Genomic DNA, 144,179 nt, shown 5'->3' with positions numbered 1-144,179 from the left:
TAACGATTGTTTATATTTTTAATCGAATAAAAATTAGAGTAACTCAAAAGTCCCACAAGATCCTGCTTTGAAAATACTTGTGTGAGTCAAAGAATCATTTCTCTTTGAATTCCACTTTATAGCAAGTGCCCGTCATTGTCCGTCGTGTTTAAAATACACTTTGAAATTTATTGTGATTTAATTCAACTTAATTCGATTCTAATCAATAATATCGGAAAGCAGTTTTGATCATGCCATATGGACATGATCAAATAGGGCATGATCATCTATCTGCCAATAGGGCAGATGTCTGAAGAAGTACAAGAGTCATGCAACAAATTTATAAAAAAATATCGCCAGGATTTCTCTCGAAAAACAAGACGAGCTAAAAACATGGAAGATGTTTTTTGCAGGCTGTTGGTTTCTTCAGATCCGGTAATATCGAGTGTTCGCGAACTGCCAAGCAACCGATGAGATCTCTTGATCGAGAAGCAAAAGCACTGCTTAAATGCCTACAGCAAGTAGTAGGGTAACCTCTGAAGAAGATATGAATATCAGATGATGAATATTAATTGTAATCATATTAGATTATATTAGTTTTAAGATATTATTTTATAAAGCGATTTATATGAATTCACTATTTAGTTAACAATTAAGGTCATAATTAATATATTTTTACCCTTTTAATTTATCCTCCCCTTATTTTTTCGCCCCAAAATTCTACTGTTCGGTTAACAGTGTAAAGCTATTTTTACGATATTTCCCAAAACTAATTTCCTTAGTTTAATCTTTGATTTATGCATTCCTTCATTTTATCATTCAACTGCATAAATAATATTAAATTTTTCAATTCGTGCTCTTCCATCTTTCAGTTTTCGCGGTCTTTCCATCTTCCTCTTTTTTCAATATAACCTTACTGAAATCAATTCTGCTCTTAGAAATCGAATCTTATCTCCGTACTGATCAGTAGTTTGATAAACACAGACTTCCAGAAAAGAATTTCCTCGTTTATTATTATTAAATTTGTTATAAACATATGGTAGTACCACTATGTACTTGTGAAGCCTAAGGAAATTAAAAATGTTTAAAGACGGCTAAATTTCCTTCTTAAAAAATTTGATGGAACTTATTTAAATGGAAAGCGTTACTAATTAGGAAATGCATTTGGAAAAATGTTAAGATTTAAAAATATTTTTTAAATTAAATTAAAAAAAAATTTTTTTTCTATTTATGGTAAAGCAGAATTAAATAATTAAAGGATTAAGTGGAAACTTCAATTGGAAATGAATAAGAGATCAAAAATATGTAATTAGTCGTATTTATCTAGCAGGAAAGATGAAAATAAATAAACTCTACAGAAATCGAAACAGATCGACACTCACATTCATTTCATGAAACTATAAAAAGAAACTAATTCACAGTTGCAAAAATTTTAATCAGAATTTGCTAAGTAATACAGAGTGTTGAAAAATTTATGATAATTAAAGAAAACAAAAAAAAAACACATCGTTTGTTTGCTGTTAGACGGAAGCGAAAAAATTCATGAGTATAGTTAATAAGAATGAAAAATATTATAATCATTAATTAAAGTAAAATTTAAGTCGTAGATGTTTCTTAATTGTATAGTCACAATGAATGTAGCTTAACTAATGAGAAAGTGATTTTTCTCTTTTACATTTCAAGGGAAGCTATTTTAAAACTAATGGAGAACACGTAACAGGAAATACATTCTAATGAATTTGGAAATTGAATGAAAATAGTAAAATAAACCAAAACATAAATCAAAAGAAATTTATAGAAGTTATAAATTTATAAATTATAATTTATAGGTTTATAAATTCACTGTACATAAACCTATCAACGTCCCTTCACAGACGGTTCTACTCGGCGAATAGCAGCTATATATAATAAATTGTCATATCGTGCACGATATTATGAAGAATATGAAGATAAATTTTTTGGTTAATTTCCTCCACGTTTTCTCGGGTTTAGATAGGGGGAAATTTGACAGAATTCTTAAAACCGTATGCCTTTTCTTACAATACTTCTATTAAAAGATCCGAGCAGACTTTTGTAAATGTACAATTAACAAATCTACTCATACCCCATGCAACTTAATTTTGGAAGTAAAAATTATTTTAACAAAGCACAAACGTCATTGCGGAGATTAATTTAATTGTTTCTTAAATATATAGGTAGTAAATTCACATTCTCAGTTGTCTGATTTAATATATCGAAAACAGTTATGCTAAATAAAAACAATACACATTAAATTAATTATAAGGTTATTGTACTAAGCTAATAATTTTTTATTAAATGAATTAAAATAGTACAAGATATTATAGTTATTATTGAATTATACACAACTGACTAGTAGAGGCCTTCAGTCAATATTTATTTACCTTGAACAAAATTTTTAAACTATTAAATTCAATAAAATTCATTGATTTTTAGTACATAGGCCCTTCCTCAATTTAAATTTAATTTTAAATTCGTGAGAACTAGAATCTTCACGAATTAACAACCACTAAACACGATCGTATGAAATATTAATGTGCGTGGCTTATAAATTTCAGTTTACATCATTAATTCAACGTCTATTTAAAATCTTTGTAATAATAGAATCTTGATGTTAATAAATGTTCATTGCTTCGGTTTTTGAATCTAATTATTAAATTAACCAATTCTTAGGACTTTGAACGTATTTTTAAAAAATAAACTAAAGAGACTAAAGTTTTCTTACTAGTTTTTCTTACACTACCCTTTTCTTCTTCTTCGACAAGCTGTCCTACCTCTTCTCCAATATTTACAATTTTTGATTTAAAAATCTAAGAGATCTTGAAAACTTGTCTAAACAAGTTTTAAAGATCTGCTGTAGATATGCTAAAGATCTACTTAATTGAAAACTGGACTTCGTCCAGTTTTCAATTAAGTATTACAAAATTCATAATAAAAACCTTTTTCGTCTTCTTAGCATATTAAACATCCCTTTTTTCTTATAATCACTGTGCATTTTTCTACCCATTTTTAACTACATTCGTTTATTTACCCTTCAGTCCTTCGTTTTTATCAGTTTGTTTAATTTCTTATTACTCTATTTATTATTTCTGTCGATATTTACTGAACTCGCTATGATAACTGACTGGCAATCGCATCATACCTACTTCAATGTAGAATAAACATTTTATAAAATTAACTAAACTTTTGTGCGAAAGTTAACATATGAATACACAGCAATAAAGTAATGATATCTGAGTAGTTTACCTTGTGTTTTTGTGAAGCCATAATACATATATTACTGTATTTTCTCAATAAAGCGTGGCTTTTTAATTATACAGTAAGCGTTACGGCTCGGTAGTCGCTTGTGAAGGTATCACAGCGTCTATTCGACGGATAGATAAATAATTTAAATACCTATCAACAAATAAATAAAAACAAATACGTAAATAAACGAACGGTCAGACTCTCTCACGTAGTGCCGTTTAACGTACCTGTAGAGCATAAAACTTAGTAGGCTTAAGCTGTTACAGTGCTTATATAATTCAAGCTGTAAATCATTACACCGTATCAATTAATTACTATCTGAACAGTAATGATAAACAAATAAAAAATCTGGCAATGTGATTACAAAACGTTCCTGGCTTAACCCCATCACTAGTTAACTCCGGAATGAGATGTGGCACGAATTACTGTTTCATACAATGGCCAATTTTCATAAAATGAAAATATATACGTGAACATTGCTCCGTTACATAACCAAATTTCATGAAGAGGTATCATTTTAGAGATATCAAGGAAATATGACGCCAAAATACAGAATTAAAGCTATACTTTCCTCATTACGTAAACGTGAGAAATTAAAAAAATAACACGCTCGGTACCCATTTATTCGTTATAATATTTTTTATAATTTCAGTTTCGAAATTATAATGGGCGGAAAAGTAAAATCACCATCAAATCTACAAAAATCATCAGTCTTCATCTCAAAACAGTTTTAAAACATTACTTATTTATCTAAAAGAAACTTATGGAACTATCGTGCTGAAATTTCCTGTACAAAATTTAAAAAAATCACTGTGTCATTGTGCAGTTAGAAAAATGTAATTCTTAAACAAATTTAAAAAAATGCAGGTCGAAATAAGAACCTTCTTTTGGTTTTTTTGGTATTGCTTTACAATACTGAATTATGTTATAATGTAGCGCATAAACCTAACGTATTTGTGTGTTCTATAATAAACGTTGTATTCTTATTAACATACTACAGAGGTTTTGAGAGAATATCTAAAATTAAAAATTCACCAAAATTGAAAAAAAAGACTCGATTATTTCGATCTAGTATTACTTTTTCATGTTAATACTTGGAAACTCTTGTTTAATTACAAGAACGGCTGAATCAATTCTAACGACATTTTCTGTAAGAATTTATCTTTACTTTTATTGAAATATGAGCTATTTCACGACTTAAATAGTGCACGAGACTTAAAAGTATTAATGCAATTTTATTAAGTGTATAAAGTGCACTAAAGGAAAAAAGTAGGCTAAATAGTTAACTTTTAACCACTGTAAGTAAACTAATAGTCTAATGAATTCTAAATTCACTCTAAGAGAAACCTAAATATTTAAAAAACTAATAAGTAATAATTATATTTTAACTATTAAGAACACATTATCATTTTTAATGTGTTATACACGTTTTTATCAATAAATCGTTATTATGGGTGTAAAATTCTGTTTTAAAAAAAAAAAACTATAAAAATCTGAACATCTATAAAATTAAACATCTCTTTCCAAATAATTTAATGTACCTTACCCGATGGTATTTATAAAATATTTCTTATTCTATCTGATAAAATTCATTTTATCATGCTAAAATAATCTTAAATTCAAAATGTATTCATCAAATTTTGAAAGAAGTACTCATTATATTGTTTTTCAGGTACAATAATCTAATTTTTATTTTAATAGAATGTTTCAACTACAATTGGTTAAATCATATACAAACTCGTAGTATGGCAAAGTGCACTGTCCCCGAAGGCCGTTTTAAAAAAATACGACCTCCGTGACTAACAATTCGTGTTGCGTTTACCTCATTTAAAATTACATGATATCAATTTCTAACATAGTCCACATTTACAGTCAAATATATTGTTTCTAATGACACGAATTCTATTTTTTTTTTTGTTTTAAATAAAAAAAAACAAAACATATAGATAAATGTCAAAAATAATCTTGAATCATTAAATAAGAAAACTAATATTTAGCCAAATATTAATAGATAATATCATAAATGCAACAAATGAATAGATCTGTAAATAAGAATTATAAAAAAACTTTTCTATAACGTAGCAAAAAAAAAATTATTTATGCACTTTAATAAGTAAAAGAATATCCTTAGTACTGTCTAATTTTCCATTAAAATGAACTGAATTTTATGAAATAGGTGTTTATGGAAAAATTAACTGAAAATTTAATAACGTATCCCATTTCGTCTTAATTTTATTAATGTATGAAAGAGGTTAAGTAATGTTTCACAAAATTATTTCTCGGATTACGTGAATAAATCTGTTCAGTAGTGAAATAACATTATTAAGTACTGCCAGATCGATTATAACCTACACTACAATTAATTATGAAAAGTTTGTATCTTCAGGAAACTACTTCACAAATTTTCATAAAGCTATGGTTGAAAATATTCTATATTGTCATGGATAAATTATAAAATGTATAGCATTAGAATGGCTTAAACAGGGAATGGAGTTGAAAAGAAGAATTTTCTTTTTCAGCATTTATTTTATCTTTTGTTGAGTAGTTATGTAAATATTTATATAGTTTCTGAAAATATTATACTTTCAATCCTCTGAATAATCAATTAAGTAATTATCTGTATTGGATATTAATTATTAGGAAAATACTCACGAATAATTTACTTCCATAAGTGAAATAACCGATTTTGAAAATTGCTAATACTTTTTCTAAACTGTCCAAAATCTTCTTGGTATTAAAACAATGTAATCAGCACAAATAAATAATTAGTTACAGCTACATAAATTAGTAAGATTATATAGGTAATTAGACAATAGATATACAATATATATAGGTATATAGATATATATACCATATTATATATGGCATATAATTGCCATACTACGAGTTTGTATATGATTTAACCAATTGTAGTTGAAACATTCTATTAAAATAAAAATTAGATTATTGTACCTGAAAAACAATATAATGAGTACTTCTTTCAAAATTTGATGAATACATTTTGAATTTAAGATTATTTTATATATAAAATAATATATAAAATATATATATATAAAATAATATATATAAAATATATATATAAAATAATATATAAAATATACATATAAAATAATATATAAATATATATATATATATATATATATATATATATATATATATATATATATATATATATATATATATATAATTGTATGCCGTTAAACTATAACGGAAAAAAATATATAATTTCGATTTTTTAATATTAAATGTTTTTACATGTACTGAGGTATTTAATTCACACATACAAAAATGTTTTTAAATATTTGCAGTAGTTTTTAATTCTAAAAATTTGTTTATTACAAAGAACTGTAGGTTTACATTATGTACGTAACAATAGATCCAATAAAATATACTTTCTAAGGCTTATTTTAAAAAATTGTTTCATTTTTTGACTGATTTAATCTTTTTTTTTATCATTAAACAAAATATCTGATAAAACGTATAAACCGCTTCTCGGTTTGGTTGTTTGCAGCGGTGGCGGGAGGCATGACCTAATTTCGCAGTCACTAGTCGGAGTGCGGGGAGCGCTCATCCCTCTTCCCGGTTGTGGACCTGGGTTGAGAGTAGGCTGCTGCGAGCTTGCTCTGCCGAAGTCTTGCCGTCCAGTGTTAGTCGGTCACTTCGGCCTTTGGCAGGGATTGGCTCCTTGGGAAAGGTACTGGAGTCCTTACTGCTACGTGCGCGTCCTGAGATGTCGGTATTGTGGGTCAGTCAATACTGATTCCTCGGCCCGAGTTAAATCTGTGGGAGGCGGCTGAATGGGGGAATCCGGGCGCTATCAATGATCCGGGGCATGCCCAACCGTCTCTCCGCCCATACTTTGAGACATATTACTGACGAATATAGGTTTATGGAAACTTCTACTTCTACAACTTCCGTGGCAGAGGGACCACGTAAAAACCCTCGTCTTGGAGAACTTCTTTTTTCGGACGCAAAGAGGAGAGAAAATGTAGAGTTTAGCGATAAAGAAGAGTGCCGAGTTTTGGAAAAGAAGGATCGAACCAAGTTTCGACCGAAGAATGGTGGACCGATTCCTAAATATCTTGTAATCAAGAGGAGGGAAGGTGATTTTTCGAAGATTAGCCTTTTTGTAATAGCTCGAGGCATCATGGAAACAGATAGAGGAGCTATCAAGGAAACAAGAAAGACTGCGACAAGATAATTTGTTGAGACCGTCAACGACCTACAGTCGTTACGGATACTCAAAGCAAACAAGATGGGACTCATCGACATTGAAGTTGTTCGACATAGTACTTTAAATAATTCCCAGGATACTGTAGTGTGCAGAGACCTGCTAAACTGCACAGAAGAAGAAATCGTTGAAGAACTTCATTTACAAGGAGTCGTTGTATGTCGTAGATTGAACACACGACGCAATGCAGAAGTTGAACCCTCCGCGTCGCATGTCCTGATGTTCAACCGACCCAAGTGTCCGGAGAAGATGAAAGCTGGTTTTCATTGATTGGATTATATTAGATGTTCGACCTTTCATCCTGACTTTTGCGGTGCCAGAAAATCCGTTGCGGTTCTATTTTGGGTGCCAGAAGTTTAGACACACAGCAGCGCGATAGTACAGGGAAACGAATTTGTGCTCTGTGTATACGATGAGCTGTTGCACCCTAATGACCCGTGCAGGGATCTACTTGTGTGCGTCAATTGTCAAGGACACCACTCAGCAAGATTGTGTAACTGTCCAGTGTATAAACAAGAAGTAACAAATTAAAGTAAAAATAATAAAATCTTTATTGTCTTATTCTTAAATTATTTTATTTATTATTTTTCTTATTCTTAATTTTCTTAAAGTAAAATGGAAACAAATTAAAATATAAATTGAGATCCACATTCAGGGATCTGAGAAGACAGAAGTAAAGGTGTTAGGTGAAACAGATTTCGAAAAACCAATAATGGAGCCTCCGAAAGCACGGAAGCCTTTAAACGAAGGCGAACACTTTGGCTGCCCCCATACGCTCTAGCGGGAAGTGGACCGAGTCTTGAGTCTGATGCACTGCTGACCGCACATCGGAGCTACTTTCATCTGATGCCGGCAGCAGGAGGTCCTCTGTGATTTATTATGGAGAATCAGAAGAATCCATCTTCAAGGTCTCAAACACCCTGGAGTTCGACATCGAGGCCTTCAGGAAGATGGAAAAAAGAAAGAAGAAAGGATGGCCTAAGAGCAAACGTAGGTGATAAAATTTAAGAAGAAATTAATTTCATTTATTTATGAATTTATTTTGATCGGTTTTGACAACGTTCTTTAGAAATGATTAAATTATTGTGTTTTTAACTCACTTTGAAGTGTTTTTTAGTGCGTTACTTTTAAGTGGCAAGGGCTCTTTACACCCTTGTCATCTTTTGTTTATTTGGGTTTTAATATCCTTCGACAAGTCTATTTTTGGATGATTAGTTATTTTATCAGGGAGGGAAAGTAATTTTAGCAGCTAATAACCGCAGTATTCGATGCCCCTAAAATACGAGTATTAACAACAGTAATGTTACTCTATACTGGTTGTTCGGAAGGAAAGTAAAATACTCGTTTAAAAACTTTTTGAAGTGTTTTTTCCTAAAATGTTTCGTTTTTAATCTGTCAAAAATGTCTAATATACACTTTTAAAGGCTGTTCAGATAATAATATCAATATCGTCATTTTTTTTTTTTTTGGTAGTCGTTACTTCATGGATCTTATAAAAGTGTTACTTCTACAACACAAGAACATCGATGTAATATTTGCTCACAAGTTGATCATTGAATCAAGCAACATGTATATACACTGTGAAATGTAACGAGTAATCTCTTTAATATTGGAATATTGCAATGTATTGTAATAGAATACTATTTTTAAAAAAAAGAAAGAAAACTATCTTTATCTTTAAAAAAATCATTACTTTTTCATACTGAAGATAAATAAATTCCTTATTTCAACAATATCTTTACAAAGTATGAATATCAATAGAGTTATGTTAAAAGAAACGTACAATTCATAAATGCAACAATAATAATATAATAATTATTATTATTATTCATATACCAGGTAGCATTGTATGCAGTTGGGAAAGAGTTCCCACAGTACACGGTACGTACAATCTGCAGTACCTGAAAGGGAAGTAAGTATCTGAGAATTAAGCGAGACCTAATGGAGAAATATTTTAGACGGGATGACCGAATAACAATAATAAATAAATATCACAATCAGTTGCGCAATCTTTAAAAATATATACGCCACCTATAATCAACTACAAATGTATATATACATTAAATACCAAGTCCCTGTTGTTAGTAGATTGTTTTTATTCCTTTCATTATTTTAATATTATTTCTATACGAATTTGTAAATTTATAAACGGTATATTTCTACGTATCTAACTGAAAGAAAAAACGAATATTTTACCAAATAAATTCATGATTACTTCTTAGAATTAATAATAATAATAATAAAAACTATTAAATCCCTCAGTAAACTTAGTTTTGTAATTTTTCAATAAGTATGAGATACTTTCATTGGCATATTATTCTGACGAAAAGTAACAAAAATTACTTTTTCAACTGTGGATCATCAACAAACAACATTAAAAATTATAAATATTGCAGACAGTAAAAACAAAACCTACAATAAACAAAATTTAACATTTATGGTCTTCAAAAAAGTTCTCGATAATACTCGATATCATATTCTTTTTACGCCATTGAAAAATTGTAATATCGTTGTAATGTACACTTAAATCCTAATAAAATCTATAAAACTTCAACTTCAAAATCAGAACTTATGTACTGGGTGAAAAATCTGCATTATAAAGTGGGTCAGATAAGAGATTTTATTTCACCCGAACGATTTAACGTAGTTCTTTTAGATATCTTCAAAAACCATAATGGAGTAATAAAGTCCTTATGATCCTGGGAAAAGGTTTTTAACAACTTAAAATTTGTTGTTAAGTGATTTTTATTATCAGAAAAGTGCGACAGAAATGCAAAAAATGATGACAGATTTGGCCGAATAAGGATTCAAAGGAGATTTCAAAATAATACACACCGATGAAAAATTATCCAAAAAGAAAATGTAATTAACTTTAAAAGTTTGTAAATGAATATAATTGTTAGACACAACAAATAGTTTTTCAATAATTTTGGACAGTTAGAAATGAGCGAAAGGATAAAAGTACACGGAAAGGTTAGTCAGCATTAGATACTTATTTTTAAGGGGATTTATACTGCAATTGAAATATATGAATATCTGTCAATCAACTTAGTATTGCAACCTTAATTTTTAGGTGAAAGCAGCTAAAATATTACGCTATGTTAGAGATCCATGGAGATAATTACACTGGGGACAAAGAGAATGGAAAGGGTAATAAAAAGTGAATTAAAAAGGAGAACCAAAATAAAAATGTGACAACCGAAACAAACAAATTTAAATGAAGTTGGTTGAGCACGTGTATCAGTAAGGAGCTAGTTGAAGATGTTATTGATATAGTTAACATGCAGTGGATAAAAAAACAGATGGACAAAATCGATAAAAGAATAGACTCCGCATGATGGAAAAAGAAATAGAGATCTCCAGAAGACAAAATCGAGAGATGAAATAAAGAGATTTTCTGGATAGATCTGGAAAAGTTTGGCAGGAGAGAGACAGAAATGAACAATTTTGAAAGAGACCTTTGACCAAGAAAGGGGACATAACAGGCTATAATAATAATAATAGAGTTCCATACATGAGTGCTGCATAACTGTTTTTAATAACTTTCGTACATATTTACTAAAAATGATGAAGTGTTTGTGATTTCCCACTTACTAAACTCTTTATCCTTTTCATAAAATTGAAAAATGTATAAATCACTAAAATCAGAATAATTTCCGCTTAGCTAAACATAAAAAAAATCTTTTTACTACTTACTTTACAAGAGTAATATAAAATATTATTATTATAAGAATTATGATACTAAATACGCGTGTCACATTTAAAATTTTGATGGTCACTTTATACTAAAAAAAGGGCACAAAATAATAGCTTTATACGGTACTTGGTTTCAGTGTGAACGGAAGTTCATGCATTTTCAATTAAATAGTAAGATAAGCAGTTTGCTCATACGGAATAACAATATAGTTATAATTTCATACTTAGTAGTTGGTCAATTCAAACCGCCTGATGCGTGTGTAAGAGTCTGGAGTATGGAGATCACGCCAGACTACGCAGTCACGCACGAGTGCTTATAACACCCTCTAGCACACACGATTTTACTGCTTTTGATCACCTTTCATCAGTCAGCCGTCATTTGATTTTTTCAATACATTATATATTATCGTACTAAAACATTACACACACACACACACACATACACACACACACACACACACACACACACACACACACGCATACGCGCGGTTATACACACGGTATGTGTAACTTGAATGTATGAGTATATACATGTCGTACACAGAAACACCAAGAGAAAAAATTATTAATATAATTTAACTATTATTTCTGATTGATGAAATGATTTCTGCTGGATCAGTCTCTGTGTTCACTCCAATTTAAATTAACTAAATTAGATCTCCGTGCATTTTTAATACTTACCAATCATTTTACAACGCTCTAAAAAATATTACGCAATAAACATTAGATAACCAGTAATAAGACCATTAAGCGTATTCTAATGTAGCTAAAGTATTATGACTGAAAATTAATTCAAATATGTTTCTAAAAATTTCAATTCACATATAAGATATATTCTATTTTATATATGAGGTAATAAGTGGGTGTATATGTGTGTAGTAGGTATGACTGTATGTATGTACATGCGCGCAAGTGCGCTTGCTGTATTAATTTACGCGTGTACGTGGAGTTGATTAATATTATTTCACAACATCAAGTGTGTTGAGTAGCAGTCTGTAATTCAGAAAATTTTATAATTTTGTTTTTAATAGATATTAATTTCATTCCTTACTGAGATATCAGATTTAGGTTTACACATACTGTTTGCAGGTGCACAACAATTGTAAGACGTGTTTATGTAGTAACTCCATGCGAGTAGAGTATGGATATATTTACTTTCTTTAATTGTGTTATATTACTTTTACAAGAGCGAAAAAAGAGTACAAAAATCATGTGACAATGATAAAAGAACAGAAGATGATGAAATCCAAGCTATGATTTTGAAAGGGGACGAAATTGTCATCTGTCCTTGCTGATATTCAAATTTGTTAGAAGAACCGGTACAAAAAATGAAGGACAAGTTCGGGAGATTAGTAACCATCTAAGGGGAGAAAGTAAACAAATTACGAGTTGTTGAAGACATTCTTTTAGCAAAAAACCAAAAATGGATTAATAGAAATACTGTGGCATAGATTTACTGCTGCGGATGAAATTCAGTTTGAAAATAATTAAAATTAAATTAAATATAATGAAACGTAACATAAAGGATAATTAGACTAAGCAAATATTAAGACAGTGAAATAAAATAAAACAAAAGTAATAGACTTTGCCATAATGTTATTACAGGAATTTTTCAGAAGTTTATAAAACTACTAATGAACTACGATTTACAGGAAAAAAAACAGACCGGAGGAAGCGGAGAGTTTTTATGCAAAAGAAAAAGAACTGCTAAGATAAAATGTAGATCTAAGAATTAGAAAAATATTTGTGTAAAGTGTACCGTTCTGTGATATTAAAATACGAACGTTAGGAAAAAACAGAACGGGTAGAAATAGAGGATTTTGAAATGTAATGTTACTGTACGTTGAAAATTAGGTGGGTAGATGAAGTACGAAATTAAGAGAGGCTTTAAAGCGAGTAGGAGACAACTGATATTTGTGGCGGAATCTTGTAAACAGACGAACTAAGTCGGTTTGACTATATAGCATTTTAAGATATCAAACTTATTAAGTCAAGGGTTTAGTTATTTTGTAACAGAGGATAAAATCTCCAGAGGGAAACAAAGATTGGAATGTGTAAAACATACAATGGAAGTTTAGGATGTAGTAAATATGTTAAGATTAGAATATAGCACACAACAAAAATAAACTAATAAAATAGCAGAATACCGATCAAGGTAGATGACTACAAAAAAATATATATACGTGTGAAAATTAAATTTAATATTCTTTATTTACAAAATAATATAGAAATAATGTTATTTGTAAAATAATTTCTTGTACAAGTACCAAGTCATATGTAAAAAAAAATTGCACAGTTTTGCGCAAGAAGACTTTTAATTATATTGTTTTGTTTCCTTTTGAAAAAGTACCAACTCATTCTAATGAAAAAAAAATTAACTACAAAGAAAACGATTAAGAAATAAGTAAGAAACAAATATATGTAAACAATAAAGAAGCAAATTAAAATAAAATAAAACTATATGCAAATATAAATAACAAATAAAATAATTTTTATAAAATTAATTATAACAGATTAATTATTTAATAAAATAATAAATTATTATTTTTTTAATAGTTTTATTTATAGTCGTATCAACAATCAAAGTCATTAGCGACTTATCAGTGTAATATAACTGTACCGATGAATTTGTAGTCTTGAACAAACTTAGGTCGATTATTCCTGTGACATGGTTAACTGAAATCAAGCCACCAAAGAACACCGATATACACAATCTAGTATTTAAATCCGAATAAAATTAACTACCTTAATTAGGATTTGAACCTGAGAACTCTCGACTTCAAAATCAGCTGATTTACGACGAAGAGTTTACCTCTACACCGACTCAGTGGGTAAATAGTTTTAATATTAAGAAAATAAGTAATAAGTTAATAATTTCGACACCCTCACTATTCGCAGTTAGAAACGTAATGGATTTTCTGACTACAACACACTACATACGTTCGATTTACCAGTAGACGCTAAATACAAGCACCATATTTCAACTCGCTCCCCACTGTGACTCACTGCATAAACGCGTATGAAAAATACACCACTACACATTCAACATAACAGTTAGATAAAAAAAACATATACTCTCAAACACATCATGGCCCTCAAAGTAGGAACGCTACCTGAATACGCCGAACAATATTTCTTACAATAGATACCGCAGATAAAGAAACATAACGTTAAACTTGCAGCATCATAACGAACCACGCTTCTAACTTGCCCCCTCAAATATTTTCGACCTTAAATTAAGCGTAACTCAAAAACGACTCAACCAATCTTCATAAAAATTTCACATACGCAACTTCAGATACATTTCTAGAACATATTTAAATTTCAAAGAAATTGTTCTAGTAGTTTTAGAGGTTTTCAATCCGCATAAGTTTATACGTAGGCCTACAAATAAATATATAAGGAAAACACAATTTCAGTGAATGGAATTTTCGTACTCATACCTCAAAATGCAAAGAAAATTCATTTTCACCCCCCGATTCCCGTAAAGAGAGCGAAAGTAATATCGTATTTTTCTCGGAAAATTCAGTAAAAATTATTAATAACTAAATATCTATATAGATATCAGGCAATGAAGACGCCTTCTCTGTTTTGATTATGAGGGAAGGCATGATAAGCAAAGAAAAGATGTACTACTTTAGCCCTTTTAGATAAGCAAAAATGATTTCTATATGTTTATCATCGATTATATGAAAAATTTGCCTATATACCACGATTATATTATATATTTCTCAAATTTTACAATTCTTTTCTATTTATTCTGTATTAAAATATATCTTAAAAGAAAACTGATACCGATATATTAATCGATAACTTAAAATAGAATTAGGTAAAGTAATTTATTTTGATGCAAGCTACAAAAGGTAACATATTAGGCCTTCTTACTCATATACTAGTACATTATTAAATCTATAATGTAATAATGTTTACTTAATTTATATTAATATACAATCAACCTTATATTAATTATAATACTAATAATGATAGTGGCGGCGGCGATGATAATGATAATAATAATAATAATTTTAATGATTACCATAACCGCCGTCAATCAGTCAGATCGCAATTAAATTACATCATATTTAATACAAATTTTATTTTATAATTTTATTTATTTAGATCGAAGGAAGCAAAATTAACTCAACTTTTAATAATATTATTTGTCTCTTTTTATCAGTCTACCGCATGGATTCATCAGTGAAATGAATTTTTTTTTATAGTTTGAAACAATACAAAACTGTACCTTGTCTTCCAAAATATAAAAAAATAAAATTCACTTTTTTGCTGACAGAGATGACATGAACGTATTTTTTTTTAAATTTTAATTATAGATAATTTGAACAAATCATATGTATGATTTTTTTTTAAAGTAATAAAAATATCATACTTCTTTTTGACGAGATATATGACACAATATGCTTACTAAACATATTATCAATATATGTTTTCATCGTAAACAGCACGTTTATTTTTTTCAAATTAATTTAAGAAAAAATGCTAATTCTATGATTTACTAGCAGACCCGGCAATGCTTTGCTATTGCTAGATATGAGTATATATATATATTTATATATATATACTTTATTTATTAAATGAAAGTTTGATAAAACATTAAAAACTGAACACTACGGAACTTCACAAAATTTAACCTTTCACTTTCTCCCTTTTCCCCTTTTTCCATTTTCTCATTTTCCCTTTATCCCGAAAGTAAATCAGTTCAGTTGTTTTTTAATCTATAGCGGACACACATACGATGCGAATATTGCCTTTTACATATGTAGAAGAAGAAAGTCTGTTTGTATGTTTCGCAAACATCTGATACCGGCGTTACATCTTGATACCGGCGCTACCTAGCGGGTCCATTTTTCGCAAAAATATATATTTTTTTCACTTAACTAATATATATTCTGAATATAAGCCAGATCGGATCATAAATACAATTTTTCAAAATGTCTCGACCCCAGTGCCACTTTATGTATCCAAATTAATTCAGAAACCTTCGCGTACATGCGCACAACTCTTCAAATTTTCATCGTAATTCGATGAATGGTACAGAAACGAATACGGGACAATAAATGTATATATATATATATATATATTAGATGAACACAATTGAAAGTTTATAAAACATTAAATAAATGAACATTATGGAACTTCAAAAAATTTATCCTTTCACTTTATCTCTTTTTCCCTTATTCCCTATTTGTCTATTACTCTTTTTTTATATATACAGAAGAAAGTTTATTTGTTTTTTTTTTTAAATATCTCGACATCGGCGCCACCTAGTGGGTATAGTTTTTGCAAAAATATTTATCTTCACGTAACTAATATATATTCTGAATATGAACCAAATCGGACCATAAATACAATTTTTCGAAATATCTCGATTCTAGCGCCATCTCGCGGGTCCGTTTTTTGTAGAGGTATTTTTTTCTCATGAAAAAAACACGTATTCTGAATATGAGCCAAATCGGATTATAAATACAATATTCGAAATATCTCTACCCCAGCACCACTTACTGGATCCATTCTTTGCAAAAATATATTTTTTCACGTAATTAATATATATTCTGAATATGAGCCAGATCGGATCATAAATACAATTTATGACCTCCAGCGCCACCTTGCGGGTCAAAGTAATTGAGAAACCTTCGCAGCGTGTCAACTCACTAAAGTTTCATCGCATTCGGATGAGTGGCATAGGAATGCATACGGAACAAACAAACAAACATACATCCTTATACATACGAGTATATAAGGTAAGATATGGACTTTAGGATTATTAACATTCAAGCTCTTCTTCAACCAATTTTCAAAGATTCTTCTTACGTGTCCAGTTTGACCTTACAAATTTCTGGTCAGATTAAACATAATGAAAGCATAAACTTCTGTTTTTTTTGTTTTTTTCAAGAAAGCGTATACTGTTCTGTTAATGATATAGTTATTGAAAACTAACTAAGAATTAAATAATTAAGGTTTATAAATCTGTGTACATATTTTAATCCTTTTTTTTAAATATAATCTTGCAAGCATTCACTTTTTAAAAAACTTTAGATACCAATAGATGTCTATCGATGTCTTTAATAATAAAAATACGATTAAGTTGATAGTCGATAACCAAAACTATTTTAAAAATACAATAACTGTTAGATAAAAGAAATTAGTTAAATAAATGCAACCAGGGATGATTTGATTTCTTCTTGATAAACATTTTTTTTCTGTCGGCCTTCGTGGCGTGAGCGGTAGCATCTCGGCCATTCAGCTACAGGTCCCGAGTTCGAATCCCGGTCAGGCATGGCATTTTTACACGCTAAAAAAATTGTCATTCATCTCATCCTCTGAAGTAAATTCCTGACGGTGGTCCTGGAGGTAAAAAAAACAAAACGTAAGTTATTTTGATTCATCATCACTTTAAAAACTGAACAATCAGGATAAGGATATTTACACTTCACTTGTAATTCAGACACCGATACGACTGCGATATGATGAAAATCTGGCAACCTCATTTTAGAGACAAGTTTCTTCAACGAACTCGACCGGAATATTGTGCAATTAACGAAGTATTAATATTTATTTAAAAACAAAGAAGTATAAAATTATATATTTTCCAAAAAAATAGTGTAAACAATTGTTTACACACTATTTACTACTGTTATACTATTATTATTATTATTATTTACTACTGTTTATTTTGATTCACCATTTAGAAAACATTAATTACTGAATGAAATCGAAAGGGGTTGAAAAAAATTACGTCTACTCATCTAGGGTAGGATGAGAGAAATTTATTCGATTAGAGGCAAGAGACGCGAAGCATCGTTTCACCTTGTCATATTGCGACATGTTCATTGAAAAGCAAGTAGTACAACTAAATTAGACTGTCAGAAAGTAAGTAGATCACGATGAAACAATTTAAAATAAAATAATTTTACGTTCTTTTTAGGGAATAATATAGGTGAAGGAATCCGAGACAACAACGGTCACTGAGACGACGGTTTGCGCCTGCCTAACTGCCTGAATGTCTATTTGGCAATACACGACTGAATAGAATAATAATGCAGTCCGGTTTAATTGTTACATTGCCTTTACTTTTCGATAAGACACGATTTGCCCTTAATCACACAAAACTCGCAATACGAGTATACGTACTCGCTAATCTTAATTGACTCTAGGACCTTCACACATTACTATCCGACTACTACTACTACTATTACTACAATAAAAACATAAAATGTAATGTGTTACATTAACTAATATATCGTACATCTATTTTTTAGTCTTTACAGTACATAAAACAAATACAATATGCTCTCTAAAATTTATTGAAAGATTAGGCCCGACGGTAAGTAAACCTACGCAACATATTACATACGTATATGGATTATTATTGTTACAATATTCAGTTAATCGTAAATTAACAACAACGCAATAATTCTCGCCAAAGCTTTAATCCGTTAATTTATAACTTAGCTCAAAGCAAATTATTTTATTCTAAACATAACAATCATACTGTACCGAGTTCTTAATGCGTGGAATATATATAAAAAAAGTATATATTTTTTTATATTCAACATAACATCTACCACATCGATAAGAAAAATTATAAATTAATATAGAAAGCATGTTTTTATAAGGAGTTAAATATATTTAATGCAAAATATGAAAAGGCAGACATTTGAATCTTAGTAGATGGATGGGTTTACGACTAATGAAGAAGACAGCCGCATATTCATTACACCCATCAAAACAAAGAATGTGATGAACAACAACCTTGAAAATCACATGCCGAAAATATGTGGAAAAAAATAAACCCATCAACGATCATCCACGAATTAAATGAATAATTTCCGCAATCGGCAAAAAATATGTTAGTAAAATTATACCATTCAAACAACCAAGAAACGTAAAAATAATCCAAAATGAAACATATTCAGTTTATTACACTATAAATTAAAGTTATTACTGTAGAAATAAAGATATTTTAACACTTGAAGAGACTAATTAATATAAGGGAAGAAAAAGATTTTTAGCTCTCAACCTCCAACTTTAGTGATCATGAAAGCCAACATTTACTAAGTATGAATAAGATTCAGTTAAAAAACCTCTTTTAATAACCACAATGTGAATAGTAAATAGATTTAAATTTAAATCACACAATACGGAAACCATTGAACTGCTATCTGAAATATTTTTAAGGTATTTTAATTACCTTGTATTAGACATTCAAATCTGATTTAAGAGCGTAAAACTTTTTTTTAAACTTCAATAACCTCTTAAATATGACGACAACTTACTTTAGAACTAGGACAGTAGTACCGAACTCAATTATTAAAATTTTTACAGAGATTCTGATTTATTGTCGCTGATATTGTGATAACTTATTAGGTAGGAATTTCTTCCCTTACAAAAGCATGAGAAGTTTTATAACTTTTTTATACATTTAACACAATATCACCAACAGAACAATTTTAATAATAAAATAATTGTTATTGTTCTCATGAAAATTTTATTAAAATTTACTCGTAAAAATGTTACACGAAAGTTTATGTTTTTTTATATGGTGTTTATTCAAGATAATCTGAATATATATATATTTTTTTATACATGTAGGCATGATTTTATCAATTAGGTACTGACTGTAAATTCAAGTAAAGAACGTGTTTAGAATTTCTAGAAGTTTATACCCGGAGAAATAATTTCATTAAATTTAAACTTTGTATGTAATCGAATTTAAAATGTTGAATTAATCATTTTTGATATTTTAAAATTATCTTGATTCGAACCTCGAATTTAAGAGTGAGGGTTGGTATATTTGATATATCCTAAAGAAATAAACACCGTTTATTTCTTTATCGGCAGGGCCCCCAACCGCGACAATAGTGGTGAAGGCGGCAGGCTGCACATATGTGGATTTCCTTCGCACTGTAAAGGACTCCGTGTCGTCGGGTGAAGCAGGTATACTCTCGACGCGTCGTGGTAGGGAAAGGACGCGTGAAGGGAGAGGACCTTCACATCAGAGTTACGGACAATGGAGATGTTGCTGAGCAGCTACGCCGGCAAATTTTGGACTAGGTGGAGGGCACGACAGTTACGGCCGGTAGGGGCGTTCAACGTGTTCACTTGCTCATAAAGGACGGTCGCCCTTACCTCTCAGGTGGATTTAGTGCTTGATATCCGCAAAACGGCTGGAGACTCAGTGACGATAGATGTCCTTTCCCTGGTGCCCTCATTTGAGGATACAAAAGTGGCGACGGTGGCAATTCCGCCTCTGCTCATGGATAAATTGCGAAGAACGGCCGCATCCGCATTGGTGGGTGTCTTGCCGGGTTTCAAGGAGGTCAGCTGAGGAGTGTTGCTACAGATGTTGGGGGATTGGGCACCGAGCTGGGTCCTGCGGCGGTCTCGATAGGCGAGGACACTGCTTCAACTGTGGGATTGCGGGGCATATACGTAAGAATTGCCCAACGGAGGCAAAATGTACCCTTTGTAATTCTCGGGGGCATTCTCTCGGGGAACGCGGCTGCAGGACCAAAATCAAATAATGAGGTGCTTTTCCTGTGTTTTGGGGAAGACCTGGGTTGAGACAGCCCTGTCCAGGAGGGGTGGGCCGCTTAGGTGTCCCGCTGCCGGTGACTGACATGGACTCCCTTAGTGTTCCGATCGAACTTCGATGAGGGGGCAAAGTAAGACCGTTGCCCCAGTGAGGGATCCTTTGGGGTTCCTAATTTGAGGCGTGGCGATAAGACCGAACTCCCGGTGGGGAGATCTCTACGAGGTTCTCTATTAGACGCATGGCGACTAAATAAAGACCGAGTCCCGGCTGTCTGGGGGAACGTTAGTTCTCGACTAGGCAGTTTCAGGCGATGGCACCCTCTAAACCTGTGTTCCTGCTTGGTTTCGGGTCTGGCTCAAGAAGGGGGATAAAAACTGATGAACTCAAAAAAAAAAATCAAAAAATAAACACCAAAATTATCATAATAAATTAAACTGGCTCTTATATGTGCAGGCGATATTTAGAAAAGATTTTTAATAAAAAAAGGAAAAAATCGATTAATAAATACAAATGGTATAATTTTAGATTATTATTTTTATTATTAGTTTTCAGAAGGTCAGAATTAAAAAATTATACCTTAAAATGTATACAATAATGACAACAATATTAGCTTTTTCATAATGTAAGCGTAGAATACTAGCATAAAATGGTATAATACAATAATAATAATAATACTATAATAATATTCAAATTTAACTGTAGTCCATTTTAATCTTCATCTAATTAGTTATTAATTCTTTACAAATTTTTATAATAAAATTAGATAAAGATAATTACAGATGTTTTATTTCCTCTAAAATGGGAAAGTGTTTTTTTCTTTTTTCTGTAGCCTACTTAAAATAAAATATAATTTAATATGTCGAGAACAGTTAATCGATTTGAACGGTTGTTTTAAGTGTAATTATTTATTACACTTTATCTTAAAAGCCACAAAGGTCACAGAAAATTTGAATAATAATTTTTCTTTATTAAGATCGAAATTTTTTTCATTATTTCATCTAACTTATGCGCTCGATTTTCTTGAGAAAGTTTTAGCAAATTCTAACAACCAATCAATTTCCAAACTACTTTTTAATTTCTTTTCTTAAAGATTCAATTTTTTTAATTTATATTACTTCAAATTTTTAACAAAAATTCAAATATTGGCAATCTTCGAGTTCATCTGCATTATATTGTGGTTTAAATTTTCACTTAAGATATTAAGTAAATTGGAACACAACAATGTGTTAGTATACTTGCTGCTTTACCGATCATTTATTCAGAGGTAGTATTTTTAAATATCATTAAATATGTTAATTAAAAAAAAAAAAAAATCGTTCAGTGAAATTAATTTTTTTTTTCTAAATTTTATACTAAATACAAATTGAACAGCAAATAGCAGTAAAATAAAATAAATAACATTGTTTTGTGTAGGTTTATTAACGGAATAGATAGCAAAAACAAGTAGCAAGAAATTACATGTAATAACAATAAAAATAGAAGGGAAATTATTAAATTCATGTCGTTGCACGTTTAAAAACATATTATATATAATTAATAAACACGATTTTAAATGGGTAGCTTGTGTAAGTTAGTTGTGTTACGATACGCCCATTTTTAGCTGACAAACGATACCGTTTTAAAACACAAGAAGCAATACTCTTTATTCACAGTTAATCTGGTAAACTATGGTTCTAGTTTAGTTGTTTCAATATCTTAAACAAAATTTATTTCCCTATTACAATACAATAATATTGGAAGCAAAAAGGTGTTGTTACTGTCCGTGTTCACTCGTGCGTGCTTCTTACATTTCGAACAACGCGACTTTACGTGTTTTATATCCTCCCACTCGATACCTTCCATTCTGACGTCATATCACTTTTATACAAATTATAGTTACATGGTATTTAGGTCTCTCAAAATTATATATATATATATAAATTTATAAAAATATATTACGAAATATTTTTTAAGCGCTATTTATCATTACGGTAAGATGAATTTATAAATTATCCAGTAATATATTTTTTTTAATAAAATAAAAATAATACAGAAATGAGATGAAAATTATAAGAAAGATTTTAGGTCTTAAATTTTTAAATTACCAGTTAAAATCAATTCCAAATAATAAACTTTTTACTAAAATTAAAAAACTGTCTGACACGATAACGAAAAGACAAATTGCATTTTACTACCATTTATTCAGAACGAATAACAATAGACTGACTAAAAAAATTTTTGATTTCTTCCAAAGTAAAAAAAAACTAAAGGAAAATGGTTCACACAAGTCCAAGAAGACCTAGAAGAACTGAAGAAATTATAGCAGAAAGAGAATATTAAAAGACGAAAATAAAAAATTCCAAGAAGCGCCAAAACGCAACATCAACAGAGCTGAACGAAGGAAAGAAATGTCAGAAAGAATGAAGATGTACTGGACAGATAGAAAAACATAAAAAAAGACAACTGCAATTAAATAAATGATCCATCCAAGGTTAACTATTCCGGATGAGGGGGAATAATACAGTACCACTCTGAGAGGTAAGATGCACTAGAGTTATAATACCGTCTTTCATTCGAAGGATTTAGATGATTAAATCTAGTTCAGACTACTTTAATGCGTAAAATGGAAAATGAATTGCGCTTTGAAGCCATCTCGTAGTTGTAAATTCATATTAATGAATTTAATATACCACGTACAAGCCTCAAGCTTACGTAGCGATATTATCTAGCCAAACAAAAAAGAATCTAATTTTTTTAGTTAAATCGACTTTCAACCTACTTAACTCATGCGATTTAAGAAGAAAAACATTTTATTCGTAACAGGTATTTTTATATTTACACAAAATAATTTTTAGAAGTTTAAGTTTTTAAAAGTGCTTATTTTCGTTTCCGTACACTTTAATCCTTGTATTATGAAAAAGTAAGAAAACTGGATAAGATATTAGTGTATTTGAAATTTTATCCATTAAAAATAGAATTTTACCCAAAATTAATAAGCTATAAAAACAATAAAAGTTCAACTTGCCAACAATAGTGAATGTTAAATTACTCAAGCGCTTTAGGATTTTATTCGTCCATCATCAGGAATAATCGATTAATTATAAAGTTTACAGTAGTGCATTTAAATAGTAGAATAGAAATTAAAATGACATAAAATAAATGATTAAAGTTTGTATATTCATCAGTTACATATTTACAGTTATGTATTTTATCAGTTACATAGGTACAGATAACAGTTGAGAATTTCTTACGGGCAAGACGTTTTTATCTAACGTATGAATTTTTTACTTTTAATACTTGATAATCAACTGTTATGAATATTCAAACTTTAATCGTTTATTTTGTCATTTTAATTTCTATTCTACTATTTAAATGCACTACTGTAAATTTTATAATTAATCGATTATTCCTGATGATGAACGAATAAAATCCAAAAGCGCTTGAATAATTTAACATTCACTATTCTTCATAAGTTGAATCTTTGTTGTTTTCATAGTTTATATAAAATACCAACGGTGCCATGCTAAGAAAATTTATCCAAAATTAATAGTTCACTCTAGTCTTGAGAAAGGCGGGGCACTGTGTCACAATACAGCTTCACAACTATGCATGAATACAGTTCTCTTTTAATTATCACCGATGTTATGTGGCTCAAACATAAGATTTTAATTTTTTACTTTACGCATTTCAGTATTTTTAACATAATTTGTCGCAAAAAATATACAGAAAAAACGATTACTCCTCTACAGTGCTGAGCGATAAAGATGAATTAGAGACATAGGTGCGTTAAATTACCACTGACAGCCAGACAGTTTTAGTTTTTTGCTTTAAATACAGGATTTTTTTTTTGTTCAAAGAATAAAATAATTTATAGTTGATTTTCAAGAATTTTAGACGTTTAAGAATTCACAGTATTGTTTTATACATACCAAATTTATGATATATAAACATTTCTTTATGACTTCACATAAGATATAAGTCATTTCTCCTAATTCCAAACTTAGTCATTCTCAAGAAAAACAAGCATTTCACGCCAAGGATAATGGAGAAAATGAAGTGTGAAGAAATTTTCTGTGATTACCTTTAATCAGGAGAATATCGAAATATACATGTAAGTCATTTCTCCAAATGATACTTTCATTTCCATGAAGACAGAGATTAAAGGTTTAAACATAGTTAAAGAAAGTAACGACAGTAAATATCAGACGTAAAAATAAATCTTGATTCAAAATATGTTCCAAATAGAACACATCAACCATTAATCTTTCACAAGATTAGCATAAAAGCAGGAGAGGAGTTTAATATTCTAACTTAATTTCAGTTAAAAACTGTTGAAGCATGTATCATCCGTGTCTGGTATATGCGTCTAATGCCAAATACCATTTTAAGTAATTCGAATAGTAATTATAGAATACAAGAATAATTTAACTAACGAAAAATGTAAAATTATACTGAATGATAAATGTAAAAAGTGTAATAAATTTTTAAGTACTTGTCTTTATAGTGTTTCATAAATATTTCTCATTTGCTAATTACGAGTAATATTTATTAATACTTTTTCAATTATTTCCAACTTTTAACTAATTTTTTTATATTATATACTATTTCCTCATAATCTGCTAATGATGGTTGTTTAACAACCAAAATGGGCATTTACTTTTAAAATTTAATTTTAACGATTTCTGAACGCTTTGTTTGTAATTTAATTTTGTGATTAAAAAATATCTTCCTCGTAAGACCCTAATAAAGTATCAATTAAAGCTTTAACTTTAAAAAAATTAATGGTTTACTCTAGAGCAGTGATTCTCAACCTTTTTAGCTCCACGATTTCCAAAAAGTAAAAAAAAAAAAAATAATAATGAATATTTCACGACCCTCCAACTCAATGAAACCTAGTTAAGACTATTTAGCTGCGATAAATATATTGTGATGAGTAAGAACATGCATGTATGAAGTGTACAAACATGATCAATTTACAAGTTCCATCTTGTAAATAGATAGTTATATTATAATATATATATTATATATTTATTTAAATATAACTATTTATCCCTTTAATATCTAATCTTATTAAATATAAAGTTTTAATTTATAAGTGTTATATAAATTTAAAAAAAATATTATATAGTATATACTTCTTTATTTTTAATTAAAGAATTTAATTTAAAATAGATTTTTACTTGAATGTAAAATAGTTTTTGTAAAGATAATCATCTAAAATAAATTATTTAATGAAATGCATTAATTAGATATTTAATTAATATAAACTTTAATTTTAATTAGATAGTTAATTAATAAGGGTTCAATTTAATTTCATTTTTAATTAAATTAAAAGGATTTTATTTAAAATAATTTAATGCATTAAAATAAATTTTAAAGTTTAACAAACCTAAGGAAGATAATTATATTAGAATAAGTATATCTAAAAATATAAAATATCTAAAAAAACCTCATAGTTTAACTTTTATTTTAAGTTTCAGTTTAATAAGATAATTATATATGCTTATTTAAATATTTATGTTGGGTTTCTTAAAAACAAATTTATTATTATAATAGATACATCTTTTAAACTTAAATCAAGTGCATCTTATTAAATTTTTCTAAGTTTATTTTTATCTATTTTGAACCCTTGTTTTATTTTTGTATTAAATTGGGGAAAGGTTAGGGGTAGCTTTATTTTCTGGTTTTGATGCTTAAAATTGTTAGCTTTTAAGTTTATTTTCGTGCTCCTTGTAATTTGGTCTGCTTGCATAAAATTCGCTGTAAGAGCATCATGTTCGAATATGCATACGATACGTAACACGACGTGCTCTCAGTACTACAAAAGAGGCGTAAGGGATAACAGAACGTCAGTTTAGTTTCGAATGCGAGGTGTGCATCTGATGCCTTTATTTAGGTTTTTAAAAGCGTACTTTCATTGAAAATACTAATAATTGAGATTTCGGTTTTTTAATGTGCGGTCAAACGGTGGAACTGTTTTTTTTTTGTAATTAGATTCTTATGTAAAATGGATAAATTTGTGAAAAAAAACGAAGTGAGCCATCTACATATAGTGAATCGATTGGTAAAAAGATAAGATTGTTCAATGACAATTTATTATTTTCAAGGTTATTTTTTTCAAGGTCCGATCGGTCGCTAAATAAAAACCCGCGCAAAAATCGGATGAACCTTTGGGCATATGTGTTGCGCAAAGTGTCTAGTATGGCCTTCAATCACGCCGCGTCACTTCGCTTAGTTCTGAACACGCAGCTAGCACGTAAACTTGTCTACAACAATAGCATCTCCCGCCAAGGGTGAAGTGCGTGCGGTAGGTAATTCGATTTCTTCAGGCTGAGGGGTGTAATGCAGCTGAAATTCATCGACGAATAAGTAATGTGTACGGTTAAACTTCCGTGAGTGACAGCAAAATGCGACAATGGTGCAGGAACTTTAAAGCAGGACGTGCAGATGTTCATGATGCAGGCGGTCAGGGAAGGAAGCGAGTGTCAACCGATTATCTCGTTGAGCGAGTGGATGAGGCAATTCGAGAAAATCGTCGGTTCACAATTTCTGTATTGAGTGATTCGTTTCCTGAAATTTCAAAGTCAGCTCTCTACACCATTGTGGCTTCAGTACCACAAACAGCGTGTGAGATGGTTTCCCAAGATGCTGCCCGACCATCACAAAACAATGAGAATGGACGCCTCCCTAACGTTTCTCCAGCGCTACCATAATGGAGAGAAGATTTTTTGAACAAAACTGTCACAGGGGACGAGACATGGGTCCATTTCGAAACTGAAGAAATGACGAGGGTATTGGAAAGTTGGTACCACGCTACGACAAATGTCTAAATCGGAGTGGCGACTATGTAGAGAAATGGCGTAACTATGGAAGTACTTGTTACAAATAAAAAAAATTTTATTTTCACTGTGGTTTTAATTTTGTGACCGATCGGACCTTGAAAAAAAAATAACCCTCGTATTTAAATTATGGTTTTACCTCATTGGATGAAAAGCCACCGTGCGTTGTTTGCTTTCAAGTCCTCTAGGATGAAAGCATGAAGCCATCAAAATTAATTCGACATCTGGAAAGTAAATATCTGATCATAAAAGCAAACCCTTGGAATTTTTCGAAAGAAAATTACGTACTTTAAGAAATCAACAAGTTTCTACCTGTAAATCAAGTCATATTGATAAAAATATCGATATAATGTTTTTTAGTCAAACGTAATGAAATCTTTACGCAGTTTTAAGGGTTAACCTTAGAATTTTCGTCTTCGTATATATTTTACGATCTATCTATTACTTTCGATCGCATAAAATTTTCAGTAATATATGTATTTATAAAACGGCCAAGTAACAGTTTTAACCAGATTCCCGCGTTCAGCTGCAGTTCTGAATCCAAATTTGTTTTACACTGTTGCGGGTTGTTTTATACCCTTCAGTGCAACAACTTAAGAAGGGCGTTGTAGTGTGGTTAGATCAGTTTCATTTATATTTCACATTTGATGACAATAAAAACCGTACTTGCAAAAGCGAGATATACATGATAGTCAACTGCCGAGGTAATCCCAGAAATTTTGTAATTGGCTCAATTTATTTAAAAAAATATTGTACTCAACTATTTTACTTAAATTTGTATTCAAATCATTGTAATTTGGTGGACTTTAAGCAAAGATGTTGGGTTCTCGATTTAATCTTTATGTATTTTTTTTTAACGCGCAATCTTCATTTGATGGACCAACTTTTTCTTAACCCTCTTTTATTTCGAAAAGGAAGTTCCTCCGGTTGACATATTATAAATTTTTCCAGCTATGATAGGAACAGATTAGATTTGTGTTTTATCCGAACAGTTTTTTACTTCCTTGTACAATGTAAAGGAAGTATTTAATTTTAATTATAATTTCGGATTTCAACGGAAATATCCATTTTGACTAGTTTCGGCGTGACGTTTGTACGTACGTATATGTATCTCGCATAACTCAAAAACGATTAGCCGTAGAATGTTGAAATTTTGTATTTAAGAATTTGTTTTTGTTTTTCTTGAGTATAATTGAATATTGCGTGTTAATATTTTGTGATGAAGCCACGTAAACAGTGCAATGTGGTTCAAATTGGTGTCACGAAGCCCGTTCTTTCCCCTTGTTAGCTACAATAATATGGATCTTAGGTACTTTATACTGATTTAACCTTTCGTAGAAAAAGGTAGTTATAGTTATTTTCTTTCAGAATTAGAAATAATCTGCTTATGAAAAACATTTTTTTTTTTTAAACATTAAGCATGATTTTAGTATATTAAAATAATTTTATTTCCAAAGCCTATCTTTTTTTACCTTTTACACATTCTAAAAACGATTAGCCGTAGAATATGAAATTTTGTATTTAGGACTGTTGTAATACCTAGTTGTGGACCTCCCTTTTTTATTGCAATAGACTGGGCAATCGACATTTAGAATAATTGAATGTTATGTTGGTAATAACCATATATATTAGAGAATTGAAGGATCGTATCTCACTTTCAAATGAAATAAGTTTAAATGAAGTGCAGTAAAAAATGCGTATATGTAGTTTAATAGGCGTACAAGGAAGTCATGTAGTGTCTAAATCAGATTTTTTGGTAAAGGCAATATTTTAGTAGGCCTAACCACATTAAAAGAAAGATAAAACTTTTAAAAAATGTAGCATTAAACAAAGCTTAAATAAAAATAAAACGAATCAAAAAAAAAATTTAACGAATGAAAAAAACCATTTTAATTCTTCATTAAAAATTGTTTAATGTTGGGACCAAATTAAGAGTTACTAAGTTGATAGTTATTTTTAATTTGACATCAATTTCGAAAAATAAAAAATAAAGGTTTTTTATTTTAGTGAAAGTTTTTGATAATTTTTAAAGTTAATATTTTATTTAATTTTATTGTACACAATTACAAAATTAAATAGCTATATTAAAATTTGAAGAAATTTAATAAGTATATATTTTTGACTTTATATATTAAAAGTTATTGTAATTGCTTAATTAACATTAAACGTTATTTTAATAAAAAATACAAAAATATTTATAAATAATGTTTTTGGGATCCTTTTATTAAAATTTTGCAAACGTAACTCCACTTTATATAAAGCTCAGCACACGGAGCATGCTTATCTTACCATTTAAAAATAAATTGCTCCATAATTCTCCTTTCCCAAAAGTTGAGAAAAGCTATCTTTTTATTTATTGCATATTTTTTAACAGATTTTTTTTAATATTTTCCTATGCATAGCAGCAGTGCAAATAATTATCAAAAAATAGTTTGGAGCAATATTAGGAGTAGGGGATCGAAGTTTAAAAATAGCGATTTTTTTTGTAATTTTTTTTTAATTAATTTTGGGTTTATTTAAAAATTTAATAGTATTAAAAGTTTAAATAATACATTTTTAGTGATAATATTACAATAAAATTTTATCATAATTCACCCCCCAACCACACAAAAAAATAAATTTTAACTAACCTTTTATTGGTTATACAATTTTTAGTGTTTTTTGTTTTTTAGTTTCGTTCATTTAAAAACAGAAAAATCAAAAAAAATTTCTTGAAAGGTGATTTTGGAGATAGAGGAGTAGAAAAAATAAAAAACAGTGATTTTTTTGATTTTTTTAAATCTTTTTTTGATTTGTTAAAACATACAGGGTCATTCACGGGAACAGGATGTTTTTGAAGTGGGTTGACTCGGGCGTTCGTGGTGGGAGGGGCACGTGGCTGGTGTCTGGCGTTTCCTTTGTTCATAGCATTTACATTTTAGTCGTTGAGATGGAGCCGTGGATGCTAGACAGTTTTGTGCGAAATGACGAATCCGTAACTACTGCTCAGCGAGATTTCCGCCGTCAGTTTAATATCCATCGTAATGTAAGTGTCCCTTCTCGTAACACAATATTGCGATGGGTAAACAACCTTCGAACAAGTGGTTCAATATTGAAGAAAAAACCACCGGGTCCCCGACAAACTGCTAGCGCTCCGGAGAACATCGAACGAGTAAGGGAAGCCATTCTCAGAAGCCTACGCCGCTCTATTCAGAGGCATTCAGCAGCGCTTCAAATGATCACAAGTACGGTAAGACGAATTCTGCATACAGACCTGCATTTCCATCCTTACAAGATAGCCGTCGTGCAGCAGTTAAACGAGCAAGATTTCACACAGCGATTACAATTTTGTCGACAAATGCTTACCATTTTTGAAGAAAATGAAAATTTGTTATTGTTAATTAGTGACGAAGCCCATTTTCATCTGAATGGCTTCGTCAACAAACAGAATTGCCGGTATCGGGCAGAAAGAAACCCACATCAGCTTCATGAGAGACCACTTCATAGCCCAAAGGTGACTGGTGTGCAATAGGAAAGGTCGGTGTTATTGGACCATATTTTTTTGAAGAAAATGACGCTGCCGTAACTGTAACAGCTGATCGTTACATTGCGATGTTGAATACGTTTTTCATCCCTGAGTACGAAACCGGGGAATCGATTTTCAAAATGTGTTATTCCAGCAGGATGGAGCTACAGCGCACACAGCGAGGGCAACGATGACTGTTCTCCGTAACTTGTTTCCGGGACGGATCGTTTCCAGATTCGGCGACATTCCTTGGCCCCTCGGTCCCCCGACTTGAGTAGTTGTGATTTTTTTCTGTGGGGGTTTCTGAAATCGCGTGTGTACGGCAATAAACCGCGTACATTGGAGGACCTAAAGATCGCAATGCGTCATCACGTCACCCAGGTTGATGTTATTTAATGTTTGTGCACGTTCTCTAGTTTTCAAATTTTCTCTCTCTTTATATTCATTATTCCTTTAATCTTTTTATTCTTTGCTTGGTTTTAACGTTTTTCTCCTCTTTATATTTATCATCTTTTCTTAATTTTTTTATTCTTCCCTTATTCTTAACATTTTCTTCCTCTTCATATTCATCTTCTTGAGATATATTTCTTCATGTTATCTTTCTTTTTCCTGATGATTGTTTCTTTCTAATTTTTGATTATTCACCAAATAATCTAATAAAAACTGAATAGCAATACGAGTAATAAAGGGATTTTTACTCTATCCTAATATTTCATATAAGATTATTGAATTAATAGTTGTATAAATATTTGATGTTAATAAAAACTAATATTTCAGAAATTTTGTAATTGTCCACTTTTATTAAAGAATTGGAGAATCGTATCTCACTTTCAAATGAAATAAGGTTAAACGAAGTGCAGCAGAAAATGTATATATGTAATTTAATAGGCGTACAAGGAAGTTATGTGGTGTCCACATGAGAATTTTTGTATTCATTTTATTACTTTTAATATAGCGGTTTCAATGGCGTCATCTAAGAACTAACTACAGAGGTAGATCACCTACTACACCTACTACATTAACACCAAAAACTGTTTATAAAATTTAACATATCATTATATTCTGTAGTTATAAATTTGTATTTTTACATGAAAATGAATGTTTCATACATGTAGTTAAGAAATCATAGAGAAAATATTTTATTTTTGGATTTTCCGGTGAAGGAAATCTGAATATTTTAATTCTTGATGTAAAGTAAGATATTTTAACTTTAGGAATGAATCGGATAAGCCTTGCAGTCGTTTGAAAATTATTTTAATATCATTCGTCAGACTCTCAAAAATCAGAATACAAAAAATATGATAAGAGAAGTATTCGTTTAAGTGTAACAAAAAAAATTCTTTTACACAGGAACTGATTTTGAAATGTAGGGTTGATAGATGAAATTTCATTATTTTATCAATAAAATTATTTTATTATTAAAGCGATAGTTAAATAATTTTCGTTAAGAAAGACGGGCGAGTTGTAATAAATTAATTTGAAGTACAGCTTAACATTGCTATGGTTTTAATACAGAAAATAATTATTTAGTTAAAATAACTAATTGTGAGCATTTTCTGTAGTTCATCCATAATTATCCGTAGACACTAAAACGTGTAAATCTAGATAATCGACCGAAATAAACAAAGATGTTGAAGCGAAATCGTTTATATATTGTATAAATTAACAAGCTTTTGTCTTTAACGATATAACTTTTAATTTAAAGATTTTCCTATATTTGAAAAATTTAGATTTACATATAATTAACGGATTGTAGTCTACTTTAAAAGTCCGTCACAAAACACAAGCATTTTTCTAATTTAATATATGAACATAATAAGCTGAAAGTAGTGAAAGTAGCAATATATATAAAACAGATTATATATATATATATATATATATATATATATATATATATATATATAACAGAAACAACTTACGACAGTAACCACAACACTTTTTAACTAAATTATAGTTTGATATAAAAGTAGACATAAACGATAAAAATCTATGTTGGAGTTTTGATATTTTACAGTATACGCTTATAGATAAACAGTCCAATAACCTACAACAAACTTATTCATTTGAAAAGCATAACGTGTTCTTAACACTTTTGCTCAATTTTAAACATCGTTGTTTTATTTTTTTATATTTCTAGTAACATTTTTTAAATTATAATTTCTCAAAGTAAGACCTTCGAAATCAAAATTTTTTAAACAAATTTTTTCTGTACCTCGAAGAAAAAACCTCAGAAGAAAAATACGTTTTTAAAGGCAATTGACCAACATAAAAACGGATCAGGTAGATTTTTATGAAAACGTTATGAAAATTTGAACCGAGCTACACAAATATTTAATCAAAATTTTTGTAAGATTAACTAGTACTGCGTCTACATCATTGTTAAGTAATCTATATACTCGTACAATTCAGTACATTATATAAAAAAGTACTTTGTGCAATAAAATATAGGAGTATGTAAGGTATAGGAGTGATAAGGATTGTAGTATTGTATAAGGAATTAAAGGTATAACTATTACTAAAGGCAAAATCTATTTACTATTTTTTCCAATTCCTGATCTTTCTGGCTTTTCGGTTTTGAGAGAATCCTGGTTTGAGAAACTCAGATGATGAAGAATTTACTGAGAATTTATGTAAAATAAACTAAATTGTCGAGAAAAACAATGTTTCAACAGTTTGGTATTTAAGACTCGGCAACATTTCTAACAATTAGCAATAATGATAATTACACTATAATAAAAATTCGTAAAGATAATAATTAAAAATATAGGTTAATAATACTACATATACAATAGGTTTTTTATGGGAAAGTATTCATTTAATATTGCATAATATAAAAGGAAAGAGATCATAAAAATCAGTAAATCGGATGGGAAATAAATTAAACTAAAAAGTACATAATGTAGTCCACCTACACGATTTACTTATGTATTTACATTTACAAAGATCGTTTATACGTTACATACTTGGAATATCGTTAACACCGCATTTTATTATCAAATGTACGTGGGATAATCATTTAAGTCACACGTATTTTATATTCACGATAACTTGTAATCAATAATATGAGAAATAATACGAATTTAATAACATTCTGACAGTGTCGGAAATAATTGTAAACAAACTTAAACCGGAAAATAATAACTTTTATTAAACTACATTACTAAAATGTTTGTCATTTACTGAAAAAAATTAACAAAAATACACGAATTTTAGTACATTTTTCATATATTATGTAATACATTCATTTTGTGTCGAAAGAACTGTTGGTCAAAAGAGGTATTATTTCTCATTTTTGAGATCACTTTGGAAAATGTTCTGTCTTATTCTTCGAATTAGGATTCTTAGTCGTTAAAAATGTTTATTTCCGAGAAGCAGTTACAATTTCAAAAAATGTCATTCTTATGATGCAACGACATTCTAGAAGGATTTTAATTGTACGAAACTATTTCTGAAGCAGAAAAGATAATTTTTTAATCAAAATCCGCTGAGTTATAACGTATTGTCCATTATTCGAAGGTGCTGGATTCAGGATTCAGAATCCCAGTCAGGTATGACATTTTCATTTCACATTCTCACGGCACAAGCGTTGAGCTTTCGTGGTAAATTATTCATTAAAAAAAGCACATGATAAAATATATTTACTTCTAAAGATATGCATCATTTTTCGTTTTATTCGTAGATATTTGCACTGAATAAAGAATAATTTTTTCCTAATATTTTTAAAAAACCAAGATAATTTCACTATACTTCAATGGGGTTTATCGTTCATATAAATAAAAATGGTCCAAGAAAACACTGTTTAACTCTGAAACTTCAGAGTAGTAATTTTCTACTACTTTACTTTAATTGCCTACTACTAAGTTTTCTACTGTTATACAAAGTGATTCAGAAGAAAGGGAAATACTTTGGGGGACTGATTCTAGAGATTGAAATAAGGAAAAAAGTCATACAAACATATATCAGAAAAAGCTTTGTTATCGAGTTACGGCTAGTGAAACATTTTGCACGGATTTCAGTTCCCCCCGTGAAATGAGGTCATACTGAAATTTTTATACGTTATATAAGGGGTAAACACTATAGTTTCTGATTTTTTTGATCTGAAAAATTAAATAAATTAGGTCCCAGAACTGTCTCCTATAGTCTCCTAGGTGCTAGGTCTCCTGTAATCTCCATGATATCCAACGTACAACAGGAAAATTCGGAAACGAAAAACACGTTTTTTGTAACGTTTCAAGTACAATAGCTTTGTTAAATGACTACTAAATGTGTAAATAAATTGAGAAAATTGATATTTCAAAAGTCTATGAAAAACAAAACAAAATCAACTTTTATTATTAAAAACATACCTTATTAACAGAAAAATATTATGAATCTGTAAAACTTTTAAGCACAATAAATTTAGACCTTTGAAAAATTAGGTTAGCATCAATAACTGTATGCTTCAAAATAATTTGAATACTACTTACTGTTACCATAAATTGTGGTATAATTGTGGGCATAATTTTGATTGTGTTTAATTATGTTTGAAAATCAAGTTATATAGTGTTATTGTGTTGTACTCTAAACTGTACGTACTTTTTCCAGTTGAATCTGAATTTACAAAAATGAAATTCAATTTTGAACTCTTTGTTTTGAAAAGTCCCGCGTCTCTTCACTTATGCAGAATATACTGATATGATTTTTGTGTACAGCTTTTGCGATGGAAGAACATCGAATTAGGTATCCTGGACGAGTAGTTCCAAACCGTAAAATAATTTATAGAATTTTTAATAATCTTCTTGAGAATGGTACTCTTTCCAGGGTTTATGTTTCATCTGAACATCAACCGATACATGGCGATGAAAGAGAAAACATTCTTCAGATGGTATAGCTTAATCCTGTAACAAGCACACGAAGAATTTCTACACGACTCAACATTCCATAAAGTACAGTATATAGAACATCAGTATTACATGATCACAGACTGCGTCCCTAACATGTTCAGAAAGTTCGACACCTACAGCTTCATTACCATGCCAGACGACTGCAGTTTTGTTAATGGGTTTAAAATAATTACTACTTAATTCCGTTCACACTATTTTAGGACGAAGTTATGTGTACCCGTAATGGCACCAATAATACACGGAATTCACATCCGCGGTATGAAGAAAACCCACATACTGTAGTTGAATCAAATTTACAGCAAAACTTTTCGATGTGGCACGATCGACATCTAATAATCGGAGGTAGGAAAGACCCTGTCTAAAGGTTATCCACAGGGCAGTATTCTAGAACCATTCGTCTGGGTCGTCGAGTTCGATTCTCTTATGCGATTGTGGATGCTCAGTGGCTGTCGCATCGTGGCTTATGCCGACGATGGGCTGCTGCTGGTCGAGGGCAATTCGCGTGCCGAGATAGAGCTCAGAGCGACACAGGCATGTAAGGTATTAAGGTTGTGGAGTCTTCAGCATAAGATGCTTTTCAGTGCGGAGAAAACCACTATGATGTTCTTCAAGGTTCGCCTAGCTGCAACCCATCACCCGCGAATTGTAATGGACGGCCTTCCAATTAGGTATGTTATCGTTCAGAAGTATCTGGGTGTTATTCTTGATGAGAGGCTTCTCTTCAAGGAGCACCTCCTGTTTGTAGCGAAGATGGCCATCAATGTTTTCTTCGGTGTCAGTCATCCATCCCGATTGGGGTTTGAATTACCGTACCATGCGTATTCTTTACAAAGGTGTCTGTGAGGCCACAATGTTGTACGCTGCGCCCATCTGGGCTCATCGATTACAATTCCAATGCTATAGGAACATTCTTTTGCGAGTCCAGGGTCTTCTATTGTTAGCTGTTGTCGGTGGCTACAGAACTGTCTCGCGAGAGGCAGTCATTGTGATCGCTTGAATAAAACCCTTAGATATTTTGGCTAAGGAGCCAATATTTTGCCAGCGGTATATCTCCAAGAAGGGAGGCCTTTTAACGTCAGGGCGTATGTGAGAAATTGAAGACCAAGGTTTTGACTCTTGGCAAGCTAGGTGGAACGTTTCTTCTACTGGTCGATACATGCTTGGTATTTTTCTAAATGTTAGGGAGTTGCGAGCGATTAGCTGGGTTTCCCCAATCGGCATATTACTCAATTTATTTCGGGACATGGTACTTTTAGGGATAGTTTGGCTAGGTTTAGGTTGGTTGACTCCGGCTTATGTCCGGACTGTAGGGTCTATGATACGGTGGACCATGTCTTGTATGTCTGAGCGTATCAGAGTTGTCAGGGAACTTGAAAGAGTAAACTCCTTTTTGATCGCAGAGATTGGACAATAGTGGCTGGCTTCCTCGCCCAACTTAGGACGACCGAAGAGATTTAGTAGAGTAGGAACCCGGGCAGCTAGGGTCCGCCTGGACAGTGATTGACCAAAGGTAGGCGTTTTGGCAGCGAACTACGGTTAGTTAGATAAGGGGTGATTATGACTGTAAAACTGTCGGCGGAACGGCGACTGCACTGCCGATGGGCATGGGATAAATTCAGCTGTGAGGTGTAGCGGCATCTCGACGATGGTTTATGAGGTGAATGTCACGCGAAACTCTGCGATGGAGCCGAGTGGGAGTAGGAGGTCTGCCCGCTTCTCCTTATTGGACCAGACCGGAGTTCATAATTTTAACCTAAGTCTGGGGTTTGATTTAAAGTTGAGTTCAATAAGGGAACTAGGGCTAAATTCCGTTGTTGCGATCAACATTTTTGGTGGTTTGTTGTTTAATTTGCCTCAAATTACGAGACGTTCACGAAGTGGGCTCATAATAAGTAGAACTAGGCGCGGGGTTCGCGCTTCCGCGAGCTCGGTTAGCTAGTTCAGAGGGATTCGATGTAGGGCATTCAAGATGTCCGGACGAGGCCTACAGAGAAGGCAAAAGCTTAGTTATTAAATCACCAATGCAAATGTCTACAGAGGCATTTGCACCGGTGGCATCCCAACGAGACCAGGCTTATTACTATGAGATGTAAAAAGTCAAGAGAGCGATAGACGACTCCCGTTAAAGCCCATCAGGGCAAGGAGGAACGGGGGGGGGGGGGAGTGTGGCGACCGGAAGCGTCACAAGGCGAGTGTCTTCCCCGCCTTGGACGGAGTTGGGATGGTAAATGGAGAGGGCCGACCTAGATCACTGGACCTTAATCTTTCCTTAGATTACTATTTACAGGAATGGATCGAATGCGAGGTATGCAAGGAAAATGTAGACATACGTGACGGACAAAGTATAGCATGTGATGAACTAATCGCTTGCGTTTTAAAAGCTCATCACGGAACGCGAAGAAAATCATTAGATTGGCGACATAAAATATAAGGAAATGAGTTGAAAAGTGCATCGACGTCAATGGTAGAATTTTTGAAAATTTACTGCAAAAATTAATGTAGCATAAACCACAGTGAGTAGTTTTGTTTTTAAGTAAATTAAAGTATTTTAATTTGTAAAGGAATAAATTTATTGTACTAAAAACACTGTTTTTCATTTTTACAGATTCATAACATTTTTGTGTTAAGTTTTGTTCTTAATAATAAAAGTTGATTGTTTTTCATAATTTTGAGTTCATAATTTTAACCTAAGTCTGGGGTTTGATTTAAAGTTGAGTTCAATAAGGGAACTAGGGCTAAATTCCGTTGTTGCGATCAACATTTTTGGTGGTTTGTTGTTTAGAGACTTTATTACATCGATTTTTTTCAGAATAAAATTTTCTATATGTTTTGATAATAAAATGTACTCATTTATTAGTCTTTTAATAAAGTTATTGTACTTCAAACAAAAAAAAAACCTGTTTTTCGTTACCAAATTTTTCTGTTTTATTTTGACTATCATAAAAACTACGGTATACAGTTCTGAGAACTGTTTTATTCGATTTTTCAAGTAAAAAAACAAAAGAAACTATCAAGTTTCCCTTTTGTAACACCTTAAAGATTTCAGTATGACCTCATTTCACCGGGGTAACTGAAATTCGGGCAAAACTTTTGGCTAGCAGTAACACGATAAAATAGCGTTTTCTACTATGTTTGTATGAACCTTATTGCTTATTTCGATCTCTAAAATCAGTTCCCAAATTATTAACGTTTTCTTCTGAATTATTCTGTATATTAAAAAAAAGACAACAGTTGTAGGATTTTGCTACAACTGTAGGTTGTTTCTGACGTGGCTTACATACACTGATCAATTTAAAATATTTATAATTTTATTTAAATATAATACTTTTTTAATTCAATGATTAAAAAAAAAAATTTTTGTTGATTAAATTTTTATTTTTTAATTTATTGATGATTTTTTTCGATTCGCGCGGCTGTGGCGGTACTAGCGGCGATGGTCGGCACTAACTAAACTAATGTAATTTCATAACTGAACACAGAACAAATGTCGCTTGTACGATCGGCAGTCTGTTGTAGCCGCGATGCTTAACGCACCAGGTACCAGCCGGGCGATCGAGTTAGAGATCCTGCCGGCCAAACCGAGTTACTTTTTTACACTTTAAATATTCATTTATTAAATTATACAGTTCACCTTTGATGTCACAAAATAGCAGTAGTTAAGAGCCTTTTTTGGAGTGGGGGAGAGATTTTGTAAATACTGTTTTTTTTGTTTTGTTTTTTTTAATTAACAAATGTACCTAAGAAAAACATGACCTTAATTAAGTGAAATCTCGAGATATTAAGGGTAACCTTGCTCTACAGCCTCACCCCGCTGACCTTTTAAGTTGAAAACCGCATATACTCAAATTGGACCGATTACAATACTTTCCCTTCTATAGCTCTGCTATAACGCTATCTAGACAGGAAAGTAAAAAGTATACATTTATTATCATAAGATGAAATACTTATTTTACTTTTATAAGTTTACGATTAGAATATAACACTCAACGTAACAGTTAATGTGTCTATGTTGGTTCATAACACAGGAATTTCGATAATATTGAAAATGTTTAATTCTAGGATGAGGTTCTCCGATATACTACGCTCCCGCAGTAAGCAACTTTAATTACTTCTTTAATGCGAAAAAACTGGACGATGGGGACTCAATAGAAATGTATTTAAATCGGTACACTTAATAATTGTTTTATATACTTTTATTTCCGGAACAAAAAACACATATAAAAATACGAAACTAACAAAATTCGGTAGAACTACAAAAAACGATTTCGAAAAAAAAAATTGATTGTACTGTATATAAATTGAACGACTCGGTGTTCAACAGCGTCTATAAAAATGAATCAGGAAGGTAAAATGAAGTACGTATAAGTTCAAGTACGAGTATTTTAAATGTACCTTTATTAACTGAATAGAAACTTACGGGCCAGGCACTGGTTGTAGATTGAAATAGTTTAATTGATTCTATAATTAAAATTAGTTTAAAAATAAAACGATTTATTTGGTTTTAATTTATGTTTATGATGAAAACCATGAGTTACTAACAGTCAAAATCTGCCGCACAAATTATCAAAAATTTGCGTGAAAATTATTAGGTAAACATTAAATCATATTGGATAATATAGTAGTGTTATAAAATCTAAGTTTTTAATTTCACCTATGTAACTGTACAGGCTTTTTTCATGACTGTAGCTTAGTTGAGCAATATATATATATATATATATATATATATATATATATATATATATATGAAAAGAAAGATAGATTTCTGTTTTAGTTGATACACAATTTTACACTTGAGAGCCTTTAGATTGGTGCTGGCTCTCTTGCACTCGTAATCTGGTATTGTAGAATATTTCCTGCTTTGCCTGGCGTCTTAGTAACGTTTGCCCGCCGGTATAGAATACGTCCTTAAGCTTACATTACATTATAAAGCGCAATGTACAGTACCGCACAGGGCATAGCGATTTACACAATTTATGATAAGGCATTAATAAAAATATAATCTTCATCAGAATCACTCTAGCATGTCGTCTAACTGTGGCCTCTATTCTGTCATTACCGGAAGTACGTACTTTTATGTCAAGGGATTGTACCTCTTTTTAAGTTGCTTTCTATTAGAGCTTTTCTTTTATTTATCTACTTCTTATTTTTAGAACCAGTGTAAATAAATACGCATATTTGGAACCAAGTATAATATGTTCAGTGAACTGTAAAATATTATATACTCGGGTTTACTTCATAAAATTATAAGTTAGAGAATAATTTATAACGCATTACGAAATAAAAAAACTCATTTATTTTTTACGCAATTCTTTTTTATTATTATTACTATTATTATTCATCAAGTAATATAATAATAATTTAGAGGTTTTATGGGTGTTACCAAATATAATACGATATGCAATTTATATCAAGAACTTAGAAATACATAAAAAGACAATGAATAATATTGCAATAGTTGAATTATTTTTTGCCGATGAGTGCAAAGCTTAACAACTCGATTTTTAAACATTATAAAAATTATATTTTATTAACATATCTCGTATTAATATTATATACATATATGTAACAGCTCAGCTATATTTTAAGTTTATTACTTAAATTAATTTTAAAACAAATGAAGATAGAAAGAACCTTGTTTACTACTTCTCATTTTAACGTGACCTTACGGTGAAACTTGCAAAAAAATTCTTTAGATATGTCCTATAAATAATTCTAATGACACCATTTATACGTTTATAAAAGTTTGGGGGTATATGTTTGATGCGAGCCAAATGGTGGACTTCCCCGCCGTTTCCGTATACCCACCCGCACTAACTCCGCCTCGCATGTAACACTCAAGGTTTGATGCATTTTAAACTAATTCAATGGCATTTGAACGGAAGCAAATTAATGAACTACTGTTTAGCTTTTGTAGTTTCCGAATCGGTCATTAAATTTTCATTAAAGCGATCGCACGAGATAGAATGAATGCTGCAAGAAAATGCATGAAACATCTTAAATGCGTATTGTGCACGACAATGCATCCGATTGAATCCAGTTTCTACACACATTCTATAAGGCGTTATCTATATTTTCCCCAAAGGGTGATGCTTCAAACGCAAAAACAACAGATTTGGGAATTTTTAGCTGTTTTTCCGGATTTTCTCAGCGGGAAATGCATCAATCAAAACGCATAAGTTCTAATTTTACAGATTTTACTATTTTCTACAACTTTTGTATTAAATGTATGGAAATTGCTCTAACGGTTTTAATTTTATAAGCAAAAAACCAAAAAAAAAATTTTTTTTGCACAAAAACATTATTTAGGCCAGTGATTCCCAAACTGTTCACCGCGAAATATTGTAAAAGCCTCATAATTAATTGAACCAAGACATTTATAATTATTAATTTAATGACTTTTACCCTAAGTAAAAGTCATACTTTTACTTAGGGTAGGGCGCCATGGAAAAATTTTAATTGAAAAACGGCCCGCGACTTGCAAACGTTTGGGAACCACTGGTTTAAGAAATTGTTGCTCCGAGTTGTGGATTTAAAACATATTAATTTCATCTACGAAATGTACTTCAAAATATCCCACAATCGATTTCCGGGTTACAATTTTGTCATGATAATTAGACCTGTTGACTGGCCTAATACGTAGAGATAAGAACTATAAGGATCATGTAATATCTGACGAACAATTGTTTTTTTGTACTGGAAAAAAAAATTAAGATTATTTGTATGAAACAAAACGTTGGCAAAAAATACATTCCCTGTCTTACATAGAAATAATGGAAGCCAAATCACTATGCAAGCGTCAATTGCAGTTTAATATTTAAAAAATATATTTCCAATTTTTATATAACATAATGGTGAATAACATACTTAAAATAACGTTTTTTTTTTTTCAATTTGGTTTTGAAATATAATACCGGCAACCAAAGTTATTTTTCATTACTGTACAAATATTATTACTCCGGTTAGCAAAATAAGCATATCAAGCTACTTTTAATTATTAAAATTAACCATCCCTAATTGAAAATACTATTACTTAAAAACTGGGTTACAAGTAAAAAACGCTTACCAAAAATTCTTAAAACTGGGCAAAATGAATAAAAGATTAACTATTAGGCTGTTAATAAAGCTGTAGTTTTACATCCTTCGCGCTTCTACAAGATGTAAAATCGAATTAAACTTGCTAACTTATCAGTTCCTTTTCTACCTTTCTAAGTAAAGGTTACAAAAGGTTTCCGTGCTTTCTACCCCGTATCATTTCTTTACCCTTATTCCAGCGCACTTCACAACAAATTATCCTTAATTCCTTCCTCCTATCTTCTTCTGGATCTCTTGACGCCTTTCCTTTTTGTCTTGCTTCGGAGAGTGCTCTAGGAAGTTTTTACAAGTTCATAGTTTGTAAACTACGAAATTATCAGAGCTGCGTTTTTCATTTTCTATTTACCTTTATATATAATAAATGTATGAATTATAAATAAATATATGTATGTGCATGCAAATAGTTTTTACCTCACCATGTATTGTTCTGTTACTATTATACCAGGACACTGCTATAAAAAATCGCGTACAACTTAAATTATCATCATTATTTAGTCTTTTCACAACTCTAAACGAGTCAGTTGCAGTTTAATATTTAAAAAATATATTTCCAATTTTTATATAACATAATAGTGAATATAACGTACTTTTTTTTCAATTTGGTTTTGAAATGTAATACGGGCTACTAATATTATCTTTAGCAAATCATAAGTTTGTCGTTAAATATCGACCAATCGCGGAACTAACAATAGAAAATAGAAGTGCTTTGCTCTCCGCCTACAGACGTGACTCAATTGGCTGGCCAGTGAAGTAGAGCAGCTGTTTCAAACAAACTCTGACCTTTGTTTCAGAATAGTCTAAACGTGAGAGTGCAAAAATATTGAAAGTACAATAATGTGTCAAGTTCATTGATTTAAATGATTTCAACATCTTCTTAAATTAAGAGCGATTTTTAAGAGTAGTATTACACAAAATTAGTATTATTATACAAAATCCATTTAGTATAAATTATACATATAAGCAAATAGATATGCAGTTAGAACATACATATTTTTTTAAATTATTTAAAAACCATATTTCAATACATTTAATAATTTATTCTGTTGAACCTAGATTTCCCACAAACATTACTGTAACTTACAGTCAACTCGCCTACTTCTTTTTTCCTCAAAACCGTAAATTTAAAAAAGACGTGTAGACTTAACGCGTTCTTATCTGATTTTAATTATACATACATGCTTTTTAGCATGTACACTTTTCTTATATTGGAGTGAACTCATTAAGATTGTTCAACACTTTTATTCACCGATTCTTAGGGCACGTCTGTAAATAATTAAGCAGCGTAATAGCCTGAATTTAGAAAACTTATTGATTTTGGAAGTATGTTTGGTTACTTTTGTACTTCCAGTACTAAGAAGGAAATGGAATAGAACATACAACAACTTTAAACTGAAATTATTATAAATTTATCATCTACGATCCGGAACAAAATAATAATATACGATCTATCATTTACAAAATGATTGTTACGTCAGCCTGTTTTTAAACAGATTTTTCCGAAATAAAATATTTATTTAATAAGATAAATAGTATATAGCTTTACGGGAAGCGTACACCAATATCGGCTTTCTTCTTTAAATAATAAATTATTACTTTGTAATGACTGTTAAAAACACTTCAAGTGAATACATCTACAACAATATTTTACTTCCCTAAATAAAAAGTCATATGTTATTTCAAGTTAACTTAAATTAATAAATCAATAATAAGCACACTTTCGGTATTTTTTAAAATTAATTAAAATGGAAACCAAATAGTACCTCCTGTAAAATAGAAACATTTAATTGTATAAAACAAGGGGAAAACGCATCAAACTATAGGTATTTCTAAAAAGACATAACAACCCTTAAAATAAGGGTTGCCCATGAGTAAATTTTAAGTTATTTGTTACTTAGCAACACTGTATCATTTCAAGGTCATTCATTTCTGCAATCAGCTACGTCGACTCTCCAAGGATGAGCCAATGTTTATAGTACTTCGTTTATAAATTTTTAAAAGCGTGTGAAAGCGTATTTCTGTTGGAATTTTTCCATTTTTCACGACGGGCGGCTAAAAATAATTAACACTGGTATGTAATAAAACAAAATATCGCAAAAATTGATAAATGCTACCGCTATCTTGTATTTGTATGCTCTTAAAACAGGGTGAGCAACATAAAACTAAGCTCAAAATGAAACCGCTATCCAACACTATTTATGAAAGACTATCACACAACTAGTGCGACTAGTGGATATGTTAACTGCCGATTGTTGCTGCAATTTGTCAGATGGTTACGTGTCAGTGTAGTAAACGTTTTGTTACAGTGCAATATTGTGAGTGCAGTTGTGTTTGTGTAAAATGCCTTATTCAATCTAAGAGAGGATAGTTACAGTTGAGGCCTATATTCGTTCTGGATCGTATGGAAAAATCACTTCAAGTATTCGTAGAAAATCTATCACACCGAAGAGCAGCATGCACGATTTAATTTAAAAAAGTCATACAACAGGTTCGGTTTCAAATGCAAAACGAATAAGCAACCTTCATACACAGCTTGTCGTAAAATTCTTTATGAATTAAAATTGAAACCACACCGCGTTGCAACTGAACGAGCTGTAGCAGAGGACGGTGGCCTCCACGTTCCTCAGAGTTGTCTACTTTAGATTTTTTCCTTTGCGGCTACTTGAAGGAGAGGGTTTATGCATCTAATCCCCAGAATACTGATAAACTGATGGTGTTATTCGACGAGAAATCATCGCAACTGGCAACAACGTTTTCCGTCAGACGACTCTTAATATGATCAGTCAGGCACAAAAGAGCATCGACGTCCAGGGTGGTCATTTTGAACATCTTTTGTAACAATAAGATAAATGAATGCAACATTTAGATTACGTTCTATGTTTTTCTTATTTAATGTATCCATATAGTTCATAAAATTTCATTACAACATAATCTACCGATTCTGCAGCGGTTACGTTATGGATTCGGTTTTTATGTTGCTCATTGTACTAACACATTCCAAAACTAGCTGACATACATCATTTTCTTTTCTGTCAGGAACCATTATTGTGGAGTCGAGAACGACTGTTATGTCAACTCGTCTAAAACAACGCAGTGATTGAATTTTTAACAGCAGACGTGGATCCTTATCAAAAGCCTTTGTGGTGATGAAACTCTTGATCCAAGTACTGTGAATAGGTGAGCAATAAAATTTCATCCAACAGAATATTATAAAGCTAATATTAAGGTCGACCAGTTTCTTTGATTGATGAGATGTTTCCATTTACTTATCGTGCTACTTAAAACACCTTAGGAGACACGTATGTCGTGTTCGACAATGTACAGAGCCGATAATTCTGCAATACGATTATGTTCGGTAAAACTTATAATGTACAACTACCAAGATTATTGTAAAGCTGAAATATTTCACACTCTCCCTATTTACCAGAACTTAGCATTCTGCAACTTTCATTTCTCTCTTAGAGGGCCTAAGTACATTAATTCCACCATGAATGATCAACTGAAGGTCGCAATGAGGTCACAGATCAAGGAAAGACTGCCAACACTCTTCATTGGTGGAGTGAGAAAACTGGTTCACTGTTAGGAGAAATGTATATCTGTAATTGCTGACTACACAGAAAAATAAACAGAAGTTTTTGTAAAAAATACAATTCACTTTAATGCCACATTTATTTTAATAGGCTATTTCTTTTCATTTGCGAAATATGAAGTGTGCATTAGATTTCTGCTATCCCTTTTAGTTCCCAATGTATCACGTTTAATAAATAAGAATAGTGAGATTGAAATTTACAAAATTGAAGGGATTATCACCATAACCATTCACATTGTATGTTCACAAGTACCTGCAAACTTATTTAAATCGATAACCCAGAAAATCTCTTAAAAACTTTTCTCACAGTTTGGTCAGACTAAATTACTGTTTTCTGAGCTGGAAAAGTCAAAATTGCATAGTACTTACAACCAGTCTGGACAAGGGCTTTGATCTTTTAAGACTAAATTCCGGCTGAGTTTATTTTAATGGTAAGGTATCATTTCCCCAAGACGACTATGTGACTAATGAAAATCCTCATATTTTTTATGAACTATAATCACAAAACACAAACATTCAATTAGTGTGCTTTCTTCCACTGTCATGTGAAAGGTTCTTTACCTTTTTAATGAAGCTAGAGCTGAGGATTATCGTGACTTAATCCAGCATTTATTCTTCTGTTAAGAGGAAAAGGAATGAGAATGTTAGTTGCAGAAGCAAAATGATTTATACTGCTAATAAAATTACAAAAGCCATTTATGAAAGATTAATTTTTGGAAACTTACTTTATCAATTGTGAATTAGAAACTTCATCGTTGAACAACAACCAATATTTTATTTTAAGTGTAAATTTGTTAAAAAAAACCTTTTGCAAAAGTTTTAAATCACAAGAACATTAAACTATTATCCCTCCTTAAAATTTCTTTTTATGAGGACATATCTCTTCTATTGGTTTAAGAATGCTATCTTATCTTACTTTAGACATGTTTTAAAACCGTAAAAAAAGCATACATTAAGTCTTTGTTGGAAATCTGGATTGGAGTTTTAAATAATATTAAGCAAATTTTACATTTTCTATTGGAATTCCCTAGAACAACACATTTGTTAATATTGTTTATTTTTTCTTCAAATTGTTTTTAAAAACATTTTCTTTGTAGCGTCTACTCATGACAATCTAAATTCCTATTTAGGTCTAAACTTATTCTTAACAATTTAACTACTTAAATCCAGATTTTAAGTAAATTCTTTTGTAAACAGGATTTGCAGAAATTTAAAAAAAATTGTTTTCCAATATAAATTAGAAAGCAGTTTTACAGTATTTTTGCTGGAAATGTTATCCAATCTATATAACATAATGTTTGTTTTATATTGTAATAAATTTACATTTTACTAATATTTTACATTAAACTAACAAAATATTTTGCTTTAAATTTTAAAACTGCAATGTTTTAATTATGCTTAAATGTTAATTCAACAATAGAAGCGACTAACTATAAAAAGAATGAATAAATAGTTTAAATTGTCTAAGAAATCTCGCTTTTAATTAATGTTTCAAGTCTTTATTTTGAAATATAATTTAATTGTAATGTCAAACTAAAAAAAATAAGAAATATAAAACTAATGGGCAAAAATCTAATAAACCTAAAAATTAAGTTAAATATTTTTATATATAGTAAAAATGATGGAAGCCAATTTTATATAATCAGACATTGGTTTGACACCAAGAGTCAAAAAATATTAAGATGATTTGTAGTATATCCATCCCACATCTACCTCTTAGGAGTTGTACGGTGATGCGAGATTCTTATTTAGATTTTTCTACTGTAAGAAAGATTTATCCAGAAATAATAAACATTTTTTTAAGAGAATAAAGCTTTAGATTGATATTATTTTGGGTTGAAATCTGTGACAGCCTTCTGAGGTGTGTTATCCAAAACTTTAGTTAAAAATATTTAACTGATGGTCCTTCTGATGGTTGTATAAACTCAAATCATGTATAAAATGATTACACCTAAATCGGGTTTACACTTTTTTAAGAACAAAATAAAAAAGAACTGTAAATAAAAAATTATTCAATAATAATTTATTCAAGGATTAAAATATTTCAAATGCTTCCAAGTGTCCCAAAAGTAAACAAAATGTTGTCATGTATGGTGTCACCCCATTTAAACTACTTAAGGGTTAATAGGATAATTGTTTATTTTTCCTAAATGTAGTATAAAATGACTGTGCTAAATGTCAGACTTTTAGACATTGAAAAATATGGGATGACGGGTTTACCTTTTTAAGTACACACGTACACACACACACACACACACACACACACACACACACACACACACACACACACATATATATATATATGTAGAGAAAGATGGAGAAAGAGATAATTTTTTAAAAGTTTATAAAATAGAATTTTTTTGCTTGAAAATAATTTTAAAAAAAAATTTAATTTTTGAAATCAAAAGATTGAATGCAATAGAAGACTGAAAATAAAAGATTTAATAATTAAATTTTGTTATTGAAACATTATTACATTACTGAATGGAGACAAACTGTTTCCCACAGAAAGGAGAACATTAATTTTCTTGCTTAACAAATTAAGTAAGGGGAGTGTAAAGGAACAAGCTATATATTTAATCGTCTTAAACAGTAGTAATTACCATGAATTTTACCATAATTTTTATAAGTATTTTTGTGTTTTTCATTATGAATTTGTAAATGTAACTTATAATAATCTGATTAATGACTTAATAACAAAAAAGATATTTAAATTTCATAACCAAAATGAAAAATTATATCTTAACTTTTTTACATAATGGTTTAATTAATTATATTATAGTTTAACTTATTATATCTAAGTAATTTAGCCTTTCTTTAACTGATTATTAAAGAAAGGCTAATTAAAGACTGTTATGAAACTAATGTTACTTATAATCTGAAAACAGCTGTTATTAAACAGTTCAATAACATGAAGCAATCATTTTAAAAATTAACAAGTTAATAATATAATTAAATTAAATTTTCACTTCAATATTTTTATAAAAATTAGGATTACAAATTTAAACTTTATACTTTGACTGATGTTTTGTAGAATAAACTCGTTAAATTTATCTTAACTGACTATCTTAACATAACTGACCTGTCTTATGTCACTTAAATTTTTGTTTTAACTATATTACTTTTCTTTCAATTAACTTATAATTCTAAATGTTTTTAATTTAATATTAATATTGTTTTAATATTAATATTTTTAGTTTTTAAATTTACATTCAAGCATTAGAAATTATATTAAATCTATAATAATATAAACTTACTGACATAAGTTTCCATATTTATATACTGGTTGCTAATGATTTATATCATGTCTAAAATAGATTAATGAAAACAACATGCGTTTATGTCCTACGAGTGAAAACATTTTAAATAAATGAGACTGCGTAAAGATATTATCTATCTATCTTTCCAGTTGATACTTCAACTTTATATATACATATATAAAGTTGAAGTATATATATATAATATACAAATATACTCATATATATTCAGTTCTTAAAAGAAACTTGCTCCATACTTCTCATTTGGATTAGGAAGAAGAGTTCATCATGCAGATGATGTATGTAACATGGCACGTTGTGTGCAAAATGAAATTGCCAACTTGAATATTTTTATTGACATGCAGAACCAAGAGGTCACATCAAGAATTCAGCAAAAAAAATGTTAACCCCGCCAAATAAGAGTTAGATAAGTAATAAATTAATTTAACTTTCAAAAATAAATTACTAATATAATTGATTATTGTAATTATAATAACCTAACACAGAAAAATAGATGTTACTGTTAGTCTGTAACCAGCAGATATGTTTAGTAAAAATAAATAATTTAAGTCGAAGTTAGAAAAGGGGTTGCAAAACTTACTAAGGAAATATGTGGAACATAAAGAAATGTTGGTATTTTAATAATTTATTATAAGTAGGGACTTAGTAATAATACAAGGCAAAAACTGCACGTTAAAGAAATTATAGAAAACAAATAACTGTCAAAATGACAACAAAATCTATGTAAGTAATTCACTATAAATTGTAAAAATTGATCTTTATTTGATAAATTAAATGTTTTAACAGTACAAGAAACACAGTTTAATTATTATCCCTCAAAAATCATCAGGCTTATATGCCAGACCCTGCATTTTAGTTATTTTTTACTTGAAAATTTAATAAGAGGAATTACGATATACTAGAAGGCCAATTAATTTATGTCCAATGAAGCAATCTGATTGCAGAGGTTTTTTAACACCAGTTTTAAAGGATTTTAAATGACATTAAGGTGGGAGGAGTCTACCTAAATTTTACATGAAAAAGATTTTTCCCAAAATTCTTTTTTCTTCTTAATATGTAGACCAATATTTTCTGAAAAAGAAAAAAAAAATGGTGTATTTATTTCTGTCCTAAGAGGTTTAAAAATATGTTTAATTAAATTAAACAGTACTGTACGTCATGCAGAACGTTTGTAATTTTCGATAAAAATTACAGGCAATTCAAATTTGAATAGCACATGAAGGAAATAAGGTAGAAAAACAGTTTATATGTTACTTGAAAGCTGAATTCATAGTGTAAATGATTGCGTACATTCCCAGAAGATAGCCACACTTCTAACAATTCTATAATACAAAATGAAACACACAGTTATAGGTTATGAGTTTTGTTGCCATGGTGATGTCTGTATTGTATACCAGCGCTAAACGTTAATAAAGTACTTATTAGTTAAACCTTTTGTTTAAAAAGGAATAAAAGGAATTTTTAAAGAAAAACTTTAAAAATCATTTCTGGATTTGAAGCAGTTCATGAACTTAGTATATTAGTAACTTAGTTTAAAATTTAGGTTAGTACATTTTTGGTAAGGTGTTCTATTTTCTTTATTGAAAACATAGTGATTATTTACAATATGCCACCAAGTAAACAGATTGCATTAAAAAAGAAATATAAGAATTTACAGAAAATACAAATTCAATCTGCTATTTAAAAAAAGGTGGAAAAGAAAAAAAGCTAGGATCTCAGAAGGTTTCCAGCGAAACTGATGAAGGATCAGTACAGCCTACTGTTATTGTATATAATTAAATAAATGTTAATGTAAATAAAAATGTCAACTCAATGAGACAGACTGTTCTGGCAACATTAAACCATTGTGGGGCAAAGGCACACTAAGTGTCCTGAAGGGATTACCAAGCTGGTGCTACCACAACCATGCATTGGCTTCAAAGAAAATGTGAGAACACCTATTAATCTGACTGTATTAAAAAAATATTGCTCCTATATATATCAGGGGCTAACTCCCTGTTTTATTAAAAATGTGTTCAAGAGATCAGACACAAAACATCAATGAAAGCCTACACAGTTTTATTTGGCGCAAGTGTGATAAAGCTAGAAGCATTTCTAAAAAAATATATATTGAAACAGCAGTTTCACAGGTTATAGCAGAATATAATTTTGGAAATATAGCAGCTACAACTGCCTCTTCTTCCCCTGGACACAGTACTACAGTTTTAGCTAGGAGACATGGTAGAAGGCGGAAAATTAAAAGTGCGCATTTACTGTCACTTACAGTACAAAAAAGGAAAAGATTATTGAAATTAATTAGTACTAGGAAAGAAAAATTGAATAAAGAAAAAGAATACTGTACATATGGACCAGGAGAATTTTAATATAAACTGAGAACATACAGGAAAGTTGTTAGAAGCACTGTGCATTTTTAACATGCAATTTCTGAAAATTGTTTATTTTTTGTACTAAAGGGAATTATAATACCTTGAATTTTATAATAGCTAGAATCTTAAATTTTGTTTTAAAAATATTCACAATTTCTAGGTCTATATTATCTTATGTACGGGCAAGTAATTAAACCTAACTGAGCATTTTATTTTTTAGTTGAAACCTGAAATAATGAGTAATTTTTTTTAACATTTCTTATAGATTTTTTAATAAATTTTAAAAAGATAACAGAATTTTGCTAATCAGTCATATAATAGACCTTAATTTTCTAGATATTAAAAAAAAGAATCATTATTATCAGACAATTCCTTGCTGAGATATTATAGCTTACTAGCAGGTGCCTGCATTTTCACTCCCATCATTATATTAGGGTTGTGCTGTGAATTTTAAAAATATATCAAAATCATTTTTCATATACTTTACTGGTTAAATGTGTACTTAAAATGAAAGATGTAGCTATAAAAGAAAAAAAATTTCTTTGCGAGTTAGAGAAAGTCTACCCATATAATCCACCCCTACTTCTTGTAATATTAAGGAACAAATTATATTAAGTTATATAATTTGTAACTACATATTAATTAAAGTTTGATTTCAATTAAGTTTTGAGAAAGTAATCTCACTTACTTCAGATCTGTACTATCAAAGTTGAAACAATTATGGATAATAATTATTAGTTCTCAGATTAGATGTAGTAAAATTTACTGTATTTATCTGATATACTTTATCAAACAGAACAATGCAATAAAAATAGGAAAAATGCAAATTTTAATGCACTGCAAAAATTCATCACTAATAAATCATATATCATTAAAAAATAAACAAAACAAAAGTTTTTTATTTGACAAAATTACATTATAGGCATTAATGTTAACCTATAACAGCATTTTTCTAACTGAAGTGAAATTTAGCGAAATAACAATATTATGATCAGCTCCAATTTTTATTTAACTGTTAAAGTGATCTAAAAAGGTAACTTATTTTTAGGCATAATGTTTTTATGATAAACAAATTCTGTACAGTTTAAATTAAATAAATAATGAAATTTCAGTATATAACAATCTTTTAATAATAGCACTTTATATAAATATACACCAACAAAGTGTCTTTGGGAAATAAAAACATCAGGCAATATATACGTAAGGATTAACTGAAAGTTTATAGAGTTTTACAAAGCTATACATTACAATACTAGTAATTTATCACTCTCCATAAAAAGGATGGTGCAGGGTTTGTTGAATGTGCTCACATTTTTATTTTAGCTGCTATTGATGCAGAAAGGACCAATGATGGCACGCCAAGTTGCTACGTGCAGCGCACAAATGATTTATAATTCTCGAATGATTTATTCATTCAAACGATTTATTTAAAATTATATTTGTATTTTTAGGGATAAAACAGGATAACATTGGGGTTAGAGCTGTGTTTCTAACTCAAGAAACAGCTAAAAAATGTTCAGGACGTGGTGGGCCATAGGACCGTGCGCGTTTTTCCTAGTAACTAAATAATGTATTAAAAAATAGTGAGGTCCCAGTTTTATTTTTAAATAGATAACTGTTAAAGAGACCAATATATAACACTAAAGATGTAAATGATTATAAAACTTTTTCTAATTGAATAAGAAATACTATTTATGAATCAAAAAAGTCTTGATGCATCAAGACCAGATAGAACCATGCAAAAAGCAGACAGCATGTCTGACAGTTTCTACCAGAGCAGAATCACAACTTTTAGGTAATTAGAAGTAGAGAGATGTATACGGTACTTGCAGCAGCATTTTTCCTCATGTTTTTGAAAAGAAAGTATACTTATAAGATTAATAATCATACAAAGGACTTAAACAATTAAATAATAAAAAGAGTTATATATATTTTTAAATAAAATAGACATTAGTGCAAGGTTATAAATGTTACGGAAACTTTACTTGAAGTACATAACATATCAGTGTGAACCATCTTGATTCAAGAAAGGTCAACTACAACATACATAAATAATAAATTATTATTTGGCAACAGTTAATAATAATTTTGAAATCAATCAGCAATAGAAGGTCATGCCACTTTCTCATCTTGCCTACCTTATCAATCAATCCTGTTATGCTCCTCTGCAGACTGCTTATTGATAATTACAAGTAGACCTTTATTATAATTAGTTATTTACTATATTTTTTAAGCTCAAAAAATTTGGTTGATTCTTAAAAATAAATGGTCATTAATTTCAAACATTAATATAGGGACTGGTTATATCCCGTACTTTTAAGTTATGAATTTCAAGAAATATGAACAGTGTTATAAGACATATTTCTTAAAATAGAACGGCAAAATAAAATAATGTAATTTTTTTAAAGAATTTTCCAAAATATTACTTTTATTGTCAAAAACAGACAGTACAAGAAAATAACCTGAAGTGGTTTGCAGTGGCATTCTAAATAGCCTGTTTATTTTAAGGATACAGATGTTCATTACTACTATCATATAATTATCAGATGTTCATTGATCAGTGTGTGTTCTTTGCTTTTTGTGTTACAGTTTCAACAAAGATTTCTGTTAACAGTCCAGGTGTTCGACATCAGTCTAAAAAACTCTATTCTTCAACTAGTTATCCTAATTAAGGGAAGTTACACAGGATAAATCTAAAGTTACTTTTAAAAAGTCTTAAGCTGCAACACAAAAATCAACAAAGGGCTGCAACTATTAGTGAAGCAGCAGGGCCTTGAGAATCCTCTAATTAAAATACCCATAAAAATAAATAATTACAAACTTTATAATAGAAGAAATATGAGGGCAAAATTTTGCAATATGGTAGGTTAAATTATGTGAAAATGACAATGAAAATTTAACAATTGTGTTAAAGGAAGACAAGGTATGATTTATTAAATATTCTACACATTTTTAGTTAATATTTTAATTAATTTCTTAATATCTTTAAATTTAGGCTTAATAACTTTAGCATAATAACAGTAAGGAGTGTGTGTGTTAATCACGGTTTGAAAGTATTTTGCTCTTAAATTAAATGCAAATGTTATTCAGCAGCAGCTTTACAAGAGGATTAAAAGTAAAACAATTTCTCAGTGCAATTTGGTTTTAATGGCCATTTTTAAAGCATGCTTATTTATAAAATAAATTTCTATTACACAACAAAAACAATTTTTTATGTGAAAATACCTAATAATCTAATTCTAAATTCACAGATTTTTCAAAACTGCTATTACTCTATTGTTTAAAATTCTACTTTTATATTTGTGCTAAGCAAATAAATCAACACATTGATTTTATACCTTAAAAAGTGCTACTGACATCTACACAGCAGTGAAAAAAAAAATACATATTGTTTTTTTATAAGGAAATTAACTTTATTTAATAGTAAAATATATATACACACATATATAATACTGTGAAACCAAGATATAGTTTAATCATAGTTTCAATAATTTTAAAGTTGGGAATATTCAGCTTATATTAATAGGAATAATAAAAGTGCGCTGTATTTTAAGTGAAAAAATGTCTATTATTAACTATATGCTCAGAATGCATTACACAAAAAAACTTCACTAAAATAATGAAAAATAAGTATTCTAATGCAATGGTTTAAAAAGCAGCTGAGGCAAATTTCAGTGTAAAAAGAATAAGTGTCTGACTTTCATGCCATTTTTTCAGATAAATTATAATAAATAAAAAGTTAATATAGAATTCATGCATACACCTATCTTAAAAAAATTTGGATAAAATGTATAGTTCGTCCGGAAGTTAAAACATCATAAACGGAGATATGGAAAAACTTGTACATGTTTACAGTCAGTGATTGTTCAGTCACTTTATTGAATTACACGCATTGATACAGCTACTTATTGTAATGACATAGTCAATCTAATTTGTTAGGAACTTTTTTATTCCACTTACAAAATGTTTAAATGCTGAAACTTTTTCAGCGTAATATTAGAAAAAATTAAGAAGCACACTGGGTATAAAGAAATTAAATTAAATCATTTTCAGATCTCTGGTTTAGCTTAAATTCCATTCAATTCTACATATTCTTAAGTATATATCCACTTCACTGTACATATTACAAAATTGTATTATTTTTTTTAATACAATTTTGTAATATGTTTACTATTTTAAAAAAGATTTTTTTAATTTTTCAGCAAAGAAACAGTTTTGCAACTCTGGCTTCTAAGGGCTTAGTAGAGTAATACTTAGAAGGAAAATTAAGTGTGCAAGTAAACAATCATCTAAAACAATTACTCTACTCTTTGAAACCAACTGTTACTAGAGAAAATGGCATCAGTGACCTATCCTCTCTAAAAGTACTAAAGAATCTACAGGAAATTCTTTCGTCTGGATGTCCAGACTGATAGACAGGTCCTGATATCTATAGACTGGATGGACTGATTTGGAAGAAATTTGGCACAATGTTTCTGTTTATGGAATATTGAAGCCATTTGGTCACAACTGATTTAGGGGACAGCAGGGAAATATGGACTTTATGGGTTCTGTATCTTAAAATTTTACTGAAAGTAAAGGTCAATTTTTTTCATGCAATTTAATGTCCTTTAGGTAGCTAAGGGACACTTTCTGATAGTGTCTGGTCCCATTAAGGAATCAAATCCTTTATAAATGAACTCCCATAAAGTGGTGAGGAGTTTGTTTATTTTTTTATTTCTTTTTTTTTGTCATTTTTAGACAGCAGTTATCATTTTTCTTGATATCTTAAGTGTGGATCAATCAATATTATTAAATCTTTATGGTGACTCATAAATATAAGTCGTCATCATCTGATGTTCTGCCTGATGGAGATGGTGGTGGCAAGCCCCTTTGCCACCACCATCTCCATCCATTTCTGTCTCAAGCCTTCTCCTTTATCCTCTTGTATTCTCTATTCTTTACCTCATCTGTTAACTTTATGCTTCTTTTTCCTTGTTTCTTTCCTCCTTCTTCTGACCCTTCCAGTGCAGATGCCAAAATTCCACCTTCCTCTAACCACACGTTTCCTTTTCTTTTGTGTACTTCCTGCAAAAGTTCTCTTTCTTCAATTTCTTCGATTTTCATTTCTTAACTATTTCTTTGTTTATTTCTTTAAAGCAAATTTAATTTGTATCATCAGTAGAATAATGATCACTCTTGATCCTTTCTTAATAGCATTCCTATTCCTTTTATTGGCTAAAACACCCACGTATAACTCTACCTTTCATGGTTTTTGGACTAAGTGTTGGTATAAAGAATTTGTTATGTTGGCAAAATTCTACTTCCTTGTTCTCCCTTTCATGGCTTAGGGCAGGCGTGGCCAACAGTTTTTGCCTCCGGGCCGAATTGGGAAGAAAACTTTTTTCACAGGCTGAACGAAATATTAAAATTAAAAAATGTTAAATACAAAAATGATTCATGTAAATAAACAAAATTTTATTATGGAATTTGTTGTACTTTTATTTAGATTCATTAAATAAAAAGTTTGTTCACAAATAATAAGTTGAGCTGAAGATTACTAAATATTTCTCGGCTAGTTTTTTTAAATTTCTGTATTTTTCATTATGCAATTGCTTATAAGAAAAGCTAATATCGAAACATTTTTCACAGGCCACATACATTCATTACACCGGCTGGATCTGGCCCGGGAGCCATATGTTGGCCATGCCTGGCTTAGAGATATGTAATGGAAGGGGGAACAGTTTCCTATCTACTTCTTTCTTCACCTTCTCCAACCACATCATTCCACTCTCCAATCAGTTTCTTACAGCAGTCCTTTTTTGATTTATTACATCTTCAATAATCTCAACTTCTCTTCAATAACTTCTTCATAATTGGATACTGGTCTACGTACTTGTACATAATTAAATCTTTTGGCGACATCCCAAATCATTAATGATATTAATTTATCATTTATATAACATACTTTCTGCACCTGTTTTACTGCCTCATTCCTCATAATTATTTTCACTATTTTTACCTTTCTTTCTTCCAGAATAGAATATGGTAAGTTTTCCACTCTTCATTCTTCTTCCCACCTTACTTCACTCAATTCTAATATATCAATTTTATTTATTTTCATTTCCCGCTTGAGATTCTCTAACTTTCCAGTTTGTATTGTAACAAAGTAATAAAATTCCATGTTCCTTTATACAAATGATCCTTTAAAATTCCATGTTCCTGTATACAAATGATCCTTTAATTTATTTTTTTGCTTTTCCCAGAGATCCGAATGAAATCCAGAACATTAAACATTAGAAGCCAGCATAATAGCGTAATGCAAGGAATTATCAATAGGATCTTTAATAAAATGGCTTTCATTTCAATCCCTTCATTTATTAAGTGCTAGTATATACTAGAAGTTGTTAATAAACACACTTGTTGCCCCTTCTCTACCTTGGGAGGTTAATATCAGAGGATTTTCTCCTTCTCTGAATTTCTGTCCTTAAAATAATTTCCTCTTTCCTCTGAATGATAATAATAATAATAGTACTCAAATAATCATAATTTACAACAAAAAAGAGACATTTATCATATTTTTATATGACATACATATAAAAGTTAAAAACCTAAATTTAGAAAATAAACAAACAGACCTTACCACTCATTTTCTTTGATGTAAAAATGGAACCAAAGCTTTACCATTAATTATTTCAATCTTATAACCATCAGGATCTTTTATAAATGCAAGTCGTTTTATTGGAGCTGGTAACAATGAATAACAACAAAATACACATGAGAGTAAACACAACTATAACAAAAATAATTAAAAAATATATTATTTTTGTCACACAATTATAACTTTTTATCAAGAAATAAAGTTACTATTTTAATAAAAAAAATTCTGTAGACTTGTAGAATTGATGACTACACACAGTTCAGTACACTTAAGACAAATAACAAAAGAGAAAACAAATAAAATTTTTCATACGACGGGTACAAAAGACATTAACATGTACATATCAGAATACAGAAATGATCAGAGAAAAGGAATCTTCTCAATCCTTTGTAATCATGAATATAACAGAATCAGTTGCATAATCTTTCCTTGTTACAGCAAAGAAAAAGATGAAGGTGGCTTCTATATCATTTCTTTAGTTGAACACAGCTCTCAAGAGGATTAACAAATATTACTGAAAATGTGTACAACTATCACCAACCTAGATATAAAATACATAAATATATTTATACATATATATATATTAAGTTTTTTTAACATGGCACCATTGGTAAAATACAATTATTATATACAATATAAACTGCTACCAATATATTATTCATTTTCCTCAAGTGCTTTTGGCTATTCTGCCATCTTAAGGAGAGTTTATAATTTATAATTGAAATATGTAAAAATTTAAAACTCATACTTAAATATACATAACAAGTGATCATCATTTTGCATCGTCATTTATAATATAATAACGATTGTGATACTATTAGAATGTGGAGGTAGTTACTTCGAATTAAGACTATAAAGTTTAAATATATAAAAGTTTTAAACTTTATATATTTAAAACTTTTATATATTTCAATTATAAATTATAATCTCTCCTAAAGATGGAAGAATAGCTGAAAGCGCTATATATATAATATATAATATAGTGGATTATATATAATAAATATATATGGTGGATCTGAAACTGTACAAGATTACACTTCATTTATATTCATACATATGCGTATCATCCTCATTCATCCTCTGAAGTAATAGCTTATGGTGATACCAGAGGGTAAACAGAAAAAAAAGAGAGATGTAAAATATAATGAAAGAACTTTGCTGATTACTGAAATAAAATAGCAAAATATAAATGATCATGAAAACTTTATACAAAGAAAAAATCTAAAACTATATAACATCATTGCTTTTGCAAGCTTAACTCAAGTTGTTTATATATAAAATAAGGTATCTTTCTATCAAGTTTGAGGATTAAATGTTTGACATTAAACATTTTTTTAATCTTACTACAAAGATACCTACTTACACAGAACTAATTGCATTTCATTTAATTTAAACACTACTATAATAAAGATGATGCGTCTACATATTGTGATTATGATTTATTAAAAATAAATAAAATGCTTTTATAACTGCTAAGAATTCTATAATATCACTGGAACGTAAATATATTGTGCATAGTAGCATTGAGGGATAAAGTTTATAAATATCAATAGTGGACATTATTTTACCCAATAAGTTTTTTGTATACTGCCTATAAGTAAGCAGTTAGGCAGTTAAACTATTACACAACTGTCCAGTAAATATACTAAGGAATAGATTAAAAATACACAGAAAAGCAAAACATAAAATTGTAAACTAAATAAAAATATGAATAAATTAAAACAAAAATAAATACATGAATTGCAAATAAAATTCTATAAAACAAAAATCTTAAAATCAAATACATCTAAGCACCATGTTTTCTACATTGCAGAAAAACTTGGTTTGTGCAAAGCACCGAAGTTTTCCTGAAGACTATTGACATTGTTATCCATTTTTTACAGTCAGAAATATATCTACTATTTCCTACAATAATTAAAAAAAAAACAACAAATTAGCAAACTTTTTTAACAGAATTTTTAAATCAGTTTATACAGAAATTTTACCTTTAATCCATATTTCTCAGACACTGTTTACTGAAAACAAAAGTTTTTGTAATTATTAACTTCCTTTAGTACAAAAAGACTGAAGATCGTTAAGGATGTGTACTAATAAATTTAATAGAGCAAATAATATTTACTAACCATCATTAATCTTTTTCACAAACTCTACTCCAAGTGATTCAAACCTTTCACAGGCTTTTTCAATATCCGGAACATGTAAACCAAAGTGACCTAACAAAAGATAATTTTGATCAAAAGATATACAAATAAAAAAGTGCACAATATTTTCATGATTATGTATAATTATACATGAATTACTCACAAATGTTAAGGCTGTAATGGGGGAATATATCTAAACATTAAAAATAAGTGAACATGGTAGGTGTTGTCCAAATGTCCACACTGAGGACACATCCTAGAATCTACCAGGCTGAATCTCTGCAGTCTGTCCCTAAAAGCACCATGGCTGGAAAGAAATTGCTTCACATATTTATTAGGGTGCATCCAAGAGGCACCCCGCAAACCAACAACATTTTGAGAGAGATCATGCATATAATGCCCACCATCTGTCTCATCCCATCTAGCCTGCCAGATGCAATCAAGTCTATTGGTTTCACGCCTGCAATCACCAAGACTGCCTCTTGTGAAATAGTACAGTAACCACCAGTTACCGTTAAAAATATTAGGCGTTGAGCCCTTAATAATATGTCCCAATAACTTTTATATTTTAGCCTATCCGCCCAAACAGGCACTGTGTATAGCATACTAGCCTCACACATGCCTTAAGGTGCTCATGGTCTTAAAGACCCCAATCAGATACAGAACCTTTTCAAAGACCTTGCCAATAATAACTGGAAGTACCAACAGAGGCTTATATGATGAACTAACAGCAGGATCCTTGTCACCACCTTTAAACAACAATTTTATAATTCCCTTCTTCCAACACACAGGGAAGTATCCTCCAAACAACGATTTATTAAATACACATGTGACAACTCTCACACTCATCCCAACTGAGCGAACAAGAAGCTGTGCCATTATTCCATCAAGGCCTGGAGCCTTACCCCTGCCTAAACTACAGATAGCTTGACACACCTCAGCCTCGGTAATTTCCAAGGACACTGCACCCCCGCGGAACTAAGCAAACTCTTGCCGCACCCGCAGATGGTATTCTCAGGCAGTAAATCGTCTAATAATTTGTGTAAAATCTCAGAAGTATCTGAAATTACACCAAACCTGGTCGACAGAGCAGAGAGAAGAATGTCCTTTCGTTGTTGTGTCCCAAGACTCTATATACTACGACCCAGGGATCTCTGTTCCCCTGCTGATGAACAAAGGAATGCCAGGAATTCCTTTTCACAGTCCGGACTTTTTGAAATTAATGACATCTCAGGGTCCTGTATTCAGCAACAAGGACTGCCTATTGTTCGGATCACCCTCACATTGAGAAGCTCTCCGCAAACGACAAATCACACTCTTCATGCCAGATAGCTCCCTATTCCACCATGATGCAATCCTCTCTCGACCGGAACTTCTGGGAATTGAACACTCAGTGGCATCAAGAAAAGCCGCTGACAAACCAATTGCAATATCTTACAAATCCAAGACATCCAGACTCCGATCCAAAACTTGGAGCCTAGTCGAAAGTAAATCAACAAATTTCTTCCAGCCTGCATGTCTGTGCAGGAAACAACCCTGCTGATCCAGAACGTTACGGAGGTAGCACTCACTCAAGCCACCACCAATCTCATAGAATCGATGATCAATGACTACCTTCCAATTACAAACATTGGTAGGAATAAACCTACCAATGGTAACATTGATGTTTGTTCCACCAAACAATCAATGCCCATCTACATAGGTGGGCAACTCACCAGGTATGTTACATGCGTGTAGATCATGCTGGGCTAAAAAGCTCTCTATTAATTCACTGTCAACATTGGTGAAACCGCTATGTCACAAGAGTGACTTAGCATTCACATCCACACCTATAGGGACCTATTTTATCCCAGACTTCAAGATGACAATTAGCAGGATCTCTGTACAGGAAATATGAACTAGCAATACACAGATGCAGGTTCTGAACATCGACACGGCCAATGACTAGATGATTATCTGAGAGCTGTCAAATGAAGACACAATCAAGTTCCCTTCTGCACAAAACAGTGGACATGCTTCCAGAACCACAACAGAACCTCTTTCAAAAAAAAACCTGGAAAATCACTGAACACAATATATGGAACCTCTATGTAATGCAATCTCTCCAAACTCAACCTAAGCAATGTAAGCACCCTGAGCATTCAACTGACCAAACTAATTTAATGAAATAGAATTATAGAACATATTGAGAGCTATATAATAACTCCCACAAGTTTTACTGTTCACAGAGTGCTCATGATCCTTCCAAAGATGTTTGCAACTAACACAAGTCGGACCCTCCGACGTTTTGGAAACCCCTCATGCATGTGTCCATCACCACAATGAGCGAAAATTGCAGGATGTTCACAGCACTGGACATCTAAATACTCCTTGACCTTTCATGAAGAGAAGTCTACTAACAACCTGCCCTCCGCAATGAAGCTGCTGAAAAGTTTAGGAGTAACCTCAAAAATCCCATGGTAGTGGTCCACCTTGTGCCCGATTTAAATAATAATCGACATTTCTTGCTCCCTTCCCAATTTACATAATAATCTACATTCAAACTTGAATATTTAGCCTCATTCATCCGAGTATTTTGATTCCTAATGAGAGCCATTAATTCTTCCTCAGCCAGCCGTTGATCTATGTCATAAACAATCACTTTAGGATGCCTCTTGCCTTTAGGGTCGACTTTCATGTGGGACTTTCTGACTTTAAAGGAATCAGAGATGACACTGTTTCTTTATCGTTAGCAATGGCAACTAAACACTTTTTCGTCTTTCTAATATTACAAAATCTAAGGTTCTGCCTCTTATGTCGAAGGATGGCCTGAAACTCATCCTTCATCTCCTTTGCTCAGTTGCCTCCTCTTTTAGGTTGATGAACACAACCTCTGGCTGCTTGTGAAGAACCGGAAGCACTTGCTCACAACCCTTCATCTCCAGAAGCGGATAAAGAGTCAATGAGCCTAACCTTAATCATCTCTGTAATCTCTTCATGAGATTTAGCTTGCTTGGACTTACCCTTTTTTATTTCATAAATAAAACAAAAACAGTATCCTAAACAATGGTAACTAATTGTTACTTCAACCAATTCAATAAGTTTGAGTTCAAACAACTGACATGTCAGAAAGCATAGGTATAATTCAAAAATTATATTTAAGAGGCTTTTTTAAATACTACCCAACTGTACTTATAACATATAACTACTTATAACTAGCATAACATATAACTTATAACATATAATTACTTATAACTAGCTTAATTTCATTATGATATTACTTTTATTACTTAATGAAATGTTTTCTTTGTGTTTTGTAACTAATTGTTTTATGTACATCAAAATAGAGATAAAGGTGTCAAACAGAGGATATTTTAAAGTATTTGTATACTTTTAGGCTTTTGAGAGAAACAGGATTTTTCCCAAAAGCTTATCCAGAAAAAATGCCTACTACACATCATGTGTGTGTGTTTTCATTACACCTAAAGTTGAGGAAGTAGTGTGAAAATAAATCAAGAGATCGAGAGATTGTTAAAACAAAAAATGTTAAGAATAATGCATCACTAAAACATTAACTTCTGGAAAATGTATGGAATCTAAAGCTCCGAGATCTTTCTAATCACTCAACATTTTTTAATTGGTTGCAACAAAATGTAAACATTTTGACAACAAATTGTTTACTGGAAATAAGGCAAATATTAAGTGAAATTCGCTTTAACTTTTTCCCTTTAAAATTTACCAAACCAAAATGTAAGTTGTTCTGTATTGATAAATATCAGCAGCTTCTGTAACATAATTACATTACAGTACTTAAACTAACAACACAAGCTGAAACTAATTTTATTTGCCTGTAAAAAAGCAGGATTATGTACAAACTTATCACTCCACAGGGACACTACATGAATAGTTTTATTTTTTTATTTACAATTATTTTATATATGCACATTTGCATTCATATGGAAAAATTTAGCAGTAGAATGTTTTAACCTATTTAACATGGCTTCCTTAAGATAAATAAACTGTGTGTCTGATATGTAATTTGCTTTGGATCACACAAAAGCTCCATTGCATTATATTAAAAGATAGCTCTTTATTATTTCTATATTAAAAGGCATAACTCTTTATATTTAGTTGTAACCTTGTTTTATTATAACATTAATTTTATTTGGTTTCCATTTTTGATATTTAGTAAAATAACAATATATTTATTTTACTGAAAAAAAAAATTTTTCACTAAAAAAATAATATTAACTTAAACTTCAGCCTACCAGGCAAAATTTTGTTATTATTACATTATAATTTCCATATTTAATAATAAACAAACTTAAAGATGTTCAGATGATTTTTTCAAAAAGAGATTAAAAGAACATTTACAAAAAATAACATTACTGTATGGATCAGTTTTTATGCATGAACCTGAATTTCTCCATAGAATTTAACATAACATTTAAATATCTACAAAAAAATAAGCATCTTTGCAAGCAATGCTTTCAAAACTGTTATTCATATAAATCTATATTATATCTTCACATAGATCCATCACTATTTAAAATAATTACAATTTTTATTAACACATTTTTATTATCACTTATTCTTTCTGTTTATTAATTCTGTCTCCTGATCCCGCTACAATTTTTCCTTAGTTTTCCTACAGTTTTTGCCATAGTTTTCCTTGATCATTGAGGCAAATCCTAGGACAGTTTTTTTATATGTGTAACAACAAATACTCCAGTGTGGCTACACTACTTGACTACATCCATTATTTAAGTTGTCTGTGAGGCTATTATTTTTTTGGTTATTTAGCAATTTTCATGTTATAAAATGTGCTTTGTGAAAGTATATTTCAAAATCATATTTTTGTATATTTTGTTCTGTCCGACTTAAATATACAGACAAGAGTATTACAAAGTTCTCTTGGGAGTTTAATAACCTATTCTACTCAAGAAAATAATGGATAAAGTTCGTATAAATGTATGTAATAAAATGTTTCATTTGTGAGTTATGGCTAGTGAAAAATTTCAGCTACCCCAGTTAAACTGAGGTTGTATTAACATTTTTAGGACGTTAGGCAAAATTAATGATTTTTTATAATTTTTGACCTAAAAATTGAATAAATTTGTTCCTACACTGTATCTGTAGAAGTTCTTGAGAAAAGAACCATATCTGCAATAGTTTTTGTAAAATCTGCAATGAATACCAAAAAATTGGGGTAAAAAGACTATGCTGCTTTTTTATGTTTGCTGTATTTTAACTTTGTTGAATGGGTAATAAATATATAACATTTATAAAGAAAACTCGTGAAGAATTTAATTCTAAACAGAATGGTGAAACATAAATTAAATAAAACAGGGAAAAGTTAGAAAAATTTGCATTTTATTTAGAAAAAGTATATTACTACATTTGTAGGAAAATTACTTATTTAATGAAAAATTACTTATTTAATGAAAATTTCTTTTTTTGTGATATGAAAAATTTGTAAAAACAAAATTTACTGTTAAAAAATTAAAAAAAAAACAAAAAAATGAAAATTACACAATGTAAAATAAAAATTACTTAGATAATATTTTTTTTATTAATGATTGTATTTCTATCACTAGTACAATAAATTATTTGAAAAATTACTATTTCAAAGTTGATGAATAATGCACAATGTTGTATTAGTGTTTAAATCATTATGTAAGGTATATTAAATATATCGGGTATTGTGAACTGTTGCTGTCGTTAATGAAGGTTTTCTGTGAATTTTAGTTTGAACGTGATTGGTTTACCATTGAAGTAACGCTGTACTTATTTAGAACCGAGGAATATACTGGTCTGGTATTAATTTTGGGTGTGTGTAATGGTAATGCTACAACTGCTGCAGTAGAATATAAAATACTATTTTCCAAATTGCAGGATTCCAGATCCTAAAATAATTAGTGTGATTTTTTGCAATCTTCAGGAAACAGGTTCACTATCAAGTATTCATACCAGCTACGAATGATAATAATTGACCTGTAATTGAATGTGGACTGATAGAAAAAGGAATGAAGATGTATTATCAAGGAAGAGAAGAAGTTAGTAGCAACAATAAGAAAGAGGAAAACGTCTTGATTGAGACATATCTTGTTAAGAAATTGCCTGCTAAGAATGATAATCAAAGGGAAGGTAGAAGGTAAACGAGGAAGGGGAAGAAGGATTGGATTGTTGGAGGATATCAAGAATGGAAGAAGTTACAGAGAAATGAAGGATGATGTTCAGTACAGAGAGAAGTGGAGAGTATCCAATTGAAACAGACATAAGACAGATCTACACGAGACAGAGAAAGGGGGCGTGAGAGAGAGAGAGAGAGGGAATTGAATGATCTGAAACTTAAGGACAGCCCTGAAGAACTAAAAACAGCAACAAAAGACTGCTTTTGTTGTTCTATACTGACAGAAGCGTGCCAAGAAATATGTTGAAAATGGCGGGCTCATTTTTTAATAATTATAAGCTGATATGTATAATGCACTTATCTTATACCATTTTGTTCAGAATTAAATTCTCTATAAGTTTTGCTTAAAAGTTTTATGTGTTTATTACTTATTCAACAAAATTATTGTAATTTAAACTTAAAAAACAGGTTTTTTTTACCCCAATTTATTGGTTTCATCCAAGATGTCCCAATTACTGCAGAGACGATTCTGGGACCTATTTTATTCAATATTTTAGTTCAAAAACCATAAGAACTCACTAATTCTGCCCCTTAATTAACATCCTAAAAATGTCAGTAGAACCTCATTTCACCAGGGTAGCTGAAATCCGAGCGAAACATTTCACTAGCTGTAATTCACAAATGAAGCATTTTAGTGCATACATTTATATGAACTTTTTCCATTATTTTCCCATGAAATAAGAAGTTTTCATAAGAGGTTATGAAAGTTCCAGGAGAACTTTATGATACACTCTGTATAATAATGGATATTACTCCTAGAAAGCATTAAAAAATTGTTTCTCTGAGCATACCAGTATGTTATAAATGACAAATAGCTTCTGAGTGTAGTGTTGTTACTACGGACATGAATGCTATTTTTAAACAATTTAAATAAACTGGTCCCTTTTCACACCAAAGGTAAGGCAATATGGTCATAAAAGAAAATCTACTCTAACACAGGTTCAGTTATAAGTGAGAAAAAATAAACTTGATCTAAAATTTATCTACTGTACACTTAAATCGAGAATTAGCAGCCACTACAACAAATTAATAGATTTTATGCTAATCAGGCATGTTATTTTTTCACATGCTACAAATTTCCATCAGGCTAATCACTATAGCTGTTGATGTCTGCTCTTTCATAACAAAAAAAATTACCCATAATAACTGTTAGGTGCCAACTTCTTGCAGCTGGACTGAAAGCCTATCGGCCAGCTAAAAAGCAGCATTTAACATTAGCAATGTGCGAAAATAGGCTCTTGTGGGCCACAGCACATGCTAACTGGTCCAATGAAGACTGGAAAAATGTTCTTTTTCCCAATGAGTCATATTTTTCTGTTCAGGGACAAAGGATTCCATTCATTAGAAAAGTATCAGATAAAAATGCATCACTGGCTCGTATCCATCAGTCAGTTAAACATTCCCAGAAAAAATTTTTTGAAGTTATTTCACATTTAAAGGCCCTTGTTCATTATTTCCAGTAGATTGTATGTTGAAAAGTGATTCTATCAAGATCTGAAGGAAAGAGTTGTGACAGAACTTCAAAACAACCACAAGCTAACAAAATGTTCCTACAAGATTTGATACTATGCCATTGTGCCAAAAAAGTGAAAAGATTATTTAAAGAACAAAACATTAAAGTGCTCCTGTTGCCAGGTAACTCCCCAGACTATAAACCCAATTGAAAATCTTTGGGCAATAGTCAAAAAATGACTCTCAAAAATGAATTGTATCACTAAAATTCACCTCATTAAAGTATATAAAATAATATCAGTATGGTTTCATAATGAAGAAATAAAAAAAAAATCTGTAATACACTTATTGAAACAATGCCAAATCGTCAAAGTGAAGTGATTAAGAATAAAAAATGAGGCCATATTAATTATTAGATACTCACAAATTGCACAGGTATGATTTTTTTTTCTAAAGTTACTTTTTATTAAATAACATCTGTTATAAAAAATTAATTTTTTTGTGATTTATATCATAAATAATTAACATTAAAATCTGGATAAAATGCTTTTTTATTGATGAAGCTATAAGAACTTATGTTTCTAGCTATTATATGAAACCGACCGCTCAGAAGTTTTTAAACATGTCATTAATGTAAATTTTTAAGAGAAAAAATGAAAAATATTTTTTTAATTTTTCAAAATAAATAAATGAATAAACAATATCATAATCTGCAATTTATTCATAACTATTTTATCAACAGCAAAATCTCAATCATTTAATGTTATTTTATTGATAACAAAACCTCTATAGAATCTTCTGCTACAATGAAAAATCCGCCCCAACATTAGTGACAAAAACAAGAAATTACTTAGAAGAAATGTAAAAAAGAGAAACCATATAAAACAATTAAACATAAGCTAAAAGTTCAGACTATATAGATACTACTATATTTAGCAAAAAACTTTTATAAAATAATAACTCACCAAATCCTTCAGTGCTACTGCCTTTACATTTAAAATTTGGGTCATTTTCAGTTCCCCATTGGCTGTAAGCATAAATAAAACTCAAAAATAAATAACAATAATACTGAGGGGATAAAAGAACAGATTCTACAAATAACATGATTATTATTAGTAATTATAATTCAATAACTGAAATGTATCTCTGACCCAATAACAATTTCTATATTTATATATTAGTATAGGTGTTCTCACTCATTGACAGGGATAAAACCAGTAATGTGTCAAATACTGCAAACAAATAGATTGCAATACTGTAAATAAAAATATTTTTCTACTTCGCATCTCTACATTTTACTGCTTGGTAAAGGTAAGTTTTCTGTTTCTTCATTCCAAAGAAATAAAAAAAAGCTACAAACCTTTTCTTTTAATATGTATTATATATTCTAATAACTCAATACATATCACCTGTAAGTAGTAAGAGCAATGTGTGACATGATATGATGCACCTGATACTACAGGCTTTTTCTATTTATGTTTCATATGACCATACATCCTAGAAATTTCATGGACCGAGCTATACCATTACATTGGAACAATAGACTTCAAGGATAAATTCTAATAACAATTAAAGGACTAATCTGTATTCTTCTACAATATTATTTTTTAGCACAGAAGAGATAACAGTGGTTCTTAATTAATACCTGTTTGTTGCTTGAGATGACTGTGGGGGATTTTATAAAATATAATAGTACTTCATACTATTTCTGATGTACTTCATAAGCAATTATGGATATGAGTGATAACTTAAGTTTAAACATTTGTAAATGAGCTATAAATAATATATCCACCTACAAGGTTGAAAAACAATTTCAAGTAATTTACCAGGCTCTAATAAAACCTAGAATATAACTATTTCATTAATCAATTTTAAACAGACAGCCTCCTTAATTGTTAGTTAATTTTATTACTGCAACGATAATCAAGATTTGAATAAATCAGTACTAACTGATGGATGATATACTATCTGAATTACTGTGCTGTCTGGGAGAACTGGGACTGATAATATTTAGTAGTAAAGTTGAACGCCCAACTTTAAAAAAAGTGTAATAAAATGTTATATCAAATATAGCAAGAATATATAAATGCAAGAACTTCTCTACTACAAACCTAGCAATTCATGTATAAAAAAACAATTAATAAGATGGTTTACAAGAAGAATAGAAAGTATCAAAACAAAAATTAAGATCACCTATTCTATTTTGAACAGATATTGCTTGATGTTCAAAGTATATAGGTCAAAAGCATTGATCAGAATACTTTGCATACACATTACGATAGATTTACCAATAACAGTTCTAGAAGAGTATAATACCACAATTAATACCTCAATCTGGTGCTTGTACTGGCCAACTGAGAGTTCATTGACTCTGACTTGTTTCCAGTTGACAAGTTATGAAATTAAGAGAAATAAAAGAGTGATTGGGAAATAGGAATGGTATCATAAAATTTATACTGGATTAGTAATCTGGAATTAATACAGCTTGTATGAAATATAGCCTAACAGGTTAGATTACATGTAATTTACAACCTTATATAAGGTACATACACTTTTGTTAATACAATAAATTTTTCTCTTGTTTTTCACAAAAGTAATTGGAATTAGCCTATAAAGGATATGCTTATAAAAGTTAATATTAAAAGCAATTTTTGATGAATTTTATTGGAAACCTCCAGTCACATATAATACTAAACACAAAAATGTATATCTAACATGTTACACAAGTTTTCAAACTGTAATTTGGGTGCTGATTTCAAATATGCTATTGAAATTGTGTTACCACTTTATAAATTTTTATAATTAATTTTGATAAACTACTGGTTACAATTAAGAATAGTTTCTATATTTTTACTTTTGAAATAATAAGAATATATGATTTAATAAAGAAAAAAAATCACTTGTCTGTACTGTGTATTGTGTTTCATAGAGTTATTAATGTTTTGCTATATTTTCATCAACTCTTTATAATGCAAAAGTGACTTCTCATTTTTATTTGCTACAACATGGCTTCTGTAAACGTTTGTGGATGTTCATATCATCCAGACAATTTTTGTTATGTCTGTGGTAAATTTACTCCTAAATCTCAAAGAAAAGCTATTTCTGAATTGATAAAAACAGCTTATAAATTTTATTCTTTATTGTGCACTTGGGGATCAAGATAAAATCTGGGTGCCTCATGTTATTTGCACATGGTGCTCAGTAACTCCAACTGAATGGTTGAAGGGAAAATGACGAGCCATACTATTGCTGTACTGATGATGGTATGGCATCAACCTAAGGACCACTTCATCAACTGCTACTTTTGCATGACAAATATATTTGGATTTTCATTCAAAAATAGAAAATTCATAAAATATGCAAATGTACCCTCAGCTCTAAAGAAGCAAGTATCACACGGAGAGGAGTTACCTGTTCTTAACCACCATCTAATTTGACATTGCTAGAAGAAGAACAATCTGAAAATGAAGCTGATGATGTAGAGGATGTTGAAGAATTTTTTCTTGTATCTGATGAGAAATCTCCTCATTTAATTCAGCAACATGAACTTAATGGTTTAGTTCATGATTTAAAGTTATCAAAGCAGCAAGCTGAACTTCTGGGGTCTAGATTGCAACAGTGGAATCTTTTAGTGGAAAACACAAAAGTTACTATGTTTAGAACATGAAATAAAACTCTTTCAACTAATTTTACTACGAAAAATTCATTGTGTGTTTGTACTGATGTCGATGGCCTGATAAAAGAGCTTAGAATTCAGCATATTCCCGAAGAATAGCATTTTTTAATTGACTCTTTTAAGTTAACATGAAAGCAGTTTTATTACATAATGGTAACAAAAAGCCATTCATTCCATTAGCTCACACAGTTGACATGAAAGAAACGTGTGAAACTATGGTACCAATATTAGAAGCAATAAAATACAAGGAGCATGTGTGGCAAGTTTAGAGTGATTTGAAAGTTGTTGCGTTACTTCTTGGTTTACAAGGTGGTTTACGAAATGTTTTCTTTGTCTTGGAAATAGTTGTGATACAAAAGGTCATTACAAAGTGAAGAACTGGTGATTGTGGCAGAATTTTGTGGCTGGTAAAAAATCTTAAGTATTTATTATTAATTGAGAGTGGTAAAATCATACTAGACATAAAACACTCCACAAGAACCTCCACTTCACATAAAACTGTCCACAAATCAAGAATAAAATTATTAAAATTAAAGCAAGATAAATTTAGATAACAAACAACAGCAATAGTAAAATTAGCATTACATAAATAAATTATTCAGTAATGAATGAAATTAATGCAATAGTATGTTATTTTCTGTTATTTTTAATGTAAATAATTCAAATAATATTTTCTATTGCTTTTCTCTATTCTAAAACTTTTATAACAGAAATAAATCTTCATAAAAACTATATCTCACAAATACATAATTCAACATATAAATACAGATAACACAACTGTTGTCACCATATAAACTACTTGTAATAAAACTTTGCTCCTTGTTGATTAGATAAAATTTTTATAAAAATTATTTCTAGTAAATACTTTGCTCCTTGTAGATTAGAAAAAAATTATATTATTTACTATGTCATTAAAACTTTTTAAATTAAAAAAAAGATATGGATATGAACTATAAATAAAATGAATACATACAATATCATCTCGTGATTAACTTTTAATTACAATCTTAACGATGAAATTACAACATTCTTCATGCTACAACAGACTTTAAACACAAACAACAAAGAGCATCATACTCTTCTCAATACCCATACAAAGAAAATATTTAAGAAATTTTGAAATCAGATGTACTTTAAAGCTACTTCTTAAAACTATGGCTGCCACAAAAAACTATGCAATATGTTTAAAGTGGACTATACTGGCTACTGCCTAAGTCATAGATGAGCAACTGCACCATCAGTCATCTGTCAATAAGTTGTAAATAAAATTGCAGTTAGTTAGTAGTAGGTCTTTTCTAATTTCTTATCAACTGTGCAATGAATGTTCAAAGTAACTCCATGAATGAAATACAATTAAAAGAAGTGCATTTTTTACATGGATTTACAACTGTCAACACCTGAAAGGTGACATTGCTATTTACTAGACCCCATCATTTCTTAATAACAGCATCATAAAATCAACAACAGAATCTTCTTAAAAACAAATGCACATCATACAATGAATATAACAAGAAAAAAGGTTTCTAAATAAAACTGAAAATATTTAAAGTAATAGTAATCAATCTAACAGTAATACTGGTCAACAAAATTTAATTTTTTGTTTGATAAATGAAAGTGAATGGCTGATTCTTATTGTATTTTTTTAGTTGATTTCATATATGTTAATAGATTTTTGCTATTGGACTCAGTTTTTCTGTAATTGAAATTTCTTTTGAAACAAAAAATATATGGTGAAGTAATATCATATTACTTTCACCTAAAATGTATTTCTTTTGAATTTTCTGCTGTAACTTGCAGTAGGTAGATCCCTCTTTAGATTCAAACAGTAGTCAGTTAACATTTTAACCTGGTATTTTCTCTGGTATCATGTTTTCATTGTAGATATCTCCCGGTGAAAACGTTCTCCATGTTCATCACTGATAGCGCTGAGATTGTTAGGAAAAAATCCAAATGTCAATGTAAGAAATGTATTTTGAGTGACATACTACACCCAAGTTCTTTGTAGTTTTGAAGGAGTTCACTCACAAGTTCTCTGTAGTTACTGGCGTATGGTTTCCAAAGCAGTTGTCTACTACATTTTGAAACGATTTTCATGAAGCAACCTCCAAGTCATTCAAATGCCATATCACTCATTAGCTTTCTTAATTGTGGTCCAACAAATATACCTTCCTTTATTTTAGCATCACTTATATTAGGGAAGAATTTAATTTATAGCAACTGAAACCCTGCACCATTACGATCCATTGCTTTCACAAAATTTTTTAATAAACATAGTTTAATGTGTAGTGATGGAGGATAAACTTTTTCTGGATTTACTCATGCCTGATGTATTAATGCCTCTCGTACAGTCAGTGCCTCTCTCTTTGGCCACTCTTTTATGTAGCGGTTTTTTCCTATCCCTGCATCCCACTCACACAAAAAGCAACAGAATTTAGTGAAGCCAAGTAACAGTCCAAGTAAAAACGCTATTACTTTCAGATCTCCACAAATATGCCATAAATATTTCTCGTACTGAATCCTGCTCAATAAAAGTTTCATAAGTTTTCATAAGAATCCTTCATGTGAACAGTGTATGCTAATGGTATAAATGGGTATTTATTTCTAATGTGAAGTACAACAGCTTTCAAACTAAGCTTTGACGAGTCAATAAAAAGTTGTCATTCATCAGAATGGTGCATTTGTCCCAAAGCTTCCTGTAAACAGTCCGCATCATTACAGTGTACTAGGTTTTCATACTGAGAGAAGAAATGTTCAAATTCTGGAACGTAAAGCACTTATTTTAGTGTTTGGTTGTAAAAGATGCCATCCTTTCAGTCTTGATGCCAGTATTTCTGCTTCATTCTTTGATAAATTTAGATCATGAATCAGATCACTTAATTCTGACGTGATTAATAAAATGGGGTTCAGTAAATCTATTTTCTAAAAAGTGTGGATCTCTTTCTTCATTTCCTAATAAGTCAGCGCAAGATTCAACATTTTCATCTTGATCAAAGTTTCATGTTTCTGGTGGTAATGAAATTGGAAGCTCTTGGCTACATGGCACTGGCCGCATGGCAGAGTGAATATCAGGTATTTAACAGTACATGTAGTTTTAGCTGTTATCCTAGATATCTTTATTACACAAAAATAACAGTCTGTGGTGTAATCCTTCGCATCTCTCCAAACTATTGGAAATGTAAATGGCATATGACAAGATCCATTTAGCCAACTGGTCAACTATGTTGCACAAAACATACAGCAAATATGAGGAGCCCAAGATTTGTCCTGATCGGCTAATTTACATTCAAAATGCAGTTCATATGACTTTTTTATCAATGGAATTATATTTATTTTCTGAGACTTCAATGTTACCTCACTGCAGATGTAGCAGAAATTGTTTGGATGATTAATGCAACTGTGAGGCTTTAAAAACAAACACTTTATAAACACACTAATTTAATCAACATACACTCATTTTACTGAACAACATACACCCACAAATGCGAAAGCCAGCTATATAGCTGAATGTTGCACACACGAGAACTCACATTTGAATGAGAATTAAAAATATTTCTCTAGTCTGCACGACAAAATAATAATGACAGAAATAACTAATGGATGGATTATATGTTTATAGCAAGTTGAAAATAGGAACAATTTTGTTCACTTTAATTAGTGTGTAAATAAAACATGATGACTAATGTCTAACAAATCAATGTGACAACAATTAAGGGACTATAATCAATAAAAAAAGCTATTTAGTTGATAGATAATATGATAAAATATGTTCACAAAACGCTATGCTCTGGAGTTCATTCATGATACTACATGAAAATAAGAATAGTAGTTACAAAAAAACTAAGCCTCATAGAAGAATTCTCATTTCATATTTAAAATCATAAGAATCAGTTATTCACTCTCATTTAACAAACCCATTGTTGATCAGTGTAATTAATAACTATAATTGTAATGATTTTTCTTACTGTACTAATTCTATAGTAGCCTTCCTTGTAAATGTCCACTCAATGTGATCTGCTTTATTTTTAGGAATATCGTCGGGGTTCTCATAACCCAAAAAAAATGCAGTTAATTTCATTTCAGGAAAATCAAATTTTTGTAATAATGTCATTCCTAATACTCTAGTGTAAAATGGCAGTGACTTCCTTGGATCCTTTATACATAAATTAGTTTGTTGCATAATAAAATCCTACAAACAAAAGAATAAAATTATTTTCAATCACATATTACTTTAAATAATGGTTAATATTAGATGTAAACTACTCGCAGCATATTTTAATTAATTACAAAGTTATTAGATTAGCTAATTTCATTCTCATGATTACATTATATAAATATTAATCATTTTGTTAATTTTGTTCAGCGACTGATTTTATGTAAATTATTAAATTATGTGATTCTTAATTAAAATAAATTCTTTAATGCTAAGATGCATGCATTTGGTAGTAAGATCTAGCACGTAGGGATTTTTGTTTGTGGTCCAGCATGAGTTGGAAACACTAGCTCATCACTTTTGGTACCTTCATGTCAGAAGTCTTTTTAGGGAACAATGTAACTACAAATCAAAATATATCATACTAACTGTGGTTCTAGCATTGTGATCGGTGAAGTAGTCTGACAAGGCATGGGAATAAATAAATGCATCTACCTTTAATCAAATGTTTCATGCTGGTTTACAGAATTTTATCAAGAGCTGTTTAATAAATCTCTTAATCTAATAAATAATTTTTATTATGCTAAAATCAAACAATTTTGAAATTTTATATACGTTTTATTCTTAAATTTTTATTTTTATGAGTTGTAGTGATTGTATGTAAAGGGATTTCATGTTCTTGCAAACATTATCTACGGTTTTAAAAACTCTAAAACGATATGAATATGGGTAAAAGGGTGAGAATTCTTATTAATGAGATTGAAAATGATTTAAATACTGTGGAACTTTTAGAATTATCAGATGAATGTGAAAATGCAAGAGAGGAAATTACTTGCAATATAGAAGCAGTAAATAATGATCTGCAACAAGAAATGTCATCAGATAAGAAGGCAATGGCAAGTTTAAGAATTCAATGTTTGTAAAATTTTAAAAGACTGTTGGAGTTTAAATACTGGTACCTATATTACTTTATTAATTGAAATTATTCAATGGATAAAATAATATAATTATGAGGTTGGGACAGTATAGTAAATAATTACTTTGGGAAAGATGGAACAGAATGATCTTGTAAAAAACCATTTAAATGCCAGAATCAGAAGCTAAAATATATTAAAGCATGCCCATGTTTTAAAAACAGGAATAAAATGTGCAGATTCTCTCTAGATAGTCTGCAAATTATTTTTGAAAATGAGACAAAGCATTATTATTGAACATTATTAATAGTATCTACTTGTAAATAGATATAGAAAAGAAATTCTAAACAAACTAATATTAAAGAAACAAAAGGAATGTGTGGACTTAAAAATACTTCTGGTTGTTTTATAACCCTTATTAGAATGTCTTTGGAGAACAGATGGGACAGGAATTGAAATATTACTTCATACCATAGAAATTAATAAGTTTTGACTTCTTGGTTTGTTGAAATTCAGTGACTAAAAAATGCAAAAATACTAATAATCCAGCAACTAAAAACCTTCACACTCAATCAATATTTAACATAACTGACACCAATTTTACAATGTTTTTTCATGCTATCTTAAAAATTGTTTAAATTTAATACTCATTAGGTGAACATATTAACAGTAGATAAAAAATTATAACCTTTAGAGGCACATGCCAAATTCCAACAATATTCAAAAAAATAAATACAGCATTATAATTTTTATTGCAGTAGACTTTAAGAATGGTTTATAATTTTTAAAAAAGTAAGTATATGTGGGCCAACAACATGAGAAGCGAAACAGAATAAGTAACAAAACTCATGCAACTGTCTAGCATCTTTGAGAGACTATTCAGAAAACAGGCTGCAACATGACAGCTAATAATTACTTTATCACAAATGAGTTGGGAAAATACTTTGATAAAATAGTAATTGTTTGTACGATAAAAAAAATAATAATAAACCTCAAATACCTGAAAAAGCTTTAAATATTACAAAAGAAATGTCAACTCATCAAGAGCTGACATTCACGAAAATCGTATGTTGGTGCAGCACTCGTCAACAAAAGTTGGGGAATGTATTCGCACACATGTTGAAATGTACTCACTAAAATTTCAGCCATGTGGACGCTCAGTTGTTGTTTGATAATCATTTGAGTAAGTCATTGTGAGTGTCTGTGAAAATGGAAAAAAATAGAATATCGTGCCGTGATTAAATACTTGCATTTGAAAGGCAAAAAGCGTATGCAAATTAAAACTGAGTTGGACGCCACTTACAGGGACTCTGTCCAATCATTTGCTACTGTGAAACGATTGGCAGCTGAATTTAAACATGGATGTACCATGTTTAAATGAATGTTCAGGAATGATTATGAGTGTTCAGAAACTGTAACCACCACCGATATCATCAAAAAAGTTCACCAAATGGTACTGGACGACTGATGAATTAAGGCTACAGAGATAGCAGAGGCTATGGCCATATCAAAAGAATGTGTTTGTCATAAATTAACTGAAGAATTGCATATATGTATAAGCTATTTGTGCGTTGGATGTGTGATTGGACACGTGTGCGACAACGCACACATTGTGTGCGTTGGATGATTTGTGCATTGGATGTGTTTGTTCAGTTTGGACCATTTGATTTTCATTAACAATAATTTACTTTAATTTAAATTATGGAGCAATTAATTAAACAAAGACATTTAGTAATGGCCTCTATAACTAGGTTAGGAACATTCACTCACAATTATGATCCTATACAAGGTGATATGCCACCTTACAAATTAAAATTAGAAATCGTCTTGAATTGCAAAGCAAATATGACACCATTCAATCACAACTTGAATTGGAATACGATAATGAGGTTTTAGAATTGGATGGTATACAAGTCAAAGAAGATTTGTGTACTACAGAATCCCAGTTACAAAATTTTATACATAATAGCCAAAAATCATCTAATCAAGAAGTTAGTTCAAATACAACATTTAAACAAACAAAATTACAACCATTTAATATATCTCTATTTAAAGGTAATGTGTTAAGAGTGACAGCACTATTTTAATATATTTACAGATTTAGTGCATAAAAGACATACTTCACTAATATTCAAAAATAAACATTTTTTTTTTAAGAATGAAGCTTTAGCTATCATTAAAAATTTACAATTGCTGAATGAAAATTATATTATTGCATTAGAATTATTAAAAACATGATTTTACAACAAATATATAATTGCTTGTCATAATGCTGAGCGCATTATAAGATCAGATTCTATAAAAAAAAGAATCTGTAGATAATTTATCCAAATTTATTAAGGAAATTTCATCATGCGACTTCCTATTAAAACATATGAATTTTTATTGTCGTCCAATTTCTAACATCAAAATTGGACTACAATACTTCAAAATTATGGGTGGAGAGGTTGTCAAATCAATTTCTTAATTCTAGACGACAACTTTTAGAAAATATGAATACATCCACCTCAAACAAGCAAGTGAATACATATAACAAAACCAAGGAACAACATCATAAAAATCAACCAGATCTTTAACCAAACGTTTTAATTTAAATCCTAATAAATAATACAAAAGAAATAACGTTAGTTATTATGCAAAATCCAATTTATATCAATGTACATTTTGTAATTCAAATCATTACTTATATCAATGTAAGGAATTTTTAAATTGTCCATTCATTGTAAAACCTTTTTGGTAAATAATTGTTTATCCAAGAGCCATTCTATTAATCAATGTTGTTCAAAGAGTATGTAAGATCTGTGGTAAGAAACACAATACACCCAATTCATATGGACAAAATTAACCATTCTGAGGTAGATGGCAATAAGTCTGAAAGTATAACCTTTGTTCGTTTAAAAAAGTCAAATGAAAATATAATTGTGTCAACAGCTGTATGTAATACTACTGATATATACGAGTATACACAGTAATATGTATACATGTAGATTACTATTAGATTCTGGTTCACAAGCAAATTTTTATACATTTAGTTTTGCCAGGAAATTAAATCTTAAATTTAATAAAGCTAACCTACCAATTTCAGGCATAAATAATTCATTAGTTTAATCCAAATAGTGTTACACTCAAATTGCACTAACGTTACAAAAACTTTTCATTCAAGATTAAATGCGCTGTTTTACCAGATATTACTGACAGCCTCCCTTCATTTGCATTTGACATTTCTCATTTCAAATTACCTCATAATATATTTCTGGCTGATCCCAGTTTCAATACACCAAATAACATTGTCATCCTCATGATTCTTATCCTTCTTGGGAAATTCACTCGTAATTTCAAATATCCTATTATACAAGATACTAAATTATGATATATAATAAGTGGTCGCCTTCCTAATAACATTTTGGGCAACAATAATGTCACATCTTTTCTTGTACATAACACTCATAAAAATCTATCTACTACACTCGAGAATTTATAGAAACTTGAAGAGTACTGATGCTTCAGACAATGAAACCTCAACATGTGAAAAACATTTTCAAACCAATACTACTCGAAATAATCAGGGCAAATTTGTTGTGTTGTTACCACGTAAAGCTAATAACATTCAACTAGGATTTTCCTTTGTCAACACTAAAAATATATTTTTATCTTTGGAAAGAAAACTAAGTAACAATTCCAACCTTAAAAACAACTATTCAGCTTCCATACAGGAATATTCAGATTCAGGTCATATGTTACTAGTCAACTCCCATGATTAATTAACTAATTAATTAATTAACAAATCGAATATGTGTTATTTACCTCACCATCCAGTACCTAACCATCAAGTTTAACTACTAAAATTCGAGTTGTTTGTGACGGTTCAGCAAAAACTACTAATGGTTTATCCCTCAACGATACTCTTTTAGTTGCACCTGTAGTTCAACAATATGTTTATAAGATTCAAGTTTTTAGACACTGTATGATTAACAATGCACAACCACTAATTTGATTTTGTTAAAAAAAAATTACTTTAAATTTTAATTTATTTTTACTCAATATATCTAAAAAAAATCTAACGAATAACTGAAGAATTTTTTTTTTTTATATGGAGAGTTATTTTCAATATGATTAATATTTACAATGATCAAAGTAGTTGGTCAAACTGTTTTGAATTTCAATTTCTAACCTTTCATGCATCAAATGGTATTAAAAATGTATGTAAGTACTAAAAAGCACTAATTTCTCTTAAAGTACTAACTTTATCTATTTTTTATGCAGATTCCAAAATTGAAACATCAACATTTTGAACAGACTAAAATTAACAAAGTGGTGTTTTTCAAACAAAAAAAAGGTATGTATTTGTAAATTTCTCTCTAAACTTTTATATATACTAGTATAGTAATTTATAATGTCTGTGCTTTGCGATTCAAAATTTAAATTACTAATTGTACATTTTTTGAATTTATCAATAAGAAAAGGCCATGAAGACAATTTATGAAACAGGGGCTCAAAAGGAAGAAGAAAAAAGAAAGAGCTTGACCTAAGAAGAGGACAAACAATGTTATGAAGTTTTCTGAAAACACCTGAAGACAAAGTAGATGACAAATCACTTTGTAGGGAAATGTCGGGTGAAAATAATCTCCTAGGCCCCCCAATTGGATAATTATATTCTACATGCAATTAACAGTAATAGTCATGATTACACTAACACTACCCTACGTGAAACATATCCCAGAGAAATTGCATTATGGCCAAACGCGATAACTGAAGGTTTTATTGAGCTTTGTATTAAGTCAAAATGTTCAAATTGATGGTATATCTTCTTCTAAGTCAAACAAATTATTAATGGATGGGTGAAACGACTGGAAACATATCCCAAAGAAATTCTAAAGAAACACAATGAATCCAAAATCCATTGAGAAAATGTGTATTTATGTAAAGTGATTGAAAAGCCAAGGCAGAATTGACAACGAAAAGGTTAAAAAGTATATGAAAAGCAATCAAATTATTGGCATAATGTTTTAATGAGAGTACCTGCAACTGTTAAATTATTGTCATCATTGGGGTATTATCATCATTTTCGAGTACATGATAGTAGTTCAGGAAATTTTTTAAGCTGTTTAGAATACCTCGCTACTTTTGATGTCTTCAACAAAGGGGTGGGATATTTTACGGCATGCAACTATCAAGGGAAATATTACACTAAAACGAATTTCTGCAACAAGATGTTCCTCATGAGCTGATGCAATTTTACCTGTTAAGGTAAATTTTTTGTCAATTAAAGAGATTTTAATTATAACGTCTAATGATAGTAATGAAAAACCCTTAACAAAGTTGGAAGCATGCATGAACAATTCGAGAACTTTGAAACCACACTTTTGCTTTTCATATGGAATTCCATACTGCAGCGATTGAATGCAAGCAGCAAAATAGAAATTGTGATTTGCAAACTGCTGTAAATCTTTTAAAAGCATTATCGCTTTATATTTCCAAAGATATTCGAAACAATAAGGGTTTCTTTAATAATGTTGAAATCGAATGCTTCTCTTTGACAAACAATATGAACTTTAAAGAAACTTTATCAAATGAATATGACGAATGTCTTAAAAAATTAATGGAAACATATTCAAGTGACATTGATAAGAATGTTTTTAATGAAAAACTAACCCACTTCTTGGAGTTTGCCAGAAATGAACATTTAAATTCCCTGTTGGAAATTTATTAATTTTATTATATTACTTCTTGTTGTATAACTAACATCAGTTTCTTTAAGCAGATCAAAATGTTCACTCCATTTGCTAAATAACATTCCCGTACAAATCTCTGGCCTTTGGATTTTTCCTGCAACCTCGTCATGAATTTAGTAAGTGAACAACACCGATGAAAATATAAGTGAGTGACACCTACTACATCCATTGGTATTTAGTTCGTGCATTATCACTGAGTGCAATGGATTATTCTGTGTTCGTTTTACTACCATATTCTTGATATATCAGCCAACGTGTGAGATAATACACAGAATATTATTTCGCTTGTTCTATGTCTTGTCTGGCTATATCAAATCCTATCTTGCTCATATTCTCAAATTTGTCTAACTTGTTTGGCATGCTAGTTAGCTACCAGCTGTTGTAAAAATTCTCAACAAATTGTTGTCAAATTCATAAACCCAACATGTAGATTTAAGTGGTTCTGGTTTTATAGAATGTAAGATTAATGCATACAGACCAGGTTTGGAGATGAAGATTGTGCAAGACTGCCAGTTAGACAGTATTTCAAGGGGATCTATTAAACAGATGCCATTCATACATCCCAAATTCACCTGCACTCTTTAGTTATGTTAACTATTATTGCTTGACGTGGATTTAAACAAAATTTTATAACTAAATAATCTGCATTATTGTGAGATTTAAACAAAAATTCCTATTTCTCATTTTTCTTTATAACAGAATATAGTATTCTAACATTGGTTCACCTAGTGTCACATGAAATTGTTTATATAAGCATCACTTATCTAATTTCTAAATTATCAATTGTAGTATTTATATTTCTATATAAAATATGCTGCCTTTGTTTCTATAGAATGACTAAATATTTACAATTTAAAATATTAGTGGCTTCCATAACACAACATGAGTCACAATGTGTTCTAAAAACTACCATGTAGAATCAAAAAGTATGTAAAATTATAATTTTTTAAATATAATTTTTTTTGGACTCAATTATTTAAATTACTCAATTATAATTTCAATTTAAATTATGTTAGTCTGCTTTTCTGTACCATAAAATTAGAATGTACTGGAAAAAAGTGGAGGATTCCTGTATTAGCAGATGAAATAGCCATAAATAAATTCTCTAATATAAGAAAATCAATCAAAATTACCTACAACATGATATTCCTGATGAACAGATGTAATCTGACAAGCTTTGGAAGGTAAGACCACTGACTGATAAAGAGTTTTGAAAGATTATTTTAAACAAAGAGCCAGGAACTTTGAAATGATCATATAATTTCATTGTTTTTAAAGTCAAACAGTTTGTACCAAACAACAATCAAAAAATACTTTCCCTCTGGAACTTTTAGGATTTTTTATATGAGGTAACTGTACTGCATTTAACTGAGTCACAACTACCTGGACATCTATACTACTATACAAAGAGGAAGAGGGTTTTTGTCTATCAATCGCAACCAAATTTTTACCCATGTTTCTTCGCATAACTGAGAAGGTTTTTAGATATATTTCATCTCGAAAAATCTCTCAAATATACAGAATGTTTCTAAAATGGTGGGCTGGCTATACTTTTTTGAATTCTACTTGAAAAACTAAACAAAAAATATCCTTAGGAAAAATGGCAATTTCTCCTTCGTTCGCCATTTTGTTATTTTTATCTAATAATTTATATCTCAAGTTCGGATAGACAGATCACATGAATATTTCGTAAGCATCTTGTTAATAAAACTTTAAAATTAGCAAAACATCAGTACTTAAATACCTTTGCCAAATTACAAAATGGCAGCCATGTTCATTTTTCATTCAGTTATATCTCCATAAATATTAGTTTTATCAAAATTTATGTTATTTACTAAAATATTAAGTTTTTTATTTTGAAGAAAATGAAATTTTATTTTTTTTAAATCTGTTAACAAATACTCGAGTTATGGGAGAAAATGTAAGTAATTTTGTCATAATTATTAGGTCTATTATTGTGAGAAAATTGTAATTTGATACTAATTTACAATACTAGAATTAACAATAAATAAAAACAATTAATATTTCATCGAATTGAACATAAAGTGGAGGCCATGAAAACAGACACATAATTACAATAATTTTCTGCCATAACTCAGCTATTTGTTAACTGATCTTCAAAAATAAATTGTCATTTTGTTCAAAATAAAAAGCTTGCTTACTGTTTTAGTAAATAACATAAATTTTGATAAAACTAATATTTATGGAGATATAACCCCAGATTGAAAAATAAACATGGCTGTCATTTTGTAATAGCCTGATGACACCTCTAGTTCAATTCACTTTTCCGCAGCCAAGCTGTTCCACTACTGCAATCTCTTTGATTACTCTTACCAACCTCCAGTTTAAGCCTCTTAACAATATTTTAATGCCATGAGCTATTAAACTTATTGTTTTGTACACATTCTGACACCAGTTTTACTTTGGTATAGGTAATATTACTGTTTTTACAAAGTCTTCAGGCTATTCCCTCATATTTTATATTCTATTACACAGTTCCACTTCATTCTCATATAAGCATTTATTAAATTCTATGGGAAGTGCATCTACTCCAGTCAATTTTTTATTCTTCATTTCTTTAATTGCTTTCTGTACTTCATATTTTAATACTAAAGCATCTTTATCCTCTTCAGCCATCTCTCATTCATTTTCTTCATTTAGTTCCTCAGGTTTAGTCATATTCAGGTCTTCCACATATTCCTTATACCTTTCTTCTCATATAGCATTTTAACATCCTTTGGGGGGTCAGGATGAACTTATTGAAAAAAATGATGGTAGTGAGGAAGAGACTTACTCTTAAGATGAAAAAGTTGATGGGAGGAAAACTCCTGTCAATTTTTAACAAAGACAGATCCAAGGAGTTAAACATCAACCAAAAGTGACCAAGGTCATCCAAATATATATAGGCAAAGAAATTGCACTAAATAGATATTTGTTTTTTGTATTAAGTGCAGAGCTTACTTATGCCTAATGGGCAACAGGAATTGTTTTTTTTTATAATTCAACACAAAATAACAGTTAAGCTAATAATAAATTTAACAAACATTAACACATTTTGAATTACTTTTAAGAATAATCTTATTTATTAAACATACCTATCTGAATGAGTTCTATCACAATACTGAATTCATAATAAAGGTATGTTCTATAAATTTAAGAATTTATAGTGTTAAGCTTAATTTTATTGGTTATTCTTTCCAAGTGTTTTTGTACTTTGTAATTCTTTATCTGGTACTCCTATTTTTTGGTTTTTAAATATTAAGAAAGATAGTAAAAGACATGTAGTTGAGAAGTAATTTACTAATCTATTCTTTTTTTATGAAATAATAAATATATTTTTACTAATAATGTTATTTGAGACCTAATAAAGACCAAACGTTCTTTTATAAGTACATAAAAAAAAAAAAAAAAATTTTTGTAAAAAAATTTCAGGACTGTAGGTTTTAATGATCGTTTGTATATAAAGAAGTCAGATATTCGCCAAATACAAAAATCATTAATTTTATTAACGTGGTTGATTTTACTGCCCTAACATAAATAAAAAGAGGCTGAAGAATTTTTCTGTATTGAAAGGAAACGTTAACCACAAAGTTATACGAAATTAAATCTGACTGATCCTTGTTGAAAAATGCAACCACTTATAAATGTTACTGAAATATCATAATCTCATTTTGTAAAAAATATTGACATCGGTGTTTTCAGAAAGTAAGTTACACATTATTTGCTTCAATAATCAACAATCATCTCTTACCTTAGTAGAAGCATCAGGTTGTTCGCATAATTCCTTTAACTCGCTGTCCGACAAACCAACTGTTTCCCCCATACTCGAATAATTAAAAATAACAAATGCGAAAAGACAAGTACCCAGTACAACAACGTACCTAAGCATTATAACATTAAACGTAAATGTTTATCAGACCACGTGATATTCACGTTGTGTTCGACAGCTGACTGAGCCAAATTATTACTGTCACTAAACTACTTGGTTAGATGAAAGTCTAAAGTTTGAACGAATAAAAATTTCCAATCACTCTTCGTCATTATCTCACATATTTCTACAATATAGATATCGTGCGTTATAAATTGTATATATGTTTTAATATTATAGTCCCCGTTTCCTTTGGTATTGTTTTTATTCAAACATACTTAACTGAAGGACTGCTGAAAGGTAATAAGTCGTTAACGGAGATCGATATCCACCACCATATTTGAAAATATTTCATTGAAATACGAAGTCATATGGTCTGGAAGTATGTGTTTGGATTATCAGCAGGGCATTCTCTTATAACTGAGGAACTTAATTTTGAAAAAAATTAAGTAGGCATCACTCGAGAATCGATAATTAAGGTCATAGGGTCTGATCAGGGCATTTCCTATAATATCGCACCATCATTTTATTGAAAAATTGATTCAGAAGTTGCGTAAGGATTGCCGTTATAAATTATTTATCTTGTACTGGTAATACCATTACATGTAAATGTTTCTTTGTCAGAGAAAAATGTTTGCTTGGATCATTATTTTTTGATAATCACTACAGCAATTTATTCTCTGTTCGGAATCGCGTTCTTCCAGATGTATACGGTAAAGGTGATAACACAATGTACTCCATATTCTAACATGCAAATATTTGGATAACTTTTGTTTGAATGTTGAAAGACTTAATTGTATTATAGGCTATGTGTTCAAAACCATTATTTTCTCACTTTAAATTTACTGCAAATGTACTTACTTTTTCAAGAGAAAACAGATGTCTACAAATGCCTGTTTGTTGGAAATAATCTGGTTAGGATATTGTCAATGAAATTCCTTAACAGCTGTCTTGCATTATCATTAATGAAGCTGTAAATAAAATTTACATCTGCATATTCCTGCTCTGTGAATTCATTGACATTTTTCTATATGATTATTCCAACTCGCTAACAATAATTTTAAAAATAACTTATAAGAACGATAATTAGTTCACTAAAATTACAAATAAAAATTTGTAGACTTCTCAGTTTAAATAAGCAACTGTCCAACAAAGAGTGTTATGTATTTAGGCTGTATGCAAGTTTGTTCCATTGTAGCAACTAAACGGCTGAACCAATTTAGATGTAAGATCCCACGTCAGAATCCTTACATTATCGGAAGTGCCATGGGCTATATATATTTTTACAATTTGAAAAAAATTATATACAAAATTATCACCTGCATGCTCTTTAATTATCCTATATTAAACAGCAGTTTTTATTTTTTTGGCAGTCGTTTTTTTTTTAATATTTATCTCTTATTTTACAATGAATAGTTGACATTTTTTTAAAATTTCATGGTGGCTAAGCAATAAATTGAACAATAAAGAAAAAATAACATATAGTAGAAATAATATTTTACTCACAGTGGTTAAGATTTAAAAAAAAAATGTATTATTTGACTTTCAATAAAAATTTTATTTGGTTTTATTGATTATGACTACAGTAATTTTCAATGTTAAATTATCTAAAAAAAATTATCATGTTTAACTTGATTACACTGTTTTACAACAGCATTGTTGCACAAATAATTTTGGCTATTTATGATGCTCAATCTAAATATGACCTCAAAATTTGCAGCAACGGTTACATTTTTTTTTTTTAATTTTATATTTTTAATGAGATTAAACATTTGTTTTGAGTAAGTGTTTACACTAGTAATGAAATATAAATGTCTAAATATATTTATAAATGGTTAAGATTGGAATAATTTGGAAGAGTGACTAATATGGTATTACAACATATAAAGAATGACATAGATAGTAACTGTTATCATGATGCTTACTTTTAGGAAAAAATAAATTTAACAAAGTGATATTTTTCAATTAATAGCATTATTTATTAATGACACTATTACGGTCATTTTAATCAGTATTTTTTCTTTGAATTACCCCAGACTAAAGAATCAGCTTTGTTCTAGCTTTCTTGGAAATTTGGTCTTTTGTTATATTCTTACGTTTTCTGATATAAATGTAAATTGTGTTTGTTGTGCTTCATACATATACTTAGTATATTGTTAGAAATTCATATACAAATTCTTTGTAGTTGTAGAAATCATCCTCATAATATATGCAATGTACGTGATGAATTAACTTTTAAATCTTATTAAGGAAATATCACTCCTTGGTTAAAAGATGAGATGAATTCTATTTTGAGTGTAAAATATTTAATCAGGACATCTCTTTGGTCCTTCATATCAGCTGTAATTCTCATATAACCTTACTAAAGAGTTGGCGCTAAGTGGGAAGTCTCAAATATGCTTTTCTGCTCATATAGCATGGAGAGAGTCTAAGTACTACTTGACAGTGTTATTTTTGTCAAATCTTTACTGTATTCTTGGCGCCTATTTGGAGACTTAAAAGTAATATCTATTTTACTAGGGCTGTGGCATGGTTATATTAAGTACTATTGGTTTTTTATACAATATATATCCAGTATTAAATGGAATTGTAGACAGCAAAAACCACTACATTAAAAATGACTAGCTGAAAAGAGAAGCATTAATAATTGGGCAAAAAAGAATTTGCAAGCTCTTGTGAATCTGAAGAATGAGTATCTTTCACCATTGAAATTAAATATATAATGAGTTCAGAGAACTATAGAAATGTGGGGTTTACTCAGGAAAATTAAAATAAATGTTGGATTTAATGAGTGGTAGGATGATACCATTTAGGTAGAAAATTTATGTTGATTTGGAGATAGACTATATAGGATAATGCTAGGGCTGGAACAATCAATCCCTTGGACCAGTATGAGAATGAAGAACTTGATATATAACAAAAATGATATTCAATTTATAATAAGATTCACTAAACTACAAGACATAGTAAATGCACATAATGATACACTTGTCAACGTAGTGGAACCATGTTACTTACGATAAATGCTAATCACAACTGATTTGCGAAGCAAAGGATGTTGCTCCCGACAAGTGTGAAACACGACTGATTTAAAGATTGGTGACAACCAAACCTCACTACAAGTTCTCCCACCACTTCAAAATGTCCAACAATCATAAAAATATAAATATGTGTGTTGGACATATAAAATGCCCAACAAACATAAAATTTGGTTTGACGAAACATTTTGTCAAAGCAATGGATTGTAATGATCATAGTTTCTTATACCTTAAGAATAAGAAAATTAAAACAAGCGTACATTAGGTAAAATAAAATCATACTACAGGCTGTACAGAGCGAGTCAGAAGTATGAAAACCCCTCAATAACTTTAAAATTGTTAAGATAAAATACTGTAGCTTTCAGGATAAGGTATCAGTCAACTACCTTACCTTTTGACGAGAAATAGAATTTCAACCCCTTCTTGGAGGGTGGCTAAGGGGTTGTAAATCAATTTTAAACACCTTTGTGTGACAACCACTTTAAAAGTTTCTTTAAGACAAGAAAGGTTGTATAAATAAAAAGTTGGTACGACATCTGTACCCAAAATGGTGGCAGGATAAATTTTGGATTTTGAAAATAATTATATTGATAATTAAGGACTATTACTGCAAGTAAATAAATTTATGTAGATTTGATTACATGGATATTATCATATAAATTTATTTAAAAATAATATTATTTTACTGTTGTTTAATAAATTAGGATCTGCACAAATATTGTTCATCATAATTTCGCACAAATCAAGTCTTCAATCATAGTCATCTTCGCACTTTAGTCATTAACGCACTTTAGGTTAGTGCATTAACTGTCAGGTGCGAATTACTATTTTGTATTAATGATTTGTATCTGAATTAATGATTAGTGCTTGCACCAGACAAATTTTGGTGGGTTTGAAATTTTCACTTTTTAACGTTCGAATCACTGAACTTTTGCAAATGTTACATTCTCATGCTGTTGTTCAAGATAGGAATGACGGTTCTCAATAAATTCTTGCATAATCTCTAATGATTTATTATTTTTTAGATTTAGGGCTCCCTAGTTTTCCCTTATTATTAATGTTGCCTGTTTCTTGCAATATGGTTATTGACAATTCCTTTTGAAATAGGATTATAATTATTAAATGCTGCATTGAACAATTCACAAACTTCATTATACGACCTAACTCGCCAAAGCCCCTTCATCATTAAAAATGTGACCCTCTCCTGTTCACTAAGTGACATGTTAATAGCAATGTTAGCAGGTAGCACAGAAAACATTAATTCAATAAAAAAACACCATTACAAAATAGGTAAAAAATGTAAATAACAAAAGTGGCTTACAAATGTGGTAAAGGTAGATAAAATCAATTATCAACCGATAACAATAAATTCTCATAAGAAACAAACAGTGTAATAATGAAACACACTAAATGGAATATTATACAACAATGAAGTAAGCTTCATTTTTGCAGCGATGGCAAGAGAATAACAATGATCATCATCATTAGATGACAATATTTTTATTTATTTACTCATTAAACTGGAACATAAACAATTTTTTGTTAATTTTTAGAATAAATTTTAATTTAATTCAGTTTTATTTCCCTTAATTTAATTTTATTATTTGAACCTACTAAATTTAGTATTTCCAAAAACCAGATTTATCTCGCCATCAATTTGGGTAGAGGCATTTTAACAACTTTTTATTTATAGAATTTTTCTTGTGTAAAGAGACCTTTAAAATGATGTATCTCATAAAGGGTGTTATCATTCACAATATTACAACCCTAGGCTACCCACAAGAAGAGGTTGAAATTATATTTCTTGTCAAAAGTAAAAGTAGTTGACCAATACCTTATCCTGAAAGTTACAATATTCTATCTGGAACAGTTTTACAATTGTTGAGGGGTTTCCATACTTTAGATTCGCTCTGTATGATTACTTAAAAAAAATACTAGTTTTCATTAAAACTATTAAAAATCTCTGCACTGCATTTAATTTTAGTTTATGAAATCAGCACAAAAAGCACTATTAAGATTTCTTTTTATCCAATTTTTAATACCTTTAGTCTGTTACTAAAAAATTTACTCTCATACTTTAACCTATTTCTTTTCAGTTTACATTTGCCATAACCAAGTTTTGGAGTAGAAGTGTTGAATAAGTAAAGAAGCTACTGATTAACAATTTGAAATTGGGTTAGGCAGTTAAAAACTTGCCAAGCTGAAATTTTGTTTTCCATCTATCCACCATACAACGTGTGGCTATAAATAATGAGGAGACTAATGCTGTAAAATATTTTATTTTAAATTTATACAAATTTAATTATTATTCCCTTCAATATATTCCCCTTCTCTATCCCTACCATGTTCATTGCAGATTTTCCATTGTTTGAAACAGTGCTGTAAGTCTTCTTCTGAGCTCTTTCATGACGTGTGCCGCTTTTTCTTTCACAGCTTTAGCAGTCTGAAATGTTTTTCCTTTTAATGCAGATTTGACCTTGGGGAACAGATAAAAGTCACATGGTGCCAGGTCAGGCAAATAAGGTGAATGGTCTAACACTGGGATATTATATTTGGCTAGAAACATCTTGACAGACAATGGAGTATGAGCTGGTGAGTTGTCCTGATACCCATGACTTACTTGTTCTTACACAATTTGGGTTGTTTTTTCTTATTTTTTCACGAAATTAAGCAAAGACCTCAACCTCATGGTATAGTAGTAATGTTAATTAATAGTTTGACCTTCAGAAACCCAGTGACTTCAGTGAACTTGTTTTTGACATTGAAGAGCGACCCAGGTGAACATCTTCTCAGCCATCTTGGAAACGCTTAAACTACTCAAAAACCCGTGCACATGAGATATGTTTCAGTAGCGGTTTTTCCAAGTTTCATATGAAATTTTATGAAAATTCTTTGCTCTAATAAAACACTCATCATTTCTTTGGCTAAACAAAAAAAACAGATGTTAACCAAACGAAGGCCAGACTAATGGATTGCAATGACCAGTGGTAAGTAGTATACTATGTCTCCATGGAAGTCAAAGTCCCACTACTATAAGTGCGCCCTGGGCTGTAGTTAAATATCTGAGGCATGGACTAGGCAAGACTTCTTTGTACCTGTGATATGTTACAAATATTTCTATGCTGAGTATTTTACATTAATGCTGGCCCACACTGAGAGCATTAACAGTTAAACCTCTGGAACCTTACACAGATTACCTCTTTGGTGAAAATTTGACTTCCTGTGAGAAAGATATGGTGATTACTTGATCTTTACTGATTACTGTTTGGCAAGCAGACCTTATGGGGAGCGAAGAAGTTGTATTCATTCTTTGATTCTATTAAATAATTTGCTTTTTTTTGGTGGCACTAACAAAATATTTCAAGATGCAAAGGAAACCAGGAAAATTGGAGTTGACAGTTAATCAATCAGTCAGGTCTTTTAGCATATGAATTTCCCCATCCCAGACAGCTAGAAGAACTGATGGCTTCTGCTTCCTGGAATGGAATGGACCTACTGATGAACTGTGGTATAAATAAAATTATGAACTACAAGGTCAATAAATATCCACATAAGTATTACTCTTTTATTTCTTGATAAAATCTGTTACTGATCTATGCGGGAACAAAATCTACTTTTCACAATAGTAGGAACTGCAGTCTAAAATGAGCCAACAGGATCTGAATACAGATACATGTATGCTTTGAGGTCAAAGGATCCTGCAACAACTTATACTGGAATTCAACAAAGACAGATTGAAAGTCCTGTCTATCTGGGAACTCATACAGTTTAATTCTGAGTTGGTTGGTTTTAGAGTCTAACAGGCTTAGCTTACTCTCTCTGCTCACACTTAAATAGAGATGCTTTTGGTACCAGGCAACCAGAATAGATGGCAGTCATACAGATGTACAGATGGCAAAATGTGCTTGCTAAGAAGGAAGGATCACTTCTACTTTACAAGCTGGGTTTAGGTTTCCTGGTTAGATTTGGTATATTTTAAACTACTTAACCTACTGAACTAAATAGAATTTAATATAATAAAAATTGTAATGCATCAAATAAATAATACAATTTTTTATTTATTACTGTTAATAAATTTACACGGTAGGCACTGCTGATATTTTATAATAACATTTTTTTATAACTTTAATGACAAGTGCTGTAATAATAATAATAATAATAATCAGTCTTCATGTTTATTAAAATTAGAAGGGACGATCCAAATTTTAAAAATGTAGACTTTTTGCCATCTAAACTCTAGATAGAACACAGACACAGATTCTCATCTCAATGAATGGCACATCTCTTAATGATAATTTCCTACAGAAGATAATATTTTTGTAGAAAATAAAAACAGGATTTAAAAAAGAAAAGTCTAACATTAACTAAAAAAAACTTAAAATGATCTGCTGATTCTTCAGTATCCTAATCTCATAACAATAACATTGAATAAAACAACATACATTAAAAGAATATCTTCTGGGTAAATTAAAACAACAGGTGATGTAGGCTCTCAGGACTAGTGGCAATTAAATGATAAGCTTAACAAGGTTAGATGTTACAATACAAACAATATATCTGATATGGTTAAACTCTCAATATAGTCCAGTAAGTGACACTGAAATCAAAATGATTCAGAAAACATTTTCAGATAGAATAATAAGTATAAAAGTTTGTAAGGTACTTGAAAGGGAAAATAATAATGCTTATGATGGAAATTAGAGTAAGAAACTAATATAGGAGGTTAAAATAAATAAAACTAACAACAGTTTTCAATAACCCACTAAGGCTAAGAAAAGGCTGGAAAACATTAAAAATTACAAGGGAAAGTTGAAAATAAATGACAAGCTGAGTAGAGCACTGAAAAAAGTGGGAATACAATTAAACTGATAAATGGTACAGGGATAATAGCATATCAGAGGATAGGAAGATGATTTGATATTACAATAGGGACAAAAATATGAAAAAAGAGATAGAGCAAAAGATAACGTGAAACAGCACAACACAAAATCAAATTAAATAAAATTACACTTATAATTTTGGTGATAATATACTTTTTTTACATTGTTGAAATATTATTTTACTGAAATAAATCTACAACAGAAACATTATTTGGCTTTCCTGTTGTGCTAATTCTTTCCCTACAGTAACATGTTACTATTTGATACAGTTTTTTAAAATTAAATTCGGTGTGGATGAAAATAAGGGCACCTAAATTTATTTATAATAAGTTTACACTTGTTTATTTTGAAAACCAAGTTCATTTCTTTCTAATGTATTACTTTTTATTAGGGTTTTTCAACTGAAGTTTTATTTGTCAAGGAAATATAGTAACTGCTTTTTATTAATAATTTAAAGAGATACACAGAGTAAATTTCAGTAGTCCATTTTTTCAGATTTTTAAAGAAACTGTAATTATAAGATAACAATTCTTAGAGGACTTAATTAAATTAATATAGATATAAACTTTTTTAAATAAAAGCAGACGTGTATGGTTACAACAACTTTACTTTTAAGTGCAAAAAATTATCATAATGAACAATCTTGATTCACGAAATAACTGAAACATACATAAATAACACATTATTACTTAGCAATATTTAACTAATACATAGAAAATGATATTTATGGTCAGGTTACATTTTATACATTTTCAAATGAGATAGTAATAAAACATATAATGTACTACACATTTACTTTTCTTTATTGTTAAAAGAAACGTTATTATAAACAGCTTTGCTGTTATGCCTATAATCCAGTACTTCAGAGTATTTCTTATTCTTTCAAATGTAGAGGATTAGGGCAAATCATAAATTTATTTTTGTTACAATTTAGCTTTCATAAAGGTCCACTTTTTAGTAATGTGCACTTAATTTTTGGTTTTTATGGTTTTATTTTAAGTTTTTCTCCAATTGTTTGAATTATAGCAAACAAACTTAATATTTTTTGATCATAGAAATATGTTTTTGTCGTTATTTTTAATTATATATATTTACTCAGTATAGTATGCATTATCTCTCACTTTTTAACACAGCTGAAATCTTATAAAATGAAATAAATCTACACAGAAACATTGTTACAACTTGAATTTCCTGTAATCTATTGTGTAATATAACTTGAAACAGGATTTAAAAATAATATTGGTGTGAATGAAAATAAGGGCACTTCAGTGTATTTATAACAAATTTATATTTCTGTTTATTTTGAAAAGCAGGGTTTGTTCCTTATGAAACACAACTTCTTATTTTACTTGTTTTATTTTATTGTGGTTAATGATTTTTCAATACAAATTATTTCTGATTATTATATCAAGGAATTTTTCTTTTTTTTTTAACAATTATTATTATGATGATAATGAGAATATGGAGTGTAAGGGGAAGGAATGAAAGAAACCACAACAGTAATGGCTAAGGAAATAATAGGGCTAAACAAGTTAGAACCAAGGAAACCATGGATGACCAAAGAAATACTGGACCTCATTGAAGAAGGAAACAAGTTAAAAAGGAAAAGACCTGGAGAAGTACAAAAGGATAAAGAACATGATTACTCAAAAATGCAGACTGGAAAAAGAAAGATGGATACAAGACAGAAATGAGGAGATTCAGAAAGACCTAGAAAGAGGAAAAACTGACAGAGCTTACTGAGTAAAGTCAATTATGATAACATCGAGAATGAAAACAATATGTTAAGGAAGAAAAATGGGGATCTTCTCTTTGATTTAGATGATGTAGGTGACAGATGTTAAGAATATATTGAGGAGCTATATGAAGGAAAGGATATTGTTAACAGTAGGGAATATCTGGAAGATGAAAATAGGGTGGATAACGACATGATGGGACCACCTGTATCTAAGGAAGAATTTGTCAACGCCTTGAATAACCTGAATAATGGCAAAGCAATAGGCACAGATACAGATAATGTCCCGGTAGAAATATTAAAAGAATTAGGAGAGTCAACAAAGGAGTATTTGTATAGGCTTATCAAACATTGCTATGAAGAGGGAATGATACCACTGCTATATTTTATAAATAGCAAAACTGTAATAATTCCTAAGAAGGGAACTGCAATGGATTGCACCAATTACAGAACAATCTTTTTGTTGTCCCACACTTCAAAGATAATGCTAAACATTGTTAAAAGGCGAATGAAAGGGGAAATTGTAGCACATTTGGGAGGAGACCAGTTTGGTTTCAGATCTGGGAAGGGAACTAGAGAGGCAATACTAGCACTGAGAGTGTTATTGGAGAGAAGAATTGGGGTTAATAGGAAGACCTTTTTGACTTTTGTAGACTTAGAAAAAGCCTTTACCAAGGTGGATTGGGAATTGCTATTTCAAACAATGAGAGAAATAAAGCTCGACTGGTGGGATAAAAGATTAATTGTGAATCTGTATAAAATGGAGAAAATGTTGATTGAAATCAACGGCTTAAAGAAGGAGGCCAAAATAAGAAGGGGAGTCATGCAAGGTTGCCCACTATCACAGTTTCTGTTTGTTTATTGAAAGAACTATTGTAGAAATGAAAGAAAAAACAAAAGGAATCAGAATGGAAAACCCAGATATTGTATCTGTTTGCAGATGATATTGTGTTACTGGTGGAATGTGCAAGAGGAATGGAGATTATGTGATTATGTTAGAAATAAAGTACTAATAAAACTTAAAACTGAAAATTAATAAGGAGAAGACAAAGATTATGATTGTAGGAGAAACAAAGGAAGGTACAAAGATTGATATTAAATTAGATGGTACTGTTGTAGAGAAGGTTGACAGTTTTTGTTGTTTGGGAAGCACCATCACTAGCGATAATAAATGTGCCACAGAAGTAAAAGGAATAGTGCTGGAAAAACAAGCTTTCCAGGATAAAAAAAATATACCGACTGATAATCATATGAAAATATGCAAATACAGAAATAGTATGCTAAAACTTATGTCTGGAATGTTCTAACTTATGGGTGTGAAACATGCACACTTGGGAAAGCAGAAAGAAGACTAGAAGCAATGGAAATGTGAATTTGGAGGAGAATAAAAGAACAAGCTGGGTGGACAGGAAAAGAAACGATCAAGTGTTAGCAGAAGTGAGTAAGAGGAGGTCCTTGCTAAATGTTATACAAAGAAGAGCGAAATTGATAGGATATGTAATACGACATGACCAGTTCTTGATGAATATATTTGGGGGCAAGGTTTTGGGTAAAACATTGAGAAACCTAGAGGTAGAACGAGATTATAGACCATCATAAATAATGTTAAAGAAGAGATGGGCCTTGGTTCATATAATGACTTGAAGAGAGAAATGGAGATGAGAGTGACGTGGCTAAATCGACAAGGCGTATCCTGTGGTGAATGATGATGAGAATATTACATTTCCCAGAAAATATTTATACACTGGCTGCTGTTTACTGAGATCACAATCTGATACTATAGAACAGAATTAACCAAATGATAACAGTAACTAAAGGTAATATTTCTTTTAATTTTGCAACATCATTATACTTTTAAAATTAAGTCAACAAAATTGAAAAAATAAATCGGTATTGCACTTGTTCATATAAATATGAAATGTGTACAATAAAATAAAAACAAAATCAAAATGTATATACTCATACACATTAACTTACCTACCAAATACTGTACATATTTTGTTGCCAGTGTTTAGCTCTTTATAATGACACTATAAAACTGCAGTGAACATTAAGTAAAAGCAAAAGAGCAAATTTTTGTATGAACACGACACTGAAAGTAAGATACTGATTTCACAGTATATTTCATTAAACTGAAACTATTTTTCACACAATAAACATACAGGTTAAAAAATGTATTAATTCCTATCATTAGTGTCCACAAATATTGAATATACGAAAAAATAATTTACTGAAAATTAACTAATTAAAAAAATAAATAATTCATTGGTAGTCTTTTATGAAATCATTAATAAGTCAGTATTCAATATTTACAAAAACTTAAGATTTCTATTAGATATACTGACAAAGAGCTTATTTCTTTGTTTTTTCTTACAGAGAATTTTTCATGAACATTTCCATCATATATACTTGCTTCTTTCTGTGATGCTTTGTGTTACACACTAATTTACTGTCATTGTTTTGTACTTGTCTTTTATTTTATCTGAACAGATAAAACAAGGTCAGGTTGACAGTTTTCATTAATACACCAACAGTTTGTGCAACTCTGTGAGATCACCTTCAAGTTATTAAGCTTTATAATCTTGTTGGATGCAGCAAAACTTGACCAATGATCAGATGGCATGTAATGTTTCATTATGCTGTGAAGTTTGAAATTGGGAAATCTCCCATATAAACAGTATCATGACAGGTGACAAAACTTCACTGTATGATTATGACGTCCCAACCAAGGCTCGGTACAAAGTGTGGGCCTTCGAAGAGAAGGAGACCCCCGTGGCTGTTGGAAAATCCAGATCAGTGAAGAAGAGAATTGTGACCATATTTTTTAGTGTGAGAGGAATTTTTTTTTAGAAACTCAGAAGAAAGTTACAAGGAAGTAGTATATCAAGGAATGCCAGGCTAAAGTTGTTGAACCTCTCAAGAAGATGGACACATGGTTTCTTCACCATGACAATACTCCAGTTTGCTTCAAGCATTTAGCCAGCACTGGAATAAAACTGCTAGATCACCCTCCCTACAGTTCTCACCTCACTCCATGCGACTTCACAAGTAAAGAACAGACTGAAAGGGAGCCATTTTATGAGCAACCATGACTTCCTAATGGCTTAGGACAATGAGGTGTCAAGAGATCTCAGACGAAACGTGGCAGGGGTTTATTTGAAGGATGAGAATTTTATAATGTGTGGTGGAGATTATTTTGAAAAATTACAAGAAATTTAATAATTATAAAATTGCAACTCTTCTAGTGCCCTTTATTTATTCGGTTGGAACTTTGAAAAAGTGATAACATTAACTGTTTGATAGAACTATCTGCAATTACAACAAATGGTAACCACTGCATTAACTAATTTTTTGTTAGGTAGGTTGAGTCAATGGAAGTGCTCTTGTTTTTCTTCATCCAATTCTTTTTGTAGCTTAAATTGTATTATTCTTAGGCCTAATTGTAATATTTCATTAAAATATTATTTTAATATTCAAATACTTATTTCTAATTTATGGTGTATGAAATATTTAATGTTTTAAACTTATTAATTGTGTGCTAATTATGTTTGATGAGAAACAAATGCATCATCATAAGGACATATAGTGATCATTTGAAAAGTTACCACATTTATTATTCAACAGTTATCAGTCCTATCATATTTTTGTTTGCAGGCACGTACACCATTCTCGTGGGGAACCTTTTTAAAATTATCTTCAAAGGGGTGGACACACCTTTGAAGCCTTCTGCTACACCTACCCCAACTCAAAAATCTTAAATGGCAATGGTAAAATTTAATTACATTAATTGACAACTCGAAAAAAAATAATGAATTTGGTGAAAAGAAAATTTAATCTGCCCACCCCTTGCTCGGTACGTGTGAAAAACCATTTGGGATAGTACTTTTTTAAATCTCAGTTCAACAAAAATAACTATAAAATTAAATGGTATTAATTCTTAAACCATTTAAAATAATCATAATCTGTGGGTTAAAAAGTGTGAAAATTATTTTTTTAATTACCAACATAAAAATTTCATCCTTAAATGTTTTTTTAATTTTCAAGGGTTGAAAACTTATTTTTTTTACATGAGACAATACAGCTTGTGACACCTCTTTGGAAGGCCCTTTGAATGACATAATTTGGAAAAAAATAAAATAGCAATTGGTTTACTGGTATTGAAGTTACAATAAAATTGTGTTTTTTTTTGTTATATTGGGATACATGCTACTGATCCAAAATATTAGGTCTGAAATCATCTGAAAATGATTTCCATTTTCCTGTAAACAATAATAAAGTCTTTGCTGAGATTCACATCTTACTTTTATTAAAGTTTCTTTGGTTACATCCGTACATGTTCTTAAAATTTTATTTTTCAACTCTTGTAAGTTAGCATGAATTTCTTTATAAATTAATTTTAAATGACCCCCACAAAAAAAATCCAATGGTGTAAGATCTGCAGATCTTGTTGGCCACTCAACTGTTCTTCTTCTACCTACCCAATGCCCAGGAAACATTTGGTTCAACCATTGTTGAACTGGAAATGAATAATGAGCGGTGCTCCATCTTGCTTAAAGTGAAACATGTCTTCGTTAAGCAACATGTTTCCATTATCATCTAACTGGTTTTCTACGGCATGGACTATTAGTGGGTGAATAACTTCATCCAGCAACTGCAAATAATTTTCATCTATCAAATTCCCATTGATAAATACCGGACGACCAAATATGTTATCACCGTAAATCCTGGCCCAAACATTTTTTCAGGATGCTGCATGTTTCCAACAATGAAAACATGAGTATTTACATTGCTCCTGTATCGGAAGTTATGTTTACTAACAAAGCCATTTAGAAAGAAGGTGAATTTGTCAGAAAAACAAATATTTTTTTATAAAAATTGGATTGGCATCTATCTACATCATTTCTTCACAGAATTCAATCGTCAGCATCATCCTCATTCAGGTCTTGATGCAGGTGAATTTTATACGAAAAAATTTATTCAATTTTAATGTAGTGAAAATAGAACCATAAGAAACCCATTCCACAAGATATTTTACGAATTGAGCTCTGAGGATTTGTAACTGCTACAATTCCCAAGATTTCAACCAAAGTTAATTTGTCTAAAACCGTTTGCCCTGCACGTTTCTTATTCATGACTGATCCCGTTTCTTGGAGTTTTTTTTTTTACAAGTTTTACAATGTAAGTGTGAAACATTTTTATTTGGATGCTGTTCATTGAATGCTTAGGCAGTTCTTCTAGCACATTTACTTTGTTTTCTGTATGTAAAAATTAGTTTAGTCCTTTCTTCCAGATTGTAAGTCACTAAAGACAAAAAATGAAAGGCCAAATGGTAGAACAATAACACAAACCAAATGTCAATTTTAATTAAAGAACACAACAATTTAAATAAAATATGATGATGAAATAAATACAATAAATACTTTTTGCCACTAATTATGCACAATATGAAAGAAAACAATTTGCAAAAATTTACTATAGAAACTAAGATCTCAATTGGCAGAAAATTGTAACCTATTATAACAAGGTTATCAATTTTTCAACATGTTACCAGCAAAGAAGTAGGTACCTTATTATTGGTTTTTTGTATGTTTAACTGATGTTAGAATACTGTGATTACTGTTACGTTTTTTCAGTGCTGGAGAAACCTAAAACCCATATTTTTAGCAAAAACAGATGATTTTGGACCAAATGTTTTGGGTCGGTAAAATGTATCCCAACATAACCTAAAAAAAAACCACATTTTTAATCATAACTTACCAGTGAACCAATTTTTATTTTGTTTGTACCAAATTACTTGTCATTCAAAGGACCTCTCAAAGAGGTGTCAAGCTAAATCATCTCATTTATAAAAAAATGTTTTCAACCTTGAAAATTTAACAATAAGAGCAAAATTTTGTTGGTAATTTAAAAAATAATTTTCACAGTTATTATTATTATTAATAACCCACAGATTATTATTATTATGATTATTTTAAACAAGTAATATCACATAATTATCATTATTAGTTTAACAAGTAATATCACGTAATTTTATAATTTTTTTTTTGGACTAAAATTTTAAAAAAGTACTACCCCAAATGGTTTTTTGTACCTACTGATCGAAGGGGCGAGTGGATTTTAATTTTTTTTTCTCAACAAAATTCATTATTTTTTTCGGGTTGTCATTTAATGTAATTAAATTTACCATTGCTATCTAAGATTTTTGAGTTGGGATAGGTATAGTGGAGAAGGTGAGTTCCACCCCTTTGAAAATAATTTTATAAAGGTTCTCTCCAAGAATGGTGTACATGCCTGCAAACAAAAATACGATGGGATTGATAGCTGCTGAATAATAAATGTCGTAAATTTTCAAATGATCACTCTGTGTATCATGTAATTAATTACATATAGCTATAACTTAGTATTTAAAGAGAACTTCTGAGGCAGGGGAACAGAAACATGCCAAGCATAGTTACCACACAATAAAGTTAATATATAATTTTCTGCACTATATATCAACTTTCAAAATAAGCATACATACTTTTTCACACACACACACACACACACACATACACACACCCTTTCTTTTCGTTTTTTTAGATGTACTAACTTAAGTCATTTATTTGATACATTTTTAAATCAACTGTTCAGGCTACCTTCTAGCTACAAAATGAATTGACAGTCAAAACAAACAACAGACTAATTCATAACTTTCAAGGTGGCAAGGATATTAGCAAATGTAAAACTACTGGCTAAAAGCAGATAATAATGGGAAAAAGCAGAAATCATGATTCTAAAAATGTATAATTTATGGCAACTTAAATGCATTTAAATAAACAAATGAAAGTAAAATGTACCATAAAGTTAGAAAATTTTGTTTTAAAAATTGTTTACTAACCAAACTTTTTTTGGCTACGAAAATAGCCAGTACTTTTAATAACCAAAAGGGAACAGTATCTGTAGCATGAATTTGCAATTATAAAACAAATTGCAATTGACAGCTATTAAATAATATTTGTTTCATATTCTGTGTTAATGTTCTAATTAGTTTTCTGTTAGTGTGTTCTACTGTTTTAAGTTACCTTGCTGTATAATAATTAGAACAAAAACTATGTAACAGTATAATTCTGCACTTTAAGTATCTTATTGTTTACAATTGGTGAAATGATTTTTTTTTTCAGCAATTCACTAAATGCTAAAATCTACACTGTTTATGTTTATATATATAAATTATATTTTGCTACTATTAATTTATCAGCTCATTATTATTTTGGTTTTTAAATTTTTATAAAATGAAAAAACAAGGGCTGTACAGAAAGTAACCTATGTTTTGGTATAAAAAAACAATAACTGTTAGAAAAAAAAAATTATGTGAAGTTGAAAATTCATCCTTAAACTACTTTTCTTCATAATCATAAAATAAATTAAGATATTTCTCATATCTGTGGATGGGTTTTTGAATCTGTTTAATGAAAAAAATTCTGCTGTCTGGTTTTTTTAGTCCCTAGGTGATACTTTCCTGGCTTCCTCTGAGCCCTAGTTACCAGCCAGCTTTTGAGGAAACAAATAGTTCTCAGCGCATAGTATTCAGTGCTAGATCTGGGCTGTAAGCAGGTAAATTTAAAAGTCAGAGCAGATGTCATAACGCTGTAATTTGTGTTGTTCTGAAAGAAGATTTGAAACCTACAGAGTGAAAAACCCAACTTACCCAACTTGGTAATCCAACTTTTTCATCGCAACTTCATGCAAAAGGCTATATGAAATTTAGGCAACTGAAATAAAAGCTATATAATGGTAAAGTGCTGATTAGCACACATTTTTTCATCTACTCTCACTACCAGCTGGTCAGACAGAACACTTCTGTCACTTCCACATCATTTTTTACCATGAACATTTGAGCACCTATTTTTAAATATGATATACTGTTGCTTCACTGCACCTTCACTAATTTGATCTTTCCTATGAATATCACATAGTTCCTCCTGTAACTCTTACTGGGTCTGTAGTTTACTAAAAGAAATCTAATAACCAATCTCACATCACAACCAATATTTTCTATAGCAGTATGTACTTAAAAAACACTTGCAAAAATTCAACATGATGGATTACAGTCCTTCACGAAGTGCACCTCAATATGTACTGAGTCAGGCTCCATGAACAAATGGAATATAAGTTACTTTTTGGAGAGCCATCGTAAATATCAAACGTTAACAATTTTTTTTTTTTTTTATGTGCACAAGTAAATAATAAGTTAAGGATAAAAAAAATATTACATATGTATATACATTTATTTAATATTACAAACCGCCAAAGTTATCAGTTATTAGATAAGTTAAACTTCATTATTAATTTCCAGTAACCAGTTTTTGTGGTTTCCTTCACTTGGTATTACGAGGTCTGTTAAAAAAATAACCGAACTTCTTTAATTACGTGCCAACAAAGAAATTTAGTGATGTGTGATTGGCAGCCATGTGTTCTGCATAACCTTCTTTGTAACCACATGTTCTTGGATTGTTGATATCTTGTTTAGTTTTCATGTTATTGTTATTTGAGTGCAACATGTTTAAGTGTTAGTACTGATTTTTGTAATGTGCGTTTTTCAGGGGCAATGATACAATATAAAATTTTTGGTGAAACTGGGGAAAACTTTCCAAGAAACTTTTCAAATTTTGAAACAAGATTACAGAGATGATGCTCTGGGTTGTACGCAATGCTGTGAATGATTTTCACTATTTAAAAGTGGTCATAAGTCAATTGAAGATGACCGTCGACCAAGAAGGCCTTTGACTTCAACTGATGACACATATGTTCAGAAAATCAACAATCTGGTGCATGCAAATCACTGATTGACTGTCAGAGAACTTGAAGAAAGGATTAGCATCTCGACTGGATCATGGCATGACATTTTGAATGAAAAATTGAACATGCATCAAATTGGAAGTTTGTTCCTCATTTGATGACCGAACAGCAGGAAGAACATAGAGTGGACAATTGCCAGCAACTCCTTGAACAAGCTGATGACAATGAAACATTCATGCAAAGAATAGTAATGGGAGACGAAAGCTGGGTTTACAACTATGACACTGAAACAAAAGTTCAATCATCAAGTAATCGCACATTATAAAAATCCTTACTAACACTTACTAACATTATCCTTACTAACATGTTGTACTCAAACAACAATAACACAAAAAATAAACAAGATATCAACAATCCAAGAACATGTGGTTACAGAAGAGGTGATGTGGAACACAATGCTGCCAACTGCATGTCACTACTAAATATCACCATTGGCGCGTAATTAAAAAAAACTTGGTTATTTTTTGAACATACCTCGTAAATGCCGCTTTTATTACATTAAAACTTATTATTTTTAATAATTTGTCAATTGGTTCTGGAAATTATAATATTTTCCCATAATCAAAATTTAAATAATATTGCATAGTTAGAAATTAATTAGGCAAGTTTAACTTATCTAATTACTGTGTTCTGATGGTTTGTATTTATACTACTATAATGATGAAATTAGTTATTTATTTTTATTATTGCATGCTTAAAAAAATCTTTTTAAACTTTTGACCAAGTCAAATTAAAAACTATCTTTTTGTTTGTTTGAAATCCTTTTTTCTTGAAAGAGGTTGTTCTTTGTTGACGACTGGAAGTCCTCTTAATTCCTGAAAGTGAAGTAATTAAGCCAAAGTTAAATTCACTTGACAGCATTAGCAAATGCATTTTCAATTATTTTCTTTACTGTGTTACCATTTTTTCATAGTTTGCCAAACTGAACTAAGCTAGTTTTTCAACGGTGTTCTTGTTAATTCTTTCAGATATCTTTCTAATAACATGTATTTCTTAACTAGTGGTTAATAGATGAAATGTATTTTAGCACTAATATGACTATGGAAGCTTTAATATTATCTGTGTGTGTGGAACTTATCAATACTAATGCTCTAATGCAAAATCCGTTTTCCTTTTTATATGACATAATTTATTACCTAAGAAATATTTTTGAAATATCCAGAACATATAATGAACATACATACTCAAACCATTTTATTAAAAATATATTCAACATAAAAAATATTTTTCTGTAAATTATGGTATTTCTCCCTCTTAAATAATAAAATAAATAAACAGTCATTACCATTTCATTTTCTTCAATGATGACAAATAGAAACCATAGTCTTACTGTTCAATATTTCAATCCAATAACCATCAGGGTCTTTTATAAAAGCTATTCCTTTCATTTTTCCTGGTAAAAATAGATGACAACAAATATTATATTAATGCAAAGATAACTGTAACAGGAACAACTAAAAGCAAATTTAATTTTATCATACAGCTATAAATTTACACCAAAAATTATAATTATAATTTTTTTTTGCACATAACATAAATATCAATGATTGCTATAGATCAATGTAATTGGCACAACTTGCAAAAAAAAAAAAAATCACAACCAGACCAATAATTTATCACACATGTGCACGCACATGTGTGCATCCCCCCACACACACACATTCTAAAAGACATTGGTTAAAAAACAGAAATGTTTACTGTAATTATTAAACTACCTGCAATACTAGTTGACTGAAAAATCATTAAGGCATTAAAGGTTTTATAGGATTAAATTTAATACAATAAATATAAACTGACCATCGTTAGGTTTTTTCAAAAATTGTACTCCAAGTGATTCAAATCTTTCACAGGCTTTTTCAACGTCTGGAACTTGTAAACCAATATGACCTAAACAAAATTACCTTGGTCATCAGATTGTCTACTAAGTACACAATATAAAACAAAATAATCAGAATTATTCTTAGAAATCACGACAACAGGATGAACACAATTATCAATTGTTGTAAATAAAAACCTTAGATAAAATAAATATTTTTTGTTCTGAACAGTAATACATTATAAAAGTATTTAGCAAATATAAAGCTTTCCATAAGAAAAGAAAAATACTGTGCGACATAAAAGTGTTAAGCACTTTATTACAAAAAATGAATCCCCTTTCTTTGAATAAAATACCTAGTCAGTCATGGTGCAAAATGTTAGCCTAGGGATAAATAATGATATTGAGCATTTTCTCAATATTGCCAGTAAAAAAAAGAGAAAACTATGCAAAACAGTTGTTTTGAGAGAAAAGTCTGTGTAGAAAGAGAAGAAACAACTAATATACTATAAGATGTTCTCCTTAGTTTATTTACTTAATTAATGATATTAATATATTGCAGCATTTACATAATCAATACCTGATTGTAAAGACATTATCAATTAAAAAAAAGGTAATAAAATATTTACATAATTTTCTACTGAACCATGAAAAATTCCATCCAATAACAGCAGCAAAATTAAAGAAAAACACTGTGGAAAAATGTGAATAAAAAATAGATAATGTAACAAGACCGATATAACGGACCTGAGTAACAAATTCCTGCCAACTAAGAAGAAAGTAGTAGAAAATACAATAATGGGAAGAATACAAAAAGGGGGCTAAAAAAAATCCTTTTAGTAAAGCTAACAGGTCCGACAAAAAGGGGCTAAAAAGAATCCTTTTAGTAAAGCTAACAGGTCTGTTTAACAACCGACCTGTATAATACTGCCTGTTAACACACTTCAACAGATGTTGTTCTGTTAGAAGAAATATCAAACCCAGAGTAGGAAAAGGAAAGGGGTCGGTCGATTGTTTTCATGTTCAACTGGGGTCTGGTCTTGCAGGTCAAGAGGATAGGAGTATAAATACTCCAGGGAAGATGTGTTGAAATCAGTTCTGCAAGACAGTTCTAAGCGAGGAGTTATTATGCGACTTGGAAGGGAGAGTATTCTGCGTGTAGGTCAGTGGAACGAATTCCTAGTGCATACAAAACAACACAATTAAGGTGACATCACAAATAATTCCAGTACATGAAAACAAGAAGTGGTTCAATGAGTTACTGTTAGACTACAAGTGATAGCGATAATGTACCAAACTTTATTCATAAATTTTTAGGGTAGTTTATTTGTGAATAGCAAAGGTATTTGCAGTAAGAGAACTTTATACTTGTCTTATGTATTGTACTATAGTTGTTAATAAAAGACTAGTTGTGAAGTATTCAGATTAGCGGCCACGTTAATGTCTTTTTGTCAATGGGACTGAATTCTGGTTTTCAATATTTAATTACCTGTCAATAATTCCTGACTATTACTTTAAACTCTGTTTTGTATGTAATCATTGTTTTTTATTATTATTTATTTATTTTGTCATTTTAATTATTATTGTTTGCTGCTGTCATTATTGTTATTATTCTGATTATTGTGAGTTGTTTATTATTGTCATTTATTATTCTTATTGGCATTGGTATTATTTTATTTATGTTCTTAAACTAATAAACTGTAATTATGTAAACATTTTCAATTGTAAATCTCTCAATATTCTGATCCAAGCCGCGAACACATGACATGATAATTTTAGGCTACATGGATAAAGCTAATTTAAAAAAATACATATAAATTAACAACTCACCATATCCTCTAGGGTCACTGTTTCCAGTGTGATATTCACAATCGGGATCACTTTCAGTCCCCCAGTTGCTGAAAATATAAGTAATCTTTAATTGCTGAAGATAAATTACAAACAAAATTATGTAATAATATTGAAAGCTAAGTGAAAAGTATCTTTGACCCAATAAGAATTCCATATTAGTATATAAGAACAATTCTATTACATACAATACAGCCTTCAGAAACAAATAATAATATTAATAGTGAATAAAAACTGATTAGTAATTTGCACGTGAACTAAGTTATATACAAACTAATTCTGTAACATTACTTTTTACATAGATTGGTTGAACAGTGAATTCTACATGCTACCTGGTTGGAGCTAGAGAGAACAACCTCAAATTTTTATTTTGATTTTATAACATACAGTTCACACAAATTTTTAAGTTCATGTAATCCTGACAAAAGTAAGAATTAAATATAAATATTTTAAATATCATGTTGCCGTAATTTGAAGAACAAGGTAACAGTAATGTATAATCAATAAAAATAATCATAAAGTAGCAGGAAATGTTACAATATAAAGATTAACTAACATAATAAAATAAGGGAAGTAACAAAACACAGCAAAAAAAATAAAAAAGAGCAGACACAACTAAGGAATTTTTACCAGAATTTGATTACACTTAATTATACCTTACTTTAATATTAAATATGCAATCTTAATTACTATATCTATTAAAATTTACACATGACTTGTTACCATTTCTCATTATCCACATATAAAGTAAAATAGAACATACAAAGTAAAATCTCTATGTCTTTTCACAGTTTTAAGGAAATTAATGTATTTAGAAATAGCATGATCAGCAAAATATCCACTACTGCATACAATTCAGCTCATAATTTACTGATCACAAATTGCATTTCATTCTTGTTTCTGAAAAATGTAACATCCTACAAAAAAAAAAGCATAATATTATTGTAACTAATATTCAATAGTAGACAGTTTTATAAAACACTTTTGACTATACATTCAGTGTGCTCAAACCACAACCCAACAGACAGATTTTTTTTCATCTGCTTAACATCCATGTGAGTGATGAATATCAATCATTTAATACTTAATTACATCATCTTCAGATCACCAGGATAAAAATGATTTTTAACTTAACAAATCTACTTAAACCGACGACTACTAACTTTTCTACTACTTTTCTAATGACTATAATTGTATCCTCTTCCTATGTTATCAGTATGGACATATTGGAATGGAGGAATCTGCATTGTGACTAATGAACAAAAAATGAATTGGTCCTTACTACTTACAGCTAAATGAATAGGGATGGAACAGCTTTGATAAAACAGCCAATGAATTGCAAATGAAACATACACTTTGTAGTAACATATGATATAAATATAAGTGAAAATGCACATTTACACTATTATAATGGAATAATAATAGCAATCTACAAAAATTTTTGTAATTAGTAGAATATAAGCAAAAATTAAAATACCTATTATTATCAACCACAAAAAGACAATTACGATAGTTGGAGGGACCCACCTAAGATTATGAAAACCTTATAATTGACTTGCCTTTAACTAACACTTCAGGATTTCCTGACAGTAAATGATAGACACTGTAGACTAAATAAATAATAAAACTAACTGCTCTAAATTGTTATCGGAGAAGCTTAAATGCAACAAGTTAACTTAATATTAACATGTTATAATAACAGCTATGCTAGGATTTAATTTATTAACTAATAAATTTTGAATAGGCAGCCTTATTACATGTTTGCTAATTTTTTCCTGCAATGAAATTACGTGATCCAAACAAGAATCAAGCTATATAAAATAATGATACATTATCTGAATAACTATGTTAACTGAGTAAAGTAAAACTGATTATGTTGTACAAGTTAAAAGTACATTTAGAAAATAGATTGTTACCATAACAGATAAAGCAGGAGCAGGTAAGTTAAGAATCAGCACATTATTACCATAATTTCTCATGCATAGAATTTAATAACTAATATTATTTGCAAGCAAATAGAGGTGGAAAATGTAGATGAGCACTTGATTGGTTTCAGAAAAGCTTAAAAATTAGCTTTAAGAAGAATAAAACCTTTTTACTGGCATTTGTAGATCTGGAAAAGTCATTTGCTAATGTAGAATGGAGTAAAATGTTAAAAACTGGAGTGAAATAAAAGGAAAGAAAGATTAACTATTTGCAAAACTTTGTTATTCAAGTAGTAAAATTAAAAAAGGATATATCAAGAAAGATACACATCAAAAGCAGTGGGACATCAAGGAACGCTTTTAAGCACAAAGATAAGTCTGTTAGAATTATTAAACTTCAACTGGTGAGGTGACGTCAAAATGAAGACACATGTCTGGTCGCTATACGATTACTCCACCCTTGATTACAAAATGAAACGTGCTTTGGAGTAGCTGGTTATTTTTTAGTTTTAGTTAGACTGCCATGCACTGAAAATTTTTATAGCGTCTGATTTTTCTAAATCAAGTGTCTGGCGTCAAACTGATGTGTACTCTTCATTTATGTAAGTACAATCTCCTTTTGTAAAATGATCAAATAATGAGAACTTTTGCTTAAATATTAGTTTCTTTGCATCTAGTTGTTTCAATTTTATTAGCACATAATTTTAATTTTTTCCAGTGTAAAACTGAACATGAATGATCAGAATTTCAAAGAAGCAATTCTTCATGAACTGAATGAATGGGAAAATGAGGATTCAGATATTGATGAACCAATTACAGGTAAAAATGTGGAACAAGGTGCAAATGGTAATCAAGAATGGGCTAGAGATGGAAATCAAGAGCTGGTTGCTGTAGGAAATGGGGAACAGGCTGTTGATCAGAATGACTGTATTGTCAGCGAACACGACACAGATTCTGTGGTCGAAGTTTCAGGAGGTGGTGAAAATGTAGGGACTGATAAATATGAGGAAGTTGATGAAAACATTCATTTGAGTAAGTCCAACTTTAGATGGTCTAAAGTAGAACTGAAAAGAAATGTGCATGTTGTGGCACATAATATATTATGAATTACTAACAGGCGTAATATTCAAAATGTAAGTGAAATTGAAGTATGGAATAAACTATTTTCTTATTTTCTATTTTAAAGTGTTTTACTGTATTAAAAAATGGTATAAAGTATTAAAGGTGTTTTACAAACCTTTATTCACTTAACAATAACTAAAATTATTTTTAAGTGAATAATTATTATTATTGTTATTGTTTAATTATTATCCGCATCAGTCGGTACACAATTCTATAATTACAAAAATTATAAAATTTGTAATTTTATCATCATCAATTGAGATTGATGATGCACTATCCTGCAGAGGTCGACTATTGGTATTAGTTTTTTGTTTTGGTTTTTCTGTTTCTGTGTTTGCTGATAAACTTATTTTTCTTTGAATTTAATTAGCACAGTGTTCTTAAGTTGATGAATTATTTTAATTTTCAAAAAATTATATATATATATATATACAAAACATTTTTTTTGTACATATGTATATATACATTTTGTGTGTACTTTCATCATTTACTTCTACTTTTTTACCCTTTCATTTAAGTATTTTTTTTTACTTATTGAAAACCATATTCTTTGAAATTACAAAGGCATACAGTTTCATTTAAATTAGATGTAATACAAAATATTAATATAAAAGAAGAAATTTACTTTTGATAAAGTCTGTTTTTTATTTTGAGGTAATTTACATATTCATATTGGTGTTCTCTACTTAAGATTATTATTCATTTAAATTTTTTTCTACAGTCTTGATATAATAAAAAATATTGAAGAGTTATCACCTGAATGCAAAACTTCTTACAGAAGTGTAAATAAAAGGAAAACTGAAATAATCAGTAATTTATTACAATAACTGATCAGAGAAAAATGTTTTATTTCCTTATAATAAATTATTTTTAAGACAGAAATCATAACAACATACATAGATACAGAAAGTCTAAAGACAAATGTAATGAAATTAGTTACAAATAAGATTAAAACCTAAATTCTAATAAAAACAGTTTTTTTTAAATAAATTAAAAGATACCACCATTTAGAAATATTACCAATATTGTATTATTCATTACTAAAGGCAGAAATAGCCCCTGTTAAGACTCTCTATCTTTTTCTTCTTGTTAATAAAATACATAATCTGTCTCGTTCTTATTTATTTATAAAAGTAAATAAATTTGTTTATATACAGGTGGCCTATTTTATCACGTGATAATCTATATTAGTAATTCATTATTATTAATGCATTGTTCAGTCTAAATTTAGATCTCATCCTGTCATGTACACTTTCATCAGCAATGAAAGTAACTTCATTTAATATAACTCAAAGTACAATGTTAAACATGTAATGATCATTATAACTTATTAAATTTAATATTATCAACTGGACACTGTCTTATTTATTACAAAATACGAACCAGAAAAGTTAATAGAGTAATTACACCTAACTGAGGTAATTACCAAATCGTTAGTTATTCAAACATATTTTGGTATTCCAACCATGGATACTGAGGTTCTACAATTTATACTCTTAAAAATTCAATTCTTTACTTTATGATTAATACGAGAAAGGTATTAACAAAGATTTAAACATTATACAACATTGGAAATGGGTTTGCAAAAATTCATACCATTATAATAACATTTTAATTTATTTATATGGTTAATGATTTAAATTATTAATTTAAGTTATGAGTATTATTATGATCAAAGATAAATTACTATTCAGAGAGGTACTTTTCATTAACTTTAATTATGAAATGAGTGAAAATTGACACTGTAAAACATAACATTTCATCCAGAAATTGTAGAAATAATATTAATACACTAGTTTATAACAATACTGAATCAATGCTACCATCAAAGGGATATTTTAAATAAACTGTCCTTTCTACAGTAGTAATTTATGCCATTGTAATTATTGTCATTTCAGACATAGTAAAAAAGAAACAACTATTTCTTCAGGAGCAAATGTTATAAGCGCAGTAAACAGTGATTCAAAACAAACTAACTGTAACTTACTGAGACAGGTTTTCTTGCATGAAACAGAAAACAGCTCTAGAATTAAAAACTCAAGAATTAAAAACATGATTTAAATAAAGAGAATAGTCTAGAATCTAAACATTTTGATCAAGATAGAAAAAATAAAACGCAGAGAAGATAAGAATAATGAAACTATGATTACTAATATGCCTTATAAATCATACCTTGTAAAGGATGAAATTGGCAATATTTATCCACAAACAATCTGGCTGACAATGTAATAAAAGATGCTTTTAAAGTTCAAATGATCGAGCCACCTCGAAAGGTAAGGCGGACTGCTGCTGAAAGCAGTATATTTGAAGGCCAAATGTGTTATTGTGCTTTCAAAAATAAAAATTCAATTTATTAACACATGAAGAAACTAATAAAAAGAATTTAAAATCATAAGGAGCTATTTCAAAACTATTAAAATGGTTTATGTGCAGATGATAAACAAGACACTGTTTCAAAAATTATTTATGAAAATGGAATTGATAGCACAAACTTAGGTCAACCATTCAGTGTCAGTTATGTCAGTCAGTGTTGGTTATGTCCTGCAGTATTTGCTTCTAAAGCTTCAGCTCAGCTAAACATATGCAACGCCATTGTGAAGCAGATAATTCACTTAATTACTCTTTTAAATTTACTCAAACTATAAAATCTAAAATTAATGAATGTAGACATAATTTTATTGATGAATTAAATTATACCATTAACTTGGAAAACATTGCTCAGATTTCAAATAAAACTGACAGCAAAAGTCCAATTCATTTATCAGCAATAAAACCTCATGTACTGCAAGGATTTTCCTCACTGGAAGACAAGGAGCATGTTAAATAAATATTACTCTTATAGAAACTATAAATGACTGTAAAAAAAATTGAAAAATGTTAGTACTTCAGAACCATGTCAATAAAGCAATAAGCATTTATTCACTTAATACTGAATTGATGGAATGCTTTGATAGATTTACAAGTAGAACAATCAAGAATAAAAACATAATTACTAATTTATCTGAAAGTAATGAAACTGGATCTAATACCTGTAGTTATAAGATAGATAACAACATCTTTAAAATAGGTGATCAGAACATGACAAAAAGTGAAATCTAAATAAAAATTAAAAAAAAAACTTAACTCGATTACAGACATAAAAAATAACAAGAAAATTAAATTTATTCACAAACTGATAATTCATCTAAAAGTTTAAACATTGATAACTCTAAGAAAGAAAATCGCAAAAAACAGAACTGGTGAACACTTCAAAAAACATGAAATTACATTCAACAATGAAACTTCTCAGAATCAAACATATTCACCCGATTCAGTTGAAAATTTAGTTCTGTTATTTTCAACTGGATTTTACTGTCCCTTTTTAAATGTTATCATTGCTTCTTTGATGCATTAAAGTAATTTATTAAAGCTGATAAAATTTATTTGATCTAATGTAATACATTGGAAAACGATAATTATATGTAATATTGTATGAAACTGTTGACATTGTAAAATAATATTCATCCAATATTTAAACTCGATTCTGTTAACTGGAAGTTTAGGTACATATTAAATATATTGAATAGAGAAACATAATGCCACGAGCTAAACAAATTTAATTGAAATTTAAAATACATACATATTGTGTATTCAGAATATTTCATTTAATTTTTAGTCCAGTTTGAGTATTATATATTTGAATGTTAAATAATCAATGAATAAATAACATATTTTGTTAAGTAATTCTGATTCAGATATTATTTTTATCAGATTAAGAAGGATCAGATGAGTGTATTAATAATGATAAATTTATAACTGCAACAAGAAAACATCAGATTCAATATACAATGATCTTCCAGAACCCAAGAAGAAAATCAGAATATCTTACTTAATATCATTTAAAAAAAAAGTGGTGAGGAAGTATACCAAAACTGGTCAAATGTGAAAATATCACCTATTCTTAATGTTGTATCTTTGTTAAAGTCAAGAAAATTAATTTCTTCTAAAATAAAGCAAAAGGAAAACAATCATTAATGTATGTGCCTTCATTTTAATGAAAGTGAAAAATGTTTAGGACTCTGAACTTTTTTTTTTTAGCATATTTAAAATGATAAACAAGGGATGCATAGGAACATAAGGTGAGCCACAAAATAAAGTAATGTTGTCAAGATTCTTAAAAAAAAGTATTTTCTTTAACTATTAAGTATAAATTAATAAAATTCTTTCATTATTGGTTTACACATGTATAAAGCGAATACTTTTGTATGCAATTGCAGGTCATTGACTATTAATTCATAAGTCTCATTAAAAGAAAGATTTTTTATAATACTATCATCTTTGGCTGCTTGTCGTGGCCTGGCTGATAGTCATTCATTGCAAGCTGGTGTGAACAACTCGGCAACTTATATAACAACTTAATATTTGTTGCTACAGCCTTTAATTCACTGTACCAAGACCACAGTAATTTTTAATCCATTAAAACAAAATTAATATGAATGATCAATATTTTAAATAGTTAATAATTTATAAGCACCTAAAATTTTACTTTGTTAAAATTTTACTATATCAATACTGCAAGGTTATTAAAAATATTAAATGATTTACAATGGATTTCTTTTAAGTCTTTAAACTTACATAAACAAAAAAAAAATCTGAAATTTACAGAATATTTAAGAAATGAGTTAAATATGCAAAGATGGAATTCAGTTAAAATATTTATTATATTTTAACTGAATTGTGAAATTCTTTTTACTGTTCTGTTTTTTGATTGCTTAATCAGTACTCTTAAGTAAATCTGTTTAATCGAAAAGTGGCATTTTTAGGTAGTTGTGATTTATGTATAATGAACCCCGTTACTATTAGATCTTTTATTATAAATTTAATAATTCCTGTGCTGAGAAATTTTCATTTCATTTTGAATTCTAATGTGGAGAGATTTTCTATATAATTTTTTTTATAATGCATTGTCATATTGGTATAATCATTATTAGTGTTACATTTTGAATTCCTGCTAAAGAAACTTACCTTTAATTCTTGTGCTCATACAATCAAGACTGACAGGTCTTTACTTACACTACCACCTTCCAGAGTAATTCCTTCCTGACCACTCTCTGCTTGCGCAGTAGACTACGACTGTACAATTATGATTCGTCATGACAGGTAGAGGTTAAAAACCTTGAATAAATTATGTCACGCTCTTTATATGACTCAATTAAAGGCTATTCACTTTGAATTATTTTCTGACCTCACTTCACAGTCATTCATAGCAGCATTTAAAAGATTTTTATCATGTAGGGGTATTCCTACTCAAGTTTTCTGATAATGAGTCCAACTTCTGTTGAAAGTCAACATTCAAGCATTCTAATCTATAAAAGGTATAACTTGGTAATCTATACCTCCATCTTCTTCCCATTTTGATGGTTTATGGGAGAGCATAATTAAGTCTCAATTCCCATGCTATTTTTGCTATTTCTACAGATCACAGAGATCCAGAACCCATATCAACTTTCAACACTTTCTCATTGGATGTCCACTCACATCTGTGCCTGAACTCAATTAACAAAAATTGAAATTACCTACTTAGATTGCTGGCAACTACTCTAAAAATTTCTGCCTTCTATTGGAAACGATGGTTTAAGGACTATTTACATTATCTTTAGCAACACAATAAATGGCATTTCCCTTTTCGTAACCTTTGTGTCAGAGACTTAATATTAATTACCAAAGAAAAGTCTCCAACCATTCATTGGAAAAATGGAATTGCTATCCAGGTTTATCTGAGTTCTGACAACTGGTAAGGGTTGTCGATATCGATACAGTTAAATGTCAATTTAGAATACCTGTGCACAGATTGCTTATTACCAACCTCTAATGATAAATTTAATATTCATATACTTTATTGTTAATATATCATTTGATTTGTTTTCACGTAGTAAGATCGCTATTATGTTCATAAATATTTTATTATTATTTATAATCTAAGCAGTTAATGAACTAGCAGTTAATGATGTTAAAGAACAATTTAGATTCGGAGTAACAGTACAAGGTGAAAAGATAAAGATGCTACGATTTGCTGATGATATAGTAATTCTAGCCGAGAGTAAAAAGGATTTAGAAGAAACAATGAACGGCATAGATGAAGTCCTACGCAAGAACTATCGCATGAAAATAAACAAGAACAAAACAAAAGTAATGAAATTTAGTCGAAATAACAAAGATGGACCACTGAATGTGAAAATAGGAGGAGAAAAGATTATGGAGGTAGAAGAATTTTGTTATTTGGGAAGTAGAATTACTAAAGATGGACGAAGCAGGAACGATATAAAATGCCGAATAGCACAAGCTAAACGAGCCTTCAGTAAGAAATATAATTTGTTTACATCAAAAATTAATTTAAATGTCAGGAAAAGATTTTTGAAAGTGTATGTTTAGAGTGTCGCTTTATATGGAAGTGAAACTTGGACAATCGGAGTATCTGAGAAGAAAAGATTAGAAGCTTTTGAAATGTGGTGCTATAGGAGAATGTTAAAAATCAGATGGGTGGATAAAGTGACAAATGAAGAGGTATTGCGGCAAATAGATGAAGAAAGAAGCATTTGGAAAAATATAGTTAAAAGAAGAGACAGACTTATAGGCCACATACTAAGGCATCCTGGAATAGTCGCTTTAATATTGGAAGGACAGGTAGAAGGGAAAAATTGTGTAGGCTGGCCACGTTTGGAATATGTAAAACAAATTGTTAGGGATGTAGGATGTAGAGGGTATACTGAAATGAAACGACTAGCACTAGATAGGGAATCTTGGAGAGCTGCATCAAACCAGTCAAATGACTGAAGACAAAAAAAAAATTATAATCTAATCTGCATATTTATATTAATTGTGATGTTACATTCATATTGCTCTTACACTCCTAAACAATCTACAGAATAGTTACTATACTACATATATGCACATATGCATACATATACATTATAAGTTTTATTTATTGATATATTTACTGACTGATTTATTATTTTGGTGCAATAAGACACCAGAGATTATTTCTTGATTGATCTATTGGAAAAATAAATATGGTTGGTATGCATTTGCTGTAAACCTTGGACTTTACAAATCTCCAGAGATAAAAGTCGCATGACCTTGGTGGCCAATTGTGACCAGTGTTGCATGAGATCAGCCATGCATGAAATGTGGCACCCCACATGATACGTGGCACCATCCAACTGGAATAACATCTCAACATCAAAACCAAAGACCTTGGCTTCCAACTGAGGCCACAAAAATGTTGTATCATTTTGTGATCATGCTGACTACTGTCAGTTACTGCACTTCCAAACTCATTTTTGAAGAAATATGGCTCAATAATTCCACCACACAAACATTTGGGAATAAATTGGCTTTTCAATGTCCCGAGGATCTTCCGAGCTCCAAATGCCCAAACATCCACGTAATTTGTGCACAGTTTCAGCACTATACTCCTGTATTTGTAATATGCTTTCACGATAGTTATGTGCTCCTGCATTATGTATTTCTCTATCACAACCAACTCACTACTAACTGCAATGTGATTACAATATGTGCTTCACAGAATGTTACTAACCCAACAGAAAAAATGGTTTGCAATTTCAATCCTAAATCCTGTGTTAATTTTGTAACACCTTACATCAACATCCAAAATTATATACTGAAATTGAGTCTGAAGAGAAAAATAATCGTATAATTTTACAGTAAAATAATTTTAATTCCTAAAAAATATCCATGCCAATAAAGTAACACTGGTAATAGCATATCAAATCCTGGGCAATTCAGATACTAGGATCCCAAAAAATTTGGGGACATAAAATACTTTTGTTTTACTTGTAGATATTTTCATTTTCTTTAAAATATTACTCATCAGATTTAAAAAGCATTTAACATATAAATATGCAGTAGTTCTGACTGGTGTGTCAGAAGTACTGCTGGCACTGGGGATACAGTGGAAGAGTGCAATAGTGCAGTAGAACAGTGTAGACATCATAGGTGGCAAGAAGCCGCATGAAACAACAAGGTAACACAAGAAGCAAAACATGTCATGTTATTAATTATTCTATATTTCCAGGTTTTATAAATAGTATTCTTCAAAACTATTATATGAAATAATAATATAAATAAAAATATTATTAAAATGGATAATAAAGAAAAATAAGACATGTTCACCATACATTGCACTTGAGCACATGCATGTAATGTGTTTGTGTGGATATTCCTTGTGTATCTAAACTTAAGACAACTTTCCACAACTGTAAACATTTTGGAATTCCTCAAAGTGAATGATGTCTAAGGCCTGCCAAAATTTTTCAATCACTTCTTTCATGTTACAAAAATTTTTTTCAATAAATTTATTTTTAAAATTGGAAACCATCTTTTTTTCAACAAAAACTGTTGGGCATTGAGAGTAATGTAGGCAGAAGTATTGTGGTGCAGAAAACAATCACTAAACTCCGCTACTTCTGGGCAGTTTGTAACTCTCACACAATCTTCTTAACATACCTAGGTAGAAATGCTGATGCACTGTCTGTCAAGAAGGAAAAAGTTTTCTGTAAGCAATAAAAGATTTTCACATCAACAAAAGAAATCAATTATCTTCATATTCAATCAAATTTGACGTGCTGTTTTCAATTTGCTAAATTCAACAATTTCCACAGAAGCTTGATTCTTGTAAGGTTTCAGGTTTCAGGGTTTCTGGTTGTTTTTTTTTGTTTTTTTTAATGTCTGAGTAAATGAGACAAATTTTGCAGCAATGCACTTAATGTTCAAACTTCTGTTAAAGTTTGCTGGGATGACTTAAAGACACACAAGTCAATCAGAAACCTTCAACAATGATTTTGATTTACTGAATAATTTTTTTACCCTTTTCATCACCTCTGATTGTAATGGGTGCCCAGGTCATAATTTCTTCTAGTGACATTCTTTTCGCCGTTTGAAATGTGAAAACCACTTTTAGACTTGCTTTACTTAAAGCTTCTTCCTTAAAAGAATCACTCGCTATTTGAGCAGCCATTTATCTTAAAATAAACAAAATTTTACACAGACTCACAGTACTTTATGAACAGCCATAAAAAAAGCTGACAATACAGTTGTTGGACTCTCCCATCATGCAGCTGAAGCCTAATCTGTGGGTTGTTTCTGATTCACAGCTTACACACATAACTTAATTAAAAATATTTATCATTTTATATAAATATATTTTTTCATTTATTTAATTCAATGATTCTAACTAAAATGTGTGTGCATATCGTATTTAATTCATGTGGATGTGGTGGAACTTGCTGCAATGGTTGGCACTAACTAAACTAATGTAATTTTCCAACTAACATAGAACAAAAATTTGTTTGTGCGTTTGGTAGACAGGTGTAGCTGCAAAGCTTAATGCACCCAGGTACCAAGTCAACCGGGCAGCTGAGTTCAAGACATAGCCAGACGAGTTACTCTTTTACATTTTAAATATTAATCATTTATTTACTTCTACTGCTCACTTGTGATGTCACAACAAAGCAGTACTACAACAGCTGTTCAACAGTGCTACAGTAGTGCTCCTTGTGGTGACAAGGGGTATTATTAATGCAGTATGCTTATTTAGCCACTAGTTTAGAGGATTTTTTGGGGTGGGGTTGCAATTTCATAAAAATGATTTCTTGCAAATATTGTTATTTTTTTTTTAACAAATGTGGTTGAGAAAAAAAAAGACCTTAATTAGGTGAAATCTTGAGATACTGAGGGAAACCTTGCTCTATAGCCTTAACATCAATGCCCATTATGTAAAATAATCTGACTAAGCCTGGTCAAAATTGGTAGTTCTGGAGAAATAAGGTGATTTAGAGGTCATCACTCCAAACACACACACACACACATGTTTGTAAAATCAATGATGTTTGTAAAATCAATGATGTTTATCAGTTTGATAATACAATGTCTGTAGAAGTCATAATCTGTCTTGGTTTAGAAAAGTATCATACCATAAAGGATGTCAAAGTGGGGAATTATTTTATTTTATCATAGAACAGAATAACACTGATTTTTACAGATATTATTATCTGTTAATGCATTAACTGTAAGATAATGAATTACATGATAACAAATAAAAATGCTAAGGCACAAAACTCCAGTTTGTTCATTCATCCAAACAAATTTTCAATTGTGTATCAGGGTTACTATCTAATACCACCATTTCCATTGATACACAAAGCTTAGGCAACATTATAGAGATGTTTTCAGCCATGTATCATTCATAGCAACCAGTTGTTTTCTCTAATAAATGAATATTACCAATTAATATGCAGTATATTCATAGTCTCTGCCATTCCATATATCAATATTTAACAGAAAATTAAAATCAATTTCATTTCTACATTAAACAGCTGCATGTAACAGCTCATTTGACAGATGTGTACTTCATTAATTTGTTAAAACAATAATTAGAACTACAATCGTTGACCGATAGAATACTGCAAAAAAAAATCTAATACCATGGATCCTACCACACATTTTAAGGCTGCCAGAATAAACAATTTAAAAGAAGTTGGTAATCCTTTCTATGGGCTGGTAAAAAACTTTCCAGCATCTGGCTGAAGTATACTAGTATTCAATGCTTTCGATGATGCTGGTTTGAATAACTGTGCCAAAGTGCACATTCCATTATTCAGAACTTATGCTTCTGAATCATTAATATCTTTAAAGTCCTTGTTAGTGTGATCAATATATATTTTATTTATATTTAATTTATAACACATTTAGATACATTTTCACTTATTTAAATATTATATTATTAGTAACTTCTCACATTTTTGAGTTTAAAAATGGTGTACATGTACAATATTTATGTTTAAAGAGTATTATAATTAATGTATTCATATTTAGTTTCATATTTTAAGTTATGTCTTTTACCATTTGATTTACACTAACAATACTATTAAGACAAAATATATAATATAAAAAAGCTGTTGAACTCAACTAGATTAACAAATTTATATGCTTTACATAAGCAAGAAGAAAAGAGTTATATAGTTTATTTATCATTAATAAAGAGGACATGAAACTGAACAGGTGCATTGTTTCAACATATACATTCAATGATTGCTATTCATAAAAAAATTATGAAAAAGCTGTAATAATTATAGTCATATGACATAGTGTAAAGTTTTAGAAGATCTAAATTACTGTGGTTCATACAAATAAGAAAAAAAAAAAAATAATATTTTTGGTTTTTTATTTTTTCACCAACATAAATTTTATGTAAATGTTATTATATTTCTAATTTTTATAGGTTTTTAAACATTAACTATTTTACACACTGCATTTTTAATTTTCATTTGCTTCTTTAGATTTTATGAAAAATTTATTGTTTTCCTTTAAACCAAATTGAAATATTGTCACTTACCAATTCTGAATCGTAACTTTTAATATGGTTATAAACTCATAAATATAACTTTTCATTTATTTTAAACTAAAAAAAATTCATTGACCTGCTATAATAGCTTTTTTTTGTATGTTTAGCATACGAAACAACCGTAGGTATTACTTCAGAGGATGATGTGTATGAATGCAAATGAAGTGCAGTCTTGTACAGTCTCAGGTCAACCATTCTTGTGATGTGTGGTTAATTGAAACCCAACTACCAAAGAACACCACTATCCACAACCTAGTATTCACATCCGTATAAAAGTCCTTTACTAGGATTTGAACCTTAAAGCTCTCAACTTTGAAATCAGCTGATTTGCGATGTTGAGTTAACCACTAAACCAACCTGATGAGTTTGCTACAGAAGCTAGTTTAAAGTAGATAACTTATGAAAAAAGAAACTTGGTTAAATAAATTTAACAACATAATACAGCATTGATATCAAATAATAAATCTCATGTCTTATTTTTTAGGATTCAAAACAAAGCACAATACCAAATGATAGTTCTATTAAAATATTTTATTTTTTACATTATGGGAAATATAATTATTTTTATGATATACAATAAAACGAATAAATATTAAACCTTTATCATTTTTATTGATGAACTAAATACAACAAAAGAGCTGTCTTGAATAGCTGACAATATTATAAATGGAATATTGATCAAAATACAATAAATAGACCTAGTATTCATAAATATAAGGGTCCTTCAACAGTTTTCAGAATTGACACTTTCCATTTAAAATAGCAGTTATGATACATCCCTTTTCCTTCAACTGGATAACGTTTTATTTATTTATAGATACCACAGTGTTTATTTCAAATATGTTCTTAATTTATTTTTCAATCTATTGATTAATATTCAGTTCTGATACATTCTTTGACTTTTTTTATGGGGGCTCTTTCAATCTCTTTACTTTTTTAAAATATATTACTGCTTAAAAAACTTTTTTACAGGTTTATTGTTTTGGCATTTCCATAAGATTAAAAACTGTTTTAGTTGAGCACTATGTAGCACTTTTTCATTTTTTTCTGGGCAATAATAATTTCTCTGGTTTTTCATCCATGAAATTAAAATGAGAAAATTATAATTTCATTATTTAGCAATGTTTATGACATCACATTTTGATATCAAGATAAGATCATGTTCTTGTTTCCTTTCCAACAATACTAGCAACAGCTGCGTGTAATATAATATGAGGGAAAAATTATTTTATGGGATCTGCCGATGAAATGCCAGTCAGAATGGAACTCAATTACAAAAAATTATGTTAAAATTTTTTTTACTGATTTGCAGAAGTTTTCCACCACGAATTCCTATCAGCAGACTGAAAAGGAAATCTATGTCAATATCCTTGTTGTCTATGGGATGTAATCAGATGAAAATATCCTGAAAGATTGGAATTCCTTTTAATGACAGTTTACCAGCACATCAATCCATGTTGATCAGAAAGTACTTCATATGACAGAATCTAATATCTCTGGAAAACCGTCATTAAATCTCTTGATTTGGCATTAGCTGATTTTTACTGGCCTCTGCTTGAAACTTACTTTCCTTGAAAAAAAAAGCAATTCAGCAAAGCTGATGCTCCATCACAAATATGACAAAGCAGCTGAAAGAAGTTTCTCTGTGCATTTCCAAAAACTTTACGAACACTAGTAAAAATTTGTAGCAGTCAAAGTAATTTAAACAGTGTAAAACTATAATATATAAAGTTTCTGTAATATAAATGTATATGCAAACATATATATATATATATATATATATATATATATATATATATATATAGTATTATATATATAAAGAAAGTTTTCGCAAAGAAAGTATTCACAGTTACCAAAATAAACTGCGCTGATCATTAGTTCATCAAACTATAAAGTAATACTTTCATTGTCCTCCATCAGTTGTTATTACAGCCGATGATGATGAAGTATCCTGGTTAAAACTCAGTTAATCATATTTAATTTTAATTGGATACAGATGCTCATGTTGGAGGTTACTTCAGTCAATGGGGAACAATTAATGACATTGTTTTTAAGAAGTTAAACATACAATAAGACTAAGTGGCAAATTGTAATTGAACAATAGGCTGTGTGATTAACAAAATAAAAATTAATAATACAAAAATGTAAAATGTAATGTACAATAATTATTTCATACTAATGAAAAGTTACTATTTTTTTGAATTACATAGCCTAGCCTAAACGCTTTATCTATGACAAAATATAGCAATTTCATTAAACTTGGTCATTGTTTACCTGAGTCATTGTATTGTAGGATATACATAGATACAAAAAGCTTAATGATAACTGGTAAAATTAAAAAAGTAAAATACGTCAAATGTTTGAAATATTGTAGAAATTTCCAATGCACAGCATATTACAATATAAATCTAAAATTTTGTTAAATAATTTTGACAAAAAATTATTGCAAATTTTATGAGCTGACTCATAATGATTAATTATGACTATTAATTATTACTTAGTTATGGTTTAATTTCATGTGTAAATATATACACTTATTTATGAATTATATACCATGCAGTTAATTATTGATATAATTAAAAAAAAATAGATCTGATAGTAAAACATGTAATTCTGTAATACTGGGTGTACAAAAAAAAATATTGGGTTCTAATTTGTTATAATATCTCTTTATCCCTTTGGTGAAGTGAACAGTACTGATTAAAGGCAAGAATCAAAGAGCAAAAACAACCGTTTTAGTTGCATGCATTGCTATAGACTGATTCCCAATCTTTCCACTAGCCACTAGCAAAGATTGTGACTTTTGAACAAAAAGTCTTCTGTGTTTTGCAGTTTGCAAAATGTGAATCTGCAGTTACAGTTCAATGTGTGTTCTGGAGAAAGTTCAATTGTGAACCTCCAAGTAACAATAACATTTGTTGATGGCATATTCACTTTGAAACAACTGGATGTCTATGTAAAGGCAACAATGAGATAACCAAGAGCATCCAAAGAAAATATTAAATGTGTAAGGGAGTCTTTCCTGTGTGATCCTAAAAAATCTGTCAGAAAGACTAGCTGTGAACTAGTAATGTGAACTAGAACATAAGTAGGTAATAATAGTGTGAAATGTTTTGAGGAAATACTTACACATGCATCCATACCGTTTACAGTTGTTACAAGCTTTAAAGTCTCTACGTTATGCTTGCTGACTTTGCAATCAAAATATTGCAGCATTAAGATGATGATTTTCTTGATCGTGTTGATTGTATCAAGTTATGAGACATTTCCTCTTAGTGGAAAATTAAGTACACATAATACCCATACAGGATCAGGAAATAACCATGAACTCTTACAATGTGAGTGCAAATAAATGTTTTCTGTGCAATATCCTGACAGTAAGATAAGCTGTGTACATGGCTCTTTCTTCAACTGCAAGATGAACCAAAGAATTTTTTTAGCAACAAGATAGTGTGTCTCCTGATTGGCATAACTCTACGAGACTAGTCTTAATGACCAATCTTGCTACCGAAATTTTCCCCAACTGCTGGATTGGTTGGCACATACTCAATGACATGGTTTGTGTACGGTGTACTCCAATGTCAACTGATCTGATCCCATGTGAATTTTTCCCTTTGGGATTTTATAAAGGATCATGTATTTGTGCCTTCGCTATCTATTGATCTACCTGATTTGAGGTACAGCATTGAAATAGCTGTTGCTCCATTACTCTAGACATGGTGGTTAATGTATGGGATCAACTCTTGTATAGACTGGATGTAGGATGCATGACAAAAGAGTTATTCACATTGAACGTTTGTAGGGAAAACTTTCTCTTTCATTTCATTTGAGATTTATTATTGGTCATCGTAAAGAGATATTTAACAGCCTTAAAACCTCCTTTTATTAAGCACCATGTAATATAATAAAATCTCAGGTAATTCAGAATATGTAGAGAATTTTGATATTGCAAAGGTTAACAATAAGGTATTGCCCATGGGTTTTTCCGGTCTTGTAATCATTATACTTTAGTAATACTTGCTATCGAACATAATTAAAAGAAAAAAAAAACAAACATCATGATAAAAAGACACAAAACAGCTGAGGAGATAGAAAGAGTGAATGAATGATTTGAACGATAACACTACCAACTTAAACAAAAAATTGTTAATTAAAATAACATATCATTAACAATGTCTTATAAAAATAAATCTATGCAGATAAAACACACATATACAAAAAACTTTTAATAATATAACAAATAAAATTTTGCAAGCATTAAGAAAACTAAATATAATTGAAAACATTTAAATTAACAAATGCGTACATTAATCTTAGTAATAAAAAAAGCCATAATCATAATGATAAAAAACTGATAAAATAAATTGGAAAACAAAAAAAAATTAAAGAAAAGATGTTACTTAAAATCTAAACCTAAAAGTCATTTTGACTGTTAACATACTGACTGCATCAATGTAAGATGTACCAATGAGAGAGGGCCACCTAATGATTTTTTTTTTACTTTTTGCTTCTTTGATTAATAATTAAGATATAGGCAATAAAGATAACTAATAAAAATAATCATTTTTGCTTTTATCACAAATAAAAAAAAGCATAACATAAAAAAACAACAAAATGCAGTAACTCACTCTACCACTGCGGCCTTTTGGAAAATTCTATTTCAAAGTAAAACATATATGAATATTCAATCTCATCTGTGTACTACTAATAACTTTTTCTTCTATTTACATACAATTCCTTTATGACTGATGATGATAATGATGATTCATTTCATTTTCTGCGAAATTTTAAATGGATAATTCCACCTTATTTTTAATTTAACTAAATTTATTTAACGCTTTTTGTGGTGCTAGTAATATTTTTATTTATTCTATATCTTTCTGTTTACATCATGTGTTCAGAAGATTAATCATTAATTGCTCCACATGATAATGATTCTGATGTGTAACTAAATTATCAAAATTTCAAATTAATTTAGAGGTTTAATTACACTAAACTGTGAAAAATGTTAACTGTATTTTATCTACACTTGCATTAATATACAAAATTTGAATAATAAAATATTTTTATTTCCAGTTATGGTTTTGAACAGCAACTGCTGCAATCTTTTTAAAAAGAAACATTTACATATATGTTATTTATGTTCAAATAAATACCGTTTATAGATTCACTTTTAGAAAACTACCATTTCTTTCCGTAATAGTGATTATGGTAGTTATTGGAAGCAATTTTTCAGTAAGCATTTCAGTAGTACAACATTAAAGAAGCTGTTATCACTAAATTTATTGAAAAATCCATAGGCAGGAATAAGCCTAAATGTACGTGGAAGATCAAGATCTACAGTGATAAATACACTAAATTACGGTGATAGTACAAGCAAATAAAACTGTTGAATTAAAAAAAACTAACTAAAGAAAAAAATTGGTCTTCCAAGTTGTACTGTGGCAAACAGGGATGGTTTTACAAAATAATACGTGAAAGACACAACAATGTACCTTTGCAGCTATTCATTGATTTCTCCTAGTAGTATAATGAACCTCCCTAGCAGCGACTGTATTAAACAATCATTATAACACTACATACTGAGGAAACAGTACATTAAAAATTAAATAAATTAAGAAATAACAACAAATAAAAAATACAATACACTATAAATTAATAATTCTAGTATTGTTTATAGAATGGAAGTAAAAAAATAAAACAATTGTCGTTTTTTTAGGCAATCCTGAAAAATCAATTTCAATGAAAGTGTAATGAAAGCTTATAAACATCTAAACCAGTAAAATTTATGACTCAGATTGTTAACACAACCTAATAAACATCCCTTATATAGGGTTGGAAAAGATAAACATTTATAAAAGGTTTAAATTAAAAAATTAAATGTTGCTAAATGTAGTCTTTATGACAGAAAACTTTCACAAACAGATTTTTAATAAACTAAAATTATGAAAGGCAATTTGATATTCACAATCAATATTCAAAATGAAGTATCTGTATGATACTGTAAGTTTCCCTACTAACCTGAATGTTTTCTTGTTTTCCAATTTATTTCAGTAACCATTTAGTGCATAGCTCTTTCTTCATAATTAATAAAATGATTTTGCTGCTTACTGTGTTAATTCTAAGGTAGCCTTTCTTGAAAATGTCCATTCAATCTGTTCTGCTTTATTTTTAGGAATATCGTCAGGACTCTCATAACCCAAAAAAAATAAAGAAAACTTCATTTCAGGAAAATCAAGTTTTTGTAGTAAAGTCATTCCTAATACCTCAGTGTAAAATGGCAATGATTTCCTCGGATCCTTTATGCGATACATAGTTTGCTGCATACTAAAATCCTATAAAAAAAGGTAAATTTTAATCAGGTAATAATTTAAAATGGTTTTTAGATGCAAATTAACAACATAACATAATAAAAAATAGTGCTATATTATTATTCAAATTTACTTTCATTAATTACTTGTTTTATGTCATTCTACAATTAAAAACAGTATAAGTAAAAGGTACGACAGTGAAGCAGGACCATTTTAAACTCCAGTATTTAAATAAGTTTTTATTTTAACATGAAAATTTCTACAGTTTTCTGTTAAGAAAGACGTGCCACTTTATTTTTTTACAATAATGTTTGACAGGTGGGCACCATTACTATCTGTGCACTCTTGTAGTCTTAACTGAGAGTTCTTTATTACTCACCGAAACATGGCTGGTGTAAAGCGTGCAACTTCTTGAATTTTTCATTTTAGTTCTACGGATGTTTTTGGCTGCTCGTTGTACAATTTTCTCTTGAGCAAACCTCAAAGAAAAGTCACATGCAGGCAAATCAGGAGATCTAGCTGGCCAAACAATGTCCCCATTCTTGGATATGATATGGCATGGAAAGACTTCTCTTAAAGTAGTAATAGGCACACAAGTTATACGACTTGTAGTGTACAACAGTTTCAGCCACGGAGTAATTTGTTGGTTGTATAAACTGTATATATTTAGTAATGCTGGATAACCAATTATTCATAATCATTACTTTTATTTACTTTCAAAATTTACACTTCATTAATTAAACATTGCAATGAGAATTTATGTTTTTTAGTTAAGTTCACATTTATTCACATTTTAAACATATATATAATATATGTCTAGCTAGAAGAATAAGAAGAGGACAAAGAAGACAAATGAATCTGAACAGTAGCACTGTCTGGCTGGAACTATGTAATTTGTGGAACTTGAACAAATTCTTGTCTCAAGCATGTTGTGATCATGCTTGTGTAATAGTTTTACCATATCCTTGATTGGCAGATGGTGCTAATAATGCCAGATGACATTAAGTGTATACTGTGACTTTGTACTGAGCAATAGTTTCTTATGCGGATTTTCAGTGCTTCAATGTAGACTATTTTGCTTATTTATATAGGTGAAAATGAGTTTTGTCTGACAGACATATGGTGGATAAAGCTTTCATCACCATCCAAAAGTTCCAAAATTTCTTAACAAAAATTAATGCAAGCAACCAAATTAGCATCTTTTAATTCCTGATCAATTTGAATTTTATACGAGTGGATACTGAAGTCCTTATGTAAGAAACCTTCTGCATGTTTAATTGCAGAAGGTTTTGGACTGGTGTGTTACGGCAGTTCAAACTGATCAATGTTTTCTGATGTTCTAACATTTCTGCTGTTCCCCATGTGTTAAATTTAGTGTAGACCCAGTTTTCTCAAATTGTTTAACCCATAAGTTAGTTCCAAGATCAGATGATACCACTCATGACACATAATACTGAACAGACTGTGAAATCACCTTCACAGTTGTTACAGAATCACGATTTTTATAAAGGGATTTAACACAAATCACAATGAGCACATCAGCAGCATGAACGTTTTGTAAACATGGTTCATTGATTACACTGTTCCATGTTAAGAAATGGCATTAATGACTGACAATTTATCAAGTTCAGTGCCCTTATCCAAACATTAAATGAATAACACTTTTAAATTTTCCTGCTTCAATGTGTTCTTTATCAGGAAATAAACATTTCAGGCTATACACTTGATGTAAAACTTAATACCATTATGTATGGTTTACTAACTTCCTTATATTACTGATTGTGCTAAAATAATCACCTAGCTTAAAAGTAGCAAAGTATAATTTAGAATTTAAAAAATTCAAACAGTCACAAATATGTCAATTTTTATTCTTTTTTGTTATATGAATTATGCATAAATACAAAATGATAAGATTCTTCATCGAAATACTTAGTGAAAGCAACTTCAATTGAATATCTCTAGTATTTGAATTTAAGATGAAAAAGTGTCAAGAAAAATAGTGGTCTATATTAGAAAATTATGCTGCAGTACAACAATAGTCATCCAAAGCTATATCACTACTTTAAACATGATTAAACACGGTCCTATACATCTCTCTTATACGTAAATAACTAGTAAAATAGAAATAATTCGAATACCTCAACAATGAACAATAACCAATGCTAAAATGGTAATACATACCAAGGATTTTTAGTCTCTAAAAAATAATAAATCTTGTACACCAATGAAATATCAAGTATAGTTCTAAAATATTACTGGGAAAAAATAGTAGGCACTTTACTAGTTTTATCTATTGCTTGACTTGAAACATAAATGGTTGCTGAAAAAGTAAAAATAACCAAAATTATATCTTTAGCATAATGCTGAAGAAAAAGCAGATAATTACTACAAGCTTATTATTCTTTTAATTCTTACTATTTCAAATCTCCCAAAAAACAAAGTAATGTACTTAAGAGACTGACAACTAGTAGTTTATCGTTAAGACTTAAAGGTAACATTACACCACCTTATTTATAACTTACAACAAATGTGCAATGCCGGTATACATTACTTGTTTCAATACTTAACGAACAATTATTGCTTACCTTAGTAGAACCGTCTGACTGTTTGCACAACTCCTTTGCCTCACTATCCGTCAAGCCAACAGTATCACCCATATTTGTATAAGTTTGAACAACAAATGCAGTAATAATAAGTACTTACGAACAAAACGTACAATTACAACTATTTATCGATAAATCAAACGAAAGCGAACCAATAGGTCAAACTAACCAAAGTCTATCGAAATGATTGCAGTCAGTTAACAACTCAGTCAGATACACGCTTGGTACTGAACTGACTTGATCCACTTCATACAATATATAGCGTGAACGCGTCTTCGCAAATCAGCTGATTTCGAACATTCCAATCTTGGTAAGGCAGTTACTTTTAAACGGATTTCAATACTAGATCGTGTGTACCGGTGTTTTTTGGTGGTTGGGTTTCAATTAACCACAAATCTCAGAATTGGTCGACCAGAGATAGTACAAGACTATACTTCATTTACACTCGTACATATCATCCTCATTCCTCTGAAGTAATACCTGACGGTAATTCCCGGAGGCTGAACAAAAAAAAAAAAAAAAAATTAATTGTCTTGTATAAATTGAAGTTTCTCATCCTATAGTTCATTTTTTATCGTAAAGAACAAAGTTAACAAAAAATACGGAAATTTACACCTCTACTTGTAAAAGTAGAGGTAGAAGTAGTATTCAATTATACATATTATAATTTATTTTTGTTAATAATTGCTTTAGTTAAAATGTTGAACTGGGTAATTTTTTGATAAAGCAACTCGCCACCGGCAAGGAGTGCATAAGAATTTAATGAACAATAGCATTAGATTCTGACTGAGGCTTTTTTATATCTTAAAGAGCTTCTTGGAAAGGTATCTGAACTGAAATACTAATGTAAGTTAAAATAAAGATCGGATGGCTATGGAGCTTTGGAGAATAATTTACTACCTTCGAGAAAAAAATATCACAAATAAGTTCATTTTTACGTTTTTTGTATACTGAATCTGAAAATGAAATTAATTTTACACCACCAGTCTCGGATTTTTTTATGATCCTAGAAAAAAAGTAATTGTAAATTTTAAAAACTTTGGGACCTCAATATTTCATGAAATTAAGTTTTATAATCTCCAACCTCACTATAATAAGATTACAATTATTATCCCTGTGCGCTGCGGCCATATGCCAATCCCCGTCAGATCCGTAAGGTGCAGTATTTCGTAAGTGATCTTAGGAGGTACCTAAGAGCAGAGCTGGCCACAGCTGTTTCTCAGTTAGCTCGGGCGTCATGTTGCCATTACCGTTAGGGTCGTGTTTTAGTTTACATGTTGAAACTGTACGAGGGTCTAGGGTTATAACAATTATAGCCAAATATAGTTTTAAAAGTCAGGATTGCACTTATTGCCCACAACACTAATTAAGAAAAATAATGTATATTTCACCTTATACAATTATGGAATATATTAAACAATACTCGCTATGAAAATAAAGTAAAAAAATTACTGTCTCTTATAACTACCTTTTGAAATGTCTTATCTATATAAAATTAGTCTTTTAAGCCTTATTTGGTATGATATTTTTCAAAACATATATCTACGTAAAGTCCTGGCTAATATTGACATGTTTTGCAAAAACTTGCTCCTCTACCACTGCGATCGCTGCGAACCACACAGTCCTTAGTTTTTCTGTCAAAATGGGACATTGTGTGTAGTTTTACGTTAAGTCGCTCTTCTTCCGTATCTCATGGTAGGTTTCTTTTTTCACTTGCCTCACCAATTGTTTTACAAGTTCTCTTCTAAATTTTCTTTTTCTGACTATTTCGTTTTAAGTTTTTCTGCGTTAAATTATTTCTTGATAATCCAATTCATTTCTTATTTTATCAGAGTTATCAAGAATTATATGTGATTAATCCATTTTTGAAGCCTAATAGATAAATTTTTTTTTTGTCTTCAGTCATTTGACTGGTTTGATGCAGCTCTCCAAGATTCCCTATCTAGTGCTAGTCGTTTCATTTCAGTATACCCTCTACATCCTACATCCCTAACAATTTGTTTTACATATTCCAAACGTGGCCAGCCTACACAATTTTTCCCTTCTACCTGTCCTTCCAATATTAAAGCGACTATTCCAGGATGCCTTAGTATGTGGCCTATAAGTCTGTCTCTTCTTTTAACTATATTTTTCCAAATGCTTCTTTCTTCATCTATTTGCCGCAATACCTCTTCATTTGTCACTTTATCCACCCATCTGATTTTTAACATTCTCCTATAGCACCACATTTCAAAAGCTTCTAATCTTTTCTTCTCAGATACTCCGATTGTCCAAGTTTCACTTCCATATAAAGCGACACTCTAAACATACACTTTCAAAAATCTTTTCCTGACATTTAAATTAATTTTTGATGTAAACAAATTATATTTCTTACTGAAGGCTCGTTTAGCTTGTGCTATTCGGCATTTTATATCGTTCCTGCTTCGTCCATCTTTAGTAATTCTACTTCCCAAATAACAAAATTCTTCTACCTCCATAATCTTTTCTCCTCCTATTTTCACATTCAGTGGTCCATCTTTGTTATTTCGACTAAATTTCATTACTTTTGTTTTGTTCTTGTTTATTTTCATGCGATAGTTCTTGCGTAGGACTTCATCTATGCCGTTCATTGTTTCTTCTAAATCCTTTTTACTCTCGGCTAGAATTACTATATCATTAGCAAATCGTAGCATCTTTATCTTTTCACCTTGTACTGTTACTCCGAATCTAAATTGTTCTTTAACATCATTAACTGCTAGTTCCATGTAAAGATTAAAAAGTAACGGTGATAGGGAACATCCTTGTCGGACTCCCTTTCTTATTACGGTTTCTTTCTTATGTTGTTCAATTGTTATTGTTGCTGTTTGGTTCCTGTACATGTTAGCAATTATTCTTCTATCTCTGTATTTGAACCCTAATTTTTTTAAAATGCTGAACATTTTATTCCAGTCTACGTTATCTAATGCCTTTTCTAGGTCTATAAACGCCAAGTATGTTGGTTTGTTTTTCTTTAATCTTCCTTCTACTATTAATCTGAGGCCTAAAATTGCTTCCCTTGTCCCTATACTTTTCCTGAAACCAAATTGGTCTTCTCCTAACACTTCCTCCACTCTCCTCTCAATTCTTCTGTATAGAATTCTAGTTAAGATTTTTGATGCATGATTAGTTAAACTAATTGTTCTGTATTCTTCACATTTATCTGCCCCTGCTTTCTTTGGTATCATTACTATAACACTTTTTTTGAAGTCTGACGGAAATTCCCCTTTTTCATAAATATTACACACCAGTTTGTATAATCTATCAATCGCTTCCTCACCTGCACTGTGCAGTAATTCTACAGGTATTCCGTCTATTCCAGGAGCCTTTCTGCCATTTAAATCTTTGAATGCTCTCTTAAATTCAGATCTCAGTATTGTTTCTCCCATTTCATCCTCCTCAACTTCCTCTATAACACCATTTTCTAATTCATTTCCTCCGTATAACTCTTCAATATATTCCACCCATCTATCGACTTTACCTTTCGTATTATATATTGGTGTACCATCTTTGTTTAACACATTATTAGATTTTAATTTATGTACCCCAAAATTATCCTTAACTTTCCTGTATGCTCCGTCTATTTTTCCAATGTTCATTTCTCTTTCCACTTCTGAACACTTTTCTTTAATCCACTCTTCTTTCGTCAGTTTGCACTTCCTGTTTGTAGCATTTCTTAATTGCCGATAGTTCCTTTTACTTTCTTCATCACTAGCATTCTTATATTTTCTACGTTCATCCATCAGCTGCAATATATCGTCTGAAACCCAAGGTTTTCTACCAGTTCTCTTTATTCCGCCTAAGTTTGCTTCTGCTGATTTCCTTTTTAACATTCTCCCATTCTTCTTCTACATTTTCTACCTTATCTTTTTTACTCAGACCTCTTGCGATGTCCTCCTCAAAAATCTTCTTTACCTCCTCTTCCTCAAGCTTCTCTAAATTCCACTGATTCATCTGACACCTTTTCTTCAGGTTTTTAAACCCCAATCTACATTTTATTATCACCAAATTATGGTCGCTATCAATGTCTGCTCCAGGGTAAGTTTTGCAGTCAACGAGTTGATTTCTAAATCTTTGCTCAACCATGATATAATCTATCTGATACCTTGCAGTATCGCCTGGCTTTTTCCAAGTGTATATTCTTCTATTATGATTTTTAAATTGGGTGTTGGCAATTACTAAATTATACTTCGTGCAAAACTCTATAAGTCGGACCCTCTTTCATTCCTTTTGCCCAGCCCGTATTCACCCACTATTTTTCCAATGCTTGCATTCCAATCTCCAACTATTATTAAATTTTCATCTCCTTTTACATGTTTAATTGCTTCATCAATCTCTTTGTATACACATTCTACTTCATCATCATCATGGGCGCTTGTAGGCATATAGACGTTAACAATCATTGTCAGTTTAGGTTTTGATTTTATCCTTATTACAATGACTCTATTGCTATGCGTCTTGAAATACTCCACTCTCCTCCCTAACTTCTTGTTCATCACGAAACCTACTCCTGCCTGCCCATTATTTGACCCTGAGTTAATTAATAGATAAATACTAAATCACAAAGTGTAAACAAATCTAGAGTACAGCACATCACATGATACCACACTAAAGAGTGGAACATAACTGTATTTTAACATGACACCAGATATTATTCAGCGCTGCAAACCTTTCAAACACAAACTTTAAATATTTCAGTATTCTTTGACAAGGTTTCACCTCTAAACTGAGATGATGTGAAGACTTACAACAGTTTCAAAATAAAGTTTGTAGAGTGACCAGCTATACTGGCTGTCTGAGTCAAGGGTGAAAACATTAGTGGTCAGCAGTGCTTGCCATTAAAAGAGAGGACTATTGCAATAAATATAACTATGAGTTGTCTTGGAAATGGTGTTGGCCAGAACTGTTAGCCACACAAGCTTTTCTTTTCTTTTTCTGTTTATCCTCCGGAATCACCGTAAGGTGTTACTTAAGAGGATGAATGAGGATGATATGTATGAATGTAAATGAAATGTAGTCTTGTGCAGTCTCATATTGACCATTCCTGAGATGTGTGGTTAATTGAAACCTAACCACCATAGAACACCGGTATTCATGATGTAGTATTGAATACTATATGAGCTGAGAGGAACTTACTTAACCTCCTGGGTTCTGAGGTACATATATGTGTACCTGTCTTCTAATAGCCCTAATAAAATTATCTGAATGTTGTATTCTATTCAGTCACAATGAACATACTAACAAGATCATGTAGTTTGCTTTACTGCCACTTAGAGTGCTGATGCAAGCTCATCTGATTGTTCTGTTTTTTTCTTTGTTTAACCTCCGGGACCACTGTTATGTATTGCTTCAAAGGATGAGATGAATGATTTATAGCGTGTGTGAAAATACCATGCCTGACCGGGATTTGAACCCGGGATCTCCAGATGAAACACTGAGACACTACCATTCGCACCATGAAGGCCGGCCTTCTGATTATAACTATCTGTACTAAACATAACCTCTTGTGAAAATGGATGGCTTCCTTGACAAGCATGCTGATAAGTTTAATATCTTTTATAGGCTTACTGATAGCTTTACATTAAATGTCATTTTAAATACTTTAATTCAAAGAGCATTATAAATAAATGGAAACCTTTAAAAAAAGGTTTCGATTATAAAATTGTATACTATATACAATTTCTGAAAGACATGCAAAGTTGAAGTACAAGTACATGAAGTACTATGTGATCCTTGTGTCTCAGTAATATTTTGTAACAGAGCTAATAATTTTTAGTAAGATATCAGTAATTTTTGGTTTTCGCTATTTATGATTAAATGAAAGTCATTATTTTTGTAAATTGGTGTTTTATATGTTTATTTCTTTATTTAATAAAATAGTCTGTGGTTATTAAATGTAAATTTCATTTCTGATAATAAATATAAAATTAATTTTAATTGTTTTAGATTTTTTATCTGATGAGGAGTTGCTAAAAATTTTGGGGAAAGCTATGTAGAAACTCTACTGAGTAGAGAATTAGAAAACTCGGAAACAGAGCCTAACTTTTAAGAGGTCCACAGCCATTTGTACACACAGTAATACAACACAATGAACAGCCAAATTTGGAGCCAGGAAATGAAGACGTAGCAAATGATGATTCTGATGTCCCTGATGCTGCTCCTGTGGACCCAATTATTCCAATCATCTACCACCTACTTCAGAGGAACATCCATTGCGATGGAGAACTGATGAATTCAGGTGAACAAAACTCTATAGATTGGATATCCAGTTCCATTATTTTAATAATTAACCTATTATTTTTTTTCAAATATGATTATTAATACTAGGCATTCCTGTATTGCAGGGATGGCACTCCGGCTGTACCACTATTTGAAACTCTCGGAGCAGATGGATTATTTACCGGAATCAAAGAATCATTGTTTGGTTATTTATGTAAAGAGTTTTGGTAAAATTGTTGCATTTTCCCAAAATGCAGCAAAGAAAAAACTAACTTGTATTCCGTAAATACCATTGCTGAAGAACTTATTGTCCTTACAGGCATAGAAATAATGGGATGTTTGTGTTTACCCCATGCAAAATTATATTGGACTACCGATCTTAACTTCACAAATATTTCTAGTCATGTGACTAGAAGTAGGTATTATGAATTACGAAACAATTTACATTTCATAAATAACTTGTCAGACAACAACCCTAATGGCAAATTGTGGAAAGTAAGGCGCATTCTTACTGTTGATATACTAATAATATAATCACAATTCTTTTTAACTTAAGTGGAAGGGTTCCACTTTCATTTCAAACCAGTAGATCTGTTTTCAGCAGTTGATATGCATTGCTCTGCAATAATTTTGATTTTCAGTGTCTGAGACTATTGTTGCTATATAGTGTAGACTGAAAAATGTATAGAAAGTTTGCAAGTTTATTTCTTGTTTTGTTATTGATTTTATTACTTAAAGTTGAAATAAAATGCACAGCCATGAAGAATAAATCATTATAAAATAGTATACATTTTTTACTTCATTGTATGAAGTAAAGAAAGTATTGTGATTGCGAAAAATTTTGGTTTCCAGATTTTAATGGAAGTATCCATTTTGACCATCCCTGAATCCAGTTTGACTAGTTTCGGTGTGATGTGTTTATGTATGTATCTTGCATAACTCAAAAACGATTAGCTGTAGGATGTTGAAATTTTAGTTTTAGGACTGTTGTAATATCTAGTTGTGCACCTCCCCTTTTGATTGCAATCGACTGAACCAAAAGTGTCCAAAAAAGCCCAACTCCAAAAAATTTGGATTTTTTCTTAATTGCAATCATAAGCCCTCATTGAGAAATTACTTATTTTCATTGGTTCCAGAGTTATAGCCAAATAAAAAGTTAATAAATGAAATATCTGATCTTAGGGGAAGGCACATTGGTTCGAATCAGACTTCTTCTCCTTTTTTTTAAATATACTAATTTGTTAATTGTTATCATTATCATTGTAAAAATTTTTTATGATGATTAATAATTCAATAATAAAAAAAAAAGAAAAATATCAGAAGCTTTTAATGAAATAAAATTTTTTGAACTTTTCATTTTAAAAATGTATAAATGTAATTTAATAGGTGTATAAGGAAGTTATGTGTTGCCCACATCAGATTTTTTCTTATTGATTTCCTTACATTTTTAACCAATTAAATTACAAAATGTATTTTATTTATATTAATTCCTGATCTAGTATATAGAATTTAAAAATATTCATGAAGAAAGATTCATAAAAAAATAACTATTCAAGTTTTAATTAATATTTGTAAGAATTATCTTCTAGACTAATCTTAAAGCTGATGTAAATATTTTTAATGTTAGTTTTGTTGGGTTAACAATAAAGTTAAATAAAGTGGTACCATGAAATCATATATATCATTGGTACCAATGAAAGAAAAGAGTTCAAATCTTGGTAAATGATTTACATTATGTACAGGCTTACCCAGGCTTAGGCCAGACAGTCCTGGTATTTTAGTGCTGATCGAGGTTGTAAAAATGTCCGGGGTTTGAGAATTGTATGACTGGCAAGGTCAAGGTTTTTAATTTTAAGCCTATATGTTCGACATCACATTTTTAAACATTCTCTTGCGACCGTGCACATCTCAACTGACCTTGGAGCAAGTGCTGATGTCGATTTTGATGGAGGTATGGGTACCAGTCTCGCCACAACTTTTTACTCAGTCATTAAGCAACACAACAGGGGCAATGTGTTTATGCTGTTTTCTTATGTGCAGTAACTTGCCTTCATGTATTTGATCATTTAATCTCTCTCTATTTGTTTTTTGTTTCATTGTTTAGCAGTGGGCAAAAGAAAATGTGTATTTAATGTTAACCTGCAACAGGAATAAAAATTTTTGAAATTGTGTAATGACAGTAACAATGAATGTGTTCATCGCACACTATGTACTGTAGAATTTTCTGTTGCACATAAAGGAATGGGTGATATTGAAGACCATTTGAAAGCAGCTAACATAGGAGTGGTATTAATGCTACTACTTCAGCAAACATAATAGATTTTTTTAAAGCCAAAGATGGGAATAACAATAACAGTGATCTGGAGTATGCTACTAAAGAAGCTACATTTTCATACTACATTACTAGACACGAACTCAGTTTCAAAACATCAGACTGCACATCTAAATCTAATCTTGCAAAGTAGATGGGACAGGGGAATGAAAGTGAGGTGGACACATTACATCTTTGGAGTTGGTATCAAAGGACCCATGGCTTGCTGGGTTAATCTGTAATGCAGTTGTTGGCGGGCCATGGCGGCTATAGAGTATACTTGTACAGATTCTGCTTGGACTACTCGGACCTCTGTCCCATATGTGCTGAGGCAGAGACTCCCTTACATGTTTATTTTATTGTACATGATTTGAGAATGAATGTCAAAAGATGCTGGAAGCCTTGGGCTTAGAGGCCATGTTTAATCCAGAAGATACTCAGAGAATTATGATGAGAGGACTCCAAGAATAGAAGGTTATAGAGGACTACGTTAAGAAAGTGAATGACAGACTACATGCCACTGAAGAAACTGACTACATGCCTCCTACAAGCCTACATATAGGAATGACTACATGTCTCAGAGGGTGCTGGGCTGGACAGGCTTGTGTTTGAGCGCTTAGAGGGCCCACTGAGTGTGCTGGGGGTTGTCTTTGCACAATGAGGCCGCAGGCACTCCGCATACTGGCATCTGATAGCTGTATACTTTGATTACCTGTCAGAAGTAATGCTCCAAGAGCGGTTCCAGAAAGGGGGAGGAAAAAAACAGAAGTGAGGAAAAACTTGTTCTGATTGTTGTAAGATGTTTCAGTATGGAGGAAGGAATTCACGTTAAACTTTTAAATTTGATTAAGTGCCACATGAAACTGCTTAAATTTTGACAATATCTTTTGCAGTGTGTGAAAAAATACAAACCTGAAGAAAAGTTAGTTTGTTATACTGCTGATAACACTAACAGTAATTTTGGTGATGTGAAGAGAAAGGGGAATGAAAATGTGTTCATAAAAGTTCAAAGTGATTTAGATAGACCTATTTTAGGAATTGGTTGTTCAACCCACATTGTACACAATTAATTACAAACCTGGATATAGAAGTTATTGTTATAAAATATTTTCATGTATATATGTCCAGTAAGAGTAACGATATAAATATTTTCACATATATACAGTAAGAGTAAGGAAACTTAAAGAGTTATGTGAATTTGTGGAAACAGATTTCAAAAAAGTATTATCTCATAGCAGCACAAGATTCCGTAGTTTGTTACCTGCAGTAGAAAGAATTCTTTCCATTTTTGATGGCCTAAAATCATACTTCTTATCTTGTGACAAATGCCCAAAATTGAAAGCTAATTCTATCACAGCAACAGAAGCATTTCAGACATAGTCTGAATTAATTTGTCAACTTAAGGAAAGAAAACCCCACAAATTTACACCATCTTCTGCCAAAGAATTGTTATGCACTCTGAAAGAAAATAGAGATGTTCAGGAACAAAAATTCTCAAGCATAGACAATTTTTATAATTCTAATATCCAATACTTAGAATTATGGAGAACCAGTTTTGATAAAGTTAGTAAATTTCATTGGATAAATTTATGAACTGAAATTGCCTGGTCTGATTTAGAAGAGAGTGCACAAGTTGTTAATGAAATTATAAAAGATTTGATAAATATTGATGACCTGTTTGATGAATGTACATTGTTGAACCAAGTAATTCAAAACCAAAGGGTAGGTTGTGGTTCAAGTTCTGAAAAAGTACCAGATACTATTGAAGAGAAGTGGAAAGCAATTTTTAAGGTGTTTCAGAAGACTGATATTTCATGTTGCAATATTTCTAAAGTGGCTGAGTTTGTGATGTCTTTGCCTGGGACATGTACTCTAGTTGAGAGAGTTTTTTCAATTACAGGGAACATTTGGTCTGGAGAATGGAGTAGACTTTCAGTAACTACTGTTAAAACTCTGCTAAATGTTAAAATTAATTCAGAACTTTTATGATGTAATTAAAACAAACAAACATTTCTGAAAAAAGTCATGCATAATGAAAACTACTACTGAATAAATAAAATTTAATATTTCAGTAAACTGTTAAGACTTTTAAGTAATTTCAAAAATATGTCCTGGGTTGGACCCAAAAATATATGGTAAGCCTAATTATATACGAGGGTTATTTTTTATCAAGGTCCGATCGGTCGCGAAATAAAAACCCGCGCAAAAATCGGATAAACCTTTGCGCATATGTGGTGCGCAGCGTCTCTAGTATGACCTTCAATTACGCCGCGTCACTTCGTTTAGTTCTGAACACACAGCTAGCTACAAAACATTCATCTCATCCTCTGCGGAATAAATTGTTTGAATACGGACCCGGAGGTAAAAAAAAAAAAAAAAAAAAAAAGGCTAGCACGTAAACATATCTACAACAATAGCATCTCCCGCCAAGTGTGAAGTGCGTGCGGTAATTCGATTTCTTCAGGCTTAGGGGTGTAATGCAGCTGAAATTCATAGACGAATAAGTAATGTGTACGGTGAAAGTTCAATGAGTGACAGCAAAGTGCGACAATAGTGCAGGAACTTTAAAGCAAGACGTACAGATGTTCATGATGAAGGCAGTCAGGTAAGGAAGCGAGTGTCAACTCCGGAATGCAGTTCTCTTGGTGGAATTCATGGAACGTGGTACGACCATCACTTCAGCCTCATACTGCGTGACTCTTCAACGTCTATGAAGGGCAATTCAAAATAAGCGGAGAGGAATGTTGTCATCAGGCATTATCTTTCTCCATGACAATGCTCGACATCACACTGCAGCTGTAACAAAGAAGCTCCTGCAGCGTTTTCGTTGGGAAGTGTTTGTTCACCCACCATACAGCCTGGACTTGGCTCCATCCGATTTTCACCTATTTGCTCTCATGAAACGCTGGCTAGGAGGACAACATTTTGGCACAGACATCGAGCTGCAGACCAGCGTAGAAACATGGCTGAAAACACAGGGGGCTCCGTTCTATGACGAGGGTATTGGAATGTTGGTACCACGCTACGACAAATGTCTCAATCGGAGTGGCGACTATGTAGAGCAATAGCGTAACTATGTAAGTACTTGTTACAAATAAAAATTTTTTTATTTTCACTGTGG

The 144,179-nt window shown here is 30.3% G+C and overlaps 3 protein-coding genes across 7 annotated transcripts; 1 reads left to right on the top strand and 2 right to left on the bottom strand.

The window, feature by feature from the left end:
* Positions 1 to 50,623: 50,623 nt before the first annotated feature.
* LOC142319224 (lactoylglutathione lyase-like) lies at positions 50,624 to 87,108 on the bottom strand. Of its 4 annotated transcripts, none has more exons than XR_012755143.1 (6): positions 86,880 to 87,108; positions 76,295 to 76,518; positions 69,622 to 69,683; positions 61,015 to 61,104; positions 58,869 to 59,023; positions 50,624 to 50,956 (listed from the first exon to the last, which is right to left on the bottom strand). XR_012755143.1 is itself a non-coding variant. In XM_075356258.1 (6 exons), exons 1-5 carry the CDS (start codon positions 87,015 to 87,017, stop codon positions 58,877 to 58,879), a joined length of 615 nt encoding a protein of 204 aa, XP_075212373.1. In that variant the 5' UTR covers positions 87,018 to 87,095; the 3' UTR covers positions 50,624 to 50,956; positions 58,869 to 58,876. The 4 variants fall into 4 exon arrangements, 2 of the variants coding, with proteins under 2 accessions (XP_075212373.1, XP_075212371.1); XR_012755142.1 differs by having other exon boundaries at positions 58,874 to 59,023; positions 86,880 to 87,100; XM_075356258.1 differs by having other exon boundaries at positions 58,869 to 58,977; positions 86,880 to 87,095.
* A 1,582-nt stretch (positions 87,109 to 88,690) lies between these two features.
* On the top strand, positions 88,691 to 112,562 carry LOC142319223 (uncharacterized). Its single transcript, XM_075356255.1, has 2 exons — positions 88,691 to 88,777; positions 111,795 to 112,562. The coding sequence occupies exons 1-2, from the start codon at positions 88,698 to 88,700 to the stop codon at positions 112,180 to 112,182; spliced, it is 468 nt and encodes a 155-aa protein (XP_075212370.1). The 5' UTR covers positions 88,691 to 88,697; the 3' UTR covers positions 112,183 to 112,562.
* Glo1 (Glyoxalase 1) lies at positions 94,066 to 132,759 on the bottom strand. 2 transcript variants are annotated; one of them, XM_075356254.1, is made up of 6 exons: positions 132,496 to 132,759; positions 129,711 to 129,934; positions 109,134 to 109,201; positions 107,285 to 107,374; positions 106,773 to 106,880; positions 94,066 to 94,333 (listed from the first exon to the last, which is right to left on the bottom strand). In XM_075356254.1, the coding sequence occupies exons 1-5, from the start codon at positions 132,565 to 132,567 to the stop codon at positions 106,786 to 106,788; spliced, it is 549 nt and encodes a 182-aa protein (XP_075212369.1). In that variant the 5' UTR covers positions 132,568 to 132,759; the 3' UTR covers positions 94,066 to 94,333; positions 106,773 to 106,785. The 2 variants fall into 2 exon arrangements, with proteins under 2 accessions (XP_075212369.1, XP_075212368.1); XM_075356253.1 differs by having other exon boundaries at positions 94,066 to 95,573; positions 132,496 to 132,758.
* Positions 132,760 to 144,179: the final 11,420 nt, after the last annotated feature.

The sequence above is a fragment of the Lycorma delicatula genome, chromosome 2, assembly GCF_047948215.1.
Source record: "Lycorma delicatula isolate Av1 chromosome 2, ASM4794821v1, whole genome shotgun sequence".
In the NCBI taxonomy this organism is placed as follows: Eukaryota; Metazoa; Arthropoda; class Insecta; order Hemiptera; family Fulgoridae; genus Lycorma; species Lycorma delicatula.
Note: the sequence above shows the minus strand (reverse complement) of the source record. Positions and strands in the feature narration are given on the sequence as shown.

Excerpts from the sequence above, each read along its gene's own strand:
- LOC142319223 (XM_075356255.1), top strand. The coding sequence starts at position 88,698 with ATGACCTCAAAATTTGCAGCAACGGTTACATTTTTTTTTTTTAATTTT. Across the intron at positions 88,778-111,794 it reads AGATTAAACATTTGTTTTGA|TGTAAAACTGAACATGAATG; the intron begins GTAAGTGTTTAC and ends AATTTTTTCCAG.
- LOC142319224 (XM_075356258.1), bottom strand. The coding sequence starts at position 87,017 with ATGCTTAGGTACGTTGTTGTACTGGGTACTTGTCTTTTCGCATTTGTT. Across the intron at positions 76,519-86,879 it reads AACCTGATGCTTCTACTAAG|GATTTTATTATGCAACAAAC; the intron begins GTAAGAGATGAT and ends TTTTGTTTGTAG. Across the intron at positions 61,105-69,621 it reads CAGTAGCACTGAAGGATTTG|GTCACTTTGGTTTACATGTT; the intron begins GTGAGTTATTAT and ends ATCTTTTGTTAG.
- Glo1 (XM_075356254.1), bottom strand. The coding sequence starts at position 132,567 with ATGGGTGATACTGTTGGCTTGACGGATAGTGAGGCAAAGGAGTTGTGC. Across the intron at positions 129,935-132,495 it reads AGTCAGACGGTTCTACTAAG|GATTTTAGTATGCAGCAAAC; the intron begins GTAAGCAATAAT and ends CTTTTTTTATAG. Across the intron at positions 109,202-129,710 it reads GCTACCTTAGAATTAACACA|CAACTGGGGGACTGAAAGTG; the intron begins GTAAGCAGCAAA and ends TTATATTTTCAG.